Source organism: Pseudorca crassidens, chromosome 15 (assembly GCF_039906515.1).
Source record: "Pseudorca crassidens isolate mPseCra1 chromosome 15, mPseCra1.hap1, whole genome shotgun sequence".
Classification (NCBI taxonomy): domain Eukaryota; kingdom Metazoa; phylum Chordata; class Mammalia; order Artiodactyla; family Delphinidae; genus Pseudorca; species Pseudorca crassidens.
The window spans coordinates 83,756,453-83,897,608 of record NC_090310.1 but is presented as its reverse complement, the minus strand read 5'-3'; the positions used below and the strand labels follow the sequence as shown (position 1 = coordinate 83,897,608).

At 50.8% G+C, this 141,156-nt stretch overlaps 3 protein-coding genes across 7 annotated transcripts; 2 read left to right on the top strand and 1 right to left on the bottom strand.

Moving 5' to 3' along the window:
• Window positions 1–2,732: 2,732 nt before the first annotated feature.
• Window positions 2,733–14,728, top strand: ZBP1 (Z-DNA binding protein 1). The gene is made up of 8 exons (XM_067708525.1): window positions 2,733–2,766; window positions 5,541–5,750; window positions 6,332–6,397; window positions 6,810–6,983; window positions 8,149–8,310; window positions 9,481–9,684; window positions 10,751–10,945; window positions 12,303–14,728. The coding sequence occupies exons 1-8, from the start codon at window positions 2,733–2,735 to the stop codon at window positions 12,548–12,550; spliced, it is 1,293 nt and encodes a 430-aa protein (XP_067564626.1). The 3' UTR covers window positions 12,551–14,728.
• Window positions 14,729–46,573: 31,845 nt separating this feature from the next.
• On the bottom strand, window positions 46,574–105,060 carry PCK1 (phosphoenolpyruvate carboxykinase 1). Of its 3 annotated transcripts, XM_067708584.1 has the most exons (11): window positions 105,046–105,060; window positions 83,960–84,062; window positions 51,656–51,919; window positions 50,978–51,159; window positions 50,217–50,420; window positions 49,907–50,094; window positions 49,530–49,692; window positions 48,689–48,913; window positions 48,458–48,589; window positions 47,975–48,070; window positions 46,574–47,631 (listed from the first exon to the last, which is right to left on the bottom strand). In XM_067708584.1, exons 2-11 carry the CDS (start codon window positions 84,004–84,006, stop codon window positions 47,177–47,179), a joined length of 1,956 nt encoding a protein of 651 aa, XP_067564685.1. In that variant the 5' UTR covers window positions 84,007–84,062; window positions 105,046–105,060; the 3' UTR covers window positions 46,574–47,176. The 3 variants fall into 3 exon arrangements, with proteins under 3 accessions (XP_067564685.1, XP_067564687.1, XP_067564688.1); XM_067708586.1 differs by lacking the exon at window positions 105,046–105,060 and having other exon boundaries at window positions 83,960–83,975; XM_067708587.1 differs by lacking the exons at window positions 83,960–84,062; window positions 105,046–105,060 and adding an exon at window positions 52,095–52,205.
• Window positions 86,951–115,162, top strand: CTCFL (CCCTC-binding factor like). 3 transcript variants are annotated; one of them, XM_067708589.1, is made up of 11 exons: window positions 86,951–87,271; window positions 87,365–87,490; window positions 87,919–88,132; window positions 92,175–92,345; window positions 92,655–92,788; window positions 95,891–96,011; window positions 96,688–96,837; window positions 99,014–99,174; window positions 102,493–102,675; window positions 110,130–110,253; window positions 113,648–115,162. In XM_067708589.1, the coding sequence occupies exons 1-11, from the start codon at window positions 86,951–86,953 to the stop codon at window positions 113,794–113,796; spliced, it is 1,854 nt and encodes a 617-aa protein (XP_067564690.1). In that variant the 3' UTR covers window positions 113,797–115,162. The 3 variants fall into 3 exon arrangements, with proteins under 3 accessions (XP_067564690.1, XP_067564689.1, XP_067564691.1); XM_067708588.1 differs by having other exon boundaries at window positions 86,951–87,490; window positions 87,934–88,132; XM_067708590.1 differs by lacking the exons at window positions 96,688–96,837; window positions 99,014–99,174; window positions 110,130–110,253; window positions 113,648–115,162 and having other exon boundaries at window positions 86,951–87,490; window positions 102,577–102,614.
• Window positions 115,163–141,156: the final 25,994 nt, after the last annotated feature.

Genomic DNA, 141,156 nt, shown 5'->3' with positions numbered 1-141,156 from the left:
AGCTTGGGAGAACAGATATACTTCAAGGCATAGAGGAGGTTTCCTCGTTCCTTTCTTGGGGGGAAAACAGAGCCTTGCAATGGCAGGTACAGCTAAGTATCCTCTGATATCTGTTGTCACCTATTTGGAAGTTAGTCGATCCCTTAATTTTAGCTAGGTGCCTGGTGGCCCAGAATAAAAATCTTTCCTAGCCTCCCGTGCTGGGCCATGGGACTGACGGATGTCAGGGGAATCTCTGTGCAACTTGTGAGTATTCTTAAAGGAGCGGTACCTACTCTTCTTCCCTTGCCTCCTTCCTGCTGTAAGTAATGCAGTTGTGATGGCTGGAGCTTGAGCAGCCGTTTTAGAACATAAGGCCACACATGGCAGAGCAACAAGATAGTAGGGGCCTGGGTCTCAACACTATGGTGTGCCACACCACACCTGGACTGCCTACCAGACTGTTTTAGGAGAGAGACACAAGTTTCTGTATCGTTTAAGCCACTGATATTGCAGTTAAACACAAACCTCATGGTCAAAATTACCTGGAAAGTCTCTTAAATTGAGAAGAGGAAATGCAAGCTAATTAAAACTTTAAAAGCGAGAGCCCCACTCAGTGTGGTGAGATGCTCACAGCAGGTACATGGCTTCCATGAATTCCAAATTGCCACAAAATGCTATGGAAGATGGAGCCCACCCACATTAAATTGTTTTTTCTTTCTCTTTCTCTCTTGCTTTTTTTTTCCCCCCTAATGTCTAGAAGTTATATTATGGAGTTATGGAGCTCCACCACATCACATTTTCTAAATGATGCAAATTTTGTGAACACCAACTAAAGGTCAGGTAAACATGCTTTTTCTTATCTATTATCTTTGTTTTATAATTAAAGAAACCAAGGCTCAGGGAGGTAGTGACACACAGGTAGGGAGGGGGTGATGGAGACACAGGGGCACCGGAAAGGGCCATCCAAACATGTCCAGACAGACGCGGGCCAGAAGCAAAGTTGACCCTCAAATCAAGCTTGAGTTCCTCAGCCGGACCTGCAAGCCCACCAGGCACCCTAGTCAAGGCCTAGGTCGGGGTGTCCATACTAAGGGGTCAGCAGCACGCAGGGAAGGAGCCAAGGAGCCTGTGTAGGAGAGGCATGGGGAATGGGGAGAAACTGGGGTACAGCCAGATGGAGTTGGGGTTTTTCTAGGGTGGGGGACGGGGTGAGAGGCCCCCCTAAATCAGAGGGACCGGACGAGGGAAGCCGGGACGCAGGCTGGTGAGCGGGCGCCATCTAGTGGCTGGTCCAGGCACGGCGCCTCCCAGCCTCCCGCAGGGGCTCAGCAAGAGCCCGGAGGGCGCCCCACAATCTCCCTCAACACCTCCAATGACTTCGCATTTAACATTAAGACTGTCAGTTTACATAGAGATACACGTTTCTTTGGTTTTACATGAAAAAAGGAACAAAAGCATCATCGTGGCTTCCTGTTTTTATTGAGTTGTCCAACACTCCCCCTTTGGTTGGAATGAAATCACCTGGGACTCTCGGCCCTGCCTCCCGAGATTGGGGTTTAAGTGGTCTGCGTGTGGACTGGGCATCAGGATTTTTCCTGCTTGCTCTGCAAGGACAGCTTTGAGTCAAGTCTCCGGGGCCCTTTCCATGGCTATACTTGCTCTTGAGCTCCTCCCTTTGCAGAAATGCTAGGGAGGGATGAGGACCCCTGGGAGCCTGGGCCTGGCACCCCCTCCCCAGCTTCTGCAGCTGGGATCCCAGGCCCAGGGGCTTCCAGGGTTGAGTTCTTGACACTCTGGGCTGCCTCACACAAAGCCGTTCACCTCTGTAAACCTCAGTTTACCGTTCTGTTACCTGGACCAGAACAGTGGCTCTGAACTGCTTGGGGCAGGGGGGGTGTCAATGGCCCCTTTGAGAATTTACAAAAGCGATGCATCCTTCTTCCAGAAACAGGTAAGTGGGTGTCCAGCTGTGTTCATGACTGTAGAAGGCATGAATTAACCCTTTTAGTCCTCACTGCCACCTCCTGAGGTTGCTACTTGTATTAGCCCATTTCATAGATGAGAAAACTGAGGCATAAATAGGTTAAATAACTTGCTCAAGGCGCCACAGACAGTAAATGGTGGGGCTGAGTTAGAACCCAAGCATCTCTGTGGCCTTGGACTAGTGGCCTCACTGACCCAAGCTTCAGTTTCCTAAGAAAAGAGGCCAGTACTAGCCCCTACCCTGTAGATGATTCAGGGGCACACGAGATTGGAAAGCACATAGTAAGTACTCATTAAAGAGGGTTGTTGTTCTGATATGCACAAACGCAGGCACCCACCCATCCACCCACCCAGGTGTCTTGGCCTGAGTGTGGGGCTCAGGGTGGGCAGCGGTGGGAAGTCCCCTGGCCCCAGAAGAAGCGCTGGTCTTGCCCAGCTCAGCTGTTCCCTGCTAGCATCTAGCTGGAGGCCTAACTGTGTCTCACTTATCAATTTCATTTTCGATTTTGTTTCCTTCAAAAGCCACACACAGAAGTTTCATTTTCTTTTTCTCCGGAATCTGATCAGCTTGGGCTGACTAGGCATCTGTTTCCGGGGGGTGTGAACAGCTGACAGCTGGCTGGGTGAAGCTGGAATAGCTCCACAGCTGGCAAAGCACCGCCAGGGCCACAAAAGCACACCCAGCCTCGACCGGGCCCACCTTCTCCAGGCCACGGGTCGGGGAGCCTGCCGCTGCCCTCAAGTCGCCTGGGCTCGCAGCTGCCAGCATGGCCGAGGCCCCTGCCAGCACAGGAGACGCAGGTACGTTCTTACTTCTAAGGAACAGTGGGAGTGCCCGGGTGGGACTTGCACCTTTTCTCTGGTTCCTTTTCTTGATCCAGACTAGAGTCACGAGAGGACAGTGTCTGAAAGCACAACGGTAGTAAGAAAGAGGGACAGAGGGCACGGCATCAGGATCAGAGCCTTGCTCTGCCCAGGCCTCTTGCAACGCGCTTCGTGTGCATTTTGCAATAACCCGCAGGCCCGATGAGGTTTCCATCTTACGTGTGAGATCACTGAGGCTTGCAGGTGAAATGACTCAGGGGACCACGGCAGAGCCTGGGGCCTTAACACCCGTCTCCACGCTCATTTTGAGGAAGGACAGAAGTTGTCTGCTAAGAGGGGCAAGTGCATGTATGTGGTTTTCCTCCTGCTGCATTCATTCCTCGGATAGCGCTCTATTCCTGGAAGCACATGATGCAAGTTAACTGTTACTGAGCAGTGCTTTTTCTAGGGTCCCCACTGAAAGCGTGAGGGCTGTGGGCTGGGACGCTTTTTGTTTGCCTTTTTTTTTTTTTTTTTTTTGCGGTACGCGGGCCTCTCACTGTTGTGGCCTCTCCGGTTGCGGAGCACAGGCTCCGGACGCGCAGGCTCGGCGGCCATGACTCACGGGCCCAGCCACTCCGCGGCATGTGGGATCTTCCCGGACCGGGGCACGAACCCGCGTCCCCTGCATCGGCAGGCGGACTCTCAACCACTGCACCACCAGGGAAGCCCTGTTTGTCTTTGTTTTGTGATTGTTAGCTATTTAATCCTCACCACAATCTCTGAAGTAGCTGCTATTATCACCATTTCACAGATAGAGAAACTGAGGCCCAGAGAGGTCACATAGCTAGTAGGTGGCAGAGCTGGGGCTCAAAACCAGGAAAATAGGGTGTGCTGGGGAGGGGTGCCGACTGGGTGTGACCCAGGACCCCAGGCTGGTTCCCAAGCTCCTGTTGCACTTCCCCAACGAGACATGTCAGGGGCGCCCGGTAACTGAATTTAACTTGCCCCCCGGCAGATTTTCCTTTTAACTGACGTGTCACTTACACCTCATCCGTTTCACCAGCCTGAAGACTCAGCTGGTGATGCCAGCCCCGCCATGGACCCCATTTCCCCTTTGAGGTCAGGGCACTGGAGGGGGAGGAAGAGGCTCCCCCAGGGGCAGGTTTTTTAAGAATCAAAACTCTTTTTAAAACTAGGCAAAGCCACAGTGTGTTGGACGGGTATCCCAGTTGAGGGGTAGTTTGGTGGGTGAAGGGGTGGGTGACCCCACGTGTTCTAATTGCACATCACCTGCGCCCAGAAGGACGCAAACATTCCGACCATAAGGGCAAGGCCACGGTGCCCAGCGCAGAGTTGGCAAATGGGTTGTCCCTTCCCCCGCTAGTGCCGCCCACTAGGAATCCAGGAAAAACCCAGAAGGTAAAGGATTGGGTTGCTGCCCTGGAAGGGGACCTAGGTCTTCCCAAGAAGGGCCCTGCTTTGCATTTTCCTCAGGGTTCTCGGGGCAGACATTTCCTCTCCCCAGCCCCTGGCGCTGCAGGCCCCGTGTCTGACCAGTTCTCTCACTCCCCACAGGGCAGCTGGCTTGGGTTTACGGGAGCCTGTCTGGGAGGAGTAGGGGCCATTTGGAAAGTTCCTCGTTGAGCCTCGAGGCACCCTGCTTAGGACCATTAACTCAGGGGGGGTGGGAAACAGAGGCCCCGGAGAGCTACTCATCCCTCGCCCAGGTCATCTGGGCAAACACCTACCCAGCAGTGTACGCTCACTTTTTCACTCAGTCACTCCTTCATTCAAATGCTATTTCCTGAGACCCTACTGTGTGCCCGGCCCCATGCTAGACACTGAACCACTACACTGAACCTGGCAATCACAGCAGGGGATCCTTGGGGACACTCTGCAGGGGACCCACACACACCCAGCACCCCACCCACGCAGGGCATCCAGGACAGCTTCCCAACGATGGAGTCTGAGCAAGACCTGAGGTGGAGTATCCGTTGGACAGGTGGAGGGAGGGAACGTTGCTCCTAACAGAGGGAAGAGCATGTGCAAAGGCCCAGGGGTGAGTGCGTCTGAAGGGAATGCAGACAGGTTGGCCCTTGAAGGGAAGCTGAGGGCGGGTGAAGACGAGGCTGGCAGAACCACGAGTTGGTGGCGTTGCTGTCATCCGGGAGATGGTGGTGACAAGGAGTAGAAGGTAGAGGCAGCGAAAGGAGAAGAGAGGATTTGAGGCAGCCAGGGACAGTGTTGCTAGGACTCTGGGATTGGGCATCAGGGTGAAAGATCCATTTCTGAGCGGCCGTTGGGTTGCTGGTGGGGATGAATAGTGACATCGCCCGAGTGGATTGTGAGCCCAAGAGGACGGGCAGATTCCACCGGGAGGAGAAGGATGGGGGATGGAGGACACCGGGCTGGGCCTCACTCACCCCCCTCCCCCCTTCCTGTGCTCTGCCCCACCCTCCAGCATCCTGCCGCCTCCACTCCCCTCTCTCTGAGGACGTCTGGGAGCTGAGCGTTCCCACCTGCCCTCCAGCACTCACTCAGGTGGGGGACGCTCGGAAGGCCTGGCACCGCCTCTGGCCACCAGGCTGTCCAGCCAAGGTCATTTCTGAGCAGCCCATGTGCCCCTCCCTGTACAGGGATGCTGGTGGATGTCTGCTCAGACCTCTGTGCCTGCCTCTGCCCTGGATCCCTCTCCTGGAGGGCCGCCAGCCCAGGCTGGGTAGTTGGGGGGACTCAGTTCTGTCTCTGCCCCTGTCTCCCTCCCCCAGACCTTGAGCAGAGGATTTTGGAGGTGCTGAGGGACTCTGGCTCCCCTGTGAAGACTGCCCAGCTGGTAATGAAATGCCAAGTGCCCAGGAAGAAACTCAACCAGGTCCTCTACAAGATGCAGAAGGAGTCCAAGGCAGTCCTGCTCGTAGGCCCCGCGACGTGGAGCTTGGCCAACGGTGGGACCGAAGAAGTGGTTCCTGCAGAGCTGGGTAACCTGCCACCCCAGGACAGGGGCAGTTGGAGGGGGCGGGTGTTGGACCCAGCACGAGCAGTCCTGGCAACGGCCTAGCCCAGATTTGGGCCTGGGTTCAAATACAGGCTCTGCCCTCAGGGACACATGATGTACCCTCACTGCATCTTGATTTCTTTTTCTGGCCAGTGGAGGTAACAGTAGGGCTGCTTTGTAGGGTTGCGAGAGGATTTGATGCAAACGGCTGAGCCTAGTGCCAGTATGTAGTAGGTGCTCAGCAAAACATTAATAATGATGATGATGGCAGTAACGATATGATAATAATAGAAGAGCCGTAGCATCGCACGAGATCCACTTTTCTAGTTCTGGTGCGGTGCCCAGGGGTCCTCTAGCCCGCACACAACCCCAGAGGGAGTAGATGGTCTTCCCCCAACCCCAAGCCACACAGCTGGAAGGGAGTGGGGCGGGCTTTGAAGCTAATTTCCTTCCGAGTTTGGAGCGTCCATGCGCTAGGGGCTTCTGCAGAGCAGCCCACCTCTGTCTGGTAGGGTCCCCATCCCCTCTCCCGCTCGGCTGACCCCTGACCGTCTTTCCTCCCAGCAGAGAGGCCCCAGAAAGATGCAGCTGCAATTCCCCGGAAGCCTGGTCCTGAGCTCAGTCAGCGGCGTAAGCATCTTGTTTCCTTTCAGCTCTTGTTTCCTCTGACCCCAAACTCTCCTTGGCCACTCGAGAAGTTACAAGTGTTCAGGGGCCACGGCCCACCCACTAACAGGTCCCCGCAAAGTGTTCGGAGGCAAGACTCTGTCTTTCCGTGAAAGAAGCTAAACGGCTGAGAAACCATTTGATGGGTACTCGGCAATTACTGTACACCTAGCACGTGCCAGGCACTGTTCAGAGCCCTTGACGAACATCCCCAACCCCCAGAACAACCTCTGTGGTCCATTATAATTATGCCCATTTTACAGATGAGGAAAATGGGCACAGAGGCTGTGTCTGTCCCAGGTCACACAGCGGGTAAGCAGGGGAGTGGATTCGGCCTCCGGGGTCCTCCTTAACTACTTGCTGTTCTGCCTCCCAGAGGAAGAGATCTTCCGGTTTCTGGAAGCCCATGGGCCCCATAGAGCCCTGATCATTGCCCAGGCCCTGGGAATGAAGACAGCAAAGGAAGTCAACCCAGACTTGTACGCGATGAGGAACAAGCACCTCCTGGACTTAGACCAGAAATCAAACACTTGGGCTATTTATCGACCAGGTAGGCCCTTTACCTGCTGCCCACACCTGGACGGGGCAGAGGGTATAACACCCAACACCTGGTCCTTGCTGGGCTCCCGCTAAGCTCTTTGCCTGCCCCACCTCGTCAGAAGCTTGCTGTGCTCTTGCTGACCCGTCCCTGGAAGAGGGTTCCAGGAGGGAGGGGCATGCTGGCAGGAGTAACCAGGGAGGGCTTCCTAGAGGTGTGGCCCACCCCTGACTGTATCAGTCCTGGGGCGCAGGTCTCAGCCTGAGTTTGCTAACAGTCTTCTGTAAGCCCTTTGCCCAACTTGGAGTTTTAAGGCTGCTGAAGGAATAGGCTAGGCTGACCTCAGATACCCACAGGGTAGAGTCCCAGAACCGACTTATCCATTACATGCAGCAGGTACCAGGCCTAGAGCCCACTGTGCTTTTAGGGGGTCACAAAAATGCTCTAGTTTCTCTTAAAATCAGAAGAAAAAAATGAGTATTATAGTAACAATGAATAGCTAATAATGACTCTAGCCGATATTATATTTGTCTATATCCCAACGCAGTCATAAAATGTAATTTTAAATATTTTTTATGGATGTAGGGGCTCACAAAGGCACAGGAGCCGAGGGCTCCCGAAGGTGGGAATGTGGCCCCGTGTGTGGAGCCCACGTGGGGCTGACACCCCTGCTTATGGTACCCAAGGAGGGTCTCAGCCTCCTAGGCTGGATGTTAAACACTGGTGACAAATCCAAATTCTTAAAAATGCCTTGTGAGTCAAGCAAAGTTTATCCCATGGCCAGAAACAGCCTGTGGACGGCCACCTTGCATCCTTCCCTGCAGGAAGAGAGGACCCTGGAAGCAATGGTTAGGGCTGTGGTTTCCTCGCAGTGAGAGGTACAGAGGGTGGGCAAGCATCAAGGCACCTGCCATCCTCCCAGGGTGGCGGAGGACACAGGGGTAGGGTGGCCTGCGGGACAAAGTCCAAGCAAGGCTCGTCTGTGATACCTGCAGTGTTTGGTAAACACTCCACTTCCTGGGGCCCACCTTGGACCTGCTGACTCAGAGCCCCGGGGTGGGCCCTGGGAATCTGTGTTTTAACCAGCTCCCCAGGAGATTCTGATACTGCCAACTAGTATTGGAACTTCTGACTCCTAGAGAGATACAAAGGGATTGAGTGGAATGTTACTTTGCAGAAGGTTCTACAAATCAGTCCACCCCAGTCATTTACCAGCAAAATCCAACCAACATGATCAGTCAGAATGGACCAAACAGCCACATTTACATTGAGAACTCCAAAGCCATCCAGATTGGACACAGGAATGTCATAGTGGGACAAATGGCCTCTGGGGAAAACGGTGAGTCCTCTGAAATGTCCAGGAGAAGGGACCTGTCGGGGCATCTGCTCCATCTGGGTGGGGGCAGGGAGTGGGGGGCATTCAACCTTCCAGGGAGGAAGGGCAGCTTTCAGATCTCCAAGGTCCTTCCTGGCTTTCTCAGGAATAAGGATGTCCCTGCTTGTGCCTGGATCAAACCTCTCCTGCTTCCCCTTCCTGCCGACATCTTTTGCCTCATTTTCATCGGGACCCAATATTTTCCCACAAGAAACAACTCAGTTCGCTCTTCCTCTCTAGGATGTCACAAGGGGTCGTTGAGCATTCTGTGTGTCCCGAGACACTCTTTTTTCCCATGTGTTCACATCTCAGAAACTGGGATGCATCGTATGGGTGTATCCGAGCTTTGGTGAGATACAATAAGCAAATGAGTGCCTGCTGCATGGCGGGCACTGTGGGCAGAGGGGCCAGGGCCACCCATCAGTCCAGCCATGGGACGTGAGTGAGAGCGCGGGCCCCAAAGTTGGAACGCTCCCTGGGACCTCAAGAGAGCCCTTCCCTGCTGCAGACCTCAGTTTCCCCAACTGTGAAATGAGGAACTTCATTCTAGAATCTAGATCAACCTTTCCCCAGCTTTGGTCCTCTGAGCTCCACCTCCCTCATTTTGGCCACGCCCATGGCTGATTCTTTACGCCATGTTGTTAAATGGTTTACTTTTTATTCTACTCAAATTAATTTTAAAGTAAACTTTCACAGCATTACCTTGAAAACTACCAAGGTTACCATCAAAAATAAATGCTGACAAAATAGAACAATGTCAGAAGCTCTGAGGGTCCCATGCCAACAGCAAGTTAACCCCAAAGGAGACTTTCTCCTGACGGGCCCAGAGGACTGAGAACAGCTAGGAAGCAGCGGATGTGCCCATTGTCTGGGTTTTCAGTGCCCCAGTGACGCCCCAGGCACCAGTGGTAAAAACCCCGGAGCCCCACGCTACCTGTTCTGCCGGCCCACCTGCTCTCCAATCCAGACCCTGAAGTAATCACTCCCAGTCTGATAAGTCCAGAAAGAATCCCGAAGCCTGTCTCCTCTGTCCGGCCAGGACTTAGTGTGGGGGTGGGGGGGTGGGGGGGGGGGGTAGGGGGTAGGGGGAGGTCGGGGGGGGGTCAGGAGTCACGTTTCTGTGTCCCCTGCCAGGCTCCTCGGCTCCCCTCTACCCCCCTCCAATGGCACCCACTGATCCCTCAACTCAGGGTCCCCTGGCTGGATCCTGGGGGCCCCAGGACATCCGGATGGAGAAGTCTGTGCTCAGACATGTACAGATGGGACACGGCAACGAGATGAGTCTTCACGGCAACCCAGCCAAGGGCCCTGCCCACAGCGCCTGTGGCAGCCCCCCAGGTAACTGGAGAACAGGCTGCCACCCCACCCCCAGCCCACTGCATTCGGCTCCTGGCTAGATGGAACTTGAGCCGGTCCTTGTGGGGAGAGAGGCATGATGGGAAATTCTTTCCCTCCCACCAGGAGGCTGTAGAGCAGGGGGCTCTTTTAGAGTTAGCACCTGGGTTCCCATTCCCTACTACCCCCCTCAGGAAACCTCAGTTTCCTCAACTGTACAATGGGCAGGGGTCATTTCCTGGGCCAGCTGAAGCGGGAACAGAGGAGATGGCTGGACTGGAACTGGACATGCATTTAAGGAGCCACCTAGGCGCTGTCACCAGTGACCAGAGCTCCCAGGCCGCGTCCTCCCTGGCACTGGTCATCGAGAGACAGGCTGGGGTGTGGGAGCACAGCAGAGAGGCCTGAGAGAGAGAAGGAGAACCAAGGACGCCAGGGAACGGGTTTCCAGAGGAGGCGAGGCCGGTGAGATCAAGGGAGGGCTGTAGGGTCCAGCAACAAGGGGTCAGTGGTGACCTGAGGGGACAGAAGGGGCACGGAGAGTGGAAGGAGGGGAGACAGAGCACGGGCAGCTCTTTCCTGACGTTTGGCCGGGAGAAGCAGGAGCGAGACAGCTGCGGCTGGGGGCCGGACTGGGGGGCCACAGGGAGATTCTAACCAAAGATGGAGAGGGTGTTCCAGAGCTGCGAGGAAGCAGGCAGCAGAGAGACGGGAAGCAGGAGGCAGCAGGGGGAGGGGTTGAGTCCCAGGGGAGGCCCAGAGGACCAGTTCAGCTGGGCTGGGCTGCAGGAGGAGGGGCACCCAAGCTGGCAGAGCCGGGCGCCGAGGGAGCCGGCAGCCCCAGCAGGTGAAAGGCATGCGCAGATACGCCGTGTGAGGCCACGCGTCCGCCAGTGACAGAGCACGGCATGGGCCACTGAGGGGAGGTTCCAGGAGGACAGCTGTGGAGGACCTGAGAACCAGGCTGGGGGTCAGGCCCACCGTCCAGCTGCTCTCACCGTCCACCTCCCCTCCCGCCCCCCCGGCATCTCTCTCTTTGGCTGACCTGCAGTCTCTGTCCTGGGTACAGGCCCGGAAGCTTCCATCAAAATTCAAATCCCCGAACCAGGACCTCACTCCGAAGGGGGCATGGCCCAGAGAGTCCACATCCGCTCGTGCTTCCTGGAGGAGACCACCGTAGGCAACAATAACAAGATGACTGTCAACCCAGGGGCGGCTGACCCCAGAGGAGTCGCAAGGGCTGGCGAGCCAGGAGGGAGCACAGGTGAGCCTGGGACACCCCGTGTGTCCCCTTTCCCTCTCTCATTCATTCATTTATTCAACAGTCACGAGCCTCCCGTTTCTGGAGTCTGGGAGACAGGAGAGGGTCGCAGCAGGAGCGGGGGCTCTAGGGTAGAACGTGCGGGGTCCACCTAACCCACTGCCCAGCTTGGAGCCTGTTTCCCCGTCTGTAAAATGAGGGTGGTTAGACTAGCCTGTGGCTCCCGAGTTGGAGTGAGGACTGGATACGCTCCCCTCACTGCTGGGACACCTGGACCGGACCAGTGACGTGACTTGCGGTGCCCAGCGCAACCAGTAAAAGCAAGGCTCCTGTTCAAAACTTAGCAAGAATTTCAAGACAAAGACAGCAGAGCAGTAAACTGAGCACAGGCCCCTCTGAACGGGCCTGTGTGACTGCCCAGGCCACATGCCCGTGAAGCTGGGCCTCCCTGGAAACTTCTGGAACATGATCCCTCCTCGATTCTTAGTCACCCACTTCACCGATTCTTCCCCCCAAATAATGCGGTAGCCACCTTACGCTTCTTCCCCATTTCAATTATTAGGAAGAAGTCGTTCATTCATTCATGCACCTGCTCAGGCCCCACTCCTACCCTCAAACGCTCCCTCCCCCGGAGATACAGCTAAGGGCACAAACAGACAAACACTACCCGCTCACAGGGGCCAGAGGCCAGTACAGGGACTAGAGACAGTCACAAACCAAGCCTTTCGAGGCTTTGAAGACCAACACTATAAAAAACTATAAAACCTGGGGCGGTGGCTGGGCAGCGCCGTGACGGAGAGGAGCTGCCTTAGCCAGGCCGCCAGAAAAGCTCCAGGAGGAGGTGACATCTAAGCCCAGGCCTGTGGGGAAGGAGAAGCTGGCCAAGCACAGATGTGGGAACAGCATTGCCAGTGGAGGGAACAGCAAGTGCAAAGGCCCCGCGGTGGGAAGAAGGGTGACGTCCAGAATCACACACACACGAGCCCAGGGAGCGGAAGGGAGTAGATCCGGTGGGCAAGGCCAGGTCTCTCTGTGCCGGGAAGCCCAGAAGAAAGGTCCGGATCTTATCTGAAGTGACCTGGCGAGGCCTGGAGGGTTCAACCAGGGGCAACTTGATGTGGGGCACGATTTAAAAGTCTGGCTGAAGACAATCGGGGGAAAGCAAAGGGGGCTGAGGAAGCGGGAGCAACGATAGAGGGGAGAAAGGACGGGGCCTCGGAGATGGGGACACAAGGTCACCCACCGGGGAAGCCTGTGTCCGGGGCAGCAGCCTCAGTCCCGGTGAAGCAAATCGACTTGGCTATTCGGTAATTCGAGGGGAGGCGGCTCACGTGTTCCTGGGGCCCCATCTCTTCCCTAGACCCTCCCTCCGGAGCTGCAGGATCCAGAAGCGAGGTCCCTCCCGGCAGCAGTCAGGCTGCCCCCGTCAACACTGAGACGCTCATCTCAGAAGAGCTAGCGGCTATGACGCTCAAAACGCAGGGGTCCCAGAAGTGCGGAAGACACCTGCTGAGTGACAGAATCGCAGAGCCAGTGTCCCCGGAGGGTGGAACTCAGTGCAAGCAGCCTGTAGGCGGACTCCTGCAGGAAGGGCCTGGGAGCCAGTGAGCTCTCTGCTGCCGTCATTGTCGTTTTTGACCTTCTCGCCTCCTGACACGTGGCCAGCCTGCCTCTGCATTTGGGCTGGGCCCGGCGTGGGGCAAGGGCAGGGCTGCTGGTGGCAGGAGCAGCCTGCCAGGGGGTCACCTTCCCGGGCCTGCCGTCCATCAGGACCACCCATTCTCTGCCCTTCACTCAGGACCTGACTTCCTCAAGGCCTATCTTGGCCACCTGACCACTTAACCACCTGACCTTTCTAGAACCTTCCTACCTCGGCCTTGAGGGCTAGGGATGGGTCATTCTCTAAAGTTGCCAGAAAAGGGATACCACCAGACAGGTAAGAACCTCAGAAGTCAGCTGTATCTCCCCAAGCGCTGGCCAGCGAATTCACTAGGTACAGAGGCCCTGTCTTTTCACTCTTGAACCTCCGGTGCATGCTGGACCGGCCCCTCCACTGACCACCTCCTGAGTACCATGCCGTCGGGCTACAGAGAGAGGAAGACCAAGCCCTGCCCTTGGGGAGCGGTTCACAGCCAGCGGGAGAGGCAGCCTGGGACATGGGCAGTGAGCCCTGAGCAGGAACCATCATGGGGAATTAAAGGAGTGCAGAACACCAATGCAGACACTGTCCGGAGCGCCCAGGAGGCTCCCCGGGGAAGGAGAAAGCTCTAGGGCTCATTCTTCAACATCTGGCAGAGGGAGGAGGTTGGACGGGGAATGGTGTTCTAGGCAGGGGCTCGGCCTGGCCAAAGGCATGATGGTCAGAACAAGAGGACTTATAGCAGCACAGCAGTTTGGGTGTTGCTAGAAAGCCCAATGCAAAGAAAATGCAAGTGGGAGTTTGGCTGGAGAGGAGTTTGGACTTGATGATGAGCTCTGGACAAGCACGGCTCCACCTGCGCAAATATTCCAGGAGGACCTGGGCAAGTCCATGCAACAAGGAAGTTGGGTTCATTACAGGGAAGGAAGGCTTTTGTCCAATGGGCCGGAATGGCCCAGCCTACAGGGGGCAAAGGCATCTCGGCCACCACCGTGACCTGGGGCCCCCAGATCCCTCCTGCCTGGGATATCCAGTTCGCAGACGTGCCACACAGTGTAAGGGGCTGGAAATCAGGTTTGACTCGTTGCTTCGGGCATTGTCTGCCCTCTGGGGTGAGCTGAAAACTAACTGCTTGCCTCAAAGTTTGCCTGAGGTCTGTGGCTAACCAGGCCCGTATAAGTGGGCCATCAAAATGCATCTCAGAACTCAGCCTCAGCTCCCACCTGCAGCCCAAGCCAGAACACTCAATTTTCCTGCGAGATTTCCCCTCTCTGTATAATTAATTTGTCATAAACTCGCTGACAAAGCATTGCTGGCTGTTAATAGGGGCCGGAGGTGAAGGTCAAAGCTGGTCTCTTCAGGAAGGAAATGAACTAGCTACCATTAAAAGCAAAGAATGATTAAGTCCATCCACCCCCCAATACTTTGCTCTCACTAGCTCATCCACCGTCCCCCCTTTCTGCAATGATACCTGTGCACACAGAACTTGCCATCCCTGGAGTTGGATGGGGTCGGGGTGGGGATGGGGGAGGAGGAATTTGCTACAAGAGTTGGAAGTGATTTTCCAAAAGCACCATGACCTGGTCACAAATGCAATTCTATTTTCTTTTTCTTTGTAAAAAAATTTTTATTGGCGTATAGTTGATTTACAATGTTGTGTTAGTTTCAGGTATACAGCAAAATGAATCCGTTTATATATATACATATATATCTCCACTCTTTTTTAGATTCTTTTCCCATATAGGCCATTAAAGAATATTGAGTAGAGTTCCCTGTGCTGTACAGTAGGTCCTTATTAGTTATGTATCTTATATATAGTAGTGTGTATATGTCAATTCCAATCTCCCAATTTATCCATTCCCCCCTCTTACCCCGTGGAAACCACAAGTTTGTTTTCTACACCTGTAACTCTATTTCTGTTTTGTAGATAAGTTCATGTATACCTTTTTAGATTCCACATATAAGCAATATCATATGATATTTGTCTTTCTCTGTCTGACTTACTTCACTCTATGACAATCTCTAGATCCATCCATGTTGCTGTAAATGGCATTATTTCAGGTTTTTTTTAAATGGCTGAGTAATATTCCATTGTATATATGTCCCACATCTTCTTTATCCATTCCTTTGTTGATGGACATTTAAGCTGTTTCCAAGTCCTGGCTATTGTAAATAGTGCTGCAATGAACATTGGGGTGCATGTATCTTTTTGAATTATGGTTTTCTCCAGGTATATACCCAGGAGTGGGTTTGCTGGATCATATGGTAGCTCTATTTTTAGTGCCTTAAGGAACCTCCATACTGTTCTCCACAGTGGCTACACCAATTTACATTCCCACCAACAGTGCAAGAGGGCTCCCTTTTCTCCACACCCTGCAATTCTGTTTTCTTACCCCAGCTTCTCTGCTCCTCTCAGAGTAAGCTTAGACAGGACTCCTCACCTGTGGGGCTTTAGCAGACAGCCAAGATTAGAGGCTTAGAGCAAGAAAAATAGTCTAGGGAGAAATCCAGGAGCATTTGGGCTGCAAATGACAGAAACCTAAAAGGGGAATCTATTTACTCATGCAACTGGGAAATCAAGAGATAACTAGCTTCAGGAATGGCTGGATCCAGGGGCTCAAGCAGTATTTTCAGGCCTTTTCTCTCCATCTCTCTGAGAGACTCTTTCCAGATGGCTGCCAGCCACCCAAGACTTACATCTTGTCAGCTTAGCAACCCCAGCAGAAAGAGAATTCTTCAAGCCAAACACAACAGGTAGAATGTCCCAGGGAGGATTCTGATTGGTTGAGCATGGATCACATGCTGATCCTTGAACCAATCAGGGAGAATGGAGTGCTCTGATTGGCTAATGTGGAGTCAAATGTGCTCACCTCCGTGGTGGGGGAGGTGAAGGCATCCTGGCTCTCACTGCCTGGCCCACGTTTTTTGACCCACTTGCACATTCTCTTTCCCACCCCAACCTGAGACCCTATGGCCTTTGCCTCCTTCAGCTGAATCTCCACCAGCTGCTGGAGAAGCGGCCCAGCTGGGAAAAGGCCACAAAACCCAGAGATCAGGGGTGTCAGACAGTGGGCGTGAGGGCCGGGCTGCCCCTTACCTGGGCTGCAGAGCCCCCGAAAGGCCTGGCATCTCTGCGGGGAGACAGACCCAGCTCCGCCCACTGGTGGGAGGCATGAGGGTGCAGGGACGCAGAGTCTGGGAAGGAGGCTGCGAGATTCTAAAGGGGAATCCGTTTCACTGTCCTATCTGTGTGACCCCCATCCCTCAGTGCCCATTTAAAGGATCTGAGCCTCAGCCATTTCATCTGCAGAATGGGCCGGGGAGGCGATTAAGGGCACACAGCTCAGGTGTGCGAGAGTGCTGGACGATATGGGGGCCTCCGAAGGCTGGACCGCACGTGGGAAGAACTCAGTAAAGAATAAGTAGTTCAGTGGTTCCCCATTGGGGCCCATCCTACCCGCATCCTCCCATCCTGGGGACAAGTGGCATGTCTGGAGACTTGGTTGTCACGGGGCAGGGGAAGTAGTCTCCTGTTGTTCCTGTAACAAATTGCAGCAAATGAGTGGTTTAAAACAACGTAAACTTAGCATCTTCCAGTCCTGGAGGTCGGAAGTCCCACACGAGCTCAGCAGGCTAAAATCAAGGTGTGGGCAGAGCTGGTTCCTCCGGAGGTTCAGCAGAGAATTGCTCCCTTGCCTTTTCCAGCTTCCAGAGGCACCTTATTTCCCAGCTCCTGGCCCCTTCCTCTGTCCCCAGATTGAGCAGTATCACATCTTCCAATCTCCCCTCCACCCCCTCCTCTTTCCTCCCTCTTCTAAGAACCCTTGTGATTACTCTCCGCCTACCCCGCCAATCTAGGATAATCTCCCCTCAAATCCGTAATCACAACCACAAAGCCTGGTTCACTACGTAAGGTGACATACTCATAGCTTCTGGGGATCAGGGCTTGGCCATCATTGTGGGGTGGGGGTGGGACTGTATTCCACCTCCCCCTCCGCTAGGCAGCACCGCCCCACAGCAAAGAATTGTCAGGACCCCAATGTCAGCAGTGCCAGGTTGAGAAACCCTGCATCGGTGATGTTATTAATATCCTGGAGATAAAAGAATGAGTGGGGCTTAGCATTGCAGCCCTAGGTGTAACCTGAGCATAACCTCAGGTAAGTCCCATCACCCCTGAGCCTCAGTTTCCTCCTCTGTGAGATGGGCAGAGATAAGGACAGCACCCTCTCCATGGAGTTCCTCGGGAGGATGAAAGGGTATTTCACACAGTGATTCTCAGCCCTCAGAGCGTCTAACAAATGCTGAGTCCCGGTCCAGCCCAGATCGATTGATGACAGTCTCTGGGAGCGGGGCCTGGGAAGCAGTATTTTTTAAAGCTCCTCCATGATCCCAAAGAGCCCCTTGGGGGCTGAGATGTCCCTGCCTGGCTCCAGGTGGACACACCCAGGGCACCAATGGACCACAGCCGTAGCTGGGACCCCAGAAACCCCCCACCCAGCACCACTTTCTGGCTGGTCTCTGTGGCAGGAGAGCATCTGTGGGGAGAGGAGCCCCAAGCCAGGTCCCAGCCAGGTCCCAGGTCCCAGGTCCCAGACGACCTCAGCCTGAGAGCCAGCAGTGGAGGATTCGGGGCTCAGCCTGTCACGGCTTTGGTCCGAGCGCCACCTGCTGGCTGGATATAGCACCTCACCAGGCAGGGCTTGTGAACTTCCAGGGTTCCAGTCTGGGGCCAGGCAGGATGGGACCATTCCCTCCCACCAAAGTGGCCAGACCTACGGCATTTCCCCTAGGGTTCTGGGGCTCTGCGTTGCACCCTAAGCCTATGCACAGACCCCAGGTCAAGTCCCTGCACTACCCTCCCTTCCCACAGATGCCAGCACCCCAAAGTCAGAAACCCAGTCCCCACAAAAGCTGATTTTCTTCCCTCAAGAGGAACCCCCCTGTAAGCTGGGACCCACCCCCAGAAGACCCCAGACCAGCTCCTGCAGGAGTCCCAGGGACCTTGCCTGCAGCCCTGAGCCCTGACGTTTGTGGAACTCCCACCTGTACTCAGTCACTTCATCCTTCCATCCAGCCTGTGAAGAAAGGGATTCTCAACCCATTTCACATGGTGAAAATACTGAGGCACAGAGAGGTTAAGCTACTTGCCTAAGGTCATACAGCCAGGGTTGAATCCAGGGGACAAAGTGGGATAAGATAACCCCCTTGGATGTAAAAGAAAACCTTCATGCGTGGAAGGCCCACATCATGTTTGGGCAACGCCTTGGTCTGGGAGGGCATATGGGGGTGGGGGCCCCGTTGGTGAGTGGAACAGGACCCCATCTGAGCGCAGTCAGGCCCCCTGTCCTCACGCAGGCCCACCACGCAGGTGGATGCCCCCGGGTCTCTGCGACAGTGTAGGACTGAAGAGAGCAAGCTCAGGGCCACCCCAGTTAGAAGTTCAGTCCCACCATTTCCTGCTGTGTGACCTTGGGCAGATACCTAGTCTGCCTGTGCCTCAGTTTCCACACGTGTAAAATGGGATAATCACAGCCCCTCCCTCTCAAGATGGTTTGCAGGATGAAATCAGTGTCTGGCTCATAGGAACCAGGAGTCCCTGTGTCAGTGCTGTTGGTAAGTGTGCCCTTCGCCACACGGCCTCCCGAGCTGCCCACATCTCAAAGGCCGCCCCCCTGCCATGTTGCCCCCCCAGACCCCATCTTCCCTCCCTGACTCCCTAATTTTAATCTGACATCAGTTTGGATAGGATGGTCAGAAGCTGAACCGCCCCTAGTGAGCCCTGCTCAGGCCCAGCAGGCAGCGGCTTCTCCCTCTGGGCTGTGACCTCAGCCGCCTGACCCACCAGCACACACACAGCTCAGTGTCCGGGACAGAGGGGGGACCTCCCGACAGGGCAGCCCCCTCCCACCATCACACACACACACATACACATGACACACACACATCACTCACACACACACGACACACACATCACTCACACACATGACACACACATCACTCACACACACATCACACACACATACATACATCACACACACATCACACACACATCACTCACACACACATCACTCACACACATCACTCACACACATCACTCACACACACACACATCACACACACATCTCTCACACACACACATCACACACACACACACATGACTCACACACACACATCACACACACACATCACACACACACCACACACACACACACACACACACACACACACATCACACCTCGGGGCCACTGGGCAGCATCACCTCCTCCTGCCCAGCGAGGGGCAGCCAGGCCTGGGCCCCGTCAGGGCTCAGACTCTTAGCAGAGGCTTGGCCCTGGAACCGTTGTGCAGTCTCCCTGAGCCTCGGTTCCCCATCTGCAAAGCGGGGGGTTAACAGAGAATCCGTGGCAGTGCCTAGCACGCAGCGAGCGTGCCGTGGACATCCGTGGAAGTGGCTGCTGTCATCCCTGTGCTCACGGTTCCCCACAAGGCCACGGCCACAGTGACAGCAAACAGTGAGTGTAACCTGCTGTGACTTAATGACATCTGTCACTCAGGGGTAGGAGGTATCCGAGCCCTCTGCAGAGGAAGAGGACAGGCTGGGCCATCCCAGGGTTTGCCCGACCCACAGCCCATGAATCTACATTTGAACACAGGCCTAGGAACTGTCCCTCCAGACAGACGGAGGCTGTTTAACACTCACAACAGCTCTACGAAATGGACAAACAGATTTTGCCCATTGCACAGATGAGGAAACTGAGGCCCAGGAAAGCAAGATCAAATCCAGGTCTGACTGGCCCAGACCGGTGCCATTGTGCGTCAGGACCCTCCGACTCTGCGAGGAGCCTGGGGTGGGTCGTGAGGTAACTCAGAGCGCCGCTGGGAGGCTGGGTGGGCCTGGTCCCCAGAGCCATGAGGTTTGTATCCGAATGTGGATTTGTCAAAACCCCCTTCTCATCACAGAGCCGAGGGCTTTGAAGTTTCAATCCTCCTCAAGGGAAGCAACAACAAAACCAAAAAACTGGAAAGCTCACTTTGCTCCAATAAATCCAACCTACAGCGCTCCGCCAGCCTGAGTCACGCCCTGGCCACACCCAGAGGGCGTGTGCAGCTGCTCAAGTTATGCTGTGAAAGAATCTTCAGCGACACGGAAAGAGATCCGGCATCTGGTGGCGCACAGGGACAATCCCAACAGGCCCCAGAGCTCTGTGTGGGGTGTGATGCACCTTTTGGGTTAAAAAATGTCTGGATGCATGGAAAAGAGATCGAAGGAAGTCAGTGTACATGCGAAGAAAGGCTCTCTCTGGCTGAAATCCCAGGTGGTCAGTTTCTTTTGACTTTGTCTGGGTCTTCGACTTTACCTGCAGGGCACGTGCATTAATTGCGTAACTATAAACAGCTGTCATAGACTCCTGGGCCCCCGGACACTGTGGGCCCTGACGCGGGCCATGGCCACGGCTCTGGCCACCAGGTGGCACCCCCGATCTTTTTTCTGCAAAATGAGCCCAAGTTTGGAATTAACTGAGCAGTGAGACAGGGGGTCATGGGATCCACTTCTCTGCCTCAGCTAAGCCGGGACGCCTAGGGTGAGAACTGATTCCTGAGGTCCAGAGCTCAGACTCTAAGATCTCCACCTCATCTCTGTGGACCCGCCACCCCCAAGCTGGGCATTTCTTCTGCAGAGCAAGGGTGACAACCCTGCACGTGTATCCCGTCTGCCCAGAGGTGTGTGTCCTCAAGGTGACCTTCGGGTGCCTTTGTGTTCAGTTCCTGCGGGGGGCCCCATCTTCTCTGGTCCCTTCCCAGCCCTCTCCGACCCCCTCATTCTTGTAGGTATCATCTCCTAGGTGCGCCTAGAGCCCTAAGAGCTCTTGTCTCTCTCCGCCCGTCTCTCTCTGCATCCTTCTGTCTGATTTCCTCTCTCTGTCTCTGTGTCTCTGTCTCCCGCTCACCATCCCCTCCTACCACATGACATCTGATGGTCCAGCAAAGTCCATGTGTCTGCACAGGTGGCCTCCCAGCCCCCCACCTATGCGAACTCAGGCCAGCAGGTCTGGGTGGGGCCCCGGAATCTGCATTTCATGTAAATCTCATCAGACTCTTCTCTGCTGAAAACCGTCTGTGGGGAGCTCACTGCTCAGAATCCCTCCCAACCTGGGGTGGAGGACAGACCTGGCCCTGCCCGCCCCTTGGCTTCATCTCCTGTTGTCCTCCTGTCTCCCTCCCTAGCCCCAATCTCACCAGTCTCGAATTTACTGCAATCCTCCTGCCTCAGGGACTTTGCACACACACTCCCTCTGGCTTCCTTTCTCTGTCTCTTCCGGCTGGCTCATCTTCCAGGTCTTAGAGGGTCCCCTCTCCAGAGAGGCCCCCTCCCTGTCACCCAGGCCCTCTCTGTCACACCCACTGAGCAATTTCCATTTAAGCACCCAGAGCAGTCGGCCATCGTTTTACTTCCCTGTTCCTTTCATTTCAGTCTCTCTCCCTGGACAACACTTTCACCCCACCAGGGCAGAGATCTCATCTGTTAGCTTGTCCGCTGTCCCCTCAGTTTCAGGAACTATGTCTGGCTTTCGAGTAGGGACACAATGTGTATGTATTTCACAAATGAATGAATGAATGAACTGCAGGTGACTGATGTCCAGTACGGCTGGAAACCTGGACAATTAGCCTACCCTTCAGGGCCTTTCAAGATATGGCCTCACCACTAGGCTTCACTCCCTACACCGCCTCCCTCATGGGCTCCCCAGACCTGATTACTCCAGTGTAGGGTCACCCTTTCCAGCCGCTGAGGCTTTGCCTGGGCAGCACCCTCCACCTGGATGCCCTCCTTCAACTCTGCCCACTAAACTCAACTGTTAAGGTCCCACCCAACCTCCAACTCCACCAGGAAGCCTTCCTGGGTTGTTCCCTAAGTCAATATTTATTTCTCTGTCCTATAAACTCCACCCCACACTTTATGGGTTTCTAGGGGTTCCGCCCAAGGCATTTGCTGTTTTCTCCAGGGGCAGCCCCACCCGGGGCCCGGCCTGTATCGACCATCCTCAGATCCCAGTGTGGACTCCATAGAAGTGCTGGTTCCGGAGCTCCCAACCAAGAGGTGTAGGGTGAGTGTGGCCCCAGGAATCAGCATTCAGCAGCCTCCTCCCTGGGAGCTGACGCGAGCTGTGGTTGGCTGGACTCGGTGACTCACGTCTTCAGGGGCCCAGAACCCAGAATAAGCAGCTCCTGCCCTCTGCCCCCTGCCCCCTGCCAGGACCCAGGGCAGCAGGATAAACTGAGGCCTCCTTCTCCAGCTTGAGCCAAGGGCAGGGGCTTTGCCCCAGAGCTGCCCCGGCAGTTCAAACCCTCTCCCAGGCTGGGCAGCTGTGGGCAAGCGCACAGCCTCTCTGTGACCGGTTTCCCCCCTGCACCAACCTCGCAGGCTGCTGTGTGGGTCCAGGGATCCCAGACACCTGATGAGCCCGGACAGGCCTGACACAGAGAAGCGAGAGCTGTTTGTTTATTGAAGAAGGGAAAGTCAGTCCAGAAGCAGAGCGGGCTCTTCCTCGCGGCCCCGTATGACGCTAAGGCAGAGAGGCGAGGGTGCTGGTGACCCTCCGAGGCGCTTCCTGCGCCTGTAACAGGGTCCCTCATCCATCCGACCTCCGCCCCGGATGGAAGAGAGGGACTCAGCAGCTGTTCCCTCCGCTGGACAGTGAGCTCCTGAAGACCACGGCCCCGTCACTGTGCGCGGTCCCACATGGTCCTGCCCCCTCCCGCATCCCGGCCCATGTTCCCAGATGGCCCTGTGCCCTCGGGGAGCCCCTGTGTGGGGAGCCCCTGTGTGGGGAGCCCCTGTGTGGGGAGTCTGTGAGCCCCCGATGAAGCCATCATGGCGGGGCTGCACCTCGGATTCCTTGGGGGCCCCGGTCAGGCTCCAGGAAGATCGGGTGCCCTGGGAACCCCAGTCTCTGCACCCACTTCCCTTCGGGCTCCAGCCGCCGAGCACCCACACGCAGAGCCAGGCGTGTGGGGCTGAATCCCATGGCGGCTGGGACCTCGCTCCAGGCTGGGACCTCGCTCCAGGCTGGGGTGGTCACGGAGACCCAGGGCTCGCTCCCAGCGCTGACGTCGTGGCCGATGTCTCCGTCAGAGTCCCTGGCTTAAGCATTGATGTTTCTGGCTGATTCTGGCTTTGGACAGGGGACATCTAAGGGAACTGCCAGGGGCTGGACGTGGTGAAAACGGTCCAGAGATTTTCCACCTGAGGCGGGGGCCACCCCTCCCACTCCTAACCCAGCCTCTCCTTTGCTGGCATTCAAGGCCCAGACCAAGCCCCTCCTCTCTGCCCTCGGCCCCAAACCGCCATCCCAGCCCCCCACCTGCACCCCGACTGTGCCTCCACTCCTCTGCCCAACTGTGTCCCCGCTCCAGCCTGCCCTCCCCCTGTGAGGGATGGAGAAGGGTGGGGCTGAGCCATGCCTTCCCGGCCTTCCCAGCAGCTCTGAGGTTGTTCCGCCTCCTCCTGGGTGAGACAGAAGTCCTCGGAGGGACAGGACCCGGCACCCTGGGTCTCGGCCCTCCCAGCACCCCAGGAGCAGGCAAGGGCCTGGCCAGGGGGCTCTGGGCATCCCCAACCCTGCGCATCACATCCCCCCCAGGACCCCGCAGATCTTCTCCCTTGAGAAGTCTCCCCGGGGATGGTCCCGACAACACTCACTCGTTAGAGCCCTCAAACCCACCAGAATCCCCACTTCCGAAGCCACTCTGGCTGGGATCGTCTTTCTAGGGACACTGCAGGACCAGGACTCTTCTAGGGACACTGCAGGAGCCTCCCCACTGCCCTCCCTTCTCACCCCTCCGCCCATTCTCCACGCAGCATCCGGGAGACTTGGGAAATGCCGCTCCGGTTCTGCTGCTCTCCCGCTGCAACCCTCCGTGGCTCCCCATTGCCCCCTTGAACTTGGCCCTTGGGCCGGCCAGACCCTCCACCCCCTCCACCTCTTCTCCCTGCTCCCCGCCCCTCCCCCAGCTCAGCCCGCCACCCCCAGCTGCTGCATCTGGTTCCCCACGCGTGTCGGCCTCACCCTGGCCCCGGAGCCACCGGACGAGGCCATTCCCTCTCACGGGACGCCCTTCCTCCTTCTTCACGTGGCTCAGCTTGGGCGTCCCTCTTCCGGGCAGGAGGTTCCTGTCACTGTCCCCACAGAGGTGCCGTCTTGGTGCCGCGGGTGGCCCTGGGATTGGCACTCAGCCGCGGGTCTCCATGGGAGACAGCTGTGTTGGGCTGACGTGGGCCTGGGGCGGCAGAGGCTGTGGGTGCTCCCAGACACAACAGAGTGCGGAGGGAGGTCCAGCTCCCTGCCCGGCCCTCGTGGGGCACATTCCACCCGCTGCTCGGGTCCCCTCGCAGCAGAGCCCCGCACTCTTCCCTCTGGCTGATGTGAGTGGGTCTTGGTCCTGCCCTCAGGATCTGTGTGAGTCCCCAGCGGCGCCTCCCACCGGACCACTTCATGGGGAACTGGCCACTGGCCGCGGGTCCCCAAGGGGGAAGTGTCTCTCTCCATCTCCATCCCAGGCCTGTCCCACACCTGGCTCACAGGTGGCCGAGGGGCTCAGAGCTCACCTGCTCTACCGTTTCCCACGTGGGACCCTGGGTAGGGGGCTGACCCCGCTGAGCTTCAGCGGCACCCCCCTTCCCCCGTGTGGAGCTAAGGATAATTTCCCCACCCAGCGGGGCCGGTGTGAGCCAGGCAGATGTTGAGCACCCAGAACCATGCCTGATGTGTAGTTAAAGCTTAATAAATGTGAACATTTCCTTTTCAGTCGCATCATCCTTTTACCAAGACTTTATTTTCATATTCATGTCCGCATCTGGAGTCTCCCGCCACCAGGTGCTCCTTCGGTGTTTAGTGAATAAGCAGTGGTCCCCAGGGCTCCAGGAAGACCCCGCCCCTCTTGATAGGCTGTGACGGGAAGGGGGCGTCTCTGGGGCTGCCCAGCTCCTGTGCACCAGACCCCGTTTCTCACCTGATCTCATCCCACCGCATCTTGGCTCTGGAAGGACCGTGAGGTGGTGTGACCCCAGCCACGGAAGCTCAGGCCTTCCCCACAGACCCCAAACCTCCCCCTTTCTCGGGTGCTCACAAAACACCCCACTGGAACGATCGTGGCCGGGCATGATGCCGGGGCCTGGAAAATCCATCCAGGCGGGCTCTCTGATGGACAGGGAATGCTTCACAGAGCCGGCTTGGGCCGGATCTCTGGCTGGAAACTCCTGAGCTCTCAGAGACATTGGTTTGGGTTCACTGCCCCCACTGCTCAGGACTTTGGTAACGAAAAACCAGGTCCTGCCAAGCCCTGTCCTGGTAGGGCAGGGGTCAGTGCAGGGGACACCGGCTGGACTTCCCCCCACCTGCCAGAGCTGGTGGCATCCAAGGAGGGAGGAGGGGGACTGGTGACCTCAAGTGCACGAGGCAGCTCTGTCCTGGTTTGCTCCTTGACTGGTTTTGAACTTGGAGGCATTCCTGGGGAGGGGGCTGCTCACTCGCAGGCTCTGAGCCCAGGCACCCCGCAGGCCAGCTGGGGACTCATGCAGGGCAGCTCCCCCAGCCCAGCCCTCTGCCCTGGGCAGCCCTCCTCTGAGCTGCAGCTCTCCCCCCAGGGCCACAGCCCCAGCCCAGAACGCAGCCGTGCAGGGTCGGGATGGGCCAGGCCTGTTGTGTGCCAAGCTGGGCGAGGAGCGGTGTGAGAGTTGCCCCAATTCCTCCTCCCAGCAACCCCAGGGGTAGGACAGGGCGGTGGGTAGGAACCAGGGCAGACTGGGAGCCTCACTGGCTGGGCTCAACCCCAGCCGTGGTTTTGTTCTCTGCAAAATGGGCACAGTAATCCAATTCAGAGAGCCGAGCTCAGAGTGGGTAGGCCACTGACCACAGGTCACACAGCTGGAGAGCAGCCTTGCAGGATTTGAGTCCATGACTCCCCCGGTCACCACTGGCAGCCCTGCCCCTCCTGCAGAGGCTGCCTGCACTACAGCCACCTCTAGGCATGTCACAGGGCGTCAGTGTAAAGGGTACTGACTTAGGGTGGAGCCAGCCTTTGCTGCCTATGAGGAGGAAGCAGTAGGGAAGTACTGTGTGGTTGGTAATTACTGGAGCTCTGCTCTTCGAGAGACTTGAGTTCAAATCCTGCCTCCCTGTGTGGCCTCAGGCAGGTCTAGTCTCCCTGGTCATACTGTCCCCATCCGTAATGAGGACGATAGCCCCTCTTAGTGGGGGGTGCTCAGAAATCACCTCTGGGGCCACAGCCCCCAGCATCATCCTCACTTTCATCATTCATGTCCTTGAACTGATCCCTTGAAATGTCTGGGTTAGTGTCCAGGGTTAATATCCAGGGTTCAGCCCAGGGCTCAGGAGGGTTGATCATAAATCACTTACACTTTCTGGCCTCAGTGTCCTCATCTGTTAAATGGCACTAATAGCAGTCTGCACTTCTCAAGCACTTAGAAGGTACCAGGCCCCGTGAGTACAGGTGTGGGGAGGGTGGCCCACACCTCCCCAGGCTGCTAAGAAGAGCCCATGGGTCAGTCCTTCTAAGAGGCTGGAACACTCCTGGCACACAGAGAGTGCCGAGCGTGGCCGGCTTTGTCACTATTCCCGAGGTGAACCATATGCTTCGCTTAACTGCTCCCCAGCCCTGGCACCCCCGAGGATATGCCAGCATCCGTAGAGCCAGCCCAAGGGTCCAAGCCCGCTGGGATAGATGCCCTTCTTGCTTCTTCTTACTCCCTGCAGAATGTGGAGTGACACCAGGGATGCTGCAGGCTAAACCCCAGAAGCTTCCTTGGAAGACCAGGTCTGTTTCAGGTACTGGGTTAGGTAAGCAAGGGCAGAGCCATCCACATCAGGATAGCAGGATAGAAGGAGGAACATCTGGGCTCATTAAGGGTTGTTTTTAATCACAGGAGTGTTTTCTGGGACGTAGACTCGAAGCCCTTGAGGACTAGAGTGGGCTCGTGGCTGCTGGCACTGTTGGGCATAGCCATTCTGCAGCTGCTTGGGAGAGAGGAGGGAGTTCCCCATCCCTGGAAGAAACCAAGCTGGGATGTGCGTCCCGTTGCCCGTGGTCCTGAGGTGGCTTGCCTGGGTGGGAGGGTGAACCAGACAGTTCCCTAAGGCAGCAGGTTGACAATGAGGGTGGGTGGGTAAGTGAGTTAAGACCTGGTCAAGCATTAGCACAGCGTCTGGCTCACAGCGCCTTCCATGTGCTGGTTATTCGTTAAAGGTCCCTTCCTGTCCTTAATTGCATGAGTCTGTGGCTTTGTATATGTGCCCCAGTGCATAGCATGAAGAAGGGACACCAGGCGAGAAAATGCTGCAGGATTAAGGATTAAGTTAGAAACCAATTAAGGAGTGAGCGAGTCTAGAAGCATCTCTGAGCTCCGGCTGCCTGTGCGCTAGAACATCCGTGGAAACGTGACCAATTGGAGAAATTCATATTTATTAGAGCCCCTCTCAGAGAGAGCGTGTTTGTGATTGCAAGAAATCTCAGGACAGACTAACTGGTCTGGGGATGAAGCCTCTTTTCCAAAGATGTGTTTGGACCATAGAAGCGCCCCTACAGCTCCTTCTAAGGAGGTGCAGTCATGCTGCAAAGGCCTCGTGTTCAGCGGAGCACGTTGGGGCTGGCGCAGACCTGCTCGGGCCAAAAATGGGGCTAAACCCTGTCACCTTCTACACTCTGAATACAGGACACAGGCACGAGGACATCCAAGGGGGAGGTGGCCTGGGGGCCTTCTGCCCTCTGTCTGTCCCAGAGTCAGTCCCAAACTGAGAAGCCTCTTTCTGGATGGAGAAAGATGGGAGACAAACAGGTTCCTTATGGCAGCAAGAAGGTGTGTCTCCTCCTTCCAGAAGAAACCACAAGGTGGACCATTCAGTCCCCTTTGCTTGAGATGCACCCCAGCTGCCCTAGAGGAGAGAAGAGGCCCCTGATGCGCCCTCAACCTGCTCCCAGGGAGTCATTTCTCAACGATGACCTTGTACGATGACCCCTGGGCCGGCCCACCAGAGCATGTGCTCCATGGGGACAGGGCCACATCTGTCACATTCTCCATTGTGTCTTCACATGTGCAAAGTTCCTGCACATGGTGGGTGCTCAATTAACATGTGTTGGATCAGATTAAAAACCTCTTCCAGAGATAAGCATCTGTTTTCATTCTCTACTTGCCATTCCTGAGCTCCTACGTTCAGTGAACCCATATGTCCCTCCCCGGCCTGACAGGCTTCTCCCCAGCCCATCCCCAGGCATCTTCTCCTGAGCTCAGGGAGCCGGCTGGCCAGCTGCTCCCCAAACACGGTCCTTCCCACCTCTGCTCCTTCCTCTGCCATCGGTCTGTCCTCCCAGCTCTGCACTTCATTCCAGATTTCTGTAAGTCCTAAACACGTTCCTTTCTCCCCAGCTCTCCATCTTGCACGAGCGTCCTCGGGCCATATCAAACATCGGTTTCCTGAGCATCTGAATACCACGTGCAAACAACGGAATTATTTTTCAATGCTTTTTAAAAGTGATCATCTGGTTTTTAAGTTGGTTCTGGTGTGGGGATAGCTCTGCTCTCCGACGTGGAAATTCACGGTGAGCCCACTGGCGTCCCAGCCAAAGCCCCCTTCGTACCTTAGTACTGCCAGGGTGTGGCCGTCCTTGGCAGGCTCCATGTTTGGCTGGACAACCATTCTTTTAAAGCTTTGAATGCAATTGTGGAACACAGCTATTGGTTTTTTCTTTCCTGAGTGGGGCACAGCCAGGTTCACCCCTGGTGTCCTGCACCCTGGCACCTATGCCCACGCCCTAGCTGAAGCCAGAAACCTAGGGGGCATCCTTGACGCTTCTTGTCCGCGCCCCCCACCAGCCCATCCATCTCCAGGTCTGTGGCTCAGCCCTAAATGTAGCCTGACTCTGACAGGTTCTTTCCACCCTCCTCTCTCCCCTGAAGACTCTCCTCCCTAGGATGGAAAACCTCTGCTGCTTCCCACCTTTCTCCCACATGGCAGCCAGAGGAAGATTTTCAAACTGTATGTCAGGTCACATCTACACCGCCGTCTACGCTGGTGGCTCTCAGACGTGAGTGAGTGTGGGCCAGAGTCTCCTGGGGGGAGATCCTGGGCCCACCCCGAGTTTCTGATTCAGCAGATCAGGAGTGGGGCTCCCAAGTCAGCCTCGGTAATGAGTTCCCGAGGGCCACTCTGCTGCTGCGGGTGCCGAGAGACCCCAGGAGGAGAACGGTGGTCTGCTCAGGGCCTCATCCTGCCTCCAAACGGAAATCAGAACCACACGTCAACAACGCCACAAGGCAGGGTGTTAACACACACACTGTCTGGTTTCAAGTCCTGGCTCTGCTGCTTCTTGTGTGTCCTTGATCAAACGACTTAACCTCTCTGTGCTTCGGTTCAGTTTTCTTCTCTGCAGAATGGGAGCAATAACAGTATCTTCTTTCCAGGGTTGTTGTGAGGAAGGAAAGAGCTCATAATGTGTCTGGGTCGGGTTCTCGCAAGGGCAGACTGGAGACGAGGATGAGAGTGAGCCCGGAAGCCCTGAGGGAGGGGTGGGGAAGGGACACCCGGAAGCAGGAGGCAGGCAGTGTAGGGGCCTGGACAGGGTGGGTTATCCCCAAGGGCAGCTTGGACCCGGCCCTTCAGGGGAGCCCTGGGAGCCAGTGCAGGACATGCCATTGGTAACCTTGAGATGGAGGCTGCTCCCTCTGGGAGGGTGTTTATCCAACAACGGGGAGCAGCCGCGAGTTGACAGCTGCCCCCAGTGTGGGTGTGAGGCAGTGTGAGCAGCCTGCCCCACAGCTGGAAGAGCAACTCCAGTGGTCCCAGAAAGCCCCCTGCCCAGTGAGTCATGCTCACCACTGGGAGAGAGCCAGGGGCACGTGGGGACCTCCCGAAAATCCCAGCAAGGCAGGCAGAGCACTGCGGAAGAGCTGGTGGAGCTCCAGCTCCTTTCCTAGCTCCCCCCATGACCTGAGCCCCATCCGAATCGCCTTCAAGGCTGGCTGGCCCATGCCAGCCCCCCGGCCGGTCTCCTGCTCCCCTGACACTCCCGAGAGCCCTTGCGCTGGCTGTGCACTCCCGAGAGCCCTTGCGCTGGCTGTGTCCCCCACCCCAAGCATCATTCCCAGCTCTCACAGGCCTCTCTTCCCACTTCCTCGTGTGTCAACGCCATCCCTGCTCAGGGAGCGCTTTCCTGTCTCTCCTGTAAAGCCAGCCCCACCGGCCCTCTGAATTCCTCCTCCCCTTGCGCTCCCAGCCTAGCACACCTACTCCAGAATCTCCTCGTCCAGTTCCCTGCTTACTGGTTCACAGTCTGTCTCCCCCAGCTAGTCTATTTCACCCTGGATTCCAGAAGCAGTCGTGTTTACCATCCTGCCTCCAGACTCCAGCAAACACAGAATGGCCTTCACTGAACAAGTGAAGGAATGAATGAATGAATGACTAGAAGTACCTGGCTGAGAGTCAGAGAACCAGCAATGTCGTCTAAGGAACATGGGTTCCTGAGCTGGCACTGCAAGGCTTGAATCCCAGCCCATTTCTCCCTCCTGCATCTTTCCTCTGACCCTCCTGCTTCACTTTTCTTGTGGGACCACCGACACCCCTCCCACCTTGGCAGCTGGGAGCACTGACCTTGACAGTCTAGGTGGGACTCCTTCTAGCTGAAGGGACCCATGAGCCCCATAGGTCTGAGAACAACCTGGACAACCTGGACAGAATGAACAACATCTGCTTCCTCCTCCATCCTAGGCACTCCCAAAAGCCCAGAATGTGGGTTAGGATTCAGTGTGGTACATAGAACCAAGAAACCAAGGTAAGAGTAACTTAAATACAACAGATTCTTTACCTTCATGTAAAAGAGGCTCAGAGGAAGAACGTCTGGAGTGGGTAAGGTCACTCGCAGCAGTCAGCAAAGCCCAGGCCCTTTCTGCCTTGTTGCCCATCCATCCTCAACACAGAGCTTCTACTTCATAGCCCAAGATGGCTGCTTGTGCTCCAGCCATCGTGTCTGCATTCTAGCCATCAGTTAAAAGAAAGAGGTGAGGAAGACTTTGCTCGCTCCTGATACAAACACCTCCCAGAATGCCACACATAAGACTTCCACTTATAACTCATTGGCCAGCGCTTGGCTGCACGAGCAAGGGCCCAGCAGTTCTGCCATTCTGTTATTCTTTGATTCATCTAGCATGTGTTGATGAAACAGCAGGGGACAACATGAAGAAAGCCCTGCTTGCTGACTGACGGGACCCACATTCCAGAGCAGGGGGACAGAAGAGAATCAGGCCAACACACGCATGAACTGGTGGCTATGGGCAAAGCCCTACGAAGAGAATGGGGACTGGGGAGAGAGGAGGTGAAAGAGAAAGAGCAGTGGGGAGAGAGGGGGTGAAAACCTGCCCGAGCCGAGGGACACAGAGTGAGCCTTCCTGGGGAGGAGACATTTGGATGGAGCTACTGACCATTCCAAGAAGCAGGAGATGGCTTACATGCCTCCGCTCAGCCACGTGCCCGCTGTGCACCCCTGGGCGAGTCCCAGTACCTCTCTGAGCCCGTTTTCTGTCCTCTGCAAAGTGAACGGTAGCCACTCTCTCACTGGTTAGTGGGGTGGAATCTTATTCGCACGTTGGGGGTCTCCGTGAAGAAATGGAGGCTTACGGAGACTGAAGAACCTGGCTCTAGACCAGTAGTTCTCAGGTGGGTAGGAGGGTGGGTTTTGCACCCCAGGGGACATGTGTCAATGTCTGGGGACGTTTCTGATGGTCACGACGGGGGAGGGGGCTGCTGCGGATGGCATTCAGTGGATGGAGGCCAGGGATGCTGCCAGAAACGTCCTGCAATGCCCAGAAGAGTCCCCAGGACAGGGAATCATAGACCCCACAAGTCAACAGTGCCGAGCCCGAGAAACCCCGCCCTCTGCAGTCGCCCAGCTGGAAGGAGCAGAGTCAGGGTCTAAAGGCAGGGTCCCTTCACCCAAAGCCCACTCTCTGTCTTCTCCACATGCGTTTCAGAATCCCCACCCCAGACCCCTTCCTTGTCCCCCAGACAATGGGGTTCAAACGTCTGCTTTCTTACAAACACCCACGATGGCTCCGATATTCACGGAAGTTTAAGGAGAGCTCAACTTTGTGCTTATGAAGTGTCAGGCACGTAGTCGCCACCCCCATACACACCCAAATCCATTACAAATCTAAAGTACAGCTATTATTTTTGCAGCATTGCTTAGAAATGGCTTGCAATCTCTAATTTGCTAAATTGGTGTGTATATTGACTAAATAAATATTCGGCACGAAGCCCGAGTCCCCCTCCACACTTATTAATCCTCAGGAAATGGAAACACAAGACACGAAATGAGCTTTTGCTCAGAGCTGCCGACAGGAATACATTATGTTGTTTTTCAAGCGTTCGGGGACTTGACGCGCTGCAGCAGGGGCGGCCGAATCGGCAGCCTCCAAGTTTTCCATGACGCACATGTCTGCCAGCAGACGTGACTGTGCTGCTGAGGGCCCTTCTTGGACTCTGAGAGTCTAGAACAAGAAACCTTTATCTCCATGGGGGAAATCTGGGGCGTCTGCCTTTGGGGGGAGTTGATTTGAGGGGTTGATGGATGGCACTGATAACGGTAAATAGAAATCACAGCTGCTGCAGGATCCTCCAGAGATAACCTGGGGACAGTTTCCTTTCTTTCTTTTTTTTTTTTCGGTGTTTGTTTCTTTGTTTTGGTCACACCGAGAAACATGCAGAACTTCCCCAACCAGGGACGGAAACTGTGCCCTGTGCATTGGAAGTGCGCAGTCTTAACCACGGGACCGCCAGGGATGTCCCAGCTCCCTTTCTTTAAGGACTAGGGCTGTTAGTGCTCTCAGCTCTGGGGAGACAAGACAGAGCTAACTGGGGTGGGGCAGTTTCTGTGGACAAAGTTTGCTTTGAGTTTCCCCACTCCTGGAGGCTCTCATCCGGGGTTTTGTTGAGACCTAGAAGCTGGCCTTATACCAGGGTGACCAGGGGTCCCCAGACACGTGGGGATGAGCCGGGGGGTGGAGGAGGTCTTTCAGGTATTAACATGTAAAGTTCCCAATCCATAGAACATTCGCCTATGGTGCTGACTGATACCAGGGAAGCAATAGAGCCCAGAGTCAGCAGAGGAGTTCATCTCATGAGAATTGGGAGGTGGGGAAATGGCCTCCGGAGAGGAAAGGCAAGGGCTTTCCTTTTGCCCTACTGGGAGGCCGTGAATCCCAAGGGGGAAGCGTTTCATCAAGTCTAGTCTCTGCCTAAAGCCAGCCCAAACTGCTCAGGTCTCCTCCCCAAAGGAAAGCCAGATTCCATGGGCTAGAGACACAGGGGGCGTGGGCACCATGGAGACCTCAGTTTCCTGGTCTGTCAGATGGGGTTGTTCACGACGACACCACCCGCAGTGACCTCACCCACAGCAAGCAAGCTCCCCGCTACAGAAGACAGTGGCGACTTCTCCCTGGACACATGTTTACTAACAGATGGGGCTGGCAGACGGGAGGGCAGCAGGGGCCTCTCTGCAGCCTCTGCACCCTCAGGGCTGTCCCCCGTCCCCGCCCCGAGTGAGCCTGTGGGACCCCCAGGATGGGGCAGCTACAGAGGACGCAGGGGTGAGAGAGAAGAAAACAGACATCTCCAAGGGAGGACCCTCGTCCCTACCATTCTCCAGGCAGAAGGAGCAGCCAGTGAAAAGGCCCTGGGGTGGGACTGGACCTGCTTAACAGGTGGGACAGTGGCCTGAGATGCTGCCCTCCTGTAGGACCAGCAGAGACTTTGTGGATTAAACAAAGGGGAGTCCCACGCCAGATGCCACCACACATCTAGGGGAGGTGATAGAAACGGCAGACCACACCGAGTGCTGGCCAGGGTGCCGAGGCAGCGCTCGGACCGCTCGTCCACTTGGAAGTCTGCTTGATGGTTCCTTAAAAAGTTAGCTGTGCATCCGCTCCACCTAAGAGAAAGACCAGGTCAGGCGCTCACAGCAGCCTTACCCTAAACAGGCAGAACCAGAAGCAGACCAGGCAGCCGTGCCGAGGGGAACGGCTCAGCCAGCTGTGGTCGTCGCCTCCAGCAGAGGAGGACCACGCAGCTGAGCAGAAGGGTGACCTGCTGGTAGCACAGCCCCTTGAGGACGCTGGGCAAAACAGGCAGAACCCAAAACGGCACACAGAGGATGAACCCAGGTCCACCCCGGTCTCTGTCTACCACGGATAAGGCGAACCCTGTCTCTAGTGATAGAAGGATCAGTGGTTCCCTGGGGCTTGGGGAGGTGGGGATTAATAGGAAAGGGCACTAGGGAACTTTTGGGGGTGAAGATGGAATGTTCTAGATCTTGATCCGGGTGGTGGTTACACCCAGGGGTCCAAACTCATCCCACTTCCCACTTAAGACTGTGGGTTTTGCTGCATGTAAAACATGCTTGAGTGAAAAGGATCCATGAAACGGGGTCTGCAGTGGGGTTTGGGGTCCATGACCCCCCTCCTCTCTCTTTCAAGCTGCCCAAGTTCCCCAGACAGAAGCAGAAGTTCTGTGCAGGTGGAAAGCGCCTCGTTCCGGCGCCGAGGGCTCCTGAGGCCACCGCGCCTGCCTTCCTGCTTCCATCGTGTTATTGCCAGAGCCCGAGAATTGCTCCCGAGGCGGAATCTTGAATATTCATCTGATTTACGGCCGCCGCCGCCGACAGCTTTATGAATCCGCCCACCAATACCTGCAGCCGGTCACCAATCTTCCCCCGAGATTGTGCTCCTGCCAGTAACTCATGAATTAAAGAGGCCCCCGGCGGCCCTCACGCCTCCCTCCCCTCGCGTGGCGCATCGTGATGGGAGAGGGACCTGACCAGAAGTCAAAACACTGCTGCCGTCATGCCGCGGCGGCTCGGGCGACCTTGGATGACTCTCTCAGCCTGTCTGCAGCGGGGAAGGGAAACTCGGGCGCCCTCACATCAGCCCCATCCCAGCTCCCAGCCTCAGTTTCCCCAACTGCAGAGACAGACAGGGGCTGGGCATCCCCTCTGTCTGCTCACCTGGGAGGGGGCGGGCAGGTGAGTGAGCTCACGGGAATGCAGGACGCTCGCTACTATTGGACTTGGAGATGCTCACAGAACGGGAGAGGTGGCGGTCCTCACAGCAAACTCCCCTCGGCTTTCTCATAAACAGAGTGGGAATCAAGGCAGCGTTTCCCTCCAGGACTTTCGGGGGGCTCCAGGTGGGACACCCGGCCCCTGTCCATAGGGAGTAGATGTGATGATTTTTATCCAGGAAGAAGCAAAGGTCACAGGCTTAGCCCTGGTTCAGGAAGCAGCCCCAAGTGTTTGCAGAGCTGACTCCTGGGCGGGACCCCTGGCCATGAAGCTGCTACCCGACGCCTTAGCCAGTCTGGCTCAGCCGGGATCCCCAGCACCTGCCATGGGGAGAACACTTGGCAGATGTTCCCGGGGTTGAGCGAACCTTCGCCCACCAGGAAGACGTTAGTAATATCTGCAAAAGCATTGGAAGAAACCCGTGCCTGGCTCCGTCCTGGTCCTCAGATGGCTGCGAGGCAGAGTGGTGGACGCAGCCTCCCCGACCCAGACACGTCAGGGTTCAAAGCCGCTCTGCCCCTCAGCATCCGGTGACCTTGATAAGTTGCCTGGCACCAGCCCCCCAGCCCCGGAAGCTGGACGTTGGGGCCATGGTTCCCTCAGAGGACTGGCTAGGGGCTTGGAGAAGCCACCTGTGGCCAGTGCGTCCACTGACCCGCACGACCCCACGGGAGTGTCAGTTCACTGTCCTCCCGACCTCTGGCAGCGTGCTGGGCACCGAGCAGGGCGCCCTGCTCCTCAGTGGGTCACTCAACAAACACTCGTTTCCCTTTGGATCACAAAAAGCTCGTGATATCTGTGCCCGAGGACACACTGCGGGCGCCCCTCCCTACGTGCCAGCTCCCAGCAGTCTCTGTGATGAGGGAACCTCTCCGGGGCTGTGACCTGCTGCCCGCAGAGGACCGCCAGCCCTTCCAGTGCTGCTGGGGCCTCCCCAAGGCTTGGGTCCTCCGGGCTTCTGTCTAGTCCCACATCGAGGTGGCGGAGGGTTAACTACGAGGCACCGGGGGCCCCCAGCACAGTGCTGGGTCGGGGGGCCGCTCGACAAGCATGCCCTCCCCTGCCCCTTCCTCTGCTCTGGACCAGAACCCCCCTCCCCGTGTGTCAAGAGTCAGGCGGTTGAGGAGTCCACCAACCACCAAACTGTTTCTGGGGACGGAATACCTTGGAAGGAGGGAAGGAGGGAAGGAGGGAAAAGGGGAGGCAGAGGCCAAAGCTGAGGGTACCAGTTTGCCTACTGGGCATCCCCTGAAAGGGGGCAGAGCTCACTGGAGGAAAGGTCTCAGCTACTGGGAACACTTTCCAAGGGGCTTGTCCTCAGCTGCTAAGGTTTCTGACCCCTGGACTTTTCACCTTGGCACCAGCTGCCTGACCACGCTGGCAGTATTGACCCTGCGGGAAGGGAAATGGCCAGAAATGGGGGGCAAGTGTGTGTATGCCCAGCCCCTGGGCAAGGGGTCAGAGCCAGGACAGCTTGACCCGGGGCTCTGAGAGCCTCTGGCCCCTGAAGCTCTGGATATGGTTTTTCCCCTGATGCCCTCATCCTCTCTGTCCCCATCCTCCTTCAAGTCTTGCTCTTAGGGCTGAAACACGGGTGGATGGATGACGCCAAACCCACAGCCCCCGTCTCTGGGGATTTGCTCCCAGGTGGAGAGAAGAGTTAAAATCCAACTCCCAGGGGCTTCCCTGGTGGCACAGTGGTTGAGAGTCCACCTGCCGATGCAGGGGACACGGGTTCGTGCCCCGGTCCGGGAAGATCCCACATGCCGCTGAGCGGCTGGGCCTGTGAGCCATGGCCGCTGAGCCTGCGCGTCCGGAGCCTGTTGCTCCGCAACAGGAGAGGCCACAACAGTGAGAGACCCGCGTACCGCAAAAAAAAAAAAAAAAAAAATCCAACTCCCACCCTTGCTAGCCATAAGAACTCTTCTAGTGCCTCATCTATAGAATGTGGATAATGATAACACCCAAGCCTAGCAGTGAGCGGAGGAACTAAAGAGAGAACGCCTGGCAAGTGCCCAGCACGCTGCACGCGCTCAGTAAGGAGAAGCTATTGTTATTGGACCACGAGTGCTCAGTAGATGTTTACTAACTAGATGGGTGGGTGGATGAGAGGATGAATGGATGGACGGGTGAATGTATAAGCAAGTGGATCCCTAGATAGGTAAATGGAGGTAGATGGATAGAAGAGTGGATATGCACTCATTCACCATCCATCCATCCATCCATCCATCCATCCATATATCCATGCATTTATCCATCCAACTCTGTGTGTGTGTGTGTGTGTGTGTGTGTGTGTGTGTGTGTGTGTGTGTGTGTGTGGTGAGGGAGGCCTAGGTGAATGGAAAGTGGGTGGACAGGTAAACAGATAGATGGATAGGTAGATGAGTAAATACACAGGTGGATGGCTGGCTTGATGGGTGGATGGATGTTCCGATGGATAATTAGATGAATGAACAGATGGAGAGAGAGATGAATGGGCAGACGCATTGCTGGATGGCTGGGACCACAAACGAAAACCTAAATGGCCTCCCTGCGGAAGGTGGAGATAACAATTACTTCAGCTCCTGGCTGGTACCACATACATGGACACAGCCACAGGGGCCGGAACACTGCAGCCTTCACAATCTGCTCATTAACTGACTCATGAAGCTTTTCACCTATTCGATGCCAACAGGGGAGCAGCCTGACATTTCAGGTTTCCTTTCAGCAATCGCTTGCTTGGCCTTTCACAGAACACGTTCACTGGCTTTTGCATTCTCTTCCAGAGATGCCTTCAAGCCCCCAGGCTGGTAATGGGTCCAGCTTCCCCAGGGTCGGGGGAGGGGGTGTCCTAAAATGTTGGGGGCCCCTTCTCCCCAGCTGCCTTGCCACATCCTCTGTCTGCAGCAGTACCACCAATCACCTTAATTACCCTTCAGTTAGGGGCTTTAATTTATAACGTGGTGGCGAGGAAGTATCGGAGAAGGAGTTTCCCTGGCAACCAAGTTTTTAAACCCAAGATCCTCCGGGTTTTAAAAGCCCCTTCGCGTCTAATTCGCCCCCTGAAAATTAGCTTGGAACTTTTCAGATGCTGAAATTTTTAGCATAACCGCAGGCTAGCACTTGTGTCGGAAGCCATAAAAGATGTAGATTCCTCCCCCGCCAGAGGCAAGACCCTGGAACGTTGCTCGGTTTCTTCTGCCACTTTCTTCTTGGTGGCAAAGCAGGGACTGCAAAGGCCATTACGAAATCCCACCGAGGTGTCATTTTCGGAGCTGCGGGCAGCCAGGCTCCTGAGAGCAGCCTGTTTTCTGGCTCAGGTTGTTCCAAATCCCTGTTGAGTTCCTCCATGAGCGCTGGATGGAGAGGCTCCCGCCCCGGGCACGGCTGGATGGCCTGGGGCTGCACTCACTGACAACCTGGGCCCATCTCCCCAGGTTGAGAAGGACAGTGCCCAGCAGCACCTCCAAAGGGGACGGTGCACGATTCCAGCGTCTACCCCTGGTTCGGGTTTCTCCCACTGGGTGCTCCCCCTTACCAGCAGGCTTCCTATCTCCCTATGCCAACAAACTGAACCCCAGCTGGAGCCGTGGCCTGGATTTCTGAGGTGTGCACCGGCACGGGGGCCTGCTTTCCCTTTCCCACTCTCTGCTATCCACACCCTTCACTTTGCCCAAAGCCGCACTCCATCCATCCAATCTCCAGCCACCTACACAGCATCGCCCCTCTCTTCACCCTCCACCCGTCCGCAAACACACTCCACGCTGCGTCCGCCCTGATCCTGGCTCGCGTCCCGTGCTCCACCTGGAACTCCTTCACTTTGCCCTGTAGATCTTGGCTTTCCAAGTCTGACAGCCGTTTACAAACACTGTTCAAAGGCTGCTTCCTCTAAAGAGCCTTCCTGACCCCCCTCCCCTTTTTTCGAAACCTTTGTAGCAACCTGTCTCCACCTCGGGGAGCACTCAGCTCTTCTGCTCTGTCCAGATGAGCAGTTATTGTGTCCTGGAGGCACATGGTAGGGGAAAACCAGGCCGAGCTGCTTCAGATTCTGGCTCTCCCAGCTTGGTAGCTGTGTGACCTGGGTGAGAAGACAGAAGGGTGGCTTGGGGGTGAATGCAGAGTTTACGGCTGATGGACCCCGTGGAGGTTAGATGAGCACCTGAGTGAATGGTCCATTGGATGGGTGTGTGGATGGAAGATGTGTGGAGACGGAGATGGAGGATACAGGAGTGGATAATTAAATGGAAGGTAGGGCTGGATCAATGGAAGGAAGGGAGGGAGGGAGGTGCATCCCGCTGTCCAGGCAGAGTCACAAAGTCGGGGGTGTGGGCCAGGAGGGGATGTGATCCGGAAATTCTGAACGGGAGCAGAAAGTGAACCTGTAAATTCCTTTCCACAGGAAATAATGCTCCGGATAACTTGAGGCTTGAAGTTTCTCAGTGACCCTAGGAGAAGGACAAGGCCTCCTGCGGGACGAATTCATCGGAAGGACAGTCCTGGTCAGCTCATCTAAGCGCTTGGGCCGCCTCTGAGCGCCAGGCCGTCAGAGGGTGTTCAATAACTATTCACTGGAAGGTGACGGATTGATCTTGGAGACCTGCCATCCGAGGGAGGCACGGCTGGCTGGCGACAGCACTGGTGTTTCACCCGTCAGCACCCGTTCCCTCACTCTCAGCTGCAGGAAAAGTTGGTCCTGTTGCAACCAGCCCAGACCCCAGGGTTCAGGCGTTGCCCCCGTGTTTGTGCAGTGACTGTTACCCACACGTCAGAGGGGCCCTGGGTCACACGCCTCCCGACGAGAACCAATATGCATGGTTCCAGGAGGATGAACCTCTGACTGTCTGGGTTCAGTCATGAAGGACCCGAGGTTGCATCAGACCAGTTCAAGGCCACTTGAGTTATAACCTGTTCTCAGGGCTCGATCTGTCTGTGAAGCCAGGAAGACCCTGTAGATAAAGGGCCCCCCGTGGAGTAGTCGGGGGGCGGGGGCAGTGGGGTTGAGTGCCAGCGGGCCTCTCCCACACCAAGTTAGGACCTCCTTTCCAGGGAGGATAAACCTCGATAGACATGGATCACAGATGCACTCAGAGGCCCAGGAAGGTGCAGACACCTGTTTGCCCACCGAGGCTTCATCCCAGCCTGCAAGGTCTGTTCTGACTTGGGACAGTCTTGCAGACTCTCGCCTGGGTGCCTGGGAGAAGGTTACACTGCACAACCCCAGGGGGTGCCCTTCGCAGTGATCAGGAGGGAGGGTGGTGGGTTTCAGTGTCCTCCATTGTCGGAGGGGGTCTTCGGGCCTCTGGTCGCCAGTGGAGCATCCGAAAAACAAACAAAACTTCCTAACAGAAGTCACTGAGCTTTGTGTTGTTAATGAAACTGTCTCTTTACTTCTTCCCTCAGACTCCCTCCCCACTAGGAAATTAAAGAAAGGGGTGTGGGGGGCTGGAGGGGGACAGATCCACTTCTGCCTTATCTCTGAAGTGTTTAGCTAAGTGCCAGGCTCATAATAAGAGCTCAATAAATAACCATTATTAGGAGAGGAAGAGATGGAGGAAATCGGACAGGTCAGAATTTAATTCTGCCACGCAGATTTATTGTGTTTCTGCCGGAGGAGAAAGAGAGAAAGATTAGCTCAACTTTCCAGCTCCTTCTCTCTCCCAGGCTGACTTTGCCGCAGGCAGTGTCCTCTTGTCCCCTTTTGCTTGCAGCCTGTTGAAAAAAATAAAAAGAAGCAGCTAGTCTGGCACGCTTGGCTGGGCCCCTACCTCTCCAGCCCACAGCTCCCTCCAACTTTCTGTTTAATTTCCCTGGGTCGAGAGGAAGCAATCTGATGATCCCAGTTAATTCAAAATGTAAATTTCATCTCCCATCGGCTACCGGCTCTGAGCTCCGCTTTACATAACGGGGGGCAGCTGCCACATGAATCACCCAGGCCTCTGGCTCCCTGGTCTCTGCTCTTCATGGTGACGAAGCCCTCGCCCAGGCTTCAGACAGCTGAAGCCTCCGTGCCCACTGAGGCCAGACCGGAGTCGACCTTGGAGGGCAGAGTGTTGTATTAACTGCGGGGGGTGGGGGGGGGACCATGGGACAGGGGGATAATGGCAACTCCAGGGGCTCTGCTCAGTCCAGGATGCCCCAACTGGGCCAAACCAGTCTCCTGGGATGCCCACTCCCCGACATTCAAGAGCCTTAGCCCTGGCAGAGAATTTCACCACGAGCTGGGGGTCCCCGCTGGGCACAGGGCGCTGTCCTCACCCAGATCCGAAAAGTAGCCTTGAAGCCTCCAGGGTCTGGCACTTAAGGGACAGCCAAGGTCTTCCAGATGCTGGCTCTCCTGTGGCTGATACGGTCCCGGAACTGCCCCTGGGCCACAGAGCGTGTCCCCTCCCTCCCCAGCAGATGCTAAGGGCTGAATACCCCACCGGCTAAGCTTCGTGCCCTGAAGACAAAACCAGCAGCAGGATGTCAGTTTCTGTCCCTCCTCTGTGGCCTGCAGGGCAGCCAGGCTTTGAGCCCGGATGGAGGGGCTAGGGGACTGGGGGTGCGCCCTTGAGTCTGAACCTCCTGTTCCCCCCTGTCTTCCCCGGGTCCTGGCACTGGAAGAATTGAGCCATACGTGAGGGGCAGCGGGAGAGACAGGGAGCGGGGGGCGCCCAGGGGTGGGACTGCGGGCATGCTGCATGAGCCCAGCAGAGCTATCCGTGGGTAGAGCGTGCCTTCCTGTCCATGAAGTCGCGCTCTCCACCTTGTCCCTCTCCCCACACCTGGGCCTGGGCTCACTCAATCCCAGTTCTAAGCGTCCCGCCAAAAAGGCCTCCGGCTCTGACGTCAGGGCAGGTTGGAGGGGGAGAGACTTCCCGGGGGCGAGGCTGGGGAAACTGAGCCTCGGGGAGAAGGCTGCCGCTTGGCTGCCCAGGATCCTCGTTTCCTGACCTGGAGTCCATTCCACAGGCTTCTGCTCCCAGGGAGGGGAGAGGGCCCTCCTGCCATGGCTGGTACCTCTGGGTACCTGCATCTCGACCCTCCCCTGTGAGGTGACATGAGTCCTCTCTTCCACTGTGCAAATTTCCTGATCCACCGTCAGAGCTGGGTTGGGGCCCATGGACTCCTGACTCTGGGATTTTTCCCTCTGCTGAAGGCCCCTCGACACCTGGACTCTGAGGTCTCAGCTCTGCCACCCGCTGGTCTCCATGACTCCTGCAGGCTTCTGGCCTGTTCCTCCTCTGCCAGGGGCAGAGATGCTTTTTACAGCGCTCAGGATCATTGGAAGAGGGTCACAGGTGCGCATTAAATGGCATTGAACCCCATAATGAACAAGTCCGTCCCTTTGCCATTTTCCCTGAGTCTTCCTGATACTCTCCGGGAGAGCGTCCCAGTGAGCTGCCTCTGCCCCTGCCGCCTCCCTCTACCCCCTCATCTCCCTTTTTGACAAGGCGAACGCAGCCCTCCAACTCAGAGCCTTTGGCGGACAACCGGTTTCTAATGCAAGTTAAGACAGACTCTTGTTTTTATTGTATTTATTCTTTTTTTCACATCACTCTATGGAGCTTTAATTCACTTGCCATAAAATTCACCCACTTACGATACACAATTTAGTGGCTTTGAATACATTCACAGGATTGTTCAACCTTCACCACAATCTAATTTGAGAACATTTTCATCAGAAACTCTGCACCCGTTAGCAATCTCTCCCCAAGGCCTCTGACCCCTGACCCCCAGAAACCACAAATGTACTTTCTATCTCTGTGGATTTGCCTATTCCGGACATTTCATATCACTGGGACCACGCAATGCATGTGTCTTCTGTGGCTAGCTTCTTCCACTTAGGGGTGTATTTATGTGGTCACCTTAGTGAGGAATGCTGCGTTTAATTAATGACTGAGATGCAACCTTTTCTTCTTCATTCAATCTAGTGCGTTTCCCCCATTTCAGGGTACTGATCGTTTGCTCAAGTGACCAGTTACCCGGGGAAGGTGGGATGTGCCTTAGAACGTTTGGAACGCACAGCGCAAATCCCGTCGGAGAGGCGGGGTCCCTTTGCTGTTGGTTCTCTGATTTGGGGAATTTTCCTCTCCCTCCTCTCTCCAGCAGCCACCAAGCCCCTTCCTCCATCCTCCCTGACTTTTCTCAACACCCTCATCGCTCGGAGGAAAGACAGGGACCAGGGCAAAGTCTCTGCAAACAAGCAGTCCCTCCCTCTATTCAGCAAACGCAGAGGGACAGCTGAGGTCTCAACTTCTCCCCAGTCATTCCGTCCAGAAGCAGCATCTACATCGAGTTTAATTACGCAGTTAAAGTCATTTTCCTGGGCTGAGCAAATATTCACAGCATATTTTGCTGAAAATGTCTTCGCCTGGAGAAAGGGTCTGCCTTTGGGGCTGGCGTGTCTGGTGTGCATTCACACATTTGCAGACCGCGCTACCAGGGGGCCTCCCGGCGCCAAGCAGGTGGCAGACAAGCCAGCCCCCAAGAGCAAGCATCAGCGCAAAGATGTGGCAGCTGTCAGCCAGACGTGCGTTCTGGGCCCCGCCCCGGATGTGACTGTGGACCAGTGACGTCTGTCGTTCCTCCGTAGCAGCCCTGAATCCCGGCTCTGTGGCATCAAAGAAACCTCTGGGCTCTGGGGTGGAGGGGGGGGGGGGCAGATGGTAGAGAGAACATCGTGCGTGGGAGCAGCTCTGTAATAATCAGAACCGCAGCCACCCTGCCTGCGTCAATGTCCTTGTCACCCGTGCTGTGGTCCCGGGAGGTGATACTTAACAAGAGCCCGCGTGGAGCATCTCCCAAGGGTCCCACTCTGTTCAGCTTTCTGTGCAAGAAAGACTCAAGGAAAGCTTCAGAAAAGCAGGAAAAAGTCACATTTTTAATATCACTCTCTCTGAAACTTGCCTCCATCTCAGGGCCCCGGTTTTCCCCCTGGAGGAAGCTTGATCTCAGTCCATTGCAGGGAGGTCAGAGGACTCAGGGTTTTCTCAGTTAGAGGGTTTCCTCTCCACCGGCCAAACTCCACGGTTTGCAGCAAAGTTCTGAGTTGGGGGATTTGTGTGGTGTAAAAGCATTGAGGCGGGGCTAGGACAGGAGTGATGTTCAAAATATTGAAAAGCCAGTGGGAGCAATGACCACCCAGAGGGGACCCTGAGCCCAGATTTGGGAGCCCCTCAGCTGTGTGCGGAGGTCTGGGGGTCCTGAGGGAAGACTGGGGGTGGGTGAGCCAGGGGCAGTCAGAGCGCTGGGGCAGCAGCTCCCCATCAGCCTGTGTGGGGTGATTTCAGCTCCTCACCTCCAACCCCACCGTATCGAATGTCAGCCCTGATTGGAGTGGAGGCCATTTTACAGTTGAGGAAACTGAGGTTCAGAGTTTTGTGCGGTCACCTGAAGCCACACTGCTGTGAAGAGGTAGCGTGGGACTCACACCCAGACCCTCTGGGCCCCAGCACCTGTTCTGAGCTGGGCTATTTCGCTTTATACTCCTTGGACTCCAGCAGAGGTCTTATTGTGTCACGGCATCGATCAGGGTGTCACGTCAGGTAACGCTGCTGGCCAAAGGCAGAGCTGGGATGTGTCCAAGGTCACCAGTATTTACTACCCCTGAGGAAAGGAAGGAGTGCAGGAGGGAGGGATGAGGCAGCCCGCCCTTTCCCATAGACGATGGAACCCGGTCCCTTGTTGCTGCAACTGCTGGCAGTGAGGACAAAGAAGAGGTGAGGTCACCGCTCTGGCAGGGGAGCAGGTCCAGGAGCCTCCAGGGCCCCGCCTGTGGCCTTAAAGCTCGGGAAGGAACGTGCTGTGTGGCACCCGGGGGGGCGAGAGCAGGGGCAGACTGGGGACTCTGGGTTAGGCTGGGCCAAAGCAGAGAGGGAGGAAGGGGAGAGGGCCCTGCAATTCCCGACTCCCAGAGCCCCCGGCCCCGCCCCCTCACCTGCCCCGCTACCCTGGATTCTCCCCCAGAACCTCGGGTGAACATAGGGACAGATCTGTTGTCCTGGTTCAATATGTGCTATGTACCTACTGTGTTCTGGTCTTTAACCCAGACCCCAGCAGGGCTCCGGGAACCCATGGAGGTCAGGGGGCAGCTCCTACACTGGATTCCAGTAGAGAACGTCAGTCCCTGTGTTGATTTGGACTCGTGTGTACTGTGGGGAGGGCTGACCAGGACCTGGGGGGCTGAGTTTTCATTCTCACTCCCATCCCACCTGACCAATGGGCCACTCTCAGGGCCTCAGCCTGACCACCTGCACACGGCCTTGGCCTTACCTGCCTTCCCGCCTGGCTCGGGCTCAGGCAGAACACTATAATGTCAGCCATCAAGGTCATAGCGTCCTGATGATTGTGGCCACAGGGCCCAGCACAGAAACTAGGACCTCGAGGTGGAACACAGTGGGCACTGTTTTCGGAAACTGACTTAGGCGCCAATGGTGAGTGCTGAGTCCTTTTGGTTCCCTGAAAACTCTTACTCTGTTTAAGGCACCTCCTCCAGGCTGTCCTCCAGGCTTCCTGGGTCAGGTGGCAACATGGTCATATAAGAGTCTGCTGGCTGGGTGAGTGATGCTGTGCACAGGGATTTCTGAGATGGCTGGCTTTACTCGAAAAGGGATGAAGCCTACCGAGGGCCTGGAACAGGAAGCCGGGGCCGGGAGCATGCATTTTAAAAATGGTGCCCACGCTATATCCTGGAAGTGCCTCTCAGGGGTCCAAGGAACTGCCTCAGGGGGTGGAAGAAAGGAAGCCAGGGGGCCCGGGTCCCGACACCCACCCAGCCTCCTGTCGTGTCTCCCTTCGCTGCTGGGTTTCTGAGTCAGAGTACATGTCAAGCGAGTGTTCTGCAGCGAAAAGGAAAAACAGGTCTGAAAGCCACTGATTTAAATTAATACAGCAGATAGCGTTTAATTGAGTTCAATGGTTTTTCCCGTCAGTGGTTTTGCTATCAGAACTTGACACTTTGCGGGCAGAGCCCCGGCAGCTCTCAACGCCTTAAAGGAGAAGGAAACTCTGGCTCCCCGACGGACCCGTCTGACCTCGGTTTCCCCACCTATAAAATAGGGGGGTCTCAGCTTGACCTTCCACATGGTGCCTGCGAGGCACAGAGGACTTTTGGGGAACCGGCGAGTCTGTGAGCTGTGGCAGCGAGCAAAGCCAAGGCGTCCTGACCCCCCTGAGAACACGCACGGCTGGGGTGTGCCGAGCGGGAGAGCCGGCCCAGAAAGGAGACCGGCAACCAGAGAAGGCCCTGTGCGTCCACAGAATGCGAGGCCCCGTCCAGTGTGTGGTTCGTTCGGGTTGCCCGGAGGACCTGATAAACGAACATCTGGAACAGAGGGACCAGCGGAGGGCTTGAGGCAGCCCATTGTGAGCCCACCAGTGGCACGACACTCTGTATACAGAAGGCGCTCCGTCAATGCCTGGAGAGCCCTTTTGCTGTTTCTTCTGAAGGACCTTTTTCTCTCTACTCTCTTCCCCTATGGATGACGGTGGAGAAAAGCATTGCTCAAAAGAAGTATTGATTGACAAAAACCTGTGAAGTTAGCCACGACAGAATTCTTGTGGAAAGCCGAGACCCAAGGTTTTGTCAAAAAGCACATTTTAAACGTTCCCGTTCCAGTTACACAGGATCCACCACTGAAAGGTTTGTGGAATTGTTCAAGGACACTAACTAGTGGCTTCTAGGCACTAACCAGTGGTTAACTCAGAAAATCCAAAGTGTGGCACCGTGTCACCTCTGGGTAGCATTCTCTCTGCTCACACCTCCCCACCTGGCTCTGTCCTGCCCCCTCCAACCCCACCTAACCCCTCCGTCAGGGGTTAGGGGATTCTTTGCAGGGGATTCCATCACAAAGGGCGTCATCAGAGTTCCCTGTTTGTGGTGGTTCAAATAAGAAAAACACAGCAAACAAATCCACCTTTTCTATAAAAGTTTATTTTGTGATTCTTGTTCCAAGAAGTGTTAAGGGAAAACGTTGAAATCATGTAGAGGTAAGGAACTACGGTATATAAAAATAATTTAAACACACACATTAATAACAAAGCAACGTCGCTTTCTAGCAACTACTAGTAGGTGATCTTGCCCGAGATTTTTCCAGAGTTATTAAATGTGCTTTAGACAACAGACACACACACACGTACACATATATACGGCTCAAGTGTCTTCTTGTGTGCATTCCGGCTAACTGATACAGCGGAAGAGAAGGAGCAAAAAAGACTCTGAGCCTGAGGCCCCTAAGCTGAACGAAGGTGCATCGCATAGTGGACTCTGGAGCTGCCGAGATTCCCTCCACAGCCTCATTAGTGACTAGCCTACTCTGCTGTGGTCTTATCAGAAAAATTAAGGGGTGTCTTTCGATCGGCCTCTGGGTGCGGTCATTGCGGTGCTGCAAGCAGTGAGAACTCAGGAAGCCCCATCCCTCTCTCTCTCTCTCTCTCTCTCTCTCTCTCTCTCTCTCGCTCTCTCGCTTGCACTGTACGGATTGGAGGCGGAGGACCAGGTGAGGTCTGGGGTGTGACTACATCTGGCTGATTCTTTGCTTCAGGGCCAGGACCTCGCTCTCGATCTCGTGGGGGAGGTCGGCGTTCACCTGCCCCTCCAGGTACTTCTGGATGTCTTCCACCTCCTCCTCCCAGAACTCCTTGGAGATGTGGAAGAGCTCCTTCACGCTGACGTCCCCCAGGCCCCGAAGGTCCAGGGCGTCCTCGTCCGGGATGTAGCCGATGGGCGTGAGCTTGGCGCCCCCTTCCCCGCCAACGCGGTTGAACATCCACTCCAGCACCCTGGAGTTCTCGCCGAAGCCCGGCCAGAGGAACCTGCCGGCCTTGTCCTTCCGGAACCAGTTGACGTGGAAGATCTTGGGCAGCTTGGCCTCGGGGCGCTGGGCCATGCTGAGCCAGTGCGCCAGGTACTGGCCGAAGTTGTAACCGAAGAAGGGCCGCATGGCGAAGGGGTCGTGCATGACGACTTTGCCTGTTAACAGAGGGGCTCTGTCGGTAAATGATGCCTCAGAGGACGCTGTTGGCACGTTTACCGTTGACACGGCCACTTGGCTTTCTCCACCTCTCTACACAGAGAGACACAGGGAGACAGAGACAGAGAGGGAACACAGAGACAGAGACACAGAGACAGAGATAGAGAAACAGAGCCAGAGAGAGACGAAGACAGACATGCACAGACAGAGAGGCACGGAGAGAGAGAGAGACACAGAGGCAAAGAGGCACAGAGACACAGAGACAGAGACAGAGACAGAGAGCCACAGAGACAGAGCAGTCCATCTCCCTTCTCGGCGGCTCCAGATTCTGGCCGGACTCACCCTTGTGTTCTGCCGCTGCCGTGGCCTCCGATCTCATGGCCGCACCCACAAACACGCCATGCTGCCAGCTGAGGGCCTCATAGACCAGAGGGACACCTTTAGCAGGAGAAAGAAACGTTCTTTACAGGCCTTGACACCCAGACCCCTCGGCCGGCGATGCCATCTCGCAGATGGAAAGACACAGCTGTGTGTCGTCTTTCTAACTGAGCTAATTCTGCATCCCCAGAGCTAAGGGCAGATGCCGCCACGTCAAGTTACAGCAGGAGGCCACGCAGCCGAAGTCAATCTGGGGGCGGCATCACAGGACCAAGGATCCAGAAGGTCTAGGCGGCCAGAAAGTACGTTCTAGCCTGGGGCCTGCTCATTACCCTGCCGTTTGGGAAAGGAAGCTCTGCATCCCTGACACCCTCCGAAAAGGTCACGGCAAAGGGGAGAGTGCGCCACGTCCTCTGGCATCCCAGCCCGAATGCAGGGGAGCCTCACCAACAGGTCGGCGCCCTCCGAAGATGATGGCCTCGATGGGCACGCCGTCCGGAGACTCCCAGTCAGGGTCAATGATGGGGCACTGGCTGGCAGGGGTGCAGAACCGCGAGTTGGGGTGGGCGCAAGGCTCCCCTACAGCAGCAAGAGAGGAGAGGCCCTGAGCGTCTGGCCCGACACACACGCCCGTGGGCTGGGGCCCCAGGCCTCCCAGGGGGGGCGGGGGGCGCTTACCATCCTTGGGGTCCCACTCCTTGCCCTTCCAGGAAATGAGCTTGATGCCCGGGGCCAGTGGCTGGTCAATGCCTTCCCAGTAAACGCCCCCATCGCTGGTCTCGGCCACGTTGGTGAAGATGGTGTTCTTCTGGATGGTCTTGATGGCATTGGGGTTTGTCTTCACAGAGGTTCCAGGAGCAACACCAAAAAACCCGTTCTCTGGGTTGATGGCCCGCAAGTTACCTGGAAAGTTTTAAACCAGGTAGTAGAAGTAAATACAAGCAAAGCATAACATATATTCTCATATCTCGCCAGGCTAATTTCTGTACCAAATTCTCAAGTCTTTTATTTTTATCCTCCTGCCTAGAATCTATTTCTCTTTTTTCATCCCAGCATTATCAGTCAACTCTGATTCTTTCTTCCACACCAGTTTCCCACCAAGCTTTTTTTTTTTTTTAGTCTTTATTGAATTTGTTACAATATTGCTTCTGTTTTATATTTTGGGTTTTTGGCCCGAAGGCATGTGGGATCTTAGCTCTCCAACCAGGGATCGAACCTGTACCCCTTGCACTGGAAGGTGAAGTCTTAACCATTGGACCGCCAGGGAAGTCCCCCAGCAAGCTATTTTAATCAATTTATTATACAAACAAACAGCAATATAGGGTCCCATTTCAATCCAGATTTGATATGAGATTAAAGAATGCTGATGGAATACATCTGTCTGAGCTTTGGCAAGAACTGAAATAACTGAATTAAAAATCCAAACGCTGTGGATTTAAGAGAATTTGGTACGTTCTGAAAGCCAAAACTTCACTTAGGTTCAATTATCATCAACAACACTTGGGCCTAAAAGAGTCACCTTGCTGGTCAAATTTCATCCAGGCGATGTCATCCCCCACACACTCTACTTTCCACCCTGGGAGGGTGGGGTTCATCATGGCCAGGTTGGTCTTCCCGCAGGCGCTGGGAAAGGCAGCCGCGAAGTACTTCTTCTGGCCCTTGGGGTTGGTTATGCCCAGAATCTGTCGGAGGCAAGATTTCTCCTTAAGCACTTCGTTCCTTTCTGCCCCAGAGGTGCACGCTTTAGTCTGGGAGGGTGTCTCCATCATCGTTACTGATGGAATTTCTAGACCTGTCCTTGGAGCACGGTCGGAACTCTGAAGCGGTAGGGGTTCGCCACTTCCCCTCCTCTGCCCGACCCTCTACAGCACGCAGTTAGAATTTCCTGCTTCTTACCAGCATGTGCTCTGCCAGCCACCCCTCCTCCTTGGCCAGCCGGCTGGCCATCCTGAGAGCAAAGCACTTCTTCCCAAGGAGTGAGTTCCCGCCGTACCCACTCCCGAAGGAGATGATTTCTCTGCGGTCGGGCAGGTGGGCGATGAGTGTCATCTCCGGGTTGCAGGCCCAGTTGTTAACCAAAGGCTCTGCACGGGAGGACACGCCCACATCAGTGTGCACCGTCCCCGCCTGGGTTTAAGGCGAAGCTTGCTTTTTGCTGTTTGTTTTTTTTCAGTTCTAGCTTTTGATTTTGAAACAATATGCTTACTTTGTAAAGGCAAAGGGCACCCCACAGAATGGAGGCATTTGACAAACTCCCCGTCCCCCAGCGCTTCCAGGACGGGCGTGCCCATTCGCGTCATGATGCGCATGCTGGCCACCACGTAGGGCGAATCCGTCAGCTCAATGCCGATCCTGGACAGAGGCGAGCCCAGGGGCCCCATGCTGAATGGGATGACGTACATGGTGCGACCTGCGGGGCCAGTGGGTGGGAAGCGGTGAGAGATGACCCCGGACTCACAAACAACCACCACTGTTTCCCTCGGTGGACCCTTCTCAAGATTCCGCCTCTGACAACATCACGCCTTGCTTGCCACCAGTGCCCCCGAGTTAGCAGAGTCCACTGAAAAGTGGCCAGAACTCCAAAATCAAAGAGTTTTCATAAATGTGCAGTTGGGTTCCACCAAGCTATCTTAAGTCCACATGTGTAGAAAGCGTTTTCCTGGTCGCATAAGACAGTCTATAAAACCAGAACTGAGACGCACATTTTCAATACGCGGCCAAGTTCATATGTGGAATGTAAGGCTCTCTGGGGCCGGGGGAGTTTCTATGACGAGTAACATTAGGGCAGACACAATAAGAAAAGGTTCTATGACGAGTAACATTAGGGCAGACGCAATAAGAAAAGGTTCTATGACGAGTAACATTAGGGCAGACGCAATAAGAAAAGGTTCTATGACGAGTAACATTAGGGCAGACGCAATAAGAAAAGGTTCGCTGACATTTTGCTCAAATAAACGTTTCACTCACCTTTCATGCACCCTGGAAATCGGGCATTGAACGCTTTCTCAAAATCCTCCTCGGACATCCAGCGACCCAGCTGGCTGAGGCCGGTTTTGGGGATGGGCACCGTATCTCTTTGCTCTTGAGTAATGATGACCGTCTTGCTTTCAATTCTGGCCACATCCCTGGGGTCAGTGAGAGCCAACCAGCTGCAAAAAGCAAAACTACACAGGTGAGAACTGGAGAGGAAGCGCTGCTTCTCTGCACGGCACCTGCGCCCTGGACGCCCTCAGCCCCGCGCCATTCACGAAGGGACCAGTTGTTCATCATCACTTTCTTCCCACGCCTGGCTGGTGCCCAGCGCGCTAGCGAGGCTCCGGCAATGTGGACACAGCCGTGCCGCCGGGGACACAGTCAGGGAGACACACACCAGACCAGGAGCTAGTCTGTTAGGACAGGGACTGTCCGACCTTCCTTTGGATCGGGGACCTAGTTTGCAGACAGCGTTCGCATGCGCCCCCTCTTTGACGACTTGGGCTGCTCTGCGAACGTCATAAAATTAAGTTTCTGTGGTTCTGGCTCTTTTCCTAAGCTTTTCAAGAGTCTGCAAACCACACAGCCCCGGCCCGGCCCTGCCCAAGGCCCTCCTCCACCACTTCCCCACCTGCACCCTGGCGGCGCGGAAGGGCCCGAGGCTGTGCTCACCAGTTGTCATACTTCCTCAGCCTCTTGATCACACCCTCCTCCTCCATGCGGCCCAGCAGCTGCCGGTTCTCATCCTCAGAGCCGTCGCAGATGTGGATCTGGTCGGGCCAGCACAGCTTGGCGTTGCTCTCCACGAACTCTCTCACGGCCTGGGGCAGGCTGTCCAGGGTGCCCTGGACAACTCTGGCTGAGCAGCTGAGACCACCTGAGAGCTGGGGAGGCATCTCTGCGGGGCTGGGCTGAGGGGCACGGGCGCCAAGTTTCCTGCCATAGAAAAAGCACAGGCTTCCTGAACAAAAACAACCACGGAGGCCCCCCAACTCCACGCGCCTTGTCCGGGTTGCACCTCGCCAGACAGTCGGGGCTGGGAGGAGAAAAGAAAGCCAGTTCCTGTTAGCACTGCAGTTTGTGAGAGACATAAACGAACAGCTCTACCTACCTTTCTTCTCTTTGGACGATCCGGATCAGGGACCCAAAGGTCTCTTTCAAGGCTCTTCCCGCGGGTGAGTGTGCGTTCCCAGTGGGAAGGCCCTGTCTGGTGTTTGGGGGCAGAACTTCCTGGCTTTAAATTCCATGAAGGACAGAGGTCCAGCCCCTCAGCCACACCCAAGGAGGCTCATCTCTGACGTCAGGGGCTGGTCTTTGGATCACGGCCACGGTCAGTTATGCTTTGGACCGGCTCACCACAATAACCCCCAGGGAGATAATCATTGAACAGACAGTTGTTAATGTGTGCTGGAGGCCTCCGGCCCCTGGCCCAGCCATAGCAAAGCCTTACACAACTGCTGATTGACGAAACTCTGACCCAGTCCCCTGCTGATGCAAAACACAGGCCCTCCCTCTGACAGGCAGGTGGGACAGAGCACCGGCTTGGGGGGACCTCAGGGCTTTTGGCAGTACGTCTTGTGTACAGACCGCTGCTGGCTGGTAGAACGAGACAGTGGTGAGGTATCACCCCACAGTCAAAGGCCAACGGGAAGAACACCCCCAAATGCAACGGGATGGTGTGCGGCTGTTGGCAATTGTCTGACCTAATTAGGGGTGATTAGCCTTATAGAGTGTCCATGGTGTGCCCCCTGCCCTCACTCCAAATAGAAAGAAACTCCGCGAGGGCAGGGATTTCTGCCTATTTTGTCCCTGTTTTGTATGCACAGTTCCTGGCACACGGTAGGCGCTGAATGAATACGTGCAGAGCACTGTTGTAAGCGCTTTGTATCGACTTAACCCCTTGCCACCATCTGAGGTGGTGCCCACGAACAGTCTGTGTACAGACAAGGACACTGAGGCACAGGGGGCCCAGCGGCTACTCCCCAATGCGGGGCTGGTGGGTGGCAGAGGGAGGGTTGGAACAGGAGCCGCTGGGCTCCGGAGCGGCACACCGGACTGCCCCTTGTGAGGAACCTTTGCCCCTTCTGGAACCTTCCATGTATTGTCCGAGGAGTTCCGGCTGGGTGCAGTTATTTCTGGAGTCGACTATACACTTTTTGTCGCCCTTGCAAATCTTAGCGTCCGGGGAGTGGAGGGGGCTGGTTTTGCTAGATTACACTTGAGCAATGAGACCTTTATAACAGCTGCAAAGAATCTGCTTTGCAAGCCGTCAGAACGTCAGTCGAATTTAATGACCTATGGAGCTGCTGGCCAGTGTCGAGAACACTAGGTGAGAAGTCGGGAGAACGGGGCCAAGGCCCGACGCCCCCCCCCCCAGCCAGCTCCACAGCTGAGTGGGCGCCCCCTCCCCGGAGGAGGGCGGTGGGGAGTTGCCCGCCTCCCCCGTGGAGGGTGAGCTGAGATGGCTCCGGGACTGTGTCTGCAAGGCGCCGTGACCATCACGAGGCGTCGGGAACGACGATCTCAGACCGGGAGTACTTGGAGGACCATCCTGCGGGGCTTTGCTTCCACTGCCGCGCTGGGTGTGCATGTGTCACCAACTTCCACCCAAACTGTCAGCCCATCGCTAGGTTTCATTTACTCAGCTTTTTAATTCAGCCAGCCGAATCTTTCAGTATAAGTACGATAGGAGATGTCTCTGTTTAAAGTCATTTGCCGAGATGGTCACTGGAATTCATTCTTAATGATGCTATCAGCCACACAGAAGTGAGTGTCCTGTCTAATTTCAACCACAATGTGATGCTCCGTCACTGGGGACACTTCCTCAGCATCTGACATCCGTGAAATTAGCCATTCAAAGGCACAACCGTACATACACAGGACACACGTTTACACCAGTATGGCTGATCTCCCCGAGTGGGTAGAGATTCCCATTTTGCCAGTAAAAACTGTAATAGTTAAACCAAGTCCCCCCAGAACCGAGTCCCCTTACTGAGTTTATGGTTAATCACTCTATCCAAAACTGTTCCCTTGCTCTCTGACCTCAATCCCTTTCTCGTCACCTCTGAACTCCATGCTCTGCTAACTGAACACTGATCAACCAGCATTAGATGACTGAGAACATTGATGTCATAACATCACTAACGCACGGAAGCTGCTGCTCTAGATCTCATCGCTAACTTACAAACACGGGTTGTTTCTCTAGGGCAGTGTGAGCTCACAGACCCCCGAGCCATGGACCACCTGGCCAGAGAGTCACATATCAGAGAATCCTGAGCCCTGAAACTACGATTAAGAAATGTCACAGAAATGTCACAAGACAATGATTAATCCCATTTCTTTGTTCCTCCCCTTTAAAACACCCCCGACTCAAAGACCAAGATGGAGTGGATCTGAGGCTTGTCTCCCATCTCCTTGCCTGGAGCCCTGCAGATAAACCCTGACTTTGCTGCAAACACCCGCTGTCAGAGTTTGGCTTTCTGCACCTCCCTTGATAACCATCAGTGCCAATGGGCTGCAGACCCTCTGCTGGTGCGCGGCTTCTCCTTTGCAGATCCAGCAGCAGCCCAGGTCCCTTTGGCCTGGGGATCTGGCTGGAGAATCCCCTTCTGGACCAAGCATCGGCACCCCTAGGCAATATTTTAGGCTTGTCGTGAAGGAATGGTTTGGGGATTGGAAGATGTCTATGGGTAAGCAACCGGCACAAGGGTGCGGGCCGAAAACTTTTTTTTTAATAATTTTCCATTTTTTTCTTAGACTATTTTTTTTTATGATTCTTTACATTTTAAAAAAAATTATTTTATTTTTTAAATTTATTCTGGCTGTGTTGGGTCTTTGTTGCTGTGCGCGGGCTTTCCCTAGTTGTGGTGAGCAGGGGCTTACTCCTAGTTGAGGTGCACAGGCTTCTCATTGCGGTGGCTTCTCCTGTTGCGGAGCACGGGCTCCAGGCGCGCGGGCTTCAGTAGTTGTGGCACGTGGGCTCAGCAGTTGTGGCTCACCAGCTCTAAAGCGCAAGCTCAGTAGTTATGGCGCACGGGCTTAGTTGCTCCGTGGCATGTGGGATCTTCCCGGACCAGGGCTCGAACCCACGTGCCCTGCATTGGCAGGCGGATTCTTAACCACTGCGCTACCAGGGAAGCCCTCCTCCTTTTTCATTCCTCCAATTAAGGTAGGACTATGCCTCATTTCAGCAGGAAGTAGGCCAGAGTGGTCATCACCCTGTTCCCTCAAAGATTTGGGAAAAGTTAAAACAAGAGTGGGGATTGAAACTGAGCCCCCCTTACCGACTTTAGGACTAATCTCTCTATCCAAAACTTTATTCCCTTTCTTGTCTCCTCTGACCACAATCCTATGCTAACTGAACACTAATCAACCAGAATCAGATGACTAAGACTGCTGTCGTCATCGGTAACATCATTAACGCACTGAAGGTGCTGCCGTGGGTCTCATCACTAACATACAAACTCAGGTTGTTTCTCCAGAGCAGGGTGAGCTCACAGACCCTGAGCCATGGACCACCTGGCCAGAGAGTCGTAAGCCAGAGAATCCTGACCCCTGAAACTATGAGTAGGAAATGTCACAAAACGATGGTTAATCTCTGTTTCTTTGCTCTTCCCCTTTAAAAACACCCCCAACTCAAAGACCAAGAGGGAGTAGGTCTGAGGCTTGTCTCCCACTCCCTTGCTTGGTGCCCTGCAAAAAAATACCCTTACTGTGCTGAAAACACCAGCTGTCAGAGTTTGGCTTTCTATACCACGGTACAGGAGCCCTTGCTCCATAACAATAGGTTAGATTCCCTTGAAGAGTACCTAGATGAAAAACAAAAAGGAGAAACTAGAATTTATGTGCAGTTCTACATGCTACCAACACTGACAAGGTTTTTACATTGAGTCTCCTGGAGAGAACAAGTTGGTTCAGTTAACATGTAGGAGCCGTGAGTCATCCAACCGTCCCCTTACGCACATGTACATGATGGAAGGATGGTACTATTCCTTTGCAAGTGTCCCTTGTCAAAATGTTAAAAGTAAACATTGGACCCAGATTTACCTAAAAGTACTGAGTTCTCTAGAAGAAAAGAGTGATACAGAGAGAAGCTAGGGTTTTGAGGACTCACAGGCAAAGTTCCCTAATCCCTCTGTTGATGATGTCTTAGGGCTCCAGTCTGCCCCTGTCCTTGGAGACTCCCTGCTCCAAAGGGGACTCACTGAGCAATGTCTTCAAAGGGCTGACCAGTGACACTGCGTCTTCCCCATTTACCCACGGGCTTAGTTGTAAGTAAGTCTCAGAACTGAGTACCAGCCATTGGTTTCCACAGGGACCTGCAAGGGCAGCTCTACTGTCACCCTGCTGCTGGAATCCCTGAGGACCTTCAGTCAAACCCCCCCATGGATTTTTCAACACACTCCAAGGTGGCTGGGGAGGGTGGGTGGCCACCTCTGGCCAGCCCACCCTGTGAGTTGCATTTGTCGTTTCTGCATTTGCAAACACAGCAGGGACCCCCAGCCCCAGCTTTCCTGGGGCCACTTAAGCACATATGTCCTAATGAATAAAGTTGCTCTTCTTTTGAAGAAACATCTAAGGAGTTGAGTCCACATACAAAACCTCTTTGTTGAAAGGAGAAAGACCAGACACTAAAAAAAAAAATAGTTTCAAACCTAAAGGTATCATCTTCCCTACGCCTTCCTGAGGTCACATACACATTTTCTGTTGTCCTAAGCTGCAGCTAGCTGTCCCCAGGGTCCTGAGGAGTGAGGGAGAAAGACTTTGAAAAGCCTACGGGATGCCTGCGTGGATGGAGCCATCAGGAGGGCAACATGGAAACCAGGGCAGAGCCAGGACGAATGAGCAGTTGAGGCGAGGGGTGAGGAATAGCTCCATTCCAGATAAGCAATGGAAAACAAAGCCATGCACTTGGGTGGCGTCTCCCAGAGGATTCTGAGGACAGTTTGGTTGACATCCATTGGTCAATGGTTACCTTGAGGCCAATAAAATAAAAATTCCAGAGACCATCAACACCAGTGCTTGCAGTTCCTGTACAGCCAGGATCTGTGGTTTCCAACCTGTGCTCTGAGGGATTTGGGGGCACCCCTCTGAGCCTCCCGGAGAAGGAAGGGGGAATGGCCAGGTGGGATGTGCTCAGAGCCTTCCTCACCCGCAGCATCTCTGACTTCACCCGTGGTGAGTATTATATTAGACTGCCACATTGGATCTCTGTTTGAACAAGGAGTTTCAGAAAACACTGGAAATTCACCACTCACAACCAATTCTTTCATTGGAGGGGTGGAACTGCTGAGACCCAGAGAGGGCAAATAAGCCATTTTCCCAAGCAAGGGCTGTCAACTGCAAGCCCGAGACCTCCCCACTCCACCCCACCATCAATGGGGGTGATGGAGAGGCTCATGACACCCAGGGAATGACCACAAAAATGCCCCTCAGTTCAGGAATCTGAATTCGTAGGTCAGCATGCCCCTTTCCTGGTAAAGATCAAAGGGACAGCAGTTTTCCAGAAGGTGATAAGAAACCAACAATGTAAGTCCCATATCTTGTCCTGAAGCCAAAAGCATGTGCGCAAATCACCTCTGGGTGTCCATTGCCAGGGATGCGACTCCGTGGGCACCAACTGGCCCAGGCGTGGAAGTTTCCAACGGCAGGAAAACACTGTTCAGTCGTGTAATGATCTGTGCAGCACCACCTGCCCCTGGCAATCCCAGTCACCCACCCCGGCTGTGTTTGTTAGGGACAAATATTTAGATGTTCTACTTTTATGGGGAAATCTTAAAAGTCTCTGAAGCGTGGAGGGTTTTTTTTGTTGTTGTTTGTTCGTGTGTTTGTTTTCTACAGAGTTGAATGAGTTGAGTTCCTATTTTAAAGCCATAGAATCATATCATTGAAAGGGTCCTTAAAAGGTGATGTTAATCCAGCTTAATGGGTTGGGGGTCTCCCTCAGGGGTGATGAAAGTTCTGGAACCGGATAGAGGTGGTGGTTGCATCACATTGTGAATGTACGAAATGCCACTGAATTTTACACTTTAAAGCGGTTTATTTTTTTTAACATCTTTATTGGAGTATAATTGCTTTACAATGGTGTATTAGTTTCTGCTGTATAACAAAGTGAATCAGCTTTACATATACATATATCCCCATATCTCTTCCCTCTTGCGTCTCCCTCGCACACTCCCTATCCCACCCGTCTAGGTGGTCACAAAGCACCGAGCTGATCTCCCTGTGCTATGCGGCTGCTTCCCACTAGCTATCTATTTTACATTTGGTAGTGTATATACGTCCATGCCACCCTCTCGCTTCGTCCCAGCTTACCCTTCCCCCTCCCCGTGTCCTCAAGTCCATTCTCTATGTCTGCGTCTTTATTCCTGTCCTACCCCTAGGTTCTTCATGACCTTTTTTTTTCCATTACATTCCAAAATGGTTGATTTCATGCTATGAATTTCACCTCAGTTAAAAACCAAAAAAAAGATTATGTAGTGCCGTTTTTATGTGCAAGATGTGGGACAATGGCCCAGTGTGGGAGCAGGTATGTTGTGTGTGGGGGAGGGGAGCTCACCGGAAGGCCACTCTAGGAGGCAGGTGGGTCTCCGGCACACCCACCCGTCCCCCACCAGTTTTCTACTCCTCCTGTGTGTTTTCACATGACTTGCAGTGTGGAGGGCGTTAGCTGGGTGGTGGGGCTCCAGGAGGTCTTTGAAAATGCTTGTGCCATCGTTACTGAGCGTCCCTGGATCGGTCCCTTACCCTCTACGGTCTCAGTTTCCTTATCTCTAAACTGAGCCGGTCCTTCTGACTCACAGTGCCCTCGATTTCAGGTGCTACGGGGTAAGCAAGTCCATTTTCCCAGAGCGTGTGCAGCAGAGTGAGAACAGATTCACCGCCAAACACCGTTCCAAGCACACTCACAGAGAAAAGACAGCACCATCAGGCAAAGCACGGGGCAAGAAGAACTAATTGCATAGTTACCAAAAAAAAACAATCCAACGCACTTATCTTGCAGCGAGAAAATGGAGCCACTTTGCAGAGCAGTTAACTCTATCGGAAATAATGATAATCGCTCGGGAACTGAACGCTCTCTTTCCTAGAGCTCCCTGGTAACGAAGCAAGTTCTTCCACATGCCTGCAGTGTTGCGGCTCAGAACAAAAATGTCTTTTCCGATCCGTGCTGGGGATAATTCCTAAAACTCAGTAAATCTCACACTCTCAGCTCTTCTCCCAAGGGTGGGAGGTGGGATTCACAGCACTGGTACTCGGGACACATCCCCCAGGATCGGGGTCCAGCCAGCGTGTCTCATCAGGGACTGGGGCATCTAACTTAGCCGTAATACCCTAAAATACTTCCAAATTGAAATACAGAGGAAACGGAGGCCCCTCAGGATGCTGCTCTCATATCCTAGTACCAAGTCAGAGCCCTTCTACCCATACGCAGAAAACCCTGTTTGAACAATGACCACAGAGTCTGATGGAAAAAGATGCCAGCCCACGAGCCCCTTTGCCTAAACTAGTCTGTGTTGCTTGGAAGAGGCAACCAAGTAAAATAAATGGTAAAGGTGGAAAGAAACTTTCATTTTGGTGTTTCGGATATTTCAAGAAAAGATAAAATTGGCAAGGGGGTGAGAAATCTCTCGTGGGTACCTAGAATCACAGGCCAACACAGATGGGGAAGATTTGTCTCGTCAGCAAGTTGGTGTTTCAGCCGGGAGAATGGGAAGCAGGGGCTGGGGAGACCTCTGCCCTGCTAATGTCTCTGGCATTCTTTCATTTTCAGTCAGGCAGAACTCCATCCTGCAGCTCTGCCGAAAGCCGAGGTTAGGCAAATTCTCTTTCCCTGGCTTGGTGCAAGGAAGGTGTGACGCAACAGGCCTCTTTCTCAATCCTTCTCTGCCTTGTTGGGGGCTGACCTGGCCAGGACCAGCAGGGTCTAGGGCATCGACGTCTGTCTCAGGGGCTGGCCTCCGCACACAAGCCCCTGTGGGTTCTCTCTCCAAGAGGCAGGGCCCACTGCTCCAGGGTTGGAAGGCCATGAGAAGTCCGGGCTTTCAGACACCAGCTTCTATATGTACAGACGTGGGCCAACCTCACTGAGCAGTGGCCCCGCTTTGACCATTCCGGTGATCAGAAACAAGGATTGGTTCAGTATTTCTATCTGCAGGAGGGGCCTATGGTGTCCTTTTGGGGGCAGAGCAGTGTCGTAGCCGACAGCATGGACGCCGGAGGCCGAGGCTCCCGTTCGTATCTGGACCATGTGGCCCTCCTCAAGTCATACCCTTTCTATGCTTCCTCAGTTCCCTCAACTGTCAAGTGAGGATTATTACAGAACTTACATCAGAGGGTAGCCCCGGTCATACTTGGTAACCCAAATAAACATCCTTGTGGGCTTATGAAGGGACAAAAAAGCAAACGCAAAATTCCTGACTTCTAGGAGTCTGTGTTCTCAATCCTTTCAGCAAACTCTGCACCTTAAACCATGCCTGGCACACAGTAGGCACACAGCAAACAACCGCTAAATAAACGCAGCTGGAAGACAAGTTCTACACACAGCGGCGCAGAGCCCCCCTCGGCGACAGTGACTAAGTACCAAGTACAGGGTGCAGGCAATAAATACACCCCATCAACGCATCCACCCCCTCGTGGAGTAACGGCAGTACCACCTCGGGTTTTTATTTAACTTCTTCCATATGCTCTCCTGTCTACTCTTCTCTCTCAGTTCCTTGAGTCAGATTTATGTTATCACGTGTGTGGAATAACCAGCTCATTTTTCACTCCTGATGCTGCCGTTTCCCCGGCATCATCCGCTCCCCGGAGCACGTTCTGCCTGGGCTCACTCGAAGCTATAGCCAGGCAGGCGTTTTTCTGAGCAGCCTTTCTGAGCAGCTGTTTACCTTTCCAGAAGTTCCACAGTGCCTTCTCATAATGAGGAGCATCAGGAACAACAGGACGGACGCACATTCGATCAAATAGGGGCACTAAATAACCCGAGTCGTTTTCAAAGTCCTGAGTTACGGCCGACCGGGCTCCTATGAGCAGCACGCAGGAGCTCATTGTGAATATTGGTAAACACTTCTGGTGGGAGACGCGTCTTGACAGCTTTGATAAATGGCTGGAATCGTCTTCCACCTGGCCCGACTCGTTCCAATCACAAGCTGCTGAAAATATCCTTTTTACACTTGCCCTTTGCTAAGTGCTGAGGCACGAACAAAAGTCCATTCCCAGGCTGGTTACCTAATTTTTATTAATAATATCTTCACTCTATCCATCACTGTTAATGAACGAGAACATATGAAGAAATTAATTTAAGCCTGGGGAGAGGAAGCATGGCAGCCATTACACTTCCCCTCCCCAGTGCACTCTTGTGTCACCAGCTGCACCACAAAGATGCACGGTGACTCAGGCCAACCTGCCTCGACTTCCTCCGAGAGAGGACAGTGTCTCCTTCAGAGAGCCGTTTCCTAGGCTAGGGGGCTATGCTAGCAAAGTTTTCTTAATTGTTTCCCATCCCTGATCTCATTCGGCGCTGGGAAGGCTGTTGGCCCCTGATGCTATGGGTGCCAGGGGCTAGTCCATGGGCAAGGGTGAGCCACCTGTCTCAAAACTTCACCTGGCACTGAGGTCGGCCTTTTGCTCCCTGAGCTATTCATTCGAGTCGAGCCTCCATATTTTTGACCAAGGGTGGGGAGCAGAGGAAAAGGAAAAGGAAAAGGGTGAATACCAGGCCCAGAAACAGCTCCCTGGTACCCCTCCCATTGACCCACTGCACCAACCCAAGCTGTATTCAGGCCAACGTTTGTCTTCCTGGGCCTGTGGCATCTTGGGAACAAGACGGTAGCCATGGACCAGTCCTTCGGGGGCTCGTGTTTACTTCTGTTCAGCAAACTACAACTTCCAGGTTCAAAGTCACAAGAGATGCACAAGCATTCTGAACCCTGTGCACACCCGTAAAAAACGTGATGAGTCGCAAACAAGCGAGCTTGGATTTTCTGTGAGTTGGCCCATGGTGGTAAGTGAAAAGTTCCCGTGTTGGGGGTCACTACACGTTTTTAAAATACCTGTATTTGAAGATGTATGTCAAGCACTTCTGTGTTTAGACATTTTTGCACACGTTTTGAGTGCGTGAAGCCTAGCTGAGTAACTGCAATGCGTCATCTTTCTTCCTTTCAGGTGAAAATTTCAGGTGTCCCTTCAGTTCAAATGAGTCCTTCACAGCCTCCATTTGCAGAGAGAGAAAGAGAAATTCAATCACATTCAGTAGGCGTCCACACAAAGTAGCTCATGTGAATTATTAATGATAAATTTCAGCGGGGGGTGGGGGAACTTCTTGGACTTTCTTTGTTGTACTTTTAACAACTGAATGCAATGCTCATCAGATGTCTTCTTGTGAGATGTCACATTATTTAAATGAGAGCACATCTGACATTTCCAGAAGCACGTGCTAAATTCTGAAAAGGGAATGTTCCCGCTGATTTGATGGGCACCATTTGGGCTTTTCAAAATAAAGGTTTGGAGCACTTTAACTTTGCAGTGACTTACATAGTTCGACACAGAGATTTAAAATACTCCCAACTACTTTAAAGAAGAACAGCGAGAAAGTTTCCTGCTTTGCGACAGAGGAACCCTCGACAAAGTGACATTTGAAAGGCACTGATGGTAGATAATAACCGCTCAAAATATACTTAGAAACGCTTGCTGTTTCATTGTTCTTTATGTATCTAATTACAGGTATTGTCATGTCAAAAAAAAGTTGCATATGACATATGTTTTTCCTTTAAAAAAAAAAAAGTCTAGGGCTTCCCTGGTGGCGCAGTGGTTGAGAGTCCGCCTGCCGATGCAGGGGACACGGGTTTGTGCCCCGGTCCGGGAGGATCCCACGTGCCATGGAGCGGCTGGGCCCGTGAGCCATGGCCGCTGAGCCTGCGCGTCCGGAGCCTGTGCTCCGCAACGGGAGAGGCCACAGCAGTGAGAGGCCCGCTTACCGCAAAAAAAAAAAAAAAAAAAAGTCTAAGAGATGAAATCTAAGTCTCCACGGGACATCGTGGCGTGGACAGGTCATCTCGGGGAAGTGGCCTTTACTATCTCTGGCTGCAGGCACTCACGTTCTAACAGAAAGGCATTTATTTGTTTGGGGTTGGCCCATGCTGCTCCTTCCCTTTCTGCAGTGCCTGGGACATTTACTGACACATACTGGAGCGCAACTCACGAGGCCAGACATTGTGCTAACTGATGTGAGGGGTGAGACGGGTGTGGGACGGTCCACACAGCAACCAGAAGAATCCCAGAAATGTCAGTGCATTGTTTTTTTGTAACCTGCTCCATCTGCTTACCCAACCCTCTGTATCAGATTGTGGTCCACCCTCAGAACTCCAAAATCAGCTTCCTTTTTGTGAGTTAAACTTGGTCACGTCCTTGAGCCACCTTTGTTCCTACCTCAGGGCCTTTGCACATGCTCTTCCTTCTGCCTGGAGCACTGCCCCTGGCTTGTGAGTGGCTGGGCCTCCCTGTCACTTGGGGCTCAGCCTTTCCAAGCAACCCCCAGCACACTGTCCCCAGGTGTGTTTCCTTCCTGCTATTTATTACTCTTTGACATTAGTGTCTTTATCTGTCTATGGGTTAAACTTCAGGTTCCCTGATTCAAATGTGATGAGCTCCGTGCCGGACAAACACCTTGTCAGCCTTGGTGGGGACTGTGTCCCAGCCTTGATCGTGGTAGATGCTCAGGGCTACTTGCTGCATGAGAAGGTGAACTCCGTTTAACCTAACCGACCTCTTTGCTTGAGTTCTATAGTCTTGAGCACCATGAGACTATGATTTGGTTTCTGAAGGCCTTGCAGGTCATAGATGCCAGGAGTTCAGTCCCAGCACAGCTCTGGTCTCACTGCAGGTCAGCATGTTGGTGCTCTTGTTTTGTTTTTTTTTTGCAGTACACGGGCCCCTCACTGTTGTGGCCTCTCCCGTTGCGGAGCACAGGCTCCGGACGCGCAGGCTCAGCGGCCATGGCTCACGGGCCCAGCCGCTCCGCGGCACGTGGGATCCTCCCGGACCGGGGCACGAACCCGCGTCCCCTGCATCGGCAGGCGGACCCTCAACCGCTGCGCCACCAGGGAAGCCCGGTGTTCTTGTTTTGAACAACAGTCTCGTGAGCTTGGTTAAGATGAGCCCAGCTCTGAGAGCCATCTACTTCCGGGTTACAACATTGGGTTTAAGGATGGGAGTTTGGAGTCGTAACACTGGGCTACGGAAAAGTCAGTCAGAAGTAAATGTCCCCCTCGATGCAACAGGGGGAGCCCTGGGGGCCTCGCCTGGGCCTCCCACTTCTGCCACTGTTACATCTTGTTTGGACTTCCAAGCAGATCAAGAAGCCTCCGGGTTTGATTTGTATGAAGTACTTTACCTCTCTCCTTTCCTGAGACCTCAGAGCCTATTTGTACAAGAATTCTTTGAGTAAACAAAATACGAAAACCTCAAACAAGTGTCTTGCCAGGAATAAATAAGGGCAGCACTAAATTAGATGATCGATTTTAAGTTGGCCACGTGTTCAACAGAGGAGACGCAGACGAGCATGTAGGTGCCCGTGCACACAGCATCTACGAGAGCTTAGCAGAACCTCACCGTCTCAAACGCATTCTCCGCCGGGGGCAGGACCCTCACCACCCCTGGCCACCGGGCTGCCTTTGGAAACGTGCGGAGCTTGTGGGGTTGTCACAAAACGACGGAAGCATGAATGGCATTTACTGCATGGGGACCAGGGACGCGCCACATCCTGCCAAGTGCCGGACGGGCCCGCACACCTGTCCTGTCCCGACACCCCGGGGCCCTGTCGGGAATCTCTGCACATCTGAGTTCTTGGTGGAGGGCAGTGGGCGGGGGATAGGCATCCTGCATCCGCACGGCTAAAGGGAGGAACGCAATGACCTCCGGCAGGCATGCAAACATGTTCCAAACTCCATCTCTTTGCAAACGCAGCACCGTCATGAGTCACCGTAGACATAAAAGCGTGAGGCAGAAGCGCCCTTTATGCTGGTGAGTCATTTGTTTTTGCAATTAGGTCATAATTTCCCTCATGCTCTGAACATTTACATAACCACGCCAGGGAAAACTCTTAGGAGTCAGGAAGGAGAGTTGGGATGGGGGAGGGGCTTAAGTTCATCTTTTATCATAAGATCGTCACCATTTGCAAAATGTCAGCCAGGCACCCCAAACACGCACTGCTTTACCCGGACCTTGCTCTGGTCATTATTCATTTATTCATTTATTCATTAAACCTTTCAGAGTAGTTTACCATCTGCAAAGAGAGATGATGGCAGAAGATCTGTAGCAGAAAGTCTGCAGTATAAGCCTGAATGAGCCACTTCAGAAAATCTTTAGAAGCTTTTCAATAGCGAAAATATAAAAACTTAAGGGGAAAAAAGAGCCAAGTTTGTGGTGGTAAATTATAATATACTAATATATAAGAAATGCAATTACATGCTCATCACTTGCAGTGAAACGGTTATTATAATAGTATGGTATTATAAAAATGATAGGGTTATTATAAAATAATAGGGAATTTATCTTACCTTCGTTGCATTAAGATACAATAAAATTACACTCTGAAAACAAATGATGCCTTCTACTACCTTCACGGAACATTAGCTAGGCCTGGGCCGTCCACTAGAAACTTTCTCCCCCTTGCCCTGTCGAGGCATTGATTTCAAAGTCAGCCTTTCTTTCTTCATTTGGTCATAACATTTGAGAACGGGAGAGAACCTTCTAGAATGAGACTGAATCCCTTCTTAGTCTGCAGAGGTCCACGGTGGCTGAGAGTGGTTGCCTGACTCTGCGTGGGCTGGACAGAGACAGGGGGAGGAGCCCCAGCCTCCCAAGACCGCACTCTCGTCTGAACGCTGAGCTGAGCTGCCCCGTACACCTGAGGCCCGCCTGAAGCGCAGGCCGCGGCCGGCTCCGCAGGCTGGCTGGGCAGAGGCCGGTGTGGAGTGTGGAGGGTTTCCGTGCAGCTTGTTCCCGAGACACACTGAGGCACACTCTTGCCAAGGTGTTATTCCGAGAGCCTGGTGAAGCCATTGCCAATGGAGAGAAGAAGATAACCAACTGCAAAGGAGAGCAAATGTTCAGAATGGCCCTGTCCATTTCCTCTATGGTGACAGGACAAGTGAAACCCATGTCATCCAAGTCTAGGTGGTCCCTGAAAAGCCCTCCTTCCAGCCCTGCCTGGGAGAGGAACGTCTAACCGTTGACGCCGTGGCTCCAGAGGACGCCGGGGAGGGACACAGACGTCAGGGAGGTTAGAAGCACAGGGTCCTTGCTGTGTGCGACTGAGCAAAGCTGCCGCAGGGTCCTCGTCTGGAACAGGGGGATAAGAATAGTTCTAACTGCACAGGGTCACGGGGAAAATCAAAGGGCGGAATGCATGGCAGCCCACGGATGGGTACACGGGCCCCCCGTAACGTTACATGTCTTTACCTTTGTCTGCTATTCTCTTTCTGAACAGGAGAATCAAGGAGATCCAGCGAAACCCCCAAACATCACCCTGCTCCCACTCTGGCGCCTCACTGACACCTGCAAACTTCATCAAGTCCCGACTGTCCCTGTGCCGAGTCAGAGAGGTCAACCCACAGGACCCCACCGTGCCATGCACCACCCCGACAGGAGCGCCAATCTCAGATTGTCTGATCATGTTTCCCAGGGAAAGTACACTTGTAATTTGTCAGGCTTCTTAATTTCTCCTAAGACAAAGTGACAGACTGCTCTTCCCCTCTGTGTTGGCTTTTAGGATTTCTTCGTTTGTTTTTCCATCTCGCCCACTCTTCCCTCGCTGAGCCCCTCAGCTGTATTCAACTGTCACTTCAGTATTAGCCCACTGTCTGCCTGGCAACCCACTATTATGCACTTATTTTATTACTCGGTTTCCTACCCTGATCTTGTGATTCATTTCTAACCTTTACCGACGGTAACATACCTCCTTTGCCTTTCTTTCCTTCCCCCCCACCAGCCCCCTCCACCTTTAACTTTCAGATGTCAGTTGCAGGTAAAGCCTGCCGTCCCCGGAAAACGGCCTTATCTACAGCTCCAAGTTGACAGTCTTGTTTTTTCACTTAGAGCCATAAGTTTAACCAAATCGAGAGCTGTACTTAATGTTTTCAAGTCGCTTTGAATAAGGTCAGGAGAGATAAACAGGAATCAAGAAAGAAAATCAGGTGATAAATTGGTCCCATGGGCAGGTATCGGACTCGAGACAAAGGACATTCCTTTTTCTAACCCCACCTTGCCTGATTGTGTAACCAGAAGGTTACATAAATGTAGGTCAAGGGTCACAATTCCCATGATCCATGCATGGCGTTTCTAAGTAGTTTTAGAATCGTACGGGACGATTTAAGAAGAATTAGGAACTTTCTGCTTCAAGGACGCCCCGTTCAAAGGAAACCCAATATGTAGAACATCCAAAGTTAGTTAACACCATAAGCGCTCTTCATGTCAGTGCCGGCAAGGAGATGTTGGGTCGAATTTTCTGGGGCGATGCTTGGCAAAAAAGAAGACAGGAGAGAATCTTGGAAATCACAGGGTATTTAGAGCTGGAAAGGAGCACATGGATCATTTTATCTAACTCCCTGAGGCTTAGATGAGGAAACTAAGGCCCTGAAAGTTTAAGAGACTTGCCCGAGGCCTAGAGGCAGGTCTCCGAACTCCAAAACCCAAACTCTTTCCAGCAACTCAGCACCTGGAGGCATCACTTTTATTAACAGAAATAATGATGTTTAAAAATCCTATTTCAAGTTCTTATGATCATAACCTCCTAATTCTCTCGCTCTCTCTCTCTGTCTCTCTCTCTCCCCCATAACATACAATTCACACACCCTAAAATAATTCATCCTTTAAAAGTATACAGTTCAGTGGGCTTTACTATATTCACAGAATTGTGCAACCATCGTCCCAATCACTTTGAAAACATTCCATCACCCCAAAAAGAAACCACTCACTACTCCCCATTCCCTCCTCCTAACCCCTTGGGAACCACCCATCCACTTTCCATCTCTACTGATTTGCCTATTCTGTAAATTTCCTATAAATGGAATCATACGAGATGTAGGCCTTTCGGAGCTGCTTTCACTCAGCATCATATTTTCAGGCATATATCAGTACTTCCTTCCTTTTCGGGGCTGAATAGTATTCCATTGTGTGTTTATGCCACATTTTGTTTATCCAGACCTCTGCTGATGGACATCTGGGTTGTTTCCATTTGGGGGATAATAGTAGCTGGCTGTTCTCTTTTCCCTTGTAACAATACTATATAAACTTCCTTGGTGACTGTGATGGCCCACCTTTCTCCTAATCTTGCCTGTCTGGCCCTAAGTCATGGCATAAACTAGAGACCAAATATCGCTGGGCTGACCCCCCATCCTCTGTAGCAGACGCTGCCTCTCCTGCCTGAAACCTGACCTTATCTCTAAACCACAATGTGTTTTGTGAAATGTCCCTTGTGACACTTCTGCTTTCCTCCACAGCTCGCTCCCTGTACACTCTCTCTTAAAGATCTTTTTAGGGCTTCCCTGGTGGCGCAGTGGTTGAGAGTCCACCTGCCGACGCAGGGGACACGGGTTCGTGCCCCGGTCCGGGAAGATCCCGCATGCCGCTGAGCGGCTGGGCCCGTGAGCCATGGCCGCTGAGCCTGCACGTCCGGAGCCTGTGCTCCGCAACGGGAGAGGCCACAACAGTGAGAGGCCCACGTACCGCAAAAAAAAAAAATCTTTTTAGAATTCTGGTATGCCAACCCACCCATTTTCATTTTGCAGATCTGACAGACCCTGTGCACAGATTTTTGTATGAAACCTTTCTGCTTTCCTTCTTTCCCAAATTCAATCTTCACAATTCTGAGAGGTAGGAAAATCGAAGATTATTCCAAAATACTGACACTGCATATTGAAGAAATGAACATAGTGCATTAGGGACAAAATCCAAATCTGGTCCAGTTCTGTTGACGTCCAGTCCTGCAAGCTTTCCAGGAGACCTCATGGCAATGATTCAACGTCTTAGACAGAGACAGGGAGGTAGTGCGGGTGAACAGGAATGAAAATTTCCTTTTAAAATTATTTACTTCCCTTTGAAAAATCAATAGGTAAAATTGGGTGCCCCAAATTAAATTATGTGAAGCAGCTATAAGACCAGTGTCATGACATGAACATCAGGTATCTCGGAAATATGGAACCGTCGCCCTGGTAAGTACAGCAAAAATGGAAAGGAGCTAAGTAAACCTCATCAATTGTGTACCTCTAATAGGAATTCTGACAGAGGCCGGGTTGAAGTTTACCTTCTCAGATCTTTAAAGAAAGCCTTTGCTAAGCAAATGAACAGTGCCAAGAGGATTTCCGGCGACTGCTGAAGCTACTTAAGGGCTCAAGCTGTTACCCAACACAGCAAGCACAGCGGGGATTATATATGCACTTATCTCCTGGCGGGCGTTGCATAGGCTCACAAAACCAATAAGCAACAGAGACCTTACGAAATGAAGTTCCCAGTCATTCTTGATGTTTACTTAATAGCTCCCTAAAGAATTTTCTTCAGTCATAGTTTTCTAGCCCGGTTCTTGCTTGGTTTGAAAGGAATAAAGTACCTCTTTTTTTTTTTTTAGTTGGAAAATTATTTGTGCGTTTACGCATTCAGCCAGGCCTTCCCAGAGATTAGTTCAAACTACAGTGGGGCAAACTGTTCTGGCCATGATATAGCGATTTACGAACCACTGAGTTCCACTGGTAAGGAACATTTGAAATTGGATAGTAACGCAGACCAATGTAGGCACTGGAATAATAGAAAAAAAAATAACTGAAGCTTTGACACGGTAAGTTAAGCTCTGTCCTCAAAAACCACTTTGTGGTAAGTATCAAGAGGCAGGGCGAGGTACAATTGAGAATGAAGTTATCATTAGAAAAGACAGAGAAGAGGCGAGAGGCCCGGGAATCTCGGTTCACCTGCGTGCAGGGTACCACTTGGGGAACCTATCGTCGCCCTCATTTTGCACAGGAACCTGAGGTCCAGAGGGGTTAATTCTCATCCCCAAGATCGTAATGCTAGTAAATATCGTGGGCAACCGCACAAGGAAAAAGATAAGCTCTCCAAAGAGGTAATTCTGTGCAAAGAAGGCTGGTCTCCGAGGGGCCAAGGGAGGCTCCAGGCTGCAGGGAGCTTCAGAAACCTGGGGTCAAGGCCCCAGACCACGTGAGCAGCAGTGTGCGGACGGAAGGGCTCAAGGTGGAAGGTCTGTGTGAGGGAGCGTCCCCGAGGGAGAGGCTGAGCCTTGCTCCCCCGTAGATTATCCCCCAGATACTTGGTTCAGAGTAGTCGCTCGACATTTGTCATCAAACAGACAAAAGATAGCGCAGATTAGAAAAGGGAGGATCAGAGCACAACATCGGGCAGGGAGGCCTCCGTACGGGTGTGGGCAACGGAGCAACTTACGGAGGACCGTGGGCTTCTCCTTGGACTGGGTGAAGTTGTCCCTTAGACTAGAGCTCCTCAAGTGGGGTGATTCTGCCCTCTCCCTGGGGACATGGGTCAGTGTCCAGAGGCATCTTTGGTTTTCACAACTGGGTGGTGCTATTGGCATCTGGAGGGAGAAGCCAGAGATGCAGTTCAGTACCAGGGAATGCAAAGGACAGCCCTACAGCAGAGAATCTCCACCTGAAACACCAATAAATGTCAGGGCAGAGAAGCTCTGCCCGTGACCGTCCACCTCTTCATTCCATTTTGTGCTCATCAAGCGATCTTCACCTCCTGGCTTGTTTTGCTGTGGCTGCTGGCGGTGCCACAATCGCTGCTATGATCTCCGCCACCCAGACTACTAAGGTTCCTAATGACAGTGGTGAGTTCCATTCACTGGAGCCCTTGCCATGTCCAGGCACCGTGATCACCATTCAGTATCTCACTCAATGCAACAACAAGCCTATGCAGTAGATAACTTTCTCATCCCAGTTAGCAGATGAGAAGACTGAATCTCAGAAAAAAGAAGCAGCGTATTTCAGGGTATGACAGCCGTGAGAGAAATCCTCTCATTGACTCTGAAGTCTATATGCTTAACCACTGCATTTGCCTGTCTCATTTAAATCATTCAGTGCTTCGTTTTAGACCCAGAAGTTTACATACATATTTTCCTTTAATCTTCCCAACTGCCCTGTGAGTCGGAGGCAGGGTGGCTATCTTACAAATGAGGAAACTGAGGCTCAGAAAGGTCGGGTCTTGCTGGAGGTCACTAGCGGAGCTGGGACTCTGCCCCAGTCTGTCTTTCCACCAGCCACAGTTCTCTCTCATCACAGTAGCCGCAAGGAATGAGGAAGCCTGGATGGTAGAGTTGGGGTCTATCTTTCTAGAAAGGTCGTGTTTTGTCGTAAATTAAGAAATTGGCACTGATTGATATGCCAGTGCCTTCCGAGACCACTGTGGAGTCCCGACAGAATCAAATGCCTAGACCTTCATGGCGGCAATCAGACCCTGAGCCCAAGCAACAGCCTCAAGGTGACCCCCCGTCCCCCTGTGCCACCGATCGCCCTGTGACATCAACCCATGACACAATGCACTCGTTAACAAAGCACAATGCCACACAAACAACTGCAGGAAAAAATAGTATCAATGCCACCTTACAAATATTAGCGTGTATAAGTCTGACATCTTTGCAGATAGCAACCATGCAGAAAAACTTCCACTTGCAGAGTAAAGCTCCCATGAAAAATGGCCCAGTGATATCTTTAGGCATTATTATCTAGAATAGGCATCAATAGCTATTATATCCTTAACGTCTATACTGACAATGCAGACTCAGAAGCGTTCCATCCAATGAAGATGAATATTTTGGTATTGCTAAGAACACAGACGTCCTTGAAGTGTGTTCCTTTCATCAGTTCTGCTAGCTTGACTTCCACGGCTGGCCCTGTTTGAACTCCATTCTCAAGCAGCCAAACTCTGCCCAGCACTGTCCCCTCATTAGCAAAGAAGCAGAAAGCTAATTGGTTTTTGGTTTTTTGTTGTTGTTGTTGTTTTGGTTATGGAATTCTTTTTATTTATTTATTTTTTTAGCACCTTTATTGGAGTATAATTGCTTTATAATGGTGTGTTAGTTTCTGCTTTATAACAAAGTGAATCAGTTATACATATACATATGTTCCCATATGTCTTCCGTCTTGTGTCTCCCGCCCTATCCCACTCCTCTAGGTGGTCACAAACCACCTAGCTGATCTCCCTGTGCTATGCGGCTGCTTCCCACTAGCTATCTATTTTACGTTTGGTAGTGTATATACGTACATGCCACTCTCACTTTGTCACAGCTTATCCTTCCCCCTCCCCATATCCTCAAGTCCATGCTCTGGTAAGTCTGTGTCTTTATTCCCGTCTTACCCCCAGGTACTTCATGACCTTTTTTTTTTTTTTTCTTAGATTCCATATATATGTGTTAGCATATAGTATTTGTTTTTCTCTTAGACACTGATGAAAGAAATTAAAGATGATACAAATAGATGGAGAGATATACCATGTTCTTATATTGGAAGAATCAACATTGTGAAAATGACTCTACTACCCAAAGCAATCTACAGATTCAATGCAATCCCTATCAAACTACCACTGGCATTTTTCACAGACCTAGAACAAAAATTTCACAATTTGTATGGAAACACAAAAGACCCCAAATAGCCAAAGCAATCTTGAGAACGAAAAATGGAGCTGGAGGAATCAGGCTTCCTGACTTCAGACTATACTACAAAGCTACAGTAATCAAGACAGTATGGTACTGGCACAAAAACAGAAATATAGATCAATGGAACAGGATAGAAAGCCCAGAGATAAACCCACGCACATATGGACACCTTATCTTTGATAAAGAAGGCAAGAATATACAGTGGAGAAAAGACAGCCTCTTCAATAAGTGGTGCTGGGAAAACTGGACAGGTACATGTAAAAGTATGAAATTAGAACACTCCCTAACACCATACACAAAAATAAACTCAAAATGGATTAAAGACCTAAATGTAAGGCCAGACACTATCAAACTCTTAGAGGAAAACATAGGCAGAACGCTCTACGACCTAAATCACAGCAAGATACTTTCTGACCCACCTCCTAGAGAAATGGAAATAAAAACAAAAATAAACAAATAGGACCTAATGAGACTTAAAAGCTTTTGCACAGCAAAGCTAATTGGTTTTTAAGCTGCTGTTTCCCTGCATTCATCACTAAGACACAACAACCGGTTCCTGCTGGAGTGAGGGCTGGTCTGTACCAAAGCAAAGATTCAGCGGTCTTTTGTCTCAGTTCATGTGACGACTGCTGGTAATTGGGAAATTACCTCTAAATTCATCTTTCAAAAAACAACTGAAGTCTAGTCTAACTGCTGAAAGGTGCTTAGTCTATAACTTCCTGACAGATTGCTGGAAAGAAGCCAGAGGAAATTCTCAGAAAGCAAGCGGGCATACGGTGCCAAAGCAAACAGTAGGATAAGGGGTGTTGGCACATGTCCACTCCAGAGCCCTGCACCTCCATTCTCTGGAATGCTCCATGTCTTGGAGAGTTCGTTTGCAAGAGCTCAACGCTTGCACAGGGTTAATGAGAAGACTGAGTTTGGGGAGTTACGAATGCTGTGTCTGCCGTTGTCAAGGTCAAGACCACCAGCAGTGCCTTCGCTCTGTCCACTGCAGGAACTCAAGACTTAAAAGTGCATTATATCAACCATACTTCAATTTTTAAAATTATTTAGTTAGTTATTTTTGGCCGCGTTGGGTCTTCATTGTGGTGCACGGGCTTATCGTCATGGTGGCTTCTCTCGTTGCAGAGCACGGGCTCTAGGCGCACGGGCTTCAGTAGTTGAGGCACGAGGGCTCAGTAGTTGTGGCTCGTGGACTCCAGAGCACAGGCTCAGTAGTTGTGGCGCACAGGCTTAGTTGCTCCGCGGCATGTGGGATCTTCCCAGCCCAGGGATCGAACCCGTGTCTCCTGCATTGGCAGGCGGATTCTTAACCACTGTACCACCAGGGAAGTCCTATATTTGAAATTAAAAAAAAAAAAAACTAATAGATTTAAAAAGTTTTTTCTTTTTTTAAAAAAGGACATTGACATTTGGACTCTTCAAGTTCGCTCAGCAGATGAATGCCAGGCGCTGTTCACGGCTCTGTGGGACAGAGGGGACCAAGGTAGCCCTGCTCTCCTGGAGCCACATCCTAAGGGGAAACAAACAATAAACAGGCAAACTCATAAACAAGAATTGAGATGAAAGAGCTAATAAAACACGTGACGGTGACAGAAATCATGTGCTGCGGAGGAGTATTCTAGACAGCAGTTACACTGGGGAAAGCACACTTCCGTTGAGAAGGAGTTGCCATTTTTATGTCTGAGGGAGGAGACCCCCCAAAATGGGCATGCCTTTGGCATTTAAAAGGAAAGCTGAGGCCAGGGACGCTGCAGCGCAGAAACAGTGGGGTAGAGAAGGAGGTGGTGTGACGGCCCAGAGGCCGCTGGCAGGAGCTGGACCAGGCGGGCACGCAGGCCGGGGCAAAGGGTTGCAATCCGGAAAGAACATCTCGGGCTCCTTCTAGATCAAGTGTCCAAGCTCGACCAACCGAAGACTGATCCCCTTACTCTCCAGCCCAGGCTGTTTAGAACAATCAAGACTAAACAGTTCCCAAGTGAGCATCTCCACAAACAGCAACCTGATGAGAAAAATGTTTCAGCTGTAATAACAGACGTGTCTTTCAAGGGAGAGACATGGGGATGAGCTGGTCACGTTTGTGACCTTTCTGGCCGTAAGAAAATCATTTCTGCTCCCTGAGAAGTCAAGACGCCGGGGGCAGCTTGCCCCCATCACCTGGCCATTCACCCATCACCCTCACCAGAATGACACCTTTAGCATCTTTCTCCTGCCAAGTCAGTGGAAACGCAGCAGACCTTCCCATCAGCAAAAATCACGGTTACCATTATGAAGTCGAAAGCATGAATCTAGGCACCTGAGGGTGCAAGGAGCTGTGAGACGAGAGATAAGGAAAGGAGAGAACTTTCTAAAATATAAATTGGGTTGTGTCACTCCCAGGGGCAAACCCTTCCAGTGGGTTCCTATGGAACCCAAATAGAGTCCAACTCCTGACCTCGGACCATCCACACAGCCCTGCAGGAACCGGCCCTGCCCTCCTCCACCTCCTGGGAGCCCTGAGAACAGGGAAGAAGGAGGGGGCGCTCAGAGGGGCCTGTGTGGCCTAGGCAGACACAGGAAAAGGCAGATTTGAAGGAGTCTTGAGGGCTGCTTCAGAGTTGGACCAGTGAAGAGACAGGCAAGTGAAAAAACATGCAGGGAGCAAGCATATGTGTGTGCGCGTGCGTGCATCGGGGAGGACGGTGAGAGCCGTCTTTGATGGTGGTGAGAAAAACCGGGGAGCGATGCGGAGGGAAGGGGGTTAGCTTCTGAACACAGTCTAAAGTCAATATAGTCTAAACCCATACGAAAGGCCCTCAAGAAGCAGCAATAGGTCCAACACCACCAGCTTCCCCTCCCAAGTTGGGAAAAGTCACTTTTCTCTGGTTAGCCCCAGAGTAATTGCAGTAATTGTCACGCACTTGGGGGCTGTAGCAAGAGCCCTGGGGTGCCCCCAGTCCACCCTGATTTCGTGCACACCTGTGGTTCAGATGCTCAGGCCGTGCCTGGACTCCCGGGCCCCGTGACCTCAGGCAAACATCCACGTACCCGTCGTACCAGGAGGTGAATCGGGAACGCCTGCACCGACGTGGGTGTGGTGAGCCTGACAGCGCTCTACAAAGGTTAATTATTGTCACTTCCAGGGCTCTCTTTTGAGAAAAACAATGACGTCCTAAGTTCCTAAAGCTCTCACAAGTACTCTCAGAATGGTCCACGGTGCCAACCACCCCGTCCCTCCTTTTGTGACTAAGTAATGGGAACCGATGGGAAAATAGCCCCCTTGGCTTTGGGCCAATCTGGTTCCTGTATCCATGTTGTTTGGTTGACAAGAGGACTGAAAACTTCTTTGAATTAGTTGCCACTGTTTAACACTCAGAGGAATTTAGTTGCACACTCAGGCCCTGGCTTGTCTAGAAAAACAAGACGCTCGGCATCTGTCCCTTCGTGGCTGTGGCTGAGCGGCGCTCGGAGCGCTGTCTCCCTCGGGAGAGGACACCTACCCATCTCCCGCCACCAGAGTCACCAACGTGCCTGGGCCCTAAAGGCAAATGGCTTTGCCACCTGTGTTCTAGATTTTAGAATGTATCCTTTATCCATAATAGAGGCACTTTGGGATGCTTCATGGAAGTGATCACTACTGTCACAGGATACTGGGTACGCTTCCGGGGCTGCAGAGGAAACGAATCTGGGAACACAGGGCCCCGATGCTTCCGGACCCCACGAGGCTTTCTCCCCATTCTCCACGGACACCCCTGGCACTCGAGGACCCAGCTCACAACGTTTAGCTCTCAGACGCCATCCCCACCCGCTTTGTCAGAGGCTGTCCACACACAGACTTTGGGAATGAGAGGACTTTGGAGTGTGAGCTCTTTAGGACGAAAGTGAGAGGCGCTCTGTCACATCAGCATAGTTCTAGGGCTACGGTACAGCAGCCAACACGGCCCCGTAATGTCTAGATAAGATAAGCATGGGCCTCCCATGCCAGTCTTGTGGAAAAAGACAACATCCTTCCCAAGATTCCTGCCAATTCGCAAGGGGCTTAAATTCTTACGGTCATAGGGGTGGGGTAGGGGAGGAGGGTGCGTGTGCCCACAGAGGGGTAGCTGGAGGCATCCCGGGGCTGATGGCACTTGCTATCCTGATTGTGGTGGCGGCTACACAAATCTACACGTGTGATAGAACTACACATGCACACACACAAAGGAGTGCACGTCAAACTGTGAAAGTCTAAATAAACTCTGTGGATTGTACCCATGTCTGCTTCCTGGTTTTGATATTGCACTGCAGGTACCTCAGATGTAACCACTGCAGGGGACTGGGTAAAGGGACCCCCCCGTACGCTCTTGTTTGACAACCTCCCGTCAATCTATAATTATTTTCAAAACCAACATCCTCATGGTGGCCTCTGCGTCCAAACTCCAGTTCTGGGTTAATTTCACCTGTGGACCGTTCCCCCAACCCACGCTGGCCTGCACTGCACACGTGCCCACGTGGAAGCCAGCCCTCCGCTCGGTTTCTATAGGTACACAAACATCACACACACACCACACACACCGCCCCCAAACCGAGGCCCCTGTGTGTGCGGGAGAGCTCACGGACGGCTGGGAGAGAGAAGCGCAACCTGCAGCTTCATAAGATGCACCTCGAAGCAACACCTTAGCCATTTCGCAGTACAGGTGACCCTTGAACAACACGGATTGGAAGTGTGTGGGTCCACTGACAGGCGGATGTTTTCAGTAGTAAATACAACAGTGCTGCACTGTCCACCGTGGCTGAATCCCTAGACGTGGATGCAGGGGACCCCCGAGGTACGTTATATACAGCCGACTGTACGTTATACCAGAATTTTCAACCCTGCAGAGGGTCAGTGCCCCAACCCCCACGTTGCTCAAGGGTCAGCTGTATTGTTTGGCCGTCCCTCTTTCCGTCCTCTCTGCTCTCTTCCTTGCACGCCCCCCACCTTCGAAAACAAACAGACAAGAAAAGGCGAACACAATAGAGGCGAATTCTCCACGTCTGATATAGAGCAGTTTCTTTATCTCGTTGAGGGTGTTGGCCGGGAACCTCTTCCACCTGCAGGCAACTTATCAAGGGGATTTTCCACTTCATGACAGTCATGCTCTCCAGAGATGTGAGGAGGCCAGCTGCTTTAGACAATGCGTCTCCCCTTGGGCGGCCTGGCCGGAGGGGCATCTGGCCTGAACAGCAGTCCTTGGGAAACCTGGTCTATCCGCCAGCCTCCCACGCATTCATCGGGGCTTCTAGTCTGCTCTTCAAGCCCCTTCCTTCCTCCCTTCCTTCCCCCTTCCTTCCCTTTTCCTTCCTTTCCTTTCTTCCTTCCTTCCTTCCATCCATCCATTCACAAATATTTGAGTGAAGTGCAGCCCTGACGACCCCAAATTGAAGAGAAGACCGTTTGCCCTGCATCTCGGCAGGTGTCCCACACACGGAGACTCTTCTGAGCCCTCTGTCACCCTAAATGCAGCCCTTGTTCCAAGTGAAAACCACCTCTTCCCCTTTCCAAAGTAATGATTCTTAATTTTAATTCTGCAGAACATATATTTTCGAACATGTGTCAACGAAAAGCCAGAGGTACTTTGGGCATAAGTGGGAAACCATGAACAGACTCTCAGCTTCCGTTCGGGGCTTGTATTTCCTACTGCTGTATTACGGCAGGCAGCCTTTCTAAATCCTCCAAATGGAGAAGTTAAAGCAGCATTAGACGTGTGTGACGAAGACGTTACAAGGATACAGACAACTAACCTTAAAAGGTAAACGGAACCCACTAGGCATTGACTTTGAACGCTTGGCTCTCAGAACCAGGTAAGATTATTGCATAAAATGATTGCACAGCTATTCACTCAGGTCCATTCATTCAACAGATGTTTGTTGAGTGCATTGCAAGGGCCAAGCCTGATCTAGTACCAGGAAGGAACAGACAGCAGAAGAAAACACAGGACGATCTTGGCCCTGGGGGAGCATGCATTTTAGTGACATTTGTTATGAGCACACCATGAGCCTTCAAGTTTTGGAGGACATGCCAACTACTCTTAAATGCTAGGGAACAGGAAGCTGACAAGGGGCACTGGGGGGTCCGTTTTAAACAGGGAGGTCAGGGGTGGTGGTGGTGGGATGAACTGGGAGATTGGAATTGACATGTATACACTAATATGTATAAAATAGATAAGTAATAAGAACCTGCTGCATAAAAAATAAATAAATAAAATTCAAAAAACAAAACAAAACAAAAAAATAAATAAATAAACAGGAAGGTCAGGAAGGCCTCAGAGAAGGGATGGTGGAACAGAGATCAAACTTTAGGGGAGGCAAAACTTTTCCTCTGTCCTCTTAGAGTCTCCAGCTGGGCCTGAGAATTAAATTGATCTAAGACAGATTACCAGGAGAAGCACACACAGATTGTTCCACGGACATGGGCGCCCCCCAAGGGAACAAAGACCCAGTGAACGGGTCAGGTCTGGGTGTTTATCCACCGAGCTGAGCAGAGACAGGAAACTACGGAAAAGTAACAATACATGGGGAGACTAAAGGAAAATAGGAATTATTTTAACAAGTCTGCTTGTTCGGACTTCTCTCGGCCTCCACGCCCCACCTCTGGTGACAAGACTGTTTCTTTCTTCCTGGTACCGGGAGGGCACCATTCACGGGGGGGTTTCATCTCCCGCTTTCAGGAAGAAAAGGAGAGGTCAGGAGGCCCTTCTTGCATCTGCTCTTTTCCAAGTGCCTTTAGCTCAAAATAATCCTTATGCGAAAGTGGGGTATTTGGGGTGGCATTCTGCCACCCTTCAAAGCGCAAAGTCCCTGAGGGACAGCCTGCTTGGGGTGTGAGAGGCAGTAAGGGGCTGTGTGACGGGAGCAGGTGGGAGAGAGGTGGTCGCCTGAAGTCTGGGGGGCGGGGGTCACCAGCTCTCCTGGCATCTGGAGGGCTCTGTGTGGGGCGGGGTGGTGTTTTGAGCGGAGGCGAGATCCTAGTGGCCTGTGTTGGGGGATGGGCAGAGGAGGATTGGAGGGGTGGTCAGAGCACTGGGAGCTGAGCAGGGACCCATCAGTGTGGTTAGCATTGACCTTGACAAGAGCAAGAGTGGAACAGCTCTTGCAAAAGCTAGGCCATCCCAAGCTGTCCTCGGTACTGGACAGCACAGGGCATCAGTCCTCTTAGATTTGAGAGTAGAATTACCAGCCTCTAATTAGCATCTAATTAGGTATGATCTAACCATGCCACTGAATTTAGACCTTTTTCTGATGCTAAACCTACTGGAGAAATATAAAAATGTAAAATAATCCCTCTTTATCTGTTCTGTGCCAGAAGATTTAGGGATGTCATTTTTTTTTAAGGCAGATTTAATTTTAGAACTAGCAAAAGAAATCTAAAAAGTGAAGTTTAAAAGGCTTGCAGAGGGACTTCCCTGGTGGCGAAGTGGTTAAGAATCCGCCTGCCAATGCAGGGGACAGGGGTTCGATCCCTGGTCCGGGAAGATCCCACATGCCGTGGAGCAACTAAGCCCGTGCGCCACAACGACTGAACCTGTGCTCTAGAGCCCGTGAGCCACAACTACTGAGCCCATGTGCCACAACTACTGAAGCCCACGTGCCTAGAGCCCGTGCTCCGCAATGAGAAGCCCGCGCACTGCAACGAAGAGTAGCCCCCGATCACCGCAACTAGAGAAAGCCTGCGCGCAGCAACGAAGACCCAACGCAGCCAAAAATAAATAAATAAATAGATAGATAGATAGATAAAGACTTGCAAAATTCCAACAACCTAAATATTCTATTATAAATAACAATTGTTGCATAAATTGGTGAAAAATACTAATAAAATAACTAACACTGATTTTGTATCTACTGTATCCCAAGCTGTGTTATTTTCAGCTCTTGATACGGATTATTTCATTTATTCCCCATAATAATAAAATTAGGAAGGCACTATTATTAGGCTCAAGTTACAGATGAGAAAATAGAGACTCAGAGAGGGTGAGTAAGCAGTCGAAGGCCACACAGCAGAGAAGCTGTGCACCACTTTTACTGCTAAGTTATGCTTCCTCTGGATGCTGAACAGCAGTTAGAAGCTCGGGCTGTAGAGACAAACGGAACACAGTCCATAAACCCTCAGCATTTATTTCAGATTTTGGATCCTCCACGGTTTTTTTTCCCAACAACAAAAAAGTAGATCACCTTTTCTTTCACACTCGTTTTAGGTACTATTTAAAGAAATTATGCACAGAATAAAACAGTCTTTCCCATCGGCCTCTTCAGTACCCCAGCCCCCAGGTGAACTACCATTCATGGGCTGGAGTACACATTTCCAGGTTTTTTCCCCCCAAGATGCTTGTTTTTGGACTCCAGCTAATCAGACTTAATGTTATAAAGCTTTTGTTATTTAGTTATCTACTTATTTCCCAAACGTTTCTTCATGTAGAAGCAGGACAAGGTAGAGGTTATAATGATAAACTTCTGGAGAGTTCCAGAACACCTACTGCACTTTTGCTTAATAGTCAAATTCCCATGCTTGTATCCTGCCTCTTCCCTTCTCATAAACATCCCACATGGTTTTAAGAATTCTCCCCTGGGCCTCCTTTGTCCCCAAACTCTTCACCCTGTGGCCAAGTCCACAAGCAATGCTGAATTGCTCATTAAATAAAAGTACCTTCGGTCTGTGTTCATACCAAAGGTCAAAAGGTAATGATCCATATAAAAACATTGTTTGCCCGACAGGTTAACTGGCAGGTTCGAAAGTGGACACTCCTTGGCAACCCACCGGTTGAAGCCAGAATGACAGCAATCACATTTCAGGCAAAGGAGCCAGGCTGTTATGTACTCTTTGGGCATGAATTATCGTTATGACACACGGAGGGGCCAAACTTATCACCGTCACAGCGGATTAAGTAATAATGTACTACCACTTGCTAGTCAGGCTTCAGTGCAATATAAGCAAATAAACACAGAAACACCCAACCATGCAGAAGAAGAACTTGGTATCTACTCTTAAATTCTAATATTTGACAAAGTAGAAATTAACTTTCCATCTCCTCTTCCTTAGCAGTGAACTGATTATAGTGACACACGCAGCTGAGGCAGTACGAACGTACCTTAGTTAGTACCAGGGCTTCCTCCTAACCTATCATGGGTTAAATTCTCTTTACCTTAAAGCAGGCCCACCACCCGTCTCGGGAAGTGGCCCATCCAGTGTGGAGTCTGGAAATTCTGGGGCGCCAGATCACCTTTCAGAAAGGTCCTCTGAGTACCCCATTTCCCAACGATGGAGTTAGCTGAGTTAATTATAAACACCTACGGCACGAATGAACAACTGGTGAAGAAAGTAAAAAGTTTCAGGAAGGCTTCTTAAAATGAAGCGGTCAGAGATGTCTCTCAATTGTTCAGGTAAATATCGCTTCAAGGCAACAGGAGAAAACCACTCTGACGTTTATTTAGGTAAGATTCCAGGATATAAAAACCAAATTCACCCTTCCTGGATGCTAAAGAGGCAAGAAAAATAGAATGGGGAAGGGCTATGGACGCCAGCATCCAGCAATTCCACAAAACACTGCCGAGGGCCCTTCCTGTCCTAGGCACACCGGATGCAAACTACTGACAAAGACCCCTTGCCGCAGATTCTCTGACAATTCCAACCTTCACATAGCATTTCACCACAGAACTCCTTTTTCACTTGGGAAGCTCAACTATTTCAGTGCGTACCACGTGCCTTATAACGATTTTGCACTCAAGTTAGGGGGCCAGGGACTCATTAGGTGGCAAGGCTCATGACACTCACTCTGGAAGCAGTGAGCAGACTGAGAATAAATTTTAAAGATGTCGTCAGCACTTGCCGGCCTGCCTCATTCAATGCCGTCCTGCAAGACATGCATTTATTATATTTTTGTTTCAAAATATTTTTATATTGATCATGTATATATCTCTGGGTAAATTTATGACATTTCTGAATAGGATTATACATTACGTCTGCTCCCCCCGCTGCCCCCGTCATCCATGCCTCCTGGGTCAAGAGCAGACCTTGGAGGTAGAACTTGTGGCCAAGAGAGCCGAGTAGAGGTTATCGAACATTTGCTTTCTGCAACCAAGTGTTAACGTGGCCTCCTACCCTTGTTCCATTTGACGTGGTAAGCGCCATACACTTGGCCGGGACCCTTCTTTCCTTGGAGCCACGCTGGCCGGTCAAAAGCTGATGATGTGGAGAGCCAAGGAACAGTACCGCCCACAATGCTACAGGCCTCTGTGGCCTCTCCCAGGAGCCCATCCAGCAAGCAGCTGACAGCCACACACAAGTCCCTTGACATACTGGGCAAAAGGTGTGGCGAGCATCCCTGTCACCTGAAGGAGGCGAGTGACCAACAACTACACCAAAGGCGCTGGAGGAGCCTGAGGCCGGCCGGTGCCAACCGCAGCATCTTTAGGAGATGCAGCAGCACATCCCTCCGGGACAGGATGCCAGGTCTCGGCAGGGCTACGCCGTACCCATCAGTGCTCTCAGGGACACCTACGACAGCAAAGCCAAGCCAGGCGCACAGCTCTGGGTATTAGGACAGACACACGGCTCAGCTTACACCCTGTGTGGCCACTTGAGGTCGTCAGGAGATGGGTCTGGATGGAGCAGGGACCGGGAAGGGGTAAAGGAGGCAACTGAAGCGAATCTGAGGAGTTTAGGCTTTTGACAAGACGGCTGCAGGCCCACGAGTTGATTGCTCTTTTCATTCTAGACTACATGCAAGCAACCTGCCTTGCGCTTTACCTCAACGCCCCTAATAAACAGGGCTGGAGAGTGTAACTGGTAGAAACTGCTCCACGCACCTGGGCTGACATAGGTCACATCTCTTACTTTGCTAGTCTCCTGCGCTCCACGGGCCTTTTACAGAAATCCAGCATCTCTTTCTGGAAGTGTCTCCCCCCGAATATTATATTAACCAAGAACGCAGGAAGGCTTATGGAATCGGAAAGGAAGGGTCAGTTCAGATTCCACAGAGAATAAGGAACGGACAGGTGACACTCACCTGCATCCGCAAAGAAGCCAGCCCTGCCGAAATGAGGCTTCGACAGTCTGGATTCTTCCAGAGGCTGCCAGCCAAGCCTGCTGTCTTGAGATCGTGTCTGGCCTACCGGTGGGCTCCAAATACTGCCCACCTTTTGAACCCAGTCACTGACACGGCCCGGGTAGCAGCCTGGCCCAGGAAGGCTGCCTCGACACCCGCCGCCTCGCGGGTCCTGCACGTGTGCCATCTCCTCCCCCTCCCCCAGTCAGCAGGGCTGCCTGGAGACTCTCAAAGGAAGACAACCTTCTGGGGTGTCCCTCCTACCTCCACCTTCTGAAAGAAGGCTCCGCAGAGGCTCCAAGGTGACACATCCTTCAGTGGGAGGTTTGCCAGGGAGTCCAGGTCTGCCAGGGAGTCCCAGGGGTGCCTGCAAAGAGGAAAGGAAACAGATGCAATCTTTGCTGGAACTTTCCACATCAGAACCAAAGTTTGGAAAACTGCAGGTTTGTCTGCTCTGCTCTACCTCCTTTGAGTGCTTCATCCACGTCACCCTACTCTCCCTTTCAAGGACGCTCTCCCCCTGCTCGCCCCTCCCCCCGACTCTCTCCTCTTTAAGCCCCTACTTTTCCCTCCAAGTCTACCTCGGTTTCCCCTTTCTATGTCCCTCCGCTCCTTTAAAAAATGTGTTTTTAATCCGCAGTTGAAATTTCTAAACATGAATTTATTATATAAATCCTGTTAAAACTTTCTAGCTTCATGAGTGTGAGAGCAATAATGCAGAATTACCCGAGAAGGCACTAAATAGGTCGTGATTGCTCAAGCAGAAAAACTCATTTAAATGATTTAAAAGAAGTTATTATAACACAGTCTTTTCCCAGTGACCTTCAAATATTTATCTTCACCCACAGAGCACACATACTGTAATAGAAACCCAGACACAATGTTAAGACTAGCCATCCAAGATTTTAACCAACAAAGCCATTACTGTTGGTACGTGAGTTTTTGTTTTTTTGTTTTTTTGTTTTTTTTGTTTTTTGATTGGAGTATCGTTGGTTTACAGTGCTGTGTTAGTTTCAAATGAGTTTCTTTTAAAAGTGAACTCAGTTCTATCCTTTGTACTATCAAAAATGAAAAAAAATTGCATAGGTAGTCTGCACGATAATGTGAAATAAAATACAGAGCTACCAGAAGGGGCTGTGGAGAACGAATGGGCAGACATACAGGAAGCACTTTGATGGACATCAACGATTCTCTGGCTATGGATGGGAGAAAAACCCATCACCGGTTTGTTGGAAGATGGGCTCAGATAAAGGCAGGCCAGATGACAGGCCATTCCTCCCCGGAGGTTCTGGAGGCCCACCCCAATCCTGTCCTCAAGAATGCTTTCTTCTTTGAGTTATTTTTTGTTTCCCGGCATCCAAATATATTTATACACAATCAGCAAACATTAAATTTTCATTAAAATTTTGAAAAAAATTAAAAAGTAAAAATAAAACAGAATGAAATTTCCTGGAATAGTTTAAACCATGCCTTAAAAACATCAGTGAACTGCAAATTCATCAGTGAACTGCAGGACCTCCGCTGCCTCCAAACTTGTATTTATTTTGTATCTCGCTGGAGAACCAACTCCTTGTGGAGACCATCAAAACCATTATTCTCCATTAAAGAGAACTTATTGAGATGAAATTCGTACAAGAGAAAGTAACCCCTTTAAAACGAACAATTCAAGGACAGGTGGTGGGTTCACAGCTCCTTCTGAGTTTCACCTCTCCGCCCACCCCCTTCTCTGTTTCTCCCTCACTTTCCCTTGCCCTCCAGCTGCCTTACAGGAGAGCTTCTGGAAAGCACTTTAGACTGTCTAAAGAGCCGGGAAGGATGTAAAACTGTATGGGGTCCAGCGTCTCGCCTTCTCGCTCCCTCTTGCTTCCACCTATAGCCGTGTCTTCCTTCTGGCCTCCTCATATCTCCTCCACAGCCCGCCCTTCACCCCTCAACGTCTTTTACTCCACTGACCTCCATTTCTCATCCCCTGGCCATGTCCTGGGCTCACTCCTGTTTTCCATCACGCCCGCTGTGTTCCCCCCTCCCTCCCTCTATTCCCGCTCTTCCTCTCCTCCGCCATCTCTCCGTAGCCTCCAGCGGGTTCCCTCCTCCCCCTTCCACACACTCCATCTCTCAAAACCCCTTTCAGTTGGTTCTCTCCTCCCCTGCACTCCCCCCACTCACCACCTCCCCGCAGGTCTCAGCGCCCCCTGCAGGTCCCCCTCCCATCCCCACCACCACCTCCCCCCAGGTCTCAGCGCCCCCTGCAGGTCCCCCTCCCCTCCCCCCCTCACCACCTCCCCTCAGGTCTCAGCGCCCCCCGCAGGTCCCCCTCCCCTCCCCCCCTCACCACCTCCCCCCAGGTCTCAGCGCCCCCTCCCCTCCACTCCCCCCCCATCCATCCCCACCCCGCCACGGTCTCTCAGCACTACCTGCAGCGCCCCCTGCAGCTCCCACGTCCCCTCCTCCAGATTCCGCATGCCCCATCAACCCCTCCCCCGGCCCCGCCCCTTGCACGCGGCCACGTTCCTGCCCTGCGCCTGCGTACTGCCATTCTTGACCCTCGAGCCCGGGCAGCTGTCTGCGGCGGCAGGCGGTGGCCTGCAGCACGCGGCACGAGGTGGAGCCCACCGGTACTGGGCCGGCCGGGCGCCGATGCCACGCCTCCCGGGTGAGGGACCACCCCCGGGGGCCAGACTGCAGCCTCCTCCAGAGCCGGAGCTGCTCCGCGTGGGTGTGGGCAGGAAAGGTTCCGGTGGGTGGCGAGGAGGGGGTCGGCCAGGGTGGAGCCAGGAGGGGGGAGGTGCCCCAGACCAGGAGGGGCTCATGCTAGACCTGAGGTCTGCATGGCCAAGGGTGCGTGGGTAGAGGCTCGAGGCAAAAAGCCTCCGTGGCTCAAAGGGTGCTGAGTCTGGAATTGTGCCCTGTGGGAAGCTTGTCCAGGCCTCCCTTCTAGGCCTAGAATGCTCATTTGCTGGAAGCCTGCACAGGGTCAAGCGTTCCAGGCCTGGAATGTGCATTTGTTGAAAGCCTGCCCAGGCCCACATCTGTTGGTTCTAGAATCTTCTGGACAAACACCTGCTTTAGTCTCAGTCCTACTTAGTCCAGCCCCTTGTAGGCCTAGGCTGAGTTAACTTAGTCCTGAGCCGTGTAAGCCCCAAAGCCTTTTGAGGCTGGAACCTTGTCAGGCCTTGACCAGCCCCAAAGCCTGCTAGGCCGAACCCACTGTGCCCACCCACACGGCTTGCTCTTTCTCTGACAGACCAAGTCACAATGGCAGGGACCGAGATCTCTGTCCCTCCGGAGCAGTTCACCAAAAGCAAAGAACCAGGGTTGATAACAGAAAAAGCCCTGGAGGAGGAAGAAGAAGGGGTGTGCAGAGCGAGGGAACACCCAAGCTCTGAAGAGTTAGAGGCCGAGAGCACCCACGGGGCCCTCCAGGCCAAGATCCCAGGGGACGAGCTGGAGCTCCTGCTGGCCATCCCGGAGGAGGGCGAGAAGCACATCCTGACCCTGCAGATGGTGCACTTGACCTCCGAAGATGCAGAGCTGCAGAACCTGGCACCACAGCACCAGGAAGAGGTGCAGGGGACGGTGCAGCAGGCTGGTAGTGGGCTGCAGTCACTGGTGTGGCTTGGGGAGGGGTCCCAGCAGAGCCCGCACCAGTGTGTCACCATTAGCATCCAGGAGGAGGTGTACCTGCTGCAGGAGGTGGAGGTGATGCAGTTTCATGTTCTGGAGGAGAATGTGACCGGGGCCAGTGAAGACAGTAAGTGTGCAGTGAGCCTGGCAGAAAGCTCTGGATCTAGAAAGGTACAACTAGTTTTAATAAAATGGGGGGCAGGGGAGGAAGCCAGAAAACTGTTTTTTAGAGTTACCCTTCATGCAGTATTATGTATGGACAAGCAGTTTAAAATTTGCAATTTAAAATTAAATACAGTAAAAATATTTCCCAGGAAAATCTTGGGGGCCCTCATGTTGTTTTTGAAGAGTTTAAAAAGTTACACTAATTAGAATACGATGAGACGCATCGAGTCTTTAAATTGTGTTCTGTTTCACCACCGAGACCCTCGATGCTTAGTAATTACAGTTGAAGCATTTTGGTTGCAATGGACAATCTTCTGTGCTTCTTTAATTTGTGTTTTTCTCTATGGATTCTGTGGTTTCATCAAAGCAAAGAGTTGAATCAGGCTGTAATTAATAGTACTGTACTTGTTTGAATACCTGTTTTTGTGTATTAGCTTGAGAAAGGTCAGGAAGAGGAACGGCTGCTGGCTGAAGGTGGATCCAGTGAAGAAACAGAAGGGCAGTTTCTTCTTCTGGAAGTGAGACCAGGAGATGAAGAAAGAGTTGAAATTGTTCTGACAATTTCACCCTTAAATATTGAGAAACCTGCACTGGGTCAAGCACGTGTTGAAGAAGCCAACGCTACAGAAAGTCAAAAAGAGACAAAGGGTAGGCCAGTTCCTTTGTAAGAGACTCTTCAAACAACAGGGCTGCTGATTCTCTTCAGGGGAAGGGGATGGTAGTTGAAGTTTGAAGTGGTTCCCTTAGTCGCTTTCAGCATGTCAGGAAATGGGAGAAGTTTTGAGCTAACGTTCTGTATTGTGAGTCAAATCCAAAAGAGTTTTGCATCTTGTGCGCAGATGTTTTGAAAGCATAGTACAGAGGCTCCCGAAAAGGGCCGTGCACATAAATAGAAATTTGGGCCCCATCTGCTCCCTAGTTTGCATCCCCGGGGGGTTAGGGGGTCTGACGGAGACCAGAGCAAGTGCTTCAGGCCCTGGAGAAGGAAGGAGTGATGCCCAGAGGGCAGCAGAGGCTCCCTTTAAGGGGAGGGGATGTTTAGGTGAGGCCAGGAAAGAGGATGACTCTGACCCTCGAAAAGTATTTGTTCAGCTTTTTTTAAAGTATTAGTTTTTCTCCCTTATTTAAATCAAGAGAGTCCACCCTTGAAGTCTCAACTTTTAGCTCATTTATAAAAAGTCATATCTGGCCACCTTCGGCTGTTTCCTCCTTCTAGCAACAGCTAGTCAGGGTTAGAAAGAGACTCAGTTTAGAAAGCCACACTGCCACCACTGTCCCTTCTTCTTACGTGTGGTTAACGTTATTCATTTAGGCTGATTGCCTCTGGCTTCAGTAGCTGGTTGCATTCGTAACCTTTGCTATATATTAGCTTCTCATATATTTAAATTAAGAGATTGTACCCCCAAATTCCCAGCTCCTAGCTCATTTTCAGGTTTTTTAATATATTCACAATTCTGTGCAAGCGTCACCACTGTCTAATTCCAGAATATTTTTATCACCCTAAAAAGAAAAGTGTACCCATCAAACAGTCGCTTCTGGGCATTTCATTTAAATGGAATCATACCCAGGTAGCACATGGCCTTTTGTGTCTGGATCCCTTCACATACCATAACGTTTTCAAGGCTCATCCACGTCGTCGTAGCATGTGTCGGTACTTCATCCCTTCACCCCTGAATAACATTCCATTGTGTGGATACACACCATGTTCTGTTTATCCAGTGATCTGTTGATCCAGATTTAGGCTGTTTTTACCTTTTAGCTATTGTCCATGGTGCTGCTATGAATATTCATGGACAAGTTTTTGTTTGCACACCTGTTTTCAGTTCTTTTGGGTGTATACCGAGGAGTGGAATTGCTGGACACTCTATGTTTCACTATTTGAGGAGCTGCAGAGCTGCACCAATTTACATTCCCACCAGCAATGTAGGAGGGTTCCACTTTCTCCACATTCTCACTATTCTCCATTTAAAAAAATTACAGCCATCCTAGTGAGTGTGAAGGGGTGTCCCATTATGGTTTTCATTTGCATTTCCCTAATGACTAATGATGTTGAGTATCTTTTCACGTGTTATTGGCTATTGGTGTGTCTTCTTCGAAAATGTCTATTCAAATCCTTTGCCCATTTTTAAATTGGTACCTGTATTAGCTTCCCAGGGCTGCCATAACAAAATGCCACAAACTGGGTGGCTTAAAACAACATAAACAGGGCTTCCCTGGTGGCGCAGTGGTTGAGAGTCTGCCTGCTAATGCAGGGGACACGGGTTCGAGCCCTGGTCTGGGAAGATCCCACATGCCGCGGAGCAACTAGGCCCGTGAGCCACAACTACTGAGCCTGCGCTCCGCAACAAGAGAGGCCGCGATACTGAGAGGCCCGCGCACCGCGATGAAGAGTGGCCCCTGCTTGCCACAACTAGAGAAAGCCCTCGCACAGAAACGAAGACCCAATACAGCAAAAATAAATTAATTAATAAACTCCTACCCCCAACATCTTAAAAACAAAAACAAAAAAAAAAACCATGAACATATTCTGTCACAGCTCTGGAAGCTGGAAGTCTGAAATCAGTGTTGATACAGCCATGCTCTGTTGGAAGGCTCTAAAAGAGAATGTGTTCCATGCCTTTCTCTTAGCTTCTGCTGATGCAGCAACCACAGCATCCTTGGCTTGTTGGTGCATCCCTCCAAGTCTCTGCCTCTGTTGTCACATAAAGTTCTCCGTGTGTCTCTTTCTGTGTCTCTGTTCTCTTCTTATAAGGATACCAGTCATATTGGATTAGGACCTGTCCTAGTCCAGTATGATCATCTGAAATTGTCTTCAGAGACCCTGTGTGCAAGTAAGGTCACGTTCATAGATGTTTGCCATTAGGACTGCAACGGATCTTTTTGGGGAACACAACTCAACCCCAAAACCTTCTATTCCAAGTTTGTTGAGTGTTTCATCATGAAAGGGTGTTGGAATTTGTGAAGTGCTTTTTCTGTACCTATTGAGATGATCATGTAGGGCTTTCTCTCCCTTTCTTTTGTCAGTTTGGTGTATTACATTGATTGATTTCCATCTGTTCAACCTCTCTTCCATTACTGTGATAAATTCCACGTAGTCAAGGTGCACAATCTTTTAAATATGCTACTGGATTTGGTTTGCTAGTATGTTGAAGATTTTTGCATCGGTATTCATAAGGGATATTGGTCTATAGTTTTGTTTTGGTGTCTTTTTTTCAGTATCAGAGTAATACTGGCCTCATGAAATGAGTTGGGAAGTGTTTCCTACTCTTTTCTCTTTTTTTTTTAAGAGTTTTAGATGTTAGAGTTTAGATGTTTTTTAAGAGTTTTAGATTGCTGTTAATTCTTTAAGTGGGGTGGTATTCTCCAATGATGCCATCTGGCCCTGGGGGTTTCTTTGTTGAACTTTTTTGATTAATGACTCAATCTCTTTATTGATTGTAGGGCTATTTGGATTTTCTATTTCTTCTTGAGTCAGTTTTGGTAGTTTGTGTGTTTCTAGGAATTTTCCATTTTGTATAGGTTTTCTAGTTTATTGGCACACATCTGTGTATTCTCTTATAGTCCTTTTTATTTCTGTACGGTTGGTAGTACACTTTGCTTCTTGATTTTAGTTATTTGACTTATCTTTTTTTTTTTTTAGTTACAAGTCTAGAGAAAGTGTCAATGTTGATCTTTTAAAAGAACCAACTTTCATTTCATTGGTCCTCTCTGCTGTTTTCTTATTTTCTATCTCATTTATCTTCACTCTAATCCTTATTATTTCTTCCTTCTGCTAGCTTTGAGTTTAGACTTCTCTTATTTTTCTAGTTCCTTAAGATGTAAAGTTAGGTTATTGATCTGAAATATTTTTTCTTTTTTAATGTAAGTGTTTACAATTAAAAGTTTCCTTCTGAGCACTTTAGCTATATCCTGTAAGCTTGGTGTGCCATGTTTTCACTTTTATTCATCTCAAAGCATTTTACAGTTTCTTTGTGATTTCTTCTTTGACCCATTGGTCCTTTAGGAGTATGTTGTTTAACTTCTATATATTTGTGAATATTCCAAATTTCCTTCTTTTATTGATTTCTGACTTCATTCCATAATGGTCAGAGAGCAAATTATTTCTGTCTTTTAAAATTAATTGACACTTGTTTTCTGATTTACCATATGGTCTTTCCTGAAGAAGGTGCCTTATGTACCTGAGAAGAATGTATGTTCTCCTGTTGTTGAGTGGAGTGTTCTATAGCTGTTTCTTCTGTCCAGTTCATTTATAATGTTGTTTAAGTCTTCTGTTTCCTTGGTGATATTCTGTCTAGTTCTCTTCATTGTTGAAAGTGGGGCATCGAAGTCTCCAACTGTTACTGAACCATCTCTTCCTACTTTCAGTTCTTTCAGTTTTTGCTTCAAGTATTTTGGGGATCTGTTATTAGGTTCACGTATGTTTATAATTGTTATATCTTCATGATGGTTTGACCCTTTTATCATTGCGTTATGTTATTTGTCTCTTGTAACAATTTTTGTCGAAGTCTGTCTTGTCCATTAGTATAGCCACCCAGCTTTCTTTTGCTTACCATTTGCATGGAGCACCTTTTGTTCAGTTACCACATTAGGTGAGAAAAGGATGTGTGTAGTTACTTTGTATTTAAGTGGAACTTGAACACCTAAAGAAAGGTTTGTACAAATACATAAATGTTGTCTCTCCCTCCTACAGAAGGAAAACGAACCTTCCACTGTGACATCTGCACGTTCACCTCTTCTAGAATTTCGAGTTTGAATCGTCATATGAAAACTCACACCAATGAAAAGCCTTATACGTGTCACCTTTGCCTGAAAGCTTTCCGTACTGTTACTGTCCTTCGGAATCATATCAACACCCATACAGGTAAACAGCTGAGAGGGACGTTTACCTTGAATGATGTGTGTTGAGGCTTAGGTAAGAATGCAAATCCATCTGTTTGTATATTAAAATAATGCAGTTTTTTAGACTTTAATTTTGTCTTTTTTCTTCAATTTTAGTTAAACACGTTGGATGTTCCCAAGGTTTTTCTCATATCTTTCCGGGGCCTTTGTGGTTTGAAGAGCCTCTTAATTTTTAAAGCATTTTGAGACTGAGTGTCATTAATAAGTTATGATTCCCTAGGAAAAGTGTGGCTAAATCTTGCTTGAAAGAATAAACGATGTGATCTTACAGGAACCAGGCCCTACAAGTGTGGTGACTGTGACATGGCATTTGTCACCAGCGGAGAACGTGCCCGACACAGACGTTATAAACACACTCACGAGAAGCCCTTTAAATGTTCCATGTGCAAGTACGCTAGCGTAGAGGTAAGTTCACTCTTCAAGTTTCGTAGTGTTGTATTAAGAAGCTGCTGTCACAGTCATGTAAGTCAAACTACCAGTAGAATCTCTCGTAACATCTCTGCAGGAAACAATACTCATTTTGTTTCCTAAATTTAATTTTTTAAATGTGATTTCTTTGATTACTGACTAGGGAAAGCAGTATGCAGAGCTGTACAAATTACAAATAACATATGGTCCTGGAGAAATAATTCTCATATTTGTTCAAAAGTTCTACCCTGCATTCTCTGTAGGACTCGTTCCACAAAATCAAAGTGTATTTGCTCTGACAGAACAGAGACCCAATCTGAATGTTCGCTGAGAGTTTTGAGCTTTCCTCAGTGGCACTTGATTTGATACAAAGCAATGTGCTTAAAGATTTAAACATGGCGGGGCTTCCCTGGTGGCGCAGTGGTTGAGAGTCCGCCTGCTGATGCAGGGGACGCGGGTTCGTGATCCGGTCTGGGAGGATCCCACGTGCCGCGGAGCGGCTGGGCCCGTGAGCCACGGCCACTGAGCCTGCGTGTCCGGGAGCCTGTGCTCCGCAGCGGGAGAGGCCGCGACAGGGAGAGAGAGGCCGCAACAGGGAGAGGCCCGCGTACAGCAAAAAAAAAAAAAAAAAAAAGGTTTAAACGTGGCCATTTCCACTCTTAATGACAGAGGCCAACTTGTTAAATCTTCAGTTATAAGTCATGTTCATTTCAACTAGATCAGTTTCTTTATACCTTCCAGCAGATTTAGCACACCCTCAGTGAAACAACAGAACGGTATATTTACTTTTTTTTTTTTTTTTTTTTTTTTTTTTTTGCGGTACGCGGGCCTCTTACTGTTGTGGCCTCTCCCGTTGCAGAGCACAGGCTCTGGACGCGCAGGCTCAGCGGCCATGGCTCACGGGCCCAGCTGCTCAGCGGCATGTGGGATCCTCCCAGACCGGGGCACGAACCCGTGTGCCCTGCATCAGCAGGCGGACTCCCAACCACTGCGCCCCCAGGGAAGCCCTATATTTACTTTTGAGTGTCACTTTTGTACAATTAATCTTTAAGAACTCCACTATCTAGCAGAGCGCATGCTGGGTCCTGATTTTGAGCCCCATTGGGAAAGGACGATACGCTTGAATTGAACTGAGTTAAAGGGGATGGCTAAAGTTTAAATACAGCAGTGATGAAACTGCGTTTCATCAACTAGGAAATTTCACAGACGGCAGAATTTGATTCCAAAAAAAAAATTTTTTTTTTTTTTGCTATAACTATTTTCAAAAATTATTTGTCATCTGAGTTAAAGGTTGAAACTGTACGCTGAAAACACAAAATGAGGGTTTCAAAAAACAAAGCCATCTGAGAATCCTACGCCTAGAATAGACGTTTGGTTGGTGTCCTGCCAGTTCTCAGCACAAATTGCCCACGTTCGCTGAGACCCTTCTCCAGGGTCGACCTCAACATATGGACCCTCTGTTTCTGCCCTCACCCTGTTTTTTGCATCTTCCAAGTCCTAGCATGCTGGTCTGCTCTAAGGGGGAGTAGCCAAAGCCCCCCACCCTGACGCCACCCCTTTACACATATGCCAGCAGGCATGTGTGAAGCTGGGATGCAGAGTACCCCAACTTCTGAACTCCCCTCCCTCCCCCTCCTACCTTTCAAAGCCGTCCAGAGAAGGTTTACACACAGCCTTCTTTGATCATGCACACCACTCCGCTTTTCAAACCTCTCATGCTACAGTTTTTAAAATTCCTTTTGTTTTGCTTTCTGATACACTCAAAGCTATCTTTTCTTCTTCTAAAAATCTAAGCTAAATTTTTTGGTTTGGGTCTTGTTTTCCATTCCGAGTCTTCCTTTGTTCTTGAATGTTCTTTAGGCTTCTGGGTACTTTTGCTGCACATTAGGGAACCAGGCCAAGTGGAGCCTTCCTGAGATCACAGACAGGCTGCTGAGGGCTTTCCCACGTCTGTAGCCCAAGCGTGGTTCATTACCTCTGTTTCTGCTAAAGGTAGAAAAGAGCCTGAAAGAAGTGAATACAGAATAAGAACAGTCCTAGAAGGTCACTACAGTAGGCCCAAAACATGATAAAATGGGCATGTTTGCCCTTTAACTAATTGCCTATGATACGTGATTAATCAAATTAGAGGGTATTTTCTTCTACTTAAAAGTTCTTACAAACTGCTACCGCGTAGAACCTATTCTTATTTTTTATATATAAATGTATTTATTTGTTTATTTTTGGCTTCGTTGGGTCTTCGTTGCTGTGCTGGACTTTCTCTAGTTGCCGCGAGCAGGGGCTACTCTTCGTTCCGGTGCGCGGGCTTCTCATTGCGGTGGCTTCCCTTGTTGCGGAGCACGGGCTCTAGGCATGTAGGCTTCAGTAGTTGCAGCACACGGGCTCGGTAGTTGTGGCACGTGGGCTCAGTAGCTGTGGCTCGCGGGCTCTAGAGCACAGGCTCAGTAGTTGTGGCGCACGGGCTTAGTCGCTCCGCACCATGTGGGATCTTCCCGGACCAGGGCTCAAACCCGTGTCCCCTGCATTGGCAGGCGGATTCGTAACCCCTGCGCCATGAGGGAAGTCCCCGCGTAGAATCTATTCTTAATGGCAAGGAAGGTGTTCCTCCGTCCCTGGGCCGTTTAGGGTCCACAGAACTTGGAACTGTGAAGTACCTCCGACAGATGTCGGTCCATTCAAGAGCTCATGTTTTCAAGTTTCTCTGGTGTGCAAGCAAACAATTTTCTGGCCTCTGCACTTCCGCAGCATGATCTAAACTTTGCAGCTATTGAGAGGCCGTTGCCTTAGAAATGAAAATAAGATTGTGGATGCCAGGGAGCAGCTAGATTTCCATTTTCCTTTGTAAAGTGAAGCTGAGGTGAGAGTCTCTTGAACGTCCCGTTCATTGTCGCCCGAGGGTCTTACGCACACACATCAAATGCAGAGCGTCATCCGCTGCAGAAAGGAAGCGGCAGTGGCTTTAGCAGGTTCTCTCCAGGGTGGGAGGTAGGCTCTGCTGTTAAGATCGGACTCGTTTAGATCTTTTACAACGCTGGTTTATCGAAGACGCCACAAGTTTGGAGTTTCTGCTGCAATAAATATCTTTCATTTGTTTATCAGGCAAGTAAGTTGAAGCGCCACATCCGTTCGCACACGGGCGAGCGCCCCTTTCAGTGCCATCTCTGCAGCTACGCCGGCAAAGACGCCTGCAAGGTGAAACGGCACATGAGGACGCATTCCGGTAAAAGTTTCTCACGCTTAAGGCCAAATAAGTAAAGCGTAGTTTCCTTCTTACAAGTGACCTTGGCAAAGTTATCTTAGGTGCAGAATTAGAGGTCGAACGTCAAAGTGAAGTTTTGACACAGGGATGTTGCCTCTGCATTTATTTAGCGTTGAGGGAGCGTAATTCAACACGTAAACACAGCACGTAGATACCCCGTGGTGACCCCACTGTGAAGAGTAAACACCGTCAACTATTTGCTCCCATAAGTTTTCCAGGTTTTTCAAAGTCGGCGCCTTAATTCATCCTTCAACGTTAAGGCAAAACAAAAAACAAAGTGTACTGATTCCGTAAAGCACCGTCTTTATATTTTGTTTTATAAGGACTATGATTATGTGTGCTTCTGGGTTCTTTACGCCGAGGGTAGGAACTAGGTGTGGGTCTTGAACTGTGAGTACCGCCAGATGTTAGGAGAGTCGCCCATCTGGGCTGCTGTCCACACAGCTGGACATCACGTTGTCTGGGCTTGATTTAGGGACCTGGCCCTAGTTGGGGGTTAAACATATGAGAAAGGAGTTGCAAAGGGAGTCTTGGGGGGGAAAGAAAGGCTTTCAGCCCCAGGTGTCCTTTGGGGAGCACCAGGGGTTTCGGGGTGAAGCCCCTCGGCGGAGGGTCACTGTTGTCATCCGTGTCCCAGGTGAGAGGCCCTACGAATGCCACATCTGCCACGCACGCTTCACCCAGAGCGGGACCATGAAGATACACGTCCTGCAGAAGCATGGCGAGAACGTCCCCAAGTACCAGTGCCCGCATTGTGACACCGTCACTGCAAGGAAGAGCGACCTGCGTGAGTGTCTGGCTTAGAGAACTTCCTTTAGCTGCCCCGTGGGCCGGCTCTTCGGGAAGCCTGTGGAGCCCTGGGCCTGATTCCAGGGAGGCAGCGGGATTCAGGTGCTGCTCCTGGGTGTGTGTTTGGTTTTTTTCCGGACGTGCTGTGATGCCATCTTGTGGCTAGATCTCGTAAGTGCAGTTTCAGAGTCTGGCCCAGGCCCGGTCCAGGTACACAGATGAGCTCTCACGGGCATTTGAGCTCCTAAAGGGCTTCCCGGGTATTATTTTATTCCATAGTGGGCCTGTTTTTACAGATGACGAAGCGGATAAGGGACAAAAAGCGAACTGCCCCAGAGTCTCGTGACCAGGTGCCAGGAGGTGGCCTGATTTCAGGTTCTGACTCTCTATTAAATGATCTCTCCCGTGACACTCGGCAAATTTTTCTTAAACCCTTGCTGTGACCCCAAACAATTCTGGGAACCGAGGGTGGAAGCACGACATGGTTCTTTCCGTAAGGAACTTGCTTCAGTAAAAGAGCCCGCTTCATGTGACGTGAAATCCGTCCTGTGACAAGGTGAACCCTCCTAACAGTACGAGGCACCTTGAGCAGGTCCGAGTGCCAGACTGGGAGCTGGGATTGTATGTCGCCTGCAGAGGAAACCGGCCCTACTTAGCCGGGGGCGGTGGTGGAGGTGACGGTGAGTGAACCAGCCCCTCTCCTTTGTTTCAGGGTTCCTGGTCTCTCATTTTCTTCTTTCTAAAACACATAACACTGTGACACTCAGAATATGTCGGCAGAAATAGAGTCCCTGGTTTGCCCAGAGAAATTCTGGAGATGAGAGGCACAAACATTTGCAAACATTTCTGAAAGGGTGAAGGTGTTTCATGAAGTCTTAACTTTGGGTCCAGATCCTTTGTCAGTTGCAAAACACAGCCCAGTGAGACCCCGTAGGGCACAAGAGTCTTGAGCCAGTTGCCAAGAAAGGACATTACCGACACCACGGCAAAGAAATACAGGTCATGTCCCATCCAAGTCGGTGGCGCACTCCCTATACCTCCATATACGCGTAAGATGCTTTGTACACAAGCTAAGTCTTCCTTCCTGTCACTATATGAGACACCAAGCTCTTTAAATGACCGAGTCGGCACGTATGAGGTGCAGAGACGTCTCACACAAAGGACCACAAAGCCACCACGCTTTGGACTTAGTTGAGCCGAAACTATCCTAGAGCGCGCCTCTCGAGTACGACGTAGGGAAAAACAGAGCACTGGCCTCTAACAGAACGTCGGGGCTTCTATTTTAAGCCAGAATACAGAAGTTATATCTTCGTTATGTAGAACCATCTTAACATTATCCTCAAAGTCCGCCCACACCGTAGGGTTCTCCAAGTGCTTGTTAAATGAACACGCCAGGTCCGACGTGCCCTAGCTTAGTAGCGCTTGGCTCCACATGAACGAATGTTACGATGAGGTGTCAGCGTGCCATGCATTTCGGGCGGCAGTGTTTCAGCTGAGACCGATTTTACCTCCCAGGAGACACTTGGCAGTGTCTGCAGGCACTTTGGTTGTCACAGGCGGGGAGGAAGGGATGCTCCTGGCACTAGAGGGTAGAGGCCAGGGATGCTGCAGAGAACAGGACACCCACCCAGGAAGGCATGAGCCAGCCTCAAGCGTTAATACAGGCAGACCTCGTTTTATTGCACTTTGCTTTCTCGTGCTTCTCAGCTGCCGCGTATCTTACAGATTGAAGGTTTGTGGCAACCCTGCGTTGAGCAAGTGTGTGGGCACCATCTTTCCGACAGCATTTGCTCACTTCTGGTCTCCATGTCACATTTTGGTAAATCTCGCAATATTTCAAACCCTCCACCAGCAAAAAGATTATCACTTGCTGAAGGCTCAGATGATTAGCATTTTTTAGCAGTATTTTTAAAGTATGTACATTGTTTTTTAGACATAGTGCTAGTGCACGCTTAATAGACTACGGTATAGCATAAACATAAATTTTATACACAGTGGGAAACAAGAAAATCCGTGTGATTCACTTTATTGTGATGGTCTGGAACGGAACCCGCAATATCTCCGAGGTCTGCCTGTAGTAGCAAGGGTGAGAAACCCTATTTGGAGCGTAGGGGGAAATCGGCCTCACGGAAAGTAACCCTATTCTCCCACGTGATGTTCGGTTACTCTTTTAGGTGTCCATTTGCTCAAGCTGCATACGTACGAAGCTGCAGAGATGAAGTGCCGCTACTGTTCTGCTGTCTTCCACGAGCGCTATGCTCTCATTCAGCACCAGAAAACTCACAAAAACGAGAAGAGGTTCAAGTGTGAACACTGCAACTACGCCTGCAAGCAGGTACTGTGTTTCAGGCACTTGGGGGAGGAGCCGAGAGTTGAAAGCAAGCGTTCTTAAAGTGTGGCTCACAGACCCCTAGAGGTCCTTGAAACCGATCAGGATCATAAGATCAAGATCACTGTTATTAACTAGTTGTAATGCCAACACATTATTCGCCCTTTTCACTAGGTGACATTGGCACTGATGGTGCAAGAACAGTGGAGCTGCTTTAACGTGAGTCAGTGCGGCCACACCAAGCAGGACCACTGTGTTCTTGTTCTTCGTGCACTGGCAGCAAAAAGGAAGGGCAGTTTACTTAAGAATGTCCTTGACAAAGCCGTGAAAGTTATTCAATTTATTCCATCTTGATTGACCCTGAATGCTCTTTTTAATAGTCTGCGTGATGAACTACGAAGTTGGCATAAAGCACCTCCGCTGTCCTCCAAAGCACGGTGGTCATCTGGAGGAGGCATCTGTGGGACTTTTGAGTTGCCAGCTCAACTAGCCACCTTTTCATGAATCACTATTTTTTCTTGAAAGAACAGACGACAAACTCTACTTATTCCATTATTGGGTATTTGGTAGACGTTCTCTTGAAAGCCAATGAAGTGATCTTGCCACGTCAAGGAAAATGGGTTGCCAAGAAAGCAGTTCCCACTTGGAAAACTTACATCCATCAGCGTGAACCTGGCAGCTTTCTAATACTTAAGACTTTTCAAATGAGACTGAAGTGATTTTAAGAAAGCATTTTTAATAGTATGTACTCAACACCTAGAAGCTCTTTATAACTCAGAGCTTCTGATGTTTTCCAAATGACCCACCTGTTATTTACAAAATCATGCATGTTATTTACAAAATCACGCATGGGTTAAAGATCCATTCAAAGTATAAAAAGATCAGCACATTTTAACATAACAAAGTACAAAAAGTTCACTGGTGTGGTTTCAGGCCCCACATTTTAACCAACTTTTAAGAAATCACCACTTGTTGAATGTTGGTGTAATAGAGAAGAATACCCACAATTATTTGAGAAAAACTATAAAAATTCTGCTCCCTTTCCCAGCTACGTATCTGGGAGAGCAGATGTTCTTCATCTGTTTCGGCCACAAGAACACACCCCTGCAGACCGAAGGCAGAAGCTATTTCCTTTGAATAAGGTTGCCACACTTAGAAATAAAAATAGATAATGACCAGTTAAATTTGCATTTCAGGTAAACAGCAAATACTTTTGTATACAGGTATGTCCCAAATAGCGCCATCTTATATATGAGGCGAGACATTAGTGTTTTTGTTTTTTAAAAAAATAGATAATAGGGCTTCCCTGGTGGCGCAGTGGTTGAGAGTCCGCCTGCCGATGCAGGGGACGCGGGTTCGTGCCCCGGTCCGGGAAGATCCCACATGCCGCGGAGCGGCTGGGCCCGTGAGCCATGGCCACTGAGCCTGCGCATCTGGAGCCTGTGCTCAGCAACGGGAGAGGCCACAACAGTGAGAGGCCCGTGTACCGCAAAAAATAAATAAATAAATAAAAATTAAAAAATAGATAACAGACATTTACAGAGGTATGTTAACATAGTTGATTTGTTGTTATTTTTCAATGAATTGATAAATATTTTTTATATTTTTAATTTCTCAATTGATTTCGAATACAGTCAATATTAATAGATGTCATCCCCATAAACAAAAGCTCCATGGAGTTGGCCATGATTTTTTATGAGTATAATGGGTCCTAAGACCAAAAGCTGAAGAACCGAACAGCGGTTTTGAAGCATCGTGTGCTACTGTGAATACCTTGCCACTGGTCACCAAAGGTGGAGGTCAGTTCTTCTTGTGTTTCAAAGTGTGGGCTAGAAATAGCATATGCTTTGAATAAAGGAGAGTGAGTTTTTCTCGTAGATTTTGAGGTTTAGACTGTTTGGATGCCTCAGGCTCAAATTTGTGTAAATCAGCTAAGAGAGCTTCCTGGAAGATGGATGAGACTTGGGAGGTGGTCCCAGGGAGGATAGAGCCCCAGGTGTTTGGGGAGCAGAGAGCAGACAGGGGTACCTGGAGGCCAGGGATGAGGCCAGAGCACTGCTGGGTGCACTGAGCCGCTTTGGTCCTGGAGAGCAGCCCTCCCAGGTTGGACCACGACTCCCAGCAGGAGACCAGGTGATGCTTACCTGGGAGAGAGGGATGAGCTGAAAGGTGCGTGGCGGGGAGGTGTATGTTCATGAGAGAAAGATTGCAAGGAAGGCCATCAGTTAGGGCATTAACAGTAATGCAGAAGTGGTCGTATATTCCATCTGAATAATCATGCCATTTTAAGTAAAACAAATAAAATGTGTACTTCTGCTTGGCTCTCTCTATATTCTTGTCCTGATGCCCCAAATGATTTACTCATATAAATCTTAGTTAAAATTTTTGGCGATTTCTTTGCCAAGAACAATTATTTTCACCCAAATGCTTTTTTTTTTTTTTAAAAAAAAGGAATTTATTAAATTTATTTATTTACGGCTGCATTGGGTCTTCATTGCTGCACATGGGCTTTCTCTGGTTGCAGTGAGCGGGGGCTACTCTTTGTTGCAGTGTGTGGGCTTCTCACTGCGGTGGCTTCTCTTGTTGCGGAGCACGGGCTCTAGGCATGCGGGCTTCAGTATTTGTGGCACATGGGCTCAGTAGTTGTGGCTCCCGGGCTCTAGAACGCAGGCTCAGTAGCTGTAGCTCACAGGCTTAGTTGCGCCGCGGCATGTGGGATCCTCCCGGACCAGGGCTCGAACCCGTGTCCCCTGCGTTGGCAGGTGGATTCTTAAGCACTGTGCCACTGGGGAAGTCCCCCACTATGCCTTTAAATTGATATGAAGATTTGTAACACTATCAGGAAGTAGCCGGGAAAATGTTTAGATGCTTAATGTCCTTCAGACCCCAAAAGTCTGCTGAGTTGAAACTCTAACAATAGATTTACAAGTTTGCAGTTTCCATCTGCCCTTTGTAAACTCAGATCATGGCAAATAATTATAGAAATATGGCTGCAAATACATAAGCTCTTTGGGAGGGGAAATGGATGACGGTTTCACTCCCCAAGGTATGTTCTACTCCATCCCTCCTGGGACTGTAGGACCAGCTGGGATTAATCCTGAGAACTTGGTAACCTGATGGCAGGGACTGTGTAAGCGTGTTCTCTAGAGGCCAGACCGCGCTACTTCCACGGCAGTGCTGTGTCAAGAATGCGTTTGCTTTGTTTTTTCTTAAAAATGCACACATCTTTGGGGAGGAAAAAAAAAAAAAGGTATACAATAAATAACGTCTGATGCTAAAGAATCCCTGTCAGTAGCTCAGCCATTTGTTCTCCTTCCCTTCTAGGAACGTCATATGACAGTTCACATACGTACCCACACTGGAGAGAAGCCGTTTGCCTGCCTCTCCTGCAATAGACGTTTCCCACAGAAGCAACTTTTAAACGTGCACTTCAAGAAATACCATGATACAACTTTCGTCCCGACTGTTTACAAATGCCCCAGGTGTGGCAAAGGCTTTACCCGCTTGGTAAGCTCCCTCAAGTCCCAATAAATCCTCCTTGAAAAGATCCCTGTGTCCCCAGGCACGGTGTCACACTTGGGCAGTTTTATCCTGATTATAGAAACTTGCCAGGATTTAAGGTAGCATCTGTCATGCCTTAAGAAAGTGGTTATTAGATTTTTGGAGTCACAAAACTCTTGAAAATCTTATAAACATGTGGTTTCCCTTCCGTGAAAAAAGACACTCCTGCAGACAGAATCTTGCGAATGGCTTTAGGGAGTTCTCAGGCTCCCGGACAATCTACCAAGAACCCCTGCTTTTAGGGTAACATTTTAAAAATTGTCCCTGTGGATTAGATTTAGGCTACTTCACAGAGAGAATGCAGTTTTTAATATGTTTTGTGGATATTCTTAGAATAGGGCTCTCGGTACTGTGCTCAGAAATACACTTACTCTTCAGTTTTATTTTTCTAGGTGTCGTATTAGTTATCTATTGCATAACAAACTACCTCGAGACGTAGTGGCTTAAGACAACCAACATTTGTATCTCTCATTTTCTGTGGGTTGGGAAGTTGGGAGTGGCTCAGCTGGGTGGTTCTGCCTCTGGGTCTCTCGTGAGTTGCCGTCAGGATGTTGTCAGGGGCTGTAGTCATTGGATGGCGTGACTGGAGCTGGAGGTACCGCTTCTAAGATGGCGTGCTCAACATGGCTGTTGGCAGGAGGCTTCAGTTCCTCGCTACGTGGACCTCTCCATTGGGCTGCTCAAGTGTCCTCGTGACCAGAGCAAGAGAGAGCAAGGAGGAAGCCACAGTGTCCCCTAATCTTAGAAGTGACACGACCCTACTTTTCTGTTCATTAGAAATGCAGCATATAATTCAGCCCATATTCAAGGGGTGAGGGGTAAAGTCCCTTTTGAAAGAAAGAGCGCCAAAGAATTTGTGGACATTTAAAGCCACCACAGATGATTAGCTAGATCCCTAGATGATGTGTGTACTTTATAAAAGTTTAGAATTATCTGAACTTGACTATTTTTATGGAAAAAACTATGTTTTCTCTTAGAGGAAGATGGTAGGGTAGTTGTGTTTTTTGGGTAGTGTGTGGGACAGTTCTGGAGTGTTAATGCTATTAGTTGAAAATTTCAAACAGAAGCGGTCGGTGGCAGTGCTCCAAAAACAGTGTCATTCATACTGAGTTAAAATTGTAAAGAAGCTGCCCTTTGGTGTGAGAAACAAGAAAGCAGAGTAAAGAGTAAGCCAACCTCACAGAATCCTTCAGAACATGAAGTCAGAAGTTTTGAAACTTCTCCTTCCATTCAAGAAAGCACATTGGGACTTGCATCTAGAATATAGAAAGAATGTTTACAACACTATAATAAAAAGTTAAATACCCTATTAAAAACAGGCAAAGGATCTAAGTAGACATTTCTCCGAAGAAAATATACAGATGGCCCATAGGCACATGAAAACATTCGTCACTAAGGAAATGCAAATCAGAATCACAGTGAGATACCCCTAGGACGAGCCATTAGAATGGCTGTGATCAAAGAAGGCAGATAATAAAAGATGTGGGAAAACTGAACCTGTTATACATTGCTGGTGGGATTTTTAAACGGTGAAGTCACCTTGTAAAACAGTCCAGCAGTTCCTCAAAAAGTTAAACATAGAGTTACCATGTGACCCGGCAATTCCACTCCTAGGCATGTATCCCAAAGAGTTGAAACATATGGCCACACAAAAACTTGTACACAAATGTTCACAGCAGCATTATTCATAATAGCCAAAAAGTGGAAACTACCCAAATGTCCATCAACTAACGAACAGATAAAACGTGGCCCGCCCATACACTGGAATATTATTCAACCACAAAAAGAAGTGAAACACTGATACATGCTATATAACGTGGGTGAACCTCGAAAAAAGCCAGACACAGAAGGCTACATATTATATGATCCATCTTGATGAAATGTCCAGAACAGGCAAGTTCATAGAGACAGAAAGTAGATTAGTGGCTGCCTGGCTGGAAGGAGGGGGAATGCAGAGTGTTTACGGTATAGGATTTCTTTTTGAAATGTTCTAAAATTGATTGTGGTGGATAGTTGCACAATTCTGTGAATGAACTAAAAACCTTGAAGTATACATTTTAAACAGGTGGATTTTATGGCATGGGAATTATATCTCAATAAAGCTGTTTATAAGAAATAAAAGAAAGGGATTTCCCGTTTCTGGTTCCATGTGTAAGGAACTTGGAAGTCACTACTTCATCCTAACAAGTAAAAAACTGAATAGAGTGAAAAGTCAACAACTCTTTAGGATCCGTAAAAGAGGCGAGGCCACAGGGCAAACTGCTGCCCGCAAGCTTGGAGACACAGACAGGTGAATGCAGGGAGTTCCCTCTTAACCTGAGCAGAGACTTAGAAGCAGGAACTTCTGTGGAAGCCAGTGCCGGTGTAGGAAAACCAGAGCTGTCACTGATGAATTGCTGGAGGCTCGGCGTGGACAACTGAGTGTTGAAAGGTGCAGGGGGATCCAGTCATAGGGGGATCCCCACAATATTGTGAGCTTTACCACCAGGAGTTTAACAAGGTTCCCACAGCGAATATCTAAAAAACAAAAACAAAAAAATCTCCTTCTGCTTCCTGCAGGGGGAGTGGAAAAGGAACCATTCTTCTTACCGAGGCCTGTTCTAGGGGTAGACTAGTTAACCAGTGCCTAATCTGCTGGGGTTTTATCAGAGCCTAACTGACCTGGGGAAGGGAAATACCCAAGTCCACCCCATTCTAGACATTCTGTCCCACCCAAGAGGGGAGAAAAAAGAAACTGAGAAACCACAGCCCAGAGGCACAGGCTCACGGAAAGGCTGAGCCCTCAACACAGGCTGGAGAACGCACCCCACACCACCACATTACTAAAGGCTTATTTACAGTAGCTCCTTTTATGCAAAAAAAAGAAAAATTCCAAGGCGTGCCAAACAGCAAAAAACACAATTTGAAGAGACAGAGCAAGCATCAGGAATGGCAGGGATGTTGGAGTTATCAGACCAGGAACTTAAAACTACGATTCATATGCTAAGGGCGCTAACAGAAAAAGTAGGCAGGGCTTCTCTGGTGGCACAGTGGTTGAGAGTCCGCCTGCCGATGCAGGGGACAGGGGTTCGTGCCCCGGTCCAGGAGGATCCCACATGCCGCGGAGCGGCTGGGCCCGTGAGCCATGGCCGCTGAGCCTGCGCGTCCGGAGCCTGTGCTCCGCAACGGGAGAGGCCACAACAGTGAGAGACCCGCGTACCGCAAAAAAAAAAACACTTAAAACTCAACAATAAGAAAACAACCCAGTTAAAAAATGGGCCAAGGACTTTGACACCTCACCAAAGAAGATATACTGATGGCAAATAAGCATATGAAAAATTGTTCCCCATCATAATGTCATCAGTGAAATGCAAATTAAAACAATGAGATACCACGACACACCTATTGGGATGGCCAAAATCCGGAATACAGACAACACCAAACGCCAGTGAGGAGGTGGGACAACAGAAATTCTTCTTCATTGCTGGTTGCAGCGTAAAATGGGGCGGCCAGTTTGGAAGACAGTTTGGAACTTTCTTACGAAACTAAACATACTCATACCCCACAATTCCACAGTCGTGCTCTTTGGTATTTACCCAAAAGAGCTGAAAGCTTATGTCCACACAAAAACCTACACACAGGTGTTATAGCAGCTTTACTCATAATTGCCCAAACTTGGAAACAACCAAGACTCCCTTGAGTAGGTGGATGGATAAACAAACTGTGGAGCATCCAGACGGTGGAATATTACTGAGCGCTAAAAAGAAACAAGCCATCAAGCCATGAAAAGACACGGAGAGGGACTTCCCTGGTGGTCCCGTGGTTGGGACTTTGCCTTCCAACGCAGGGGGTGCGGGTTCGATCCCTGGTCGGGGAACTAAGATCCCACATGCCTCGCAGCCAAAAAACCAAAACCTGAAAAAGAAGCAATATTGTAACAGATTCAATAAAGGCTTTAAAAATGGTCCACATCAACAGTGAGACGCCTGATTGAACACCTGTAGAGACCATAACCTCCTGGACTTTGGATGGCTCATTGTGAGCAAACAGCAGTAAGATGGAGACGGTGGAGAAGTTTCGTGGTCTGTATACCTTCCTTTTCTTTTCTTTTCCCTCCTCTCCCTTGTCCCTTTCCGACTCCTCCTTCTTTAGTAGATTGTAAAGAAAATGTTAGCATCAGAGAACTAGAATTGGATTAAAAGGGCTTCCAAGAATGGAGAGAAAAGCTTTGGTAGAGGACCGGATAAGTCAAGGGATCTTAACCACGCGGCAAGTATGTGATTTGTCTCGGATGGCGCCAGAGTGCTTTTTCTGGAACTGCATCATTTGGACAGTGCCACATACGCTCATTTAACACAAATTTGTGAAGGACTTACTAGGTGCCAGGCTCTGTGCTAGCCCTAAGGACGCCGGATTCATAAGGTTGGAGTTATATCTTTGAGGATCGTTAAATCTATTAGTTCCCTAACATTGTCGCTCTTTTTTTGTTGTTACTCTTCTTTTTTTTAATTAAAAACATTTTTTTAGTTAGTGAACTTCTTATTAATTCCCTTTATATAATTTAAAAAGCAGGTTTTTAATATAATAATTTAGCGTGGCATAAATGTTTAGTCATTACAGTTGGAAAATTATTACTCTTATTTTTAAGAGAAGTTACAAAAGTTTATGGTAATCTGAAACCAACAAAACAATGGCAACAACAACAACAAAAATTAATATTAAAGAAAAAAAACTATTTTGAGGATGTTATCTAGAAAGAGTGAATACTTCAATTAAGTGAAATAATGATTATTTATGGACTTATGGTTACTTATTGGTTTGTGTGTGCCTAGTTCTTTAGAGATCTAGCATGACCAGTACTGAATACTTCTATTCAACTTGTGATTCCCAAGAAGAGGAATGGGTGTCCCTTTCATCTCTTTCGCTGAACTTGTAAATACAAGAAGTGACATTGTTACCAGCACATTATCTTTGTCCAGGACGACAACAGTATGCTTTGCATTAGCTTCCTGTGTTAGGAATTCATAGTGTACACAGTAATACAAAATGAACTGCAGCAAGTGTTGGTGGGGTAAAGGATTCTAAGTGTCCCAGGTTAATGAAAATGGTGTAATTCTCCTCACATCTCCCCTTTCTGAACATGAGAGCAGCCAGTTATTTTCCTGTTGAAAATTCTCAGATGTTGTATGACAGCGAGTGGAGTGAAGCTATTTCTTCGTTAAGAATAGCTATTAAACTTCTATGTCTTTTCTCTCTAAAAAAGATTTGATGGTACAGACATAAAGAAAGAACTACCGACTGAATACTTGGTTTTCATTCTTAGCCTCACAATACACAGTGGGCAAAGTATAACAATTAGATGGTAGAAACTTAAGTTAGTATTTACTTTCAACGTTACGGGGCAGGACATTACACGAATTGGAAGAAATTTTATCAAAATTGTTCATAAAGAAAACCTCAGATTTCTCTTTAACTTCCAAAATACTTGAAATTGCAAGATCATGTTTTTGACCATTGCAAAAAACTGTTTTGAAATCAGCAATACAAATTTGAATATTTAAAATCCCTTTTTTATAACATGATTAGGACTAAAGGAGAAATCAAGAATAGAATTAAGATTATATTTAAAACTTATGAATAGCACGTGTCCAAACTAATGGGATGCAGCCCAAAACTACAGCTATTCGAGTCCTTTGCGTTTCCATTTGAATTTTAGGATTAGCTCGTCAATATTTGTAAAGTTGTAGCTTTAAATGAGTTTATAATACAAAAAGTAAAAGAGGAAATAAACATTCAAATTAATATTTTAGAAAGAGCAAACATAAAAAAGGTCCACATCAAAAAAATCTTAAAAAAAAAAGACATGGAGGAACTTTAAATGTGCGTTAAGTGAAAGAAGCCAGTCGGGAAAGGCTCCACACTGTATGATTTCAACTCTGTGGCGCTCTGGAAAAGGCAAAACTGTGGAGACAGTAAGAGGACCAGCGGTCGCTTGGGGTTGGGGTTTGGGGGAAGAAAGTATAGGCAGACAGCAGAGGATTTGTAGGGAAGAAAATCTACCTCCCTCTCAATTTTGCTGTGAACCTAAAACTGCTCTTTAAAAATTGTGTTTAAACATAGACAAATAAATGAAAGTATATCTGGATACTCAAATTCAAGTTAATTTTTAAAAAGTATAGGATTCAAAACTTCCATTCTTTAGCCCACAGTGGTCCCAGGGTATCTCTAGACCAGAATGTCACAGGGCCACCCCTCTCCTCCCCAGTAAGGACCCCCTGCTCTGGATTCAGAATACTGGGCACCTCCTCTCTTGAGAAACATTTCCCTGACACAGAGGTTTGTATTATTACTTTGCCCCCTGGGCCGTCAATGTCCATAGGTTTACTTAAACTCTTACCCCACTTACTTTGTAAAGGCTGGATGTGTTTTGTTTGTTTTGTTTGCTCATCCAAACTTGTGTCAGGAGTTCTTAACCATGAACTTTGTGAAGTCGTAGGGAGACTGTGTGTGGAGATACACGTGCCTGTTGCTGGGGAAGGAGCCTTGCTTTTTATCATATTCACAAAGGAATCCTTGACTCCAAAAGGCTTGGTTTTATATACTTCGTCATCCTATAAACCAGGGATCGGCACGCTTTTTTCCGTAAAGGGCCAGAGTAAATATTTTCATCTTCACAGACCGGTTTCTGCCCCAGCTACTCAAGTCTGCCGTTGTAGCTCAAAAGCAGTTTGCCAACCCGTATGGATAAGCATAAAATGGAAGAAATTTAAATACCATCCCCCCCCCCTTATATATGGATCCTTCCGCTTCCCCCGACGCACCAGGACAGCCCCGACCACCACACTGAAGTCTCAGTGGAAACTAGGGGTCACATTTTATATAATCACCATATTTAATGACATGCCGCCAGTATCTTACTTTAGCATATGGACTTAGTGTAAGTGTTCTCACTTATTTTAAACCATCCTGCGTGTTCATAGACAAAAATATATCGTTACTAGGTTCGATAGGAAAGCTCTGAGCTGCCTTTTTCATTCCAAATGTTGTACAGTCTTAATACCTCCATGCATAGGGGGTCTGGAGGGAAGCTGGTAGGGCAGTAAAATGCCCATGGTATATTACTGATTTTTATAAAATCGAGGGTATATTGAATTTTTCAAGCCTCACTTCAGTAGAAGCAGTCTAGGAAAATGAATTTTGTCTTCTCACTGACGTCCATGACTTTAAAAATATTTAAAAATAAGCTGGGTTTCGGCTAGACCGAAACACCACGGAAAAGGGTCACCTTTAAAAAAACCATCTTTTTTGTACAAGATTACCCGAGGCGCGCGTTCCTCCCCGCTTCCCGTCTCTTTAGCCGTGGGTTTTCCACGCCATTCCCAGTGATGCTGGCTTTCCCTGTGCTCTCCTTTCTCCGGCAGAATAACATGCAGAGACACTTGAAAAAGTGTGGCTCCAGGCAAGAGAAGCCAACCACCTCGGAAAAAGGAAGACGAACAAAAATGAGGAAGCCGACCAACCCGAAAGAGACAGCCAAGGAAGACGGTACCTCGTGTTAAATGAATCAGGTTTTATTCTGACGGTGGTTTTCTGGTTGTACGTTTCCCTGGGTGCTGAGCGTTGCTGTGCAGGGGACGCATCCAGAAACCCTAAGTGTCCGACCCCAGCAGGCGCCTGTTCCCAGCAGCCATTGCTGCTGCTGCTGCCCCGACGGGCGGGTTGGTGAAGTGGGAGGATGCGCAGAGGAAGTGAGCCTGGGGACCCCGGTGGGTCCACACCCCCCGTCACGTGGGGTCCTGGCGGGACGTGAGAGCCAGGCGATGACGCTGCACGTGCCCCCGCTGTCCCTGGTCGTGCTGGTGGACCGTCCCTGTGCCTGGTGGAGCTATGGGCCTGTGTCCATCTCCTGGGGCTGCCGCAGCAAATGACCACATGCTGGGTGGCTTAGAACGGGAATTGATTTGCTCGTAGGTCTGGAGGCAGAAGCCCTAAATCAAGGCCATCAGCAGGGCTACGCTCCATCTGCACGCTCTGGGGCGGGGTGGGGGCGGGGCACCCTCCCTTGCCTCTTCCGGCCTCCGGTGGCCCAGGCGCCCCGGGCCTGTGGCTGCATCACCCCGTCTCTGCCTCTGTCCGCCCGTGGGCGCATCCCCTGTATCTGCGTCTCACCTTTTCTGTCTCATACAGACACGTGTCGTTGGCTTTAGGGCCTGCCTGGAAGATCCAGGATGATCTCATCCCGAGGGCCTTCATTACATGTTCAAAGACCCCTCTTCCAAATAAAGTCCCAGTCTCAGTTTGGGGGTTAGGGTGTGGACGTGTCTTTTGCGGGGCTGCCATTCAACCCACTCCAGGCGTCAGTCTTTTCCCTCCAGCCTCAGGGAGCAGATGTGAGTCCCCAGGTTAACACAGGGGTTGTCCGTGTGCTGTCGGCCCTGTGGAAGGTTCTGCTCCACGCGGGGGAGGCCCTAGCTCCTGTGCAGCTGTTCTGTTCCTTTCGTATGAGAATCTTAGACTTCGAGTGTGACTGGAAACCAAGGCAACCTTCAGCAAAAACAAATGGAAAATGTTTGCATGGCATCCTCATCCTTTAAATTCCCTAGATTTTGATTCCAGCCCCAATCCTGGACTTGTGAATGTTCCCACGGAGAGCTGGAAGCCTCTTCCTTCCTCCAAGGGTTGTCAGATAAAGTGGAGGACACGCCCAGTTAGATTTGAATTTCAGATAAACAATGAATAACTTTGTTGTCTGAGTATATCCCACACACTCTCTGGGATAAACTTATGCTAAGCAATGATTCAGTGTTTATCGGAAACTCACGTTTAACAGGGCGTCCTACAGTCCGTCCCTTTCCCCTCTGTGCAGCGTCCCTCATTTCAGTAACTGTCCACATGCCAAACTCCCTGGTTCTTCTTCCACGTCTCACCCACCTGGCAAAGCTCAAACTCTGGAGGCATCGCGGGAGCCAGGTCCTGGAGGGCGGGTTACCTGGCAGGACCTAGGGGTCCTCAGTCGGTGCCCAGCTGCCCAGCTCAGTTACAACCATCCAGAATCGCACCCACGGCCCATCTCTGGAGCACCTGTTTTATCTCCTGCAGGAGTTACCATGTCCCACCGAGAGCTCACACGTGGTCCCTTTTATCCTGAGTGCAGCCCCACACCCCAGGCCTTCGTGCCGTCCGCCAGTGGAGAACTGGATGGCAGAGGCCACAGCCCACCCCGGGCTCCCGTGGACACCCCGTGGCACCTCTCCCACCTGCTCACCCCTCCACGTTTCTCTTCTCTCTCCCCAGAGGCCAGCTCGTCCGGTTCAGCCAGATCCTTCTCGACAGCCTCAAATATACTTGTGTCTTGAGAAAAAATAAATACACCGGCAGGACTCCCAGCTCCACTCTGCTCCCTCTTGTTCCCACGGACTCCCCTCTCCCCTGCCCCCTCGGCCCCTCCATTGCTCAAGCCTGTGGGCTTCCAGCCTGGGCACCGGCCTCCGCAGTTGCGGGGCAGCACCTCACCCTCATTAATCCTGAGCTGACCTCTCCCCAACGTGCTTTCTGGACGTTGACATTGAAAGAACAGAAAAAAATTTTTTTAATGATGAAGAGTAGGTCCCCACGTGCGCCTTCTCCCCCATTTACTTACACTAGTCTTTGAAACAGGACCGTTCTGTCGACGAGCTCTGGGAAGGACCCTGGAGACACGGCTGGCGTTGACTGTTCGTGAGCCAGAAGGGCAGAAAGGGCAAAACTCTTGCAGTTTTAAAAATCGGGGATGAAAAGACTGGATATATTAAAACGTTTTGCGTATCGAAGAGGGTCAGCTGCGTATTCAAAGCAAAGTGTGAATTGAGACAAGTAACCTGACTTGTATTAGCCAGAAACAGGACTTGATTTGCACTTCAGGGTTTTTTTTGAACCTACATCCTCCAGGTCATCGTTTCATTTCTACTTTTGCTGTGTCAGTGGGTCAGCGTGTCCCCCACCAGGTCCTCGGTAGATTTCTGCAAGTTACTGTCAGACGGCACCTATTCCGCGACTCTTGTGTTCATCTTCGTACACAAGGCCTGAGTCTTATTCCTCTCCCCCCTCCCCCCTCCCAAATGCTTCAAGGAACCGTAAGCAAAACTATGTTGCAACAAGTTTGAAGTCACATGCGATAACAGCCTTCTTCTGCGCGGGGCCCTCTGTCTCTCATTCCCGGTGCCTCGTCAGTGACTTTCCACGGGTCTCCTCGGGGAGGAATTTGGAAAATGGGTAGGGGGTTGGATGTGGATGTGAGCCTCTGTTTTGAGACTCCCAAAGTTGGGCTGACTGTTTAGAAGCTGCTGGAAGGAGGGCAGGGATGGTCACGGATCTGAGTGTGGCTCATGGTGTGTACCTAGCAGGACGCTTGGCCCAGAGGTGACTCGGGGTATGTTGATTAGCTGATGGGACAGGTGTCCCGAGAGCAGCTGGCCTTTTTCATGTCATCAGTGTCATTCTGTGGGCACCGGGACAAGACTTGTGTAAGCCGTCCGGCCAGTAACTCACAGGATCTGCATTCACCTCAAGCCGCAGTTCTCAGCGGGGGGTGGTTTTGCCCCCCGGGGCACAGGTGCCTGTGTCTGGTGGCATTTCTGGCTGCCACAGCTGGGGGAGGGTGCTTCTGGCACCCCGCGGGTCAAGGCCAGGGAGGCTGCTAACCGCCTAACGGTGCGCAGGACAGGTTCCCACAGCAGGGAACCCTCCGGCCCTAAATGTCTGCAGAGCTGGGGTTGAGAAGCCCTGCCTTAAACAGTTGAGATCAGGGTATTTGTACTGTCCTATAAATGGAAGTATTGTTTTCTAAAATGCTGCGCTAAAAATTCAGCCATTGTTTTCAAAATACAATCGCAGCGTTTATCAATTCTGATTTCGTGGCTGCTTTATTTTAAATTTGCCAACGCTGTGCCTTTTCCCCAAGAAGCCGCTGCTGAGGAGGCCTCCCTGGTGAGCGGAGAGCAGTACCCGGGGGGGCTGGTTCCCATCGACTTCGGAGAAGCCATGGCTGGAGGCGAGGACCCGGATGAAGACATGACCCGTGAGGTGATCCTGGCCATGATGGAGAACTGATGGGGAGTCCAGGTTCGGCGTGACAACGTGTCGTTCTTAACGCGCGTTACGAGGGTTTAGCACTGTCTTTGAAACAATTAAATTCATGACAACGGATGGTCACAGTTTTTCCAGAGCTTGTGGTAGTGCCTAGAATTGTTTGCCTATTTTCAGTTGGGTATTTCAGAAACACTGCAGGTATTTGGTAAAGGGCCCCAATCCTGAATTGGAGGATGAAACCTCAGACCTATGAATTCATTCACTTGATACTGGCAGGGTGACCCCCAATGAATGAGCAGTGATTTTTGGATAATAGTCATTTCCATGATGACGTAGACTACTTAGTGCTTCACCAGACAGGCGAAGCTGGGGAGCTACAGGTTGGGTTGTACACACCCGTGCTATTTCTGATATTACGCGTTTTAAACATAAAAGACTAATTTTATGTCCTTTTTTATACAAATGAGTTATCCATAAAATTTAAAGCTACCATAATACTTTTAATTAGTTCTAAATTCAATGCAAAGGATCCTAATGGTATTTTTAAAACCTGAGTAGAAAAAGAGAAACCTCACATTAGACTGGAAAGGGATGAGCAATTGTTTTTACTGGGGCAGATCAGCAGGGCTCGCTTAATTTTCTTTGGCAGGTGTGAAGTCCCCCCATTACATTCCGTTATAGCTTATTAGTATATCAGTTTGTCACCCTTCTGTTTTGCTAAAACGCCTTTGTTTATATTTTTTAAATAATTGGCCGAGTGAGAAGAAACAGAAAAATCTGATAATGAAAATGTGTACTTGCAGAGAACTGGTACTTTTTTAGAGCACCTATAATGAGTATTTTTTGGCCACGCCAAAGAGGTTTTCCCACATTCGAGCAGCACATGAAATGCCTCTTTAGTACTTAGAATTAACTAGTATTTATCTTTATACTGAGTCGTATTTTTCTTCTTTTTTTAGCTCAGCAGCTGCTTTTGCTGGGAACTCCCCTCCACCCCATATTTTAAAATCACTGATAGGTCCTAAGTTCAAATTCTTTTTTTTTTCAGCTTTATTGCGATATAATTGACAAATAAAACTGTAACGTGTATCTTGTGATGATTTGATATACAATTTGATGTATGTATGCATTGTGAAAGAATTTCTCCCATCTAGTTGACTAAATTCAAATTCTTAAAATGCTGATCTGGTGTGAAAATACCCCAAGTTCAGAAGCCCCATGTCAGGTGAACATATGGAAGCAATTTCCCAGCAGGAAAGGCAGTATATTCATTTTATGACAGTGAATTAATTGAAATCACATAATAAGACTAACCCCATGGTCTGTTGTATGCTATAATTGGGCCTATTTGAACTTTTGCAGTAGTTTCTTATTCTTTGACTGTTGTTTAAAGAGGTTTTTGCAAAACTCAATAAAATAAAATGACTTAAAATTGCCTTTCTTTGTTATATGTGAATGGTGGTTCTAAAAACACGTCTTCTTTGCCTGGTGGGGATGTGGAGAAACTGGAACCCTTGTGCATTGTTGGTAGACATGTAAAATGGTGCAGATTCTATGGAAACACTATGGTGGTTCCTCAAAAAATTAAAAATAGAATCACCACGTGATTCAGCAGTATGGGGATAGACCCAAAAGAATTGAAAGCAGGGTCTTGAAGAGATATTTGTACACCCATGTTCATAGAAGCAATATTCACAATAACCAAAAGGTGGAAGTAACTCAGATGTCCATAGATAGATAAATGGAGAAACAAAATGTGGTCTCTGCATACAATGGAATATCATTAAAAAGGAAGGAAATTTTGACACCTGCTACAGCATGGATGAACCTTGAGGATATTCTGCTAAGTGAAATAAGCCAGCCCCAAAAAGACAAATACTGTATGATTCCACTTATGTGAGCTCCCTAGAGGAGTCAAGTTCATAGAGACAGAAAGCAGAATGGTGGCTGCCAGGGGCCGAGGGGTGGGGGAGGGGGAATTATTGTCTAATGAGGACAGAGTTTCAGTTTGGGAAGACGAAAAGGGTTCCAGAGATTGGTTGCAAAGTGAATGTACTTAACACTACTGAACTGTACGCTGAAAATGGTTAAGATGCTAAACGTCATGTCATGTATTTTACTAGCATGTAAGTTTTTTAATTTAAAAAGAACAGATAACATAAGAAACATGGTTTGAAAATGTAAGCCCAGTTGGTATGTAGACACCATCAAAAACTCCCCAGAAACAGTCTTTCATAGGTAATTTTCAGTGTTTTGCATGTATAACATCTGGATGAGCTGTTAGGTAGAATTAAGTTCAGATGCTCGGCCTTGACTCCGTTATATGCCCAGATTCCCACTGACGCCTGGATCAAAGGAGAAATTCCTGATACCTTTGACTTCTGTGACAGGAGCAATGACACCAGTCTCCACAAGAGGGCAGTGGTTTCTTTCTTTTCAAACATGGAGACGGACGCCAGACCTTGGAGACAGTTAACAAACCCAAGTCATAACAGTCTTGGCGATTCATTTGATCACTTTCGTACAACACAGAAAAGTGAGTAAAAAGCTGTGTCTTTAACAGGAGGGTTTCTGGCCCTTGAGGTTGCTCAGTGAGAAAAGGGCTTTTCCAGGACCTGGAAGAGAAGACACTCGTGGCCCCGGGGTCAGGATGCCCAGAGAGACACCGCCTTCGACATAGTTCTGCGAATCCAGCAGGAAATGATTCTAGAATGGACACTTCTTGCACAATTTAATGCCTCTTTTTGGGGGCAAGGGTGTTCAAATTACAACATGGTTTGACAACAGTTCTACTATATAAAGGATGCTTTTGAAACACACCTGAGGCATGACTGTTGCCTCTATTGTTTGAGATCAGTCACTGAAAGGGTTGGGACCACAAGGGGCGTTAAGTCCTGATGGCCCTCAAGCAGCTTACATTATGAAGTTCGACAGCCTTGTGAAAATGGCAGGAATTTCTTATTCTCCAGGTATTATTTCCAGTATAAAGTTACGCATTTGGCTAACCGTTGATAATCTTACTGAACAGCCCCTGGGGATGTATCCTGTGTGACGATCCGTCTTGAGTGGGCAGTGTTATTTATACTTAAACATGTTCAATGAACAGCCTTAAGACCTTTGGCTTATCAAACCGACTGTTTCTACATTTCCCCAATTTTTTTATTGCAGTTTATTTTTAATTGAGTATCAGATAAAACAGATGTTAAGGGGCAGCCTCGTTACGGCGCTACTTGAGTAGCTTCTGTCTCATTTCCAAGGCATGGCTGCCATGAGGAGCCTCATTTCCATAAATCATTGTCTTTTATAGTATGCACAGTTTAGGATGTCAAAAGACATACGTGCTGGTTTTTCTGAGCCGTTGCAGGTAAGTACTATACGGGATGCTCACCGTGCTTGTTGAGACAAAAAAAAAAATGCAGTAAAGGAAAAAATACCTCTTAACTGAGCCACCATGGCTGGGAGCCAGCCACGGGAGACCATATAGGAAGACTACAAATAGTGCTCATGGTGGAATATTCCTCAGAGAAGCAGCCAGACGACCGCCGGCACGTGATGTCATTTCCTGTTAATGAAGTGTGACAGTTGGTTGAAGAGTCCAAAGGTCGCCGATTAAAAGACTCACCCAGATAATTATTATACTTGTATCCCAAGACCTGAACTATAAGTGTCAGGAACGTAATAACAGAAAACAGCACGTCAGACGATGAATTACTTTAAATCAATCAGCATCAGTCAGTAACCTGACTGGAAAAGCTGTGTTTAACCTTTTCCGAGGTAGCCCTTTCACTTAATGGCCATTTGAAAACGTTAAATGAATTTCTGGAGAGAAGATCATCTAGTACTGCAAAGCATGAGAACCGCTTTACCCCCTACAAATGAGAGTAACATGCTTATGGCATTGAAATCGTCGGTGAATGCTGACAAAATAATTCTAAAAGGGATCCTAGGGGGCTTCCCTGGTGGCGTAGTGGTTGAGAGTCCGCCTGCCGATGCAGGGGACGCGGGTTCGTGCCCCGGTCCGGGAAGATCCCACATGGCGCGGAGCGGCTGGGCCCGTGAGCCATGGCCGCTGAGCCTGCGCGTCCGGAGCCTGTGCTCCGCAACGAGAGAGGCCACACAACAGTGAGAGGCCCGCATACCACACACAAAAAAAAAGGATCCTAGGATTTTTCAACAATATAAAAATATGTTGTCAGTTAAATCATTTATCTTAAGCAGAAAAAGAGTTTCACTACACAGGCACGCCCAAGGTTTGCTGCTGGTGTAGAAGGGTTTAAGTACAGCTGCCCCAGTTGAGTCAAAACTCAATTTTAAATGGACTATAGGAACAACTAGGCTTTTTCTGTCCTGGCCACAGAGTGTCATTAGCAAGCCTGATGCCAACTCCCTAAATAAAAAAGCTCATATTTGAAAGTAGGAGTCTTTCGAAGGAGCTAGAGGAAGTTGAAATTTTATTAATGGATGTGCCCAACTTAGCAGTGAAATCCCTGGAACATTTTCTGCTGGGACAAGCCCTGGAGACTGAAGCGTCACCCGGCATGACCGTCTCCCTAGAAGCGGCCGCAATTGTTGACCACTCTTTTTCAACTTTGTGCGCCTGGATTTTAGAATGTGATCCCAAAGCTGTGGCTATTCAGTACCGTATGCGGGAACCCATGTTACCTCTGATTCCTGAATTCCCTCGGAAGCCCCAGCACGAAATGGAAGTGATGTTTCAGGACGTGGGAAGAGCAGCGAGCCACAGAGGGAGCCTGGCACCCTTGCTGGAGGGGGTGGGGAGGGGTGTTTTCAGGGATGGATGGCGTGGCTGGAGCTGCAGGTGGGCAGTGCGGACAGCGGGACGGCCCCACCTGGACTGAAGCCTGTGTCTGCAGGCAGCACCCCAGTTCTCTGGGGGGCTTCTGCTCCAGTGGCAGCCTGTCTCTGCAGAGGGCCTGGGTCCTGCTCGGAGCAGCGTCGCCTGTCGCTTGGGCGTGTACTTCTCACTGCACTGGTCACCTGGTCCCCCACTGGCCTCGGCCAGCGTGAGGCCCCTCCTGAAGTGTGGCTCTGTGTCCCACCACACCACACACCTGACCGTCACCTGCTCCCGTCACGGGGGCGGGGGTGGAATCCCAGCTCCTCCAAGGCCCTTGACCATGGAGCTTCAGAAATCTCTCTGGGCATTGGGACTGTCCAGGGGCGTGTGAACTGGACACCCCAGTCCACGGAATTAGCAGCTCCAAGCGGCACCGGAGAATCAGGCAGTATTGTGGCAACGCCACCTCGGCATCGTCTGCCCTCCAGGCTGGGTTTCTTCCCTGTTTTCACCAATGTCTGGAAAAGTGAAGATGCTTTTAATACCAGGACCTAAGCACTTCGCTCTGGGTGGTTCTACCCCAAAGAGCAACTCAGCAGCTCTCAGGTGTCCTGTCAACTGGTTTTTGTCCCACAGGGAACGGAAGAAGACAGAGCCTCTGGAAGCGACATGTGAGCTGTGTTCTGGAATTTGCGGGGCCTCCTCCGTGGTTTGGCACCGAGATCACACGCTCAGGTGGCCTGGGACAGCTGTTTCACGGTGGCAGCGCGTGACCCATGGCAAGGGGAGGGAGATGGCAGGAAGATCCGGGACCTGCCAACGGTACGGCAGTTACTATCAGGCTGCCGGTAAATGTGTCACGTAGAGCACGAACGTTTGAAAATGCATTTGTCTGACTTTGCAAACTTTGCATGTGTCCTGTGTCAGGCTAAGAGTCCACTTTGGATAACACAGACCCGTTTCAGAATAAGAACAGCTGGATCTTCTTAAAAATTATCCTTACCATTTACTGCAACAGGTAGGATAATGTCAGGACGGATGGATGCATGTGTACGGGTAGATACTTGCTCACATTTTTAAAAATTTTGTTCTTAAAAAATTTCATGAAGAATCAGAAATCAGTCATGGGAATATGGGGCCTTTAAATGTTGGCCAAATAGAAATTCATTTACTAATCACAACTTTTTATCTAAGTGAATTGGATATTAGAATTCTTCTTAGTGCTATTTTCCAACAATACATTTTTTTACATAGTTTTAGTTTTTGAGGTATAAGTTACATAGAGTGAAATTCCCCCTTTTAAGTGTACAATTCTGAGTTTTGACAAACGAATGGCCATGTAACCACGGCCCCAAATCCCACTGTGCTCCCTTGTTGCTCCCCGGCTCCCAATCCATGGCAGCCACTGGTTTCTTTATGACCCTACAGTTGTCACTTCCAGAATGTCATGTAGATGCAATCATATGTTTCCAATCAAATACACTATATATTTCAGTCTGGCTTCTTTTTTTTTTTTTTTTTTTTTGAGGTACGCAGGCCTCTCACTGTTGTGGCCTCTCCCATTGCGGAGCACAGGCTCCGGACGCGCAGGCTCAGCGGCCATGGCTCACGGGCCCAGCCGCTCCGCGGCATGTGGGATCTTCCCGGACCGGGGCACGAACCCGCGTCCCCTGCATCGGCAGGCGGACTCTCAACCACTGCGCCACCAGGGAAGCCCGAGTCTGGCTTCTTCTATTCAATGTAATGACTTTGAGATTCAGCCTTGCTGTTTCCTGGATTATTTGTTCATTTCTTTCTACTGGGGGACAATATTCCACTGTATGGCTATTCTACAGTCCACCTGTCTGTTCGCCAGGTCAAGGACATTTGAGTTGTTCCCACTTTGGGCGGATTGTGAATAAAGCTCTTACAAACATTTGTGTACAGGTTTTGCGCAAATATATATTTTCATTTCTCTTGAGGGGAGATCTCTAGGTCATAAGACAGAAGTTGTTTAACTTGATAAGAAACTACCAAACCAGTTCCCAAAGTGGACACACCTGTATTCCCACCAGCCAGGTATGAGTGGTCAAGTTGCCCACATCCTCGCCTTCGCTTGGTATTGTCGGGGGTTGTCTTGTTTTGTTTTGAGCTGTCCTAGTAGGTGTGTAGTGACATCTCATTGTGGTTTTAGTTTGCATTTCACTGATATCTAGTCAGTTTGAAAGTCTTTCCATGAGCTTACTTGCCATCTGCATATATTCCCTGATGAAATATCTGGTCAAATCTTTTAACCATTTTTTAAATTGGGTTGAGAGTTATTTATAGATTCTGGACACAAGTTCTTTACCAGACATATATTTTGCAAGTATTTTCTCTCTGTTTTCTCTTTTCATTCTCTTAGTGGTGTTTCTCAAAGGGCAGATTTTTTAAAAAAATTTTTGGTGATGTCTAACTTATCCTTTTTTTGGTGGTGAATCATTTTTTTGTGTCCTAGCTAAGATATCTTTGCATAACGCAAGGTCACAAAGACTTTTTTCTAGGTTTACTTCTAGAAGTTTCGTAATTTTATGTTTTGCATGAAAGTCAAGGATCCATTTTGAGTCAAATTTTGTATATGATACAAGGCGTGGATCAAGGTTTCTTTTTCACATATGGATGACCCATTGTTCCAGCACCATTTGTGGAAAAAACCATCCTTTGTCCATTGAATTCCCTTTGCAGCTGCGTTGAAAGTAAATTGGCCACACGTGGGATCTATTTCTGGAATCCATTCTGTTCCACTGATCCAGGCTTTCATCAGTACCACACTGTCTTGATTACTGTGGCTTTATAGTAAGCATCGAAATGAGAAAATGTGAGTCCTCCAACATTGTACTTCTTTCCCAAAATTGTTTTGGTTATTCTAGATCTGTTGCCTCGCCATATACATTTACAAATCCATTTGTTGATTTGCACAAAAGAAGTACAAATTCGTACATGTTGTTGGACAAAAGTACATTTTGGAGGGGATGAATTTACAGATCTGTTTGGGAAGAATTTATCATTTTAACAATATCGAGTCTTCCAATCCATGAACACAATGTATCTCTCCACTTATTTAGGTTTTCGATTTTGTTCATCCTTGTTTTGTAGACTTCACTGTACAGACCTTGCACAGATGTTAGAACTTACCCTGAGTTTTTCATGAGGTTTTTCTTGTTTTGGTACTATTGTAAATGGTACTGTTGTTAGAATTTCAGTTTCCTAATGTTCATTGCTAGCGTAGAGAAATACAGTTGAGTTTTGTATATTGACCTTGTATCCTGCAACCTTACTAAACTCACTTGTTATTAGTTCTGCCAATTTGCTTGTAGATGCCTTGGTATTTTCTACATAGGCAATCATGCCGTCTGCAAATAGAGACAATTTTATTTTTTCCCCTCTCCAATCTATGTTTTCATTTTCTTGCCATATTGCTCTAGCTAGGGCCTCCAGTATGATTTTGAATAGGAGTAGTGAGGGTAGACATCTTTGCCTAGTTTCCAATTTACAGGGAACTCAATTTACACTGAGCCTTTTGCCATTAAGTAAGATGTTAGCTGTAGGTGTTTTGTAGATGCCCTTTACTGCACTGAGGACATTTCTTTCTATGACCAGTTTGCTGAGAATTAATCATGAATGAGTACTGAATTCTGCCAAATGCTTTTTCTACATTAATTAAGATGATGATATGCTTTTTAATGTATCTGCCAATATTATAGATTACACGGACTGATTTTCCAATGTTGAACAGCCTCGCATTCCAGGATGAACTTCACTTGGTCATGATGTATTCTCTTTTTTATATTTTGCTGGATTTGACTTGATAATATTTTGCCGAAGATTCTTTTATTTACGTCCACTAGCAATACTGGTCTGTCGTTTTCTTGTAATATCTTTGGTTTTAGGGTACTGCTAGCATCAAGAAATGAGTTGGGAAGTGTTCCCTCCTCTTCAGTTTTCTAGAAGAGTTTGTATAGAATTAGGATTATTTCTTCCTTGAATGGTAGTATTTACCAGTGAAGCCACCTTGTCTGTAGTTTGCTTTGTTAGAAAGTTTTAACTGTGGATTCCATGTCTTTAATAGCTATGGGATTATTCAGGTTAACTATTCCTTCTTGAGTGGGCTTTGGTAGTCCATGTCTTTCAGGCGTTTGTCCATTTCACCTAAGTTGTCAAATTTTAGGATGTAAAGTTGTTCATAACATTCCTATATTATCCTTCTCATGTCTGTAGAGTCTATAGCAATGTTCTCTCTTTCATTCTCAATACTGCTAATTTCTGTCTTCTCTGTTTTTGTCATGATCAGTCCAGCTAGAGGTTTTTCAGTTTTGTTGGTCTTGATTCAAGTAGCCAGCTTTTTGTTTCATTAATTTTCTCCCTCATTTTTCCTGATTTTAATTTCATTGATTCTGCTCTTATCTTTATAATTTCATCCCTTCAGGTTAAATTTGCCATTCTTTTTCTAGTTTCTTAAGGTAGAAGTTTGGATAATTCATTTGAGATGTTTCTTATTTTCTAACATACGCACTTGATGTTATAAAATTCCCTCCCAACACTGCTTTAGTTGCATTTTACAAATCTTGATATGTTATATTTTTATTTTTAGTTCAGAATATTTTCTACTTTCCCTTGAGATTTCCACTTTGACCCATGGGTTATTTAGAAGTGCATTTAGTTTTTAAATATTTGGGAATTTTCCGTATACCTTTTGGTTTGTGAACTCTAGATTTATTACATTACGGTCAGAGCATGAATTTTGTATGCTATCATTTCTCTTAAATTTGTTAGGGTTTGTTTGGTGGCCCAGAATATGGTCTATCTTGGTGACTGTTCCATGTGCACCTGAGAAAACTGTGTATCCTGTTGCTGAGTGGCGTGTTCTAAAATGTCACTTAGGTCACATCGTTGATAGTGCCATCCAGGTCTTTTATATCTTTACTGATTTTCTGTCTGTTTGTTCTTTCAATAACTTAGAGAAGAGTGTTGAGGTCTTCAACCATAATTGTGGGTTCGTCTATTTATCCTTTCAGTTTTTCTTCATATATTTTGGAAAGGCATACCTGCCTCAGCTTGGGACCTTGTGTTATTAAATGCCGTGCCCATCACTTGCTAAAACCATCTTGCACAGTTGCAAGTTGTTAAGAAATGAGTGCTCAGAACAAAAGCCTTGAACATTAGGACCTCTGGGAGGGGCAGAGTCTCCTTCATTGCTGGCGGCAGAGCATTTGGGCTCAGCTACCAGCAGGGCCTCTCGGTCTTCCAGGTGTCAGAGATGAATGTACGAGAAGGGCTGATTCCAAGGTGGGGCAGGGGATCTGAGCTCGGGACCCTACCCCACCACCAGGTGACCTTGGACCCTGATTTCCTCAAGTCAGTTGACACCCATAAATGGAATGTCCTTGCTAGATGCTGGGGAAACCAAAGGAGATCAACTGTGGTTCTTGCCCCGAGGATGCTACGATCTCTCCTTCCTGTTACTTGGGGTCCCTGAAGAGCAGACGGGGCCCTGCACGCATTATCAGGCCTCCTTTCAGCGCCATGCCCGTAAATGTTTAACCACAGTTTGGGGCGGGGGAGCCATATTTGCAGCGTTTGCCAATTTCCATGGTGTGAATACTCCCAGCCCTGGCGGGTTTCAAGCTACCAGCGTGACTCGCTGTGTGTGGAGCGGGGAGACACACAGGCACACGCTGTCCTACAGCATTTCCACTGTACAGAGACAATAGAGATAAATAACCCCAAGGTCATGGATAATAGCAAAGTGTCGTGAAATAATTAGGGAGAGGTAAGTGCCGAGTATTGATTACCTTTGGTTTTAATATAACTCATTTAATATAACTCATTTAATATAACTCATTTAACTCATTTAATATAACTCATTTAAGTTTATATAATTTAGTTTTAATAGTGGCCATGTTTGACAACTGCTATGAGAGACTCCTGAGAATTCAGCCATCAGCTTATGTGGATTCATAAGGGTGCTGCCTCATGTGCTTGCAGAGACCCAATCACGACTCAGAAGAACCTCAGACAAGCTTGGCCAACGGGAATGAATTCGTTGGTGTGACAGAGCTTCCAGAGTAGCTCTTAAGCAGAGGGTCTTGGGTTCTCCGTTTTTAACAATGTCTGCAGTAACCTCTCTGCTAGCTGTGAGACCTAGCCCTGAAGAACCAGGGCCATGCAGTGCTCTGATTGGCCAGCCTTGGCCACGCCCCTCCCTGGAACTGGGGGTGGAGTCAGCACCCAGTGGACCAGAGCAGGGAGCAGTAGTGTCCCTGGCACATCTGAGAGCATTAGGGCTGTGGTCCCCAACCTTTTTGGCCCCAGGGACCAGTTTCGTGGAAAACAGTTTTTCCACGAAAACAGGCGGTAACGCGAGCAACGGGGAGCGGCTGTAAATGCAGATGAAGCTTCGTTCGCCCGCCGCTCACCTCCTGCTGTGCGGCCCGTTTCCTAACAGGCCATGGACCGGTACCGGCCTGGGGGTTGGGGACCCCTGCATTAGGGAATGGGCAGTGGATGTCCAGTTGTCAGAAACAGTGAGGGACCATCACACAGAGCCTCAGAAACCTTCAGCTAACTGTAAATAGTAAACGTAAAGCTTTGCTTATATAAATATAAGGGACAGAGTTACTCATCTCCCCAGCCTCCAACTCCACACCCCAACCCACCCTACCCCCCAATTCCCATTGTTAGCAGCCTGCCCCATGCCCCTCTCTGGGCTATGCAGTCCCAGACACACATACACACGGGGGGTTGTTTTGTTTTTTGCAGAAGTAGACCCAGACACACATGTGATTCTGCAACTTGCTTTCTCTCACTGTGCGATAAATCTTGGGCGTCTCACCAGTCGGTAGACAGACCCCAGCATACGTTAGGGTGGGCTCTAGCTGGACTGGTGGGGGGAAGGGGAGCTTTTCATTCATTACTCCTACCAAGGGCGTGGAAGTGCAAAGACCTCTTGTGATTTCTAAATTTGGTCAGAGTGTATGAGGCTGTGCAGGGTGCCTGTGTGCTAAAAATACCAGCCCGGGCCTGGGGTGGAGGCTGCACATTCAGAGAAGGCAAAATGGGGACGCCCAGGGTGGCAGCACATCTGAGGTCCTTGGCAAAGCATCTTCAGCCTTCTCCAAAGAGCCTCGGCCTCTCTACTCTGAAACCCACGCCCCAGGCCACAGTGGTGCCTGTCTCCAGGTGACCAGGGTACGTATTCTAGAAGCTGTGCCCAACTGAGTCACCTCCCCGCCCCCCCGATGGTTATGTTAACCTGTCATTCAGTACCAACTCAGGATTGGGGCCATATCTGGGTACCGCTGCACAGATACTTACTTATTTCCAACTCACTTTTTAAAAATCAAATACATTTATTTTTAAATAAAACTTCACAACTACAATAAATGGAAAACCAAGATCGCTTGTCATAAATTGTTATGATATATAGATAACTAGATAATGTACATCACGATAGTACATAATATTGTTGTTGTTATTAACACTTTTGAGCATTTGCTCTGTGCTGGGCTCTGTTCTAATCTAAATATGAACTCATTTAATCCTTACAACAGCTCCCCGAGGGAGATGCAGGGTGACCCCCTTTCTACTGTCCCTCATCTTGCAGATGAGAAAAGGAGGTTCAGAGTAGCAGCACCTTAAAATAGACAGGTCACTACCAAAACCAAAGACAGGGACCACCTCGATCGTCCAGGTGCCTGTGGGCGGAGAACCTCAGCTGTGTTGGACTTTGAATTTGCTTCCAGCATTTGCTTCACTCATTCACTCATTCATCTCTTCAACAACTGTTTACTGAGCACCTACTGTGTGCCGCGTGCTGGGGATGGGGTGGGGGGATTCTGTCTCTGCCCTCCATGAGCTCTGTCTGGAAGTGGAGAGGGTGCATGTGGTGGGTGCTTCAGAGCCGCAGTGCGGGAGAGGGGAAAGGGCATTCACCAGCCTAGGCTTCAGGTGTGGGTCGGGGTGCTGGACCAAGCTTCTAAACTTTTCAAGAAGAATAGGGGCTGGGTGAAATAAGGGAAGAGGAGAGGGGAACATGGTGATTCAGGTGCATTCAAAAGATGAATTCAAGTCAGTTTCATGTCCTCACCAGAGACCCCTATTTCGAACAGACTGAAAGAAGGAAACCTCAGTTTCCTCATCTGTAAAATGGGAATAATGGTACCGGCCTCATAGAGTTACATCAGTGAGGATGAATGTGTCACACAGTTTGTAAAGCATTCTGGCGGTTCCTGCCACAGAGGAAATGCTCAAAATGTCACTAATAATAATGATGATAATTATTACTGTTTCTGGCAAGTGATGGTGTTTTCCATTTACCAAAGCAGTGTTGAAAAGTTCTTTTTAAGTTTGTTTGTCTTTTTGGTTTTTTTGCGGTACGCGGGCCTCTCACTGTCGTGGCCTCTCCCGTTGCGGAGCACAGGCTCCGGACGCGCAGGCTCAGCGGCCGTGGCTCACGGGCCCAGCCGCTCCGCGGCACGTGGGATCTTCCCCAACCGGGGCACGAACCCGCGTTCCCTGCATCGGCAGGCGGACTCTCAACCACTGCGCCAGCAGGGAAGCCCCTTTTTAAGTATTTGTGATTCAAATAAATGAGTTTAAAAGTGTCACACTTCACCTGAAACTAAGACAATATTATAAACCGACTATAATTCAAAAAAAAAAGAAGTAAAAAATAAAAGTGGCCATCTTGCAGCGAGTTTAAGTTAATATCCATATTACCACGTTTGTGTTCATTTGCATGCATCCTGAATTTTACAAGCACACAAAAAGTTAACCTGTAACTTCCACCTGTCCTTTTGTCTTCCTGAGGCTTTATTTAGAAAGAAGTGGAAACCCAACACCATTCTTTCAAACTAATAGCAATTCATTTACTTGATGGGGGATTTAAATTCCTTACCAAACGGCACCAGCAATCTAATAATGAACAATATTTCTAAGTAGCACAGTTCACAGCGTGGGGTGATCTGACTTAGATGGTGAAACATCTATCTTTATGACTAAAGTTTCTCTTCGCAAAGCCACATGGTTTTGCAAGGACATCTATTGGAGTAGCCAATAGAAGCTGAGTTTCTCTTCAGCTCTCCTGCCTCCAAACGTGCTCACCTGGTGTCTGTGAGGAAGGTGGTATTTGGGGGGAAATTAAAAATCTGGAAGTATTGTTTAATCAGATGACAGAAGAGTGAGCGTAGGCTCTGAGTAAGACCAGCCTGGCCTAGGATTCCAGCTCCCACCTCCCATTTGTAAGGGATTACAAACTAGTTACTGCCCCTGAGCTTCATCTCCTCGTCCAAGAGATAGGTTACTAAACCTCTCTGTGCCTCAGTTTCCCTATCTGTAGGACAGGCCACCGCTTGGACTCTTGAGATCGTGAAATGAGACAATACAGGGAAATGTGTTTGGCACAGACCTGGTGCTTCGCACCAAGCGAATATTTTCTGTTACTGTTATTATGTTAATAACGTCTATAGCCTGAGGACGATCCCACGTGGCTGCAGGGGGTTTGAGGGTGATGTGGGGTGATGCTAGACGGCACCTGCCCTTTAGAAGCAACTCTAGAATTTTGGAGAGAGCCGTGAATAGGCATCCGCAGCGCTGAGGGGGTGTGGAAATCTGAGGTCGAAGCCATCTCAGGTGGACTGTGAAAAGCAGAGAGTTCAACGGAAAGAGGATGGAGGTTGCTGGTTTTTAGAACTTTTATTCACAGGAAATGCAAGCCTGGGAGACAGTAGTGCCCCCCTCAACTTCCCTGCACCCACCCTCTACCCCCGGCCACCGTGCACACACGTGGCCCAAATGAAGCCCACAGCTGATGCAGGGTGCCCACCGAGCCCACAGCTGGAGTGTGAGCGCAGAGCTTTAAGCGTTGTCCCGTAACAGTAATAATAGTAATCAGAAGCCCATGGGCGATGGGCTAGTCCTAGTGCAAGGGGTGTACACTGATTATCCCACCTCATCTTCACAACCATCCCTTAGGGGAAATGCCATCATTATTCACCTTTTGAAAATGCAGAAAGCAAGGCTCAGAAGAAGTTAAGAAACATGTCCCAGGTCACACAGCTCAAAGATGGAGCCAGGATTGCAACCTGGGCAGTGAGACTCTGCGCGAGGCGCTAGGGGAGAATCCATTTGCTTGCCTCTTCCAGCGTCTGGAGGCTGCCCAAACCCCCTGGCTCATGGCCTCTTCCATCTTCAAAGCCAGGAAAGGCCGGTCTTGGTTTTCTCACTCTGACACTGACTCTCCTGCCTCTGTCTTCCACATTTAAATGACCTTGTGATGACATTGGCCCACCTGGATAATCTAGGACAATCTCCCTCTTTTAAAGTTAGCTGATTAGCAACATTAATTCCATCTGCAACTTTAATTTCCTGCCACATAAGGGGACGTCACAGGTTATAGGGATTAGGGCGGGGACATCTTTGGGGGGCCGTTTTTCTGCCTACCACGGCAACCCTGAGTAAATGACCCCACCTCTCGGAATCTCTTGCCTCTTCTCTAAAAAGAGCAATAATGTCTAACCCCCATGGATACTGCAGTGAAGAAAAGCGATAATAGACATGAAGCCAAGATCTCAAACTGGCCACATCCAACCAATGGACATGACTACTCACTCCACACACCCCCCACGTTTAATATGAATTAATTGCTCGTGGGGTTTTTTTGGTTTTTTTTTAATTTTTTTTTTATTTTTTTGTGTTACGCGGGCCTCTCACTGTTGTGGCCTCTCCCGTTGCGGAGCACAGGCTCCGGACGCGCAGGCTCAGCGGCCATGGCTCCCAGGCCTAGCCTCTCCACGGCATGTGGGATCTTCCCAGACCGGAGCACGAACCCGTGTCCCCTGCATCGGTAGGTGGACTCTCAACCACTGCACCACCAGGGAAGCCCAATTGCTGGTGTTTTAAAATGAGCTAATTTCCCACTAAAATTCAGAGTTCCTGTTTCTCTTGACTCATCAGAAGCCCTCGCCCACTGGGCCTGCTTCCCAGGACACTGGCCACCATCTGCATTGAGTTTCGCTGCCCCTTTAGGACGGGCCATGGTTCCCCAGTTCACCACAGTCCCCACCACTCCCTATCGCCTCTCAGTCCGCTTCCTACAATGGCCTGCCTGGCCCCTGGAGGGAGCCCAGTTTTGTGACATTTGCCCAAAAAACACCCAGTATGAAGAAGATGTTAGATAAACAATAGTTAACGTTATTCCCATTCACAAAGATCCGTTAACACGGGGATCCTCAAGTGTGGCCGTGCAGTAGAATCCCCTAGGGAATCCTAGTGTCCCAGCTGCATCTAGACCAGACCCTCTGGGGCAGGACCCAGCTTGGTATTGCTGAAGCTCTCCGGGGACGCCAGCCATGGCGAGGGCCGAGAACTAAGGCATTCTCAGATGCTCGCTGAGGGTCAGATCTCAGGCAACCTCAGAATCTGCTCAGCGACTCAGAGAAAAAAGATTGAGATCTGAAGTCAAGGGCTGTGGAGCAGACCCTTCCGGAAGCTTCCAGCACTCAGGCGATCCTTCGCAGTGGCTGGGGTGGGCTCCTCAGACCAGTGCCTGGCAAACTAGCCTCCGTTTCTTCTATTCTCACGCCCCCTGGAGCCCCTCCTGGCTGCTTTCTGAGTGATCAGGGTCCTCTCTGCTTTCCATTCCCGAGACGGGAGACCTCCGTGTTGCTCCTTTGCTGCCTGAGAGGGGTGCAGACATCTGAATGTCCTGGTAACTCAGATGCAGGATCAGAGTGTGTTTTCGTTACTCACGATGAGAAAGAAGCAAGCCATTCATTCAATGTGCCGATCGTGTCCACAAGTATTTACAGAGCACCTGGTGTGTGCAGAACACTACGTGCTGGGGAGAAAACAGACTGAGACCCTCTCCTTTGGCAGAGCTTACAGTCCAAGAAGTAAAGAAAGAAGTACGATGCCTGGTGGGCAGAGGGTGGTCTGTACTGTGGAGAAAGATACAGCAAGGATGGGGTAGGGAATGCTAGGGAGGGAAGGATGGATTTCATGTGTTTTTTTCAAAAGATGGCCCAAGAATTTGACATTTGAACAAAGAGGGAGTGAGTTGTGTGAGAGAGGGATGCCAGGCAGGGGGAACAGCATGTGCAAAGGCCCTGGGGTGGGAGTGGCAATACCCATGATGCCCTCATCACAACAGCACCCTGTGGTTGGTAGAATGACCACCCTGACTTTACAGACAAAGAGGCTCAAGAAGGCTGAATAGCTAGGCCAAGTTCAGCCAGTGGGATTCTAAGCCAGGATTCAAACTTGGGCTCTCCAGGTGTCATCTTGTCTCTGCTGAAGGCTAGGTTGGCACCTCCTGCAAGTTAATTAGCATCATCACTATAACCCTAACCCCCACCCGCCCCCGTCCCACAGCCTGTGGGGGAAGGAAGGGGGCGCAGAGAGTTCCAGCCGCTTGCTGGGCAGCAGAGGAGGCCGGAGGGCTTCCACTCGTGTTGCATCTCGTGTTCTCCGGAGTAAATCCTGATGTTTCTCCACGTGGAGGCATCCTTTGGAAAGAACAGCCTGGGCTGTCAGGTCCCCCCAGAAGGGGTCAGGGTGAAGAACAAGGTGGGGAGGGGAGGGAGGAGGAGAGGCAGAGGGGAAGCGGAGAGAGAGAGACACACACACACACACACACACACACACAGAGACAGAGAGACAGAGAGGAGAGAGGAAGCAGAGCTGGAGGGAAAGCCAGCAGCGGCTCGCTCCACCACCCCACGGGGTACGGGCTCCCCTCCTCCCCTTAATGGAGGGTCCCTAACTCAGCTCCTTGGAAGGACTCAGTGGCCGCAGCCTCCCCTTCCAGAGCAGGTGGCAGGAATGGTGCTGCCCTGGCCTGGGGAGGCTCATGGCTCCTTTGCATATGCAAAGAGACTCCGTGTCCAGAGGGGAGGCCAGGCCAGAGTCTGGCAGATGTTGGGGGGCTGGTTCAGGGATCTTCAGCCCCCACCCCCCCCCAGAGATCCCCACCCCCAAGCTCTTTGTCCTTACACTCAGCCTGGCCCCGACAAGGCTACTTGACCTTGAAGCCAGGCCTACCACAAAAAGTCACTCTACGTGCCTCCCAAGAACCTCACCTAAGGAGCGAAGAAAGGAGGGGGAGAAGGCGGAGGAAGGAAGGAAAGAAAAGAGAAGGAAGGCTGTGGGTGCAGGACTGCCCTGCAATTGCAGGAGAGCAAGGCAACGTCAAAACAGCCTGAACAGTGAGCGGGAGGGGTGCCAAGCTGAGGATGCCACCTGGGGGGGTGGGCTTGCCTACCCCAGCGCTGAGCCCAGCCCACCACCACATCATCTCCTGGATCCACGCAACCACCTGTGAGGCAGGTCGCCATGCCCATTTCACAGATGGGGAAACTGAGGCTCGCCAGTGGGAGAAAGAAGACGGAGAACCCAGGACATGGTCACCAATGCTGGGGACCCCCTCGGAAAACAGCCGCTGCCCATGTGTGCATCTTAGGACAGTGACAGCAGCCGATCGGGCAGCCACTTTGACCAGACCTGTTATTCATCCTGGTGCTTTGAGGCTCTGGTGGCGCCACAGGAAGGGAATATTTGCATATTCAAAGGCAGCTGAGCCTGGGGGGCGTTTTACAGTGCTCCCCTTTATAAAAATGCCCTTAAATTTGCTTTTAATATTTTTTAACAGAGAAAAAGAGAGACTTTGAGAGACTGAGTTAATTTGCAAGGAGAGGTGTTTAAACAGAAGGGAGAACTTTTCAGCTGGGAGGCGACAGGATTTCTAAAGGGACCTCACACCTGAGCTGCAAACCTCTGCGCAGCCAGAGTTCTCACGTGTAAAGTGAGAGGTTCAGCTGAACCCCCAATCCCACCCCCACAGGACCAAGTCACCCCAGGGCCACAATTCAAATGCCCCCTGGGTCAGGAAGGTGCAAAATGGGTGATTCGAGAAAGGCAGGAGCCGCATCTTCACGTGAACATTCCTCCCGATTCTCACATATTAGGAGCTAATTTGCAATGTTCAGAAACAATCGCATTGGCTGGAAAACGCCGTCTGCAGCTGGATTTGCCTGTGGGCCTGCGTCTCCCGTCCCGGCTGCTCTGGGTTCCTTCTTGGTTCTCCTCAGAGCAGCGTGTCCCCCCAAGGCTTTCCAGGACCCAGAATAGCTAGGACTGGGCTCCTCTACAGGACTCTGATAGCACAGGTCTGAGGAGCTCCAGGGCCAGGCCGGTGCTGGGCTTGGAATCCTTATCGGCCTTTATCATCCAGCTCTGAGCCGCTGTACTCGGGGTGCCTGGAAGCATTCGAGAAGCCCAGGAATGTTACCACCGGCGACATCTGCCGAGTCCAGGCAGCCCGTGGAAGGTAAAAATAGGACATCGGCCGGCAGGCTGCAGGGGAAGCCGCTTCCTCCATCTCTTCTGCCGGAGCCTCAGGGGCCCATTTCCCCAACATTTGCATGGCAGTTGTCTGGGTCCACAGTCAAAGTGCATATGCAAATCCAAGTTCTGTGCCCCACCTTAGCTCGTGATGGACGCAGCTCCCAGGACAGCCCTGACCCGAGATGCCCGGGGAGAGAGGGAGCAGATGTTCTTTCATCCCCCAAGTCCATACTAAGCACCTACCATGTGCAGCCAATGTGCTAGGGGCTGGGTGCTAGAGTGAGAGGCCAGCCCAGCCCCCTTGGGGCTTCCAGCCAAAGGGGAGACGGCCAGACAGATCAACCACGTGCTGATACGTGAACTGGGGATGGATGTGAAGGGCGAGGTGACGCCTAAGGCAGGATTGTGCGAGAACGTTCTTATTTATAAGAGCCCCAAACTAGAGATAATCCAAATGCCCATCAACAGGGAAGGGGCAAACAAAGGGTCGTGTATCTGATGGTGGCATATTCCCAGTCGCTGAGGACAGATGAGGCACCAGCCACAGGGCTGCATCTCCACGTGAGAAGGAGGTCAGACCAGGAGAACACGCTGTGTGCGTCCATGCTTAGATCATTCGAAGACAGGAAGAGTCTGTGATGTGTGGAGCTGCAAATAAGGACAGTGGGGTAACCCCAGGGTGGGACAGTGGGACCAGAGGGCCACGAGGAAGCTTCTGGGGTCACGTCCTCTTTCCAGATGTGATTGCTGGTTACCCTCGTGTGCTCCCTTTGTGAAGATCCGTACATCTGGTCGGTTAAGATTTGTCCACTTTTCTGTTTGTATATTTTACACCTCAATAAAAAGTTTACATAAAATAATAGAGGAGGGAAGTGGAGAGAGGGGGGTGGTCCAGGAAGTAGGGGTGCAGATAAAACACAGGACGCCCGGTTAAATTTGAATTTCGGATAAACAAGGCATCATTTTTTAGCAGAAGTAGGTCCTGAATATTGCTGGACCCACGAGGCGTGTTACTGGGAACCAGAGCCCCAAGAAGTGGGATCCCTCCGTCACCTCTCATGGCCTCGGGCGGAGGTTTGTAAATAGCACATCTGCTCCCCAGATGGGCCGCATCGGGCTGCTGCCCAGCATGAACCCCAGGGCTCTGGGGGCCCCCCAGGGCAGCTCAACTCTGCACCAAGACCTGGAACTTGGGGTCAGGAAGTGGGAAGCACAAGCAACCCCCCACAAGGACCTCCCTGTGTCCAAATGAAAATACAAAACGGGAATGACGTCAGAGCTGGACTCTTCGGAGTCTAACGGGTAACGGCCACGATGCAGCTCCTGAGTGTTCAGCAAACATTATGAGCGTCTGGTTTGATCCGCGGCAGCCCTGATCGAAGGCTGACTGTGATTCCAGCACTTAACCCAGAGGAGGTGCTTTGTAAAAAGTCAGTTGCCTGGACGAGCTCTCCCGTTGCTACAGCAACCCTCCTGGGGGGCTGTCATGGCCCCCCACCTACCACTTGGGTGGTGGCTTTGAAACACTCCCCTTCTTAAGCCTCAGTTTCTTTCTCTGCAAAACAGAGAGAACGATAGTCACTGGCTCCCTAGGCAGGGTTTCTCAGCCTTGGCACCACGGCCGTTTGGGCTGCATCATTCTGTGCTGTGGGGCTGTCCTGTGCTGGGGGGGCCTTGCAGCATCCCTGGCCTCTACTCACGGGATGCCGGTAGCAGCCCCTCCCGGCAGTGACAAGCAAAATGTCTCCAGACATCACCAAGTGTCTTCTGGGGGACAAAGTCACTGGCTGAAAAAGCCTCTGGGTTATTATGGAGACTAATGAGATGATGCCTGCAAAGGACTCAGCAGAACCCCCAGCACTTGACGCTCACTGTCGAATTGAAGTGCCAGGACGAGGATTTGAACTCTGGTGTGTCTGACCGCAAAGCCTGACTGTGCCCAGGGCTGCCCCGGGAGGCTCGCTGGGTGCGGATCTGAGGCAGCATGTCTGGGGTGGGCCCGAGATGCGGCCCTTGTATGAAGTGCACGAACCCTTGCGCTCGAGGGCCTCCGGGGCTGCCCGTGGCCTTGAGGTGCTTATGGTCCAGAGCAGAGAAAAAAACGACACACACCACAGGATCTGCTGTACTACGTTCTTTCACCTTCTCCGCATGCTGGAAAGTTTACATAATAAAAATTAGGTGGCTGTCAGAGGCAGCACATACGTGAAGTCTTCAGTTTGAAAATTCAAATTGGTAAACTCCGGTCCCCAGGCCGCCGTCTGTTTGTGTAAGTCATGTTTATTGGCGCCAGGGCCGGGTTTAAGGTGAGGCAAATAAGGCGGGATGGTGCCAGTGCAGGGCTGCAGCCTGGGTTAAACATTTTCGTCTTTTGTGCATCACGGATGGTTTTGGCATCGATACTTTTTACTTTGGCATCGTGTGTATCTTGATGACAGCGTTTTCTGTGAGCAGGGCCATGCCTCACTTGCCTCACCCTAGCCCCAGCCCTGCTAGAAGGATTCCAGAAGGGCTCTGTGCCCCCGGATGGAACCAACAGGGGCTCAGATGTGACATTGCCCTGAGTCTACACCCCACTTCTGCCCCCTTCTGGCTGTGTGGCTTTGGGCAGCAGTCTGAGCTCTGGGGCCTCAGTTTCCTCCCTGTGAAATGGGGCCAGTGAGGCTCACACCACCCAAACTGGCAGGGATAGTGCAGGAATTAAATGAGATAATATAGGCAGAAGCTTTTCAGAGAGCTGAAAAATACTCATTATTGTCAGCTAGAAAGCAAAGTCAAGTTCACATCCAGGGCACGGAGGCCAAGAAAATCCGGGGAAACCTTCGTGGGGCTGAGCTGGGTCATCGCAGGTGACTCTCAAAACGGGTCTGAAGGAATAAAGAAGGGCTCAGACAATCCAGAAAGACATTCGGGTGAGGGAGCCCTCAGAGGGCAAGGCTTAGCGGAAGGAGTCCTCCCAGCAGGCGGGACGCAGACAGCCACGCGCAGGGCGGCAGCCGGAGCTCAGCGTGTCCACACATCGGCAACGGAGGTCCTTCTCTCTGTGACCAGGAGGGAGGGGAAGTCCCAGGCCAGCGTAGATCACAGTGGAGAGCAGTCACCACGCCGGCAGCAACCGGCCCACATGCCAGAGCCTCAGTGTTAGGGAAGGACTTCCCCAGCACAGTCTTCTTTGCCATGAACACCACGTGCAGTTTCAGAGGTGAGAACACGTGCTTCTGATGGTCCAGGCCTGGAGGGAGGGAGATACAGACCAGGGTGGCCAGGATGCAGGAAAACAAACTGAAAATACACAGCAGAGGATTTGGAACTGGGCACCAGGAGACAAGGAGCCCGTGGTGGCCAACCTCGGAAATTTCAGCTTCAGACGTTCTGAGTTTCAAGAACCGCAGGGACCCCGTGTGGGGTGGAGACAGGCCTGACAAGTTGTTCTCTGGACTGGAAGCAGCAGGTTCCTGCTGGGGGCCTGGTCTGGGTGATTATCCCCCAAACTTCCCCAGAGGTGGCCCCAGGGGGCGTCTCCTTAAGTCACACAGGGCTGACACGTCTTAAGATGTGCCGTCTTGGGATGCCTTCCCTCTGGGTCCACAGCACTGGGTCGCACAACTCCAGGGGCACCGGCCCAGGCTGTTCTGTAGAACATCGCCTCATCTCCTTGATCTGTGCTGTCAGCACCATTATTATCTCCTTTTGCGGCTGAATAGAGTAAGGCTAGGCTCCGAGAGGTGGTGTAACTTGCACTTTGGTCAACAGCTAATACAGGTGGAGAGGGATTCATGGCCAGCTCCGTCCTGCTCCAAAACAAATGCCTTCTACCCCACTGGCCTCTCCCCTGATGGTTCACTTTTATCCATATCCCCTCAAAAGGTGCTAAACATTCTCCTGCACCCTCCAGTTCCTCAGCCTGTGAGAGTTGGAGGCCCTCCTTAGGGAAGTCCCCGGGACGTAGGGCTTCTTGGAATTGGAAGGAATCGCTTCCCCAGGACAACACAGCGGAGCCTTCTCCCCGCGCATCCACCTGGGCCTGTTGGGGAGGTGCAGCCTCCAGGAAGTCAGCCTGCTGGGGGTTCAGTGTCGTGCTGAGGTCTGATTTCAGCAAGGAAATTGGCCAAGTCAGATGGCAGGATGTCAGAGAAGTTTCCTAAAAATCATGTAGCAAGAGAGGTAGAGAGGTGGGCGACACACCCTCCAGCGAGCAGCCCGGGAAGGCGTGGGGAAGGGGACACCCACAAACGCACGATGTTCCCCGCAGCGCAGGGAATCCGCACGCAACCTAAACTGAGACGGGGATGTGAGCTCTGGTTGGATGAGAAGGTGGAAGATTAATTATCATCACAGCCATTTACGGCATCTGTATTCGTTTTCCTGTGTCTGATGCAACAATGCAGCACGAACCGGCTGGCTTAAAACAACAGAAATTTATTCTCTCGCAGTTCTGGAGGCGAGAGTCCAAAGTCACGCCGTCGGCAGAGCCTCTGTCCCTCCGCAGGCTCTGGGGGAGGGTCCTCTCCTGGCCTCTTCTGGTGGCCCCAGGGGTCCTGGGCTTGTGGCTGCCTCGCTCCAGTCTCTGTCTCCATCGTCACATGGCTTCTCCCTGTGTGTCCCCTCCTCTTCTAAGGACACTCGTCATTGGACTTGGGTCCACCCTGATCTAGGACGACTTCATTTTGAGATCCTTAACTTAATTCCATCTGCAAAGATCCTTTTCCCAGTAAGGCCACATTCACAGGCTCCAGGTGTACATAGCTTTTGGGGGCCACCCTCAACCCGCTGCTAAGCCCTTCCCGTGTACCAGATGCTGAGCGCGCAAGGGAGGGCTTCCCGAGCACGGTCTCATTTGCAGGCACTGTTTTGTATATGAAAACATGAGATCCGGAGAAAACAGTGAGTTGGCTGTGAAGCTGCAGCTGTGTCGGTTGAAGTCATTGCCTGGGGGTTCCTTCACCACCGAGTAAGGGGGGCGGGGAGGGAGGGAGCTTGCAATGACACATTCACTACCCTTTTGAGACGTTTTATGGGAGGAAAACGTTGCACACCTACACGCATACAAGTTTGAAAGCCAAGCATCTGGTCATTTTACAGATGGGGAAACCGAGGCTGGGGTGGCTGGAGGGAGGATGACCGGAAGCCAGAGAATCAGAGTGACAGCCTCTGAGCCCAGGTGAGGTTGGCTGACCCCCGGGGGCATTTCATCCTGCCTGGAGCCTGGTCTCAAAAGGACATCCTCAAACACCTCCCAAAACTTTGGTTGAGAGGCTTCCAAGAGAAAATCCACGTCTGAAGCCTTTTTCCTCACACTCCTGGGCTGAACCTGTGTCCGAGCAGATCCAGGCCTGCTTCTCGGAGCAGAGTGGAGGCAGGCGCTCCACAGACGGCGTCTGTTTGCACTCCTGGAATAAGCTTATCTTGCAGAGATTAAATCCGCTCTCAGGGCTGAATTAAAGTTTGATGAAAGATATTTCTTAATGCCTTGTTGGCCTTCCAGAGCCCCGTGGGAGACAAAGTCCTTCAGAATTCCTTCCCATGAGCCCCTAACCTCCCCAAATCAAACAGGCACGTCATCCAAGGTAGGGCGCACCAGAAGCGGCCGGAAGAACAACACAAGTTTTATTCCGGTGGAAAGTTTGGCATCTCCACTACCAGGATTAAAATTCTGGCCCTGTTTCAGACTAACTGAGGAGCAAAGCCTATTTTCATTCGTTCATTCATCCATTCATTCATCCGCAAGAATTTGCTGAGGGCCTACTTAGCCCTGGGGCTCGCATGACCTCACTGTCTAGAGGGAAGGTGGACAGTAAGCCAATAATCACACATCCACACGATCACGCCATGGGAGCATTGAGGGAGAGGCGCGGGCTGCTGCAGGGTGGGACAGGCGGAGCTGACAGATGCCGTTGGGAGGGAGACCCTTCCCAGAGGAAGTGACACTTGAAATGAAACTTTAAGGACAACTAGGACGGACCCGGGGGAAGTGGACCTGCGGACAGGGGAGCCATCCAGGCATAGGAACCGCACGTGCAAAGGCCTTGAGGTGGGAGGACGCCGAGGTAGGAGGGCCTGAAACAGCCCGGGGGAAAGGGGTGTGTGGACCACAGGTGGGAACTCAGGTGTGTGCTGGGGTGGGCGGGGCCAGAGCACGGAGGGGCTTGGATTTAATTCTGGAGACAAGCAGGAGCATTTGGAGCATTTATTTTAAATTAAGCTTTTAATTTTTAGATAATTGATCCCCATGCAGGGGTAAGAAATAATTCAAAGAGATCCTATGTACCTTGACTTAGTTTGCCCTGGTGCTAACACCTTGCAAAACTATAGTGTAACATCACAACCTGGATGCTGACGTGGTTACAAGCCACCCATTTTATTCAGATTCCCCAGTGTGCTTGCACTTGTGTGTATGTGTGTGTGTATGTGTGCATGTGTGTATTTGTGTAACTATGTGTGTGTACATGTGTATGTATGTGTATACATGCATGTGTTTGGTTCTGTGCAGTGAGTAAGCTCCTGGGGCTACTCACACGTTCAATTACCATTTCATAGAAAAAGCAAATAGCTTGTAAACATGAAAATACGACAGATGGGGTTGAAGTCCCCAACGACCGCTCCCATGACTGGTCCCTGTTGCCGTCCCTCAGAGTGACCCTTGGCGATGACTTTGCTGTGGAGACCTCCACAGCTCCGAGAGACAGATGTACACACCTCCACACTTTGGGTGGAAAGATGTACTGTTATTAGGTTTCCAGGATGGCTAACAAGTAAAAGCCATGCCATGTGGATATCATGTAGCCCGTGGGAGGATGTGACAGGAAGGGTAGTTCACCTCTGTGGTTTTCTTTCCAGAAACCCCAAACCCTGGTCTAACCATGAGGAAAACATCAGGCAGACCCAGATCGCAGGACATCTCACAAAACACCTGAGCTCTACTCCCCAAAATGGCCAAGATCACCGAAAACGAGGAACGGTGGAGAAACTGTCGCAGACCAGACGGCTAAGGAAACCTGAGTGCTAAATGCAAAGTACAGCCTGGATGCGATCCTGACGCGGACACGCTGGGGACTCGGAATCAAGTCTAGCCTTGGGTGAGTGACGATGTACCGGGGTTGATGAAGAGCCCCGGTCACGTAGAATGACAGCGTTACGGGAAATTCAAACTGAGTGAGGGACGCATGCAAACACTGTGCTATCTTTGCAACTTTTCTTCAGAGTTCAAGGGCACCCCTTGAAGTTCTCAAGGGGCCCCAGGGAGCTTATACATACAAAAGAATACAAAGCCCAAAATTCAAGTTTCCTTTCCAATCTTCTACCGCAAACCCACTCCCCAGCAGCTAAAACGTGATATGTGATTTTCCCCGCCTTCAGGAGCTCTTTAAAAGAATCTTCCAATGCCTGATGATAAACCCATCTTTGCAGAGGAGTCCTAAATCAGGGTGGGGTCTCTGGAAAGATCCACACTTGGTCATACTTCAAATATGACCGTAAAACTACATAGTCGGAGCTTCTGCCGGGAACCAGGCCCTCTGCCTCCTAACCCCAGCCCACCAAGCAGGAACTGTCATTAGCCCATTCTCAAGAGGAGGAAACTGAGGCCCTGAAGCCCAGCCATCAGTGATGGGGCTGGGATTCGGTCCTAGGACTCCAGTGGCAAAACCTGTACCAGTCACCACCACACAGCATCACCCACACCCCCTGGGGCTTCTCTTCCACAGAGTACATGCCCCCTTCCTCCCCTCCTTCCTCCCTCCCTCCCTCCTTCCCTTCCTTCCTCTCTCTCTCCCTCCCTCTCCACCTCTCTTTCTTTTTTCCCTTTTCCACTTTCTTTCCTTCTCTCTCTCTCTCCCTAGACCAGCAGCATTAGCACCACCAGAACGTGGACTGTAAGGAACCCCTGGGACACTGGTGGGCACGTACAGTCCGGAGAGTTCTGCTCAGAGCTTCTCCCCTCATAAGGGACACTAAGGAGAGGTTCCTGGGCCCGTTTCACTCCAGATGCCTTGTCGGGCTGGGGCAGAAACTCGAGGAGGCTCCACGACCGGGCTCCAGGACGTTTGGGTCTCACACTTCAGCCAGGCACTCAGTTGGCACTCTCCTCTTTCTAGCCCAGGAAATGGCTTTAAAAAGCTCCGTAGAACCCAGCCCTGGGAACCCTGGCTCGGCCGGGGCCTCGTGTCCCCAGGGAGGCCACTCTGCCAGCCCAGGCGAGGTGCAGGCTGGCTCCTGGTACTAAAAAC

What these genes read in the sequence shown, in the direction of transcription:
- PCK1 (XM_067708584.1), bottom strand. Translation starts at nt 84,006, where the DNA reads ATGTGTCACCTTGGAGCCTCTGCGGAGCCTTCTTTCAGAAGGTGGAG. An exon ending in CTGAGGAAGTATGACAACTG is followed by an intron (nt 51,160 to 51,655) that starts GTGAGCACAGCC and finishes TGCTTTTTGCAG; the next exon opens with CTGGTTGGCTCTCACTGACC. An exon ending in GGCTGGCAGAGCACATGCTG is followed by an intron (nt 49,693 to 49,906) that starts GTAAGAAGCAGG and finishes TGCCTCCGACAG; the next exon opens with ATTCTGGGCATAACCAACCC.
- ZBP1 (XM_067708525.1), top strand. Translation starts at nt 2,733, where the DNA reads ATGGCCGAGGCCCCTGCCAGCACAGGAGACGCAG. An exon ending in TTGGGCTATTTATCGACCAG is followed by an intron (nt 6,984 to 8,148) that starts GTAGGCCCTTTA and finishes GTTACTTTGCAG; the next exon opens with AAGGTTCTACAAATCAGTCC. An exon ending in CGCCTGTGGCAGCCCCCCAG is followed by an intron (nt 9,685 to 10,750) that starts GTAACTGGAGAA and finishes TCCTGGGTACAG; the next exon opens with GCCCGGAAGCTTCCATCAAA.
- CTCFL (XM_067708588.1), top strand. Translation starts at nt 86,951, where the DNA reads ATGGCAGGGACCGAGATCTCTGTCCCTCCGGAGCAGTTCACCAAAAGC. An exon ending in TCATATCAACACCCATACAG is followed by an intron (nt 92,346 to 92,654) that starts GTAAACAGCTGA and finishes GTGATCTTACAG; the next exon opens with GAACCAGGCCCTACAAGTGT. An exon ending in GCAACTACGCCTGCAAGCAG is followed by an intron (nt 99,175 to 102,492) that starts GTACTGTGTTTC and finishes CTTCCCTTCTAG; the next exon opens with GAACGTCATATGACAGTTCA.